Raw genomic sequence first — 144,179 nt, 5'->3', positions numbered from 1 at the left:
TGATGATATGCTGAGTAATGGCCTTGGCTTGCAGCTATCTGGTCCATGCAGCAGGGAAGTGGGAGGGTGGCCATTTATCAGAGGCATTTATCTGAGCAGTCATGACTTCCACATGGCCACAGCTTCTTGACGTGAGGGCCAGTGCTGCATCACACCAGAAGAGGTGCAACTTTTGGTACCTAAAGGATGCGTGGTGGTCTTCAGGGTTCAGCAGATGACTGGTTGCAGATAAACAAGCTCACAAATCGGTGGCTCTACCAGCATCACGCAACTTCAAAGTAAAGCAAAATAGACATGACATTTAAAAGTTCATTGATTTCATACTGTAGGGATGGTGTTTGGAGGTCATGCTGGTGCTCATCCTTATGCATCTGACCTTGGTATAGGTGCTTGCATCGCTGCAAGCTCCTGATCTCCTATGCTCCTATGCCACCATCAATGGCTTTCTCCCCCTGTCATGTTAGGGATCCTGCTGCAATATTGAGTCTCTTAGGCATCCCATCCCAAAGCACATGCAGCATGAGGGTCGCCTCAGCCTGAATGCCAGCTGATGTGCCCAGGCTCCCAGCACCCAGCCCACCTCTTGCTGGTGTTCTGCAAACCCTCATCTTCTTGTACCTGCCTCTTGCTCCATCCTCACTGATGCACTGCAGCACTGTTGTGAAGCAGCACCCTCAATGCCATTTTTTCATCCATGGGGAAAGGATTTCTTTAGAAGAGACATGGGAAAGTCAAGAACACTGCACTGCAGCAGCAGGTGAGAGGCGAGAAGGGCCCTTGCCCAAAGACAGAAACTTTAGGAGCATGTCCTGGTATCTATATGGTAATTTGTATCAGAGTACTGACAAGAAGAGCTTTCAGCACCGCAGCTTGGGTGACAATATTTCTTTCCTCACTGTTCCTGTCTTGACATCAGCAAGAGAGTAGGGGCTCCACAAGGGTATTGTAAGATAGAAAAGACAATTAAAAGAACTTAGAAATGGGAAAGGACATGTCATAAAAGTCATTATTAAGCCTTCCCTTCAGTCCCTCCACATTTTTCATGGGGATAAATGTTCCCTCTGCAAAAAGAAATTTGGAAAATTTCCACCTATTCTACTGGCTGCATCCATGAGAGTATTTCTGCCTCTGGCAATCAATTCTGCTCAAGTCTCACTGTGCCGATGAGACATATGGCTCCAACGTATGGCTCCAGTATCTTTCTTGAGCAAGGGCTGGTGTGAGCAATACAGCAGGAGGTGCTACAAATAGGCAGAAAGTTTTGCAAAAATACGGAGTGGGAAGAGTGTGCTGTTGCATCTGAAACCTGTGCTTGCTACATCTAACGCAAACAATCTTCTGCTTCCAAAATTGCACAAAGCCGGCAGCTAAAATAACTGCTTTTTGACCTTTTTATCTTCTCCCATCTCTCTGAGCCTTGCCATTCTCCTTTTGCCGTCCCCAGCCACCTGCCTTTGTCATTAGCAATAATCAACAGCAATAAATAGGAGGCATTTCATTGCTGAGGAAGCAGCCTGAGATATTTTGGGCCGAGCCATCCGGGCTGCAGCTCACAGATCCCCCTGGCCAGTGGGAAAAGACACAGCTAAAGTCACCTTGCTGCCTATTCTGGAGCTACAAGGTCTGCTGAGAGCAATATGCCTGTATGCAGCAGCTGAGAGGGTCTGGGATGTCCCAGCTGGAAGTTGACTGGGTTGGAGAGAAGTTACCCCCCAGCAGTGGCTTCTGGAACAGCAAAGAGAAGGAGAAAAAAAACAGGGGCAGCATGGCTGGAAGCAAAACTTAAGTACAGAGCAGCTCTGGTGGGACTAGTGGAAGGAAAGAGAGCAGATTTCCACTGTAGGACAGACAGAGGTCTGTGCAGGTCCCTGTGGGACTTGCAGAAGAGGCAACCTCCTGTTGGGCATCAGGGGCTGAAACAATGTGACCAAAAGGAGATCCCAGTTTGGTGGGGAGGATGGATCACCAGGGCAGTGGGATGGAGGTGCTCTTTTAGGTGCCTAGCTCTACAGGAGCTATCTGCAGAGGTACTTTTAAGGCGCTGGGTCTCACATGCTTCAGTCACGTTTTAAAAATAGGACAGGAGGCCTCTACATCACTTAAGTATTTTGGAAAATTTTACTCAGCCTCTCTGCAGCTCCTGTCAATCCTTCTCAGTGTGGTGCCGAGATGCATTCATGGCATGTACACAAATAGCACGCTTCCTTGGCCCCTCTCAGGCACGGCTGGAGATACCTCGAAGGACTTGGTAGTCTGGCTTGATGATCTTAAAGGTCTTTTCCAACCTTAACGATTCTATGATTCTGTGACTTCCTCAGCTGTCCTTCACACCTCAGCAAGAAGGGTTCGGTGTGTACGATGCCTCTGGCTCTCCTGGCAGCAGTCTCCCCCTGTCCCTGTGGTGTCAAACAAGACACCAAAAAGCCTGAATGCCACAGTATCAGAACAAAGGACATCTCAGCAAGGAAGTGCTTTTACCTCCAGGGTAGAAGTGATGTTTTGATGCAACCTCCTCCTCATTTGCAGAGACTTTCTCACCATGGTGGGTGCTGCCTCAACACAAAGCCTCTGAGGTCTTTGTTGCACTCCAGATGACAGCACATGACATTATGTGGGTCCCTTCGTCTGCCCTGCAGTCACTGCTGGACAAGAGTACCAAGAGACAAGCAGATCAGGGTGAGAACAGGGTGCCTGGTATGCTACCAATTGAAGGAGTTAGGAGTGAGGAAGTATGTTTCCTATTTGGGCTTTTTCAGCTGGAAAACTCTGTAAAGTTCAGCTCAGACAGTCCTATCAAGATTGTAGGGACTGTTTGTTCCCAGTTTTGGCAGGGTCATGAATGATGCATGAGTAACAGTGTCCACTAATTAGTGTAATATGCTGCACCAGGTTAGAAAGCACTCTCTAGTTTTGTTTTTCCTCTGCATGTGTGTGTGTATTTCTCTTTAAAGGAGAAGGAAAAGAACTGAAAATATTGCAGTTGTGTTTTTGTTGGTTGGGGCACCAATGAACCCTGTACCGATTGGGCTGGTTATGAATCACTGGAGAGCCATATCCACACCAAACAGTTCTGCAGCCAACCTGATGTCTGCTTGGCAGTTGTTCAGAGCAAAAGTTCCTTAATTATAGGTTTTTTGTTGTCTGAATCTTATTGGAATAAAAAGAAAAAAAACAGCTATCTTTGAATTATAATATTGCGTGCACCTGCGTATGTACACATGCATTACACTAATCCACACACGGTTTGCTTTGACTCTTGGGACGAAGGAGAAAGCTCCATCACTGATTTTATTTTCCTTTGTCTTTCTGACTCCCTTTCTTTCTTCCTCTGGATGTTTTTCTTTGGGGTGTTTGCAACATGCCCATCATATTCCAGCCATCAGGAATGATGTTTTCATTACTGTGGCCACAAAGGACATTGCCTGCCCTCCCACCCTTCCTGCCATGACACATTCCCCCAGAGCTGTTGTACCCAGGAGCTGCTCTGCCAGTCCCCTCTCTGCCCATTCTTCGGGGAGGGACTCTTCACCCACATGCCACCAGCACCTGTCCTCTGCCCCAAGCATCTTTCCCGCTCCCACGCCAAAAGAAGCACTGACACCCACCCTGAAAGCCCGGGCTTAGCCCCTTCTCCTCTTACTCGTGCTTTTTCCAGAACGGAATGCCTCGAAATCTCCCTCCTTTTTCTCCTTTCCTCCAGGGCTTGCTGGAGACACCGGAAAGGTGCCACTGGATGATGCCAAACCTCAGCTTTGGTCAGCGGCACCACCACTGCTTTTTCCCACAGGACCCTCTTGGCAAGGGGGAAATCACTGGTGTCAAAGGTCGTGGAGCAGAGCAACACTGGGATCTCGGACCGGTGCGGTAAGAGAAAGCTCTCTCCCACTGGGTAACCCGGCAGCAACTGCTATTTCAGTAAACATATCATTTTGTGCTCAGTAAACACACATTCCAGAGGAATGCTCTCATTGTTTTTTTGCTCTGTAATGCATTAATGAAGAAATAAAGTTTAGGTTGTGTAATGGTGACAGCTTGAAGTCATTTTGCCTAGTGTTATTTCTCAGCAAAGGCTCAGCTCTCCCTGGAACGGGAGAAAGAAAAGACAACCAGATTTCCCTTCAAACTCACCAACATGTGCAAAAAAAATCAAAAACCAGCAGCAATTAACTCCTGTCCACATGCCCCAATAAAACTACATCTCTCCCTCACTTCGAACTTTGTCACGTATGGGGCTGTTTATGGAGGAGACAATACAAAGTGGGTTTATACAAGGCTCTTGTTTTAATTTTTGTTTTATATCCACTGGAACCCTCAAGTAGTGAATTCATTTCCTGATATAGTAAACATTTCTGATGGCCAGGATTCTTTCTCTTTTCCCAAATGAACACAAAGCCCTGGTCTAACTCACCAGCAGTGCAGTCTATACAAACAGACCCATCAGCTAAATTTTCAAAGAATGCATCTTAAGCACACAGCTAGGAAAATAAACAAACAGCAACGCCTTCGTGAGGGCCGGCAGACCCTCCCACAAGCAGGAGGCTTTTCTCCCTCAGATTTGCTTGAGCCCTCCACTGTGTGTGGAAAAACTATCAGCTTTTCCCCATACTCCAGCAAATAATCTTATTCTCGTAGTTGCACACCAATGGCCGCTGGGTCACTGCTACATGATCTACTCAGTCTCTCTGATTTGTGACCCTATTTGCACTATGCAAATGTCTTCTGACAGTTCTCTTTTCCTGTCATTAAAACAAACAATGGCCCCTATAACCAAAAAGGAAATCAGTAACAGGCGAAAGCTGTTCTCTCTTTTTCTTTGCTTTTTTTTTTTCCCTCTCCTTTTTTTTTTTTTTTTCTGGATCAGGGGCTAACTGTTAGCAATTATCCTAAAATATTCACAAACCTTTTCTTCTCCCAAATTGTTTTACTCATCCTGGTGGACAGCCCAACATGTCTAATACAATTGCACTTCTAGAAAACCTAAAACTTAAAAAAAAACAACAACCCCCCCCAAACAAAAAAACAAAAACAACAAAAACCAAACCAGTGATCAACCAGCTAAAAAACACCTCCTTTTTTGGATTTATGTATCTCTCTATTCATACACATATAGACAAAAAGAATTGTATTATATTACTGATTTGAAGAGCTTTTAAAATAGATCCTAATCTATGAAGTAATGAGAAATAAGAAGGTATTTATGGCTGGGGGAGAAGTGCACCGGGAGGAAGACATCTTTCCCTTCAGTCATCTCTCTACTCTCCAGAGCATCTATCCTGTCCTACACTATACACCCAGCCCAAAGAAGTGCATTGTTGATGGCCAGTGGCAGGTAGGGGACACCTAATTACACCTACACCCCTCCCAGTACACAGATGCTCTGCTTTTTGTTTCAGTGGGAAAAGGGCTGCATTCAGAGACTTCAGCATACTTAGACACTCTTGGGATTTGTTTCTTTGTCTTTTAAATAATACGATATACATAATCCTAAACTGGGTCAGTTTCCCACCCCATCACACAAGCTTTGTGCCTGTTTGGCTCAGCTGAAGTCAATGGTGCTAATGTTGACATAAAATCATGGTGACCAAGTGGGAAATTAGTCCACTTGATTGTCTTTTGCAAAAATTTTCTAAATGGTCTTAATGGTTTTGTTTGTGGTACGTGTTGCTCACTCCTGATTGTACTTCTGCCAAGTTGTACTTTTAACTGTAAACACTGGCCTCTCAGAAAATGTGAAGTAGAGCAAACCAGAAAAGATGTTCAAAATAATGCTACAACCTAATTTAATTTATCCCTTGGTAATTGTGTTTGTAGATAATGAACAACGCAAACAAAACAGAACCCAAGCCTTTCCAGCCATTGCAATTGCTTTCACATGTGGACACATCGGTTGCAGCCAGCATACGGTTAGGACTCTGACTGCATCAGGAGAAGGGTTTGGAAGCTGTAGGGTTTCGAGGTGACACCTGCCTTGGGTCCCTGCTTGTAGATGCCACCTATTGAACATTAGCCCATCTGCTCACCTTGGTGAGCCCACCCAATCTGCTCTCCTGTCGTTCTTCCTTTCCTGTAAACCCCATCCTTAATTCTTCAAGTATCAATCGATCCACTGCACATGTCGATCTCGGCGGAAATATAGCAGGGTGACTGCTTGCCAAACTCCATTAACCATGCAACTGTAGTCCTGTCTCCTGGCCCTGTTCCAGTAAGCTATTTACATGCTAGCCTGATTTTAATCTCATGGACTGCTCCAAGTAAATCCTATTGAATTTAGGCCTCTATTTGCAAATGCTACAGGAACTTTACAGATTTATTTGACATGCCATTATTACGTGAATGGTTTCTCTGGCCATTTCTCAGTCTTTGGGTTGCTTGTAAACAATGCAACCTGACTGCAGTTCAACTATTTGTTAGTTGCCTTTGTTTTTTTAATTTTCATTTGTGCTTTTCTTAGTGAGTTTATGCATGTGTCCCTGTTTACCTCCGTCATGTGGCAGAGCTTCTCCATTTGGAGTTGAAGAGGTTGGAACCCACAAGCAGCTCTCAAAACCAGTTATGTGAACCCCTCACTGCACGGATTTTCACGAGTGTTTGTCTGACGGTTCAAATTTACACAAGTATCTGCAACATGTCCCCATCCTCTGAATATTTCAGCAAGTGTTGTTGTACCTGCCTGATCTCTTGCCAGAGGCAATCACTAGGAGAATCGCTGTCAGTGCCAAAACAAACTCATGGTTTTTATTTGAGGGAGGATTTGTAAATAGTATTTTTCTAGCATTCATCCAGTTCTAAGTGGAACTCCCTGCGTGATGAATGCTGTTTACAGTGCAGCTTTGTTGTGAAACAGAGAAAAAAGGCAATTTCTTGTACTTACTGGCAGCATGCCAAAATGGTGGAGGAAGATACATCTCCTCCTGCTGTCACTCCATTTCTTGCCCCATTTCTTGCTCTGCTTTGCGCAAAAAGCCCACACGGATACATAGGATTTTCATGCTCTGATAGTGGCAAATTTTAAGGAGGATGAATGGGGAAGTGGTTCTTCCTGGGCCAGCAATAAAGCAGCAGGGACATGAGGGGCCCAGGAGTGGGCCAGGACCTGGTGCCACACAGAAGGAAGGCGGGCCAGAGAGCCAGAAGCCCCATCTCTACCACTTTGTGTCTCCAAGTAATTGTGGATTCTCCCACACACCCCAAGAAACCCACACTTCTCAATGATGAAATCACACTTTTCTCCCACTAGGAAAGCTTTTTCTTTCTGCTTTTTCCCATTTTTACTGTGTTTAGAGTGAAAGGGAATTCTCTTTGCAGATGGAGCGTAGGAATGAGAGCGTTGTGGTGTCTCTGCAAATGCCACATAGCCCTTCTGAAAGCCTGCACCTTCAACCATTCAAGACCTGCCATTTTTGTTTCCATACCATCCTCAGGGAGGAGGAAGAAACATATGGAAGCTACTGGTGCCTTCAGGGTGGTTTGGGAAGTTGGAGGATGCGGAGGATTATACAGGAATGCAAGCTCAACACCATGGAAATTCAAGAGGAACTCTGGCAGTGTGAATGGCATCACCCCAGATTTCTGAGACTTTTAGGAGCTGCTACTTGAAGGTCCTATCTTTGACATAGCCCCAAGGTCTGATCACTCCCCCTCCTCCTTCCATCAACACTCATGTCTTAAATGAGAGCTAGGTGCAAGCATCTGCTGCTCCACAGAGTCCATTGGTTCCCAGGCTGGAAATTAGCTGCTGGCTTTAGAGACACTTTAACCCTCTTTTTCCATTTGACAGATGTCCTCTCTTCACTTACACTTCTTTGTGGGTTTTTTTGTTTGTTTGTTTGTTTGTTGTTGTTTTTTTAATTCCCATATTTAAAGCTGATGACTTTGCTTGCTACATTAGCCATTCACCTGTTTCTGTGATTGAGGAATGGCTTAAACACTCTTTTGACATAGTCCCTTGAAAATGGGTTGCTTGGCTGCGGTCAATGAACATAGCGTGGGAAAAATGCATTAATACTTTCACCGGTAACACTGAGGATGGTTATAAATAAACTCTTCATTACAGTATTTATATATTATTACATCATATAGCCACTTAAAACAGAAAGCAATTGGAGGTGCTGAATAATGTAAGGATAATCGTCTCTACATTAGTTCCACTGTCATTGGCATTATGTATTTCTTGGTGATATTGCCATGTTCACTGCTTCACCCAGTGTTGCGTGACATTGGTGGTGACGTTAGAGTATCAACGGGCCCTCTGCAAATGACATACAGTACTTGCACGACACATGTAGCTTGGTATTATATAATAAAGGTGCTTCACTGGAGAATTTTGACAGTGCATGATCTTTTTCTGACTATTTCATTCAAAGTGTTCATTTTTCTAATATTTTCTTTAAAACAGCCATCTAAACATGCCCACGGTGCAAGGCTCCAGCACCCTCATGCATGGAGAAGGAAGATTTGAGTCACAGTGGCCAACCATGCATCTTAGGAATCACCCAGTGTTGTGCTGATGAGGCATGTTGGGTCCCAGGTGTCTCCTGCCCACTCTGATGCCTTCTCCAGCCATAGACATAGCCAACAGAAATGGTGAGGGCAGAAAACTTGAGATGCTCAGAGCCTGGCAAGAAGAAATTTCAGTGGTGATACTCAAACTGATGTCATTTGAATCCAGTTGGGCATACAGAGGACTTCCTCCCAGAACAAATCAGGTTACTTCAAAGTGTTATTAAATGATTCAGAAACATCATAATTCGAGGGGTTTTGGTGGGTTTTTTGTTGTTGTTTTGTTCTTGTTTTTGTTTTTATTGTTGTTGTTGCTGCTCTTCGTCCTTTATCAGAGGAGTGGGGTGGCTGGATACATCGTGTGGCTGTGCTTAGACCATGACTGAGTAAGCTTACTTGCTGACTGCAGATTTCAGTTTCCTCAGTTTTGACATGCTTCCCCTTAAGGAAGTCCAACAAAACAACCCCCCTTTCTCTTTACTTCAATGCTTCACTGCTGGTTTTCATGGCAGGGATGCTCATCTCAATTACACTGTGGTCAGCAGTGTTCAGTGCCTCATTGATTGTCACTTGTCAAACGAGCTCCTGTGTGGCATAGAAGACCAAGTTCAGAGGAGGATCTCCTCCACCACAGTGCTTGGAAGGGGCTGCTCCCAAAAGAAGTCATTTCAGATGTTGAGAAATCGCATCTCTGAACCTTGTCCTCACATGACATATGACCAATTTCTGCACAAAGATCTGCAGTCGACTTTTATTACAGCTCTGATTTAGCTGCTTCTTTGATTTATCGCAACAATGCACATTCAATATCTTTCCTCTGATCTGGGGGCCAGAAATATAACTCTACTCATATGTTTGTATTCTCAGGACTTTGGATTTCACAGATTCAGAAACTCATTCATAGATTCGCAGGATTTAAGGCCAGAAAGAACCATGAGAACATCTGGTATGACTTCCTATATTTCAAAGCCGTTCAGTTGCATCCAATTAGCCCACTACCGAGCCCAGTAGCTTTGCTGCATCGTCCAGAAAAACATCTAGCTCCGGACATACAAAGACATGGAAATGTGAACACATCAGAAATTGGAGACTTATACCTTACTTGATTTTGAAGGTGATATTAATTAAAAAATGTGGCTCATTTCTAATCCACTTTTTCACATTTAGTCATCAGTTTTACACTTTTCTCCACTTCATAACTGAGCGGTATTGCCTAGTATGCTACATTCTTCAAACTTTGGAGCTTGGGGGTTTTTTTTAACCGTGGCAACTGGAAAAAAAAGCTGATATATCAGAAGTATTTGTGAGTCAACTTTACTGCAGTTTCAGTTATTTAAAAACTTTTTGCACTATTAATTGCATTATTTGTTCTTAAATAATACAGAGAAAATGCACTTGGGATACTTAAAAAAATATTTTTCAAAATACCTTCATTTAGAAAAATGAACAGAAATTGAACTTCTTGATGCAAAAACAGACTGATGTTTCTTGCTGAAACAAGGGCTGTGACCAACCTTGCCAAAGGACTTTTGAACATCTCACCTATCTCCCTGCACAGATGTGTTGTATGTTATTAATCTCTCCCCATTCCTTTTTGATATAGAGATGGAGATAGATCTGTGTTTCACACCATCAAGACATATTTTCCAGCTTTGAAATCATTTGTGCAGTCTCACTCTACACCCTTTCTATTTCTCAGTAGCTATACCTTTTGCTGGGACTCCTGATCCTGAAGATCATGGCTGTATTTTGTCCTTCTGGCAATTTGTCAAGGACATACTTTTCTCACCATTGCAAATTTACACCAGAAGCTCCTAAGTTTTACTTAGTATTATCCTTCCTTACTCTTTTTGAGTGGGTAGAAATTTTAATGATACACAAATGGCCTTCTAAAAGAGGTCATTTCAATTTCATTTTCAGAACTCTATGACTTTCTGCCCTCCATTCAAATGTCCTCGGTTTTCATTAATTTTAGTGTACTCAGTAAATAGCAGTGGAAGAGCTGGGAAGAATCAGATACTTATCTCACATGGATTTCTCCATCTTTTGTAGTACATGAAATTTTAAAAAGCTGCTGTTTGGGCTAAGGAATGCAATAACTGAACACTGACAGGGAGAAATGCCAGTGATGTCAATGGCAGGAATGTGGGTACCACCTAGCCACAGTGTTGCTAATACTTGTAGTTTTTACCTCTGGGCCTGAAGAGCTGCGTCATCTGTCTCGCTGGAAGTCATGCTCTGAACTTGTTTTGGAGAGCTGGTGGGTGATTGTAAAGACTTACAGCTAAGGAATGTGGCTTTGTCTCATACAGTGCTGTTTAAAAGCATCCAGGCTGGGGTTCTTGGTCTCCCAGGAGCCACAGAGTGTGGAAGAGGAAGAAAATCATTAATATTGATAGTGCCAGCCTTGGAGGAGCACCCCGGGGCTCCATCTGTGAGCACAACCCCAGCATGCAAAGCGTGGAGCAGACAAGAACACTGTCCCTTTGCTCGAGGACAACCATGAGACAGACGTACCTGAACACTGCAGGTGTGGCCAGTTACTCCCTGTTCGTAGGCAATTCTGGAGATGAGCTATCGCTGGACCCTTCTGCAGGGTCATTTCAGCAACTGATGGTATCCAAAAGGCTCTAAAAATTGAGTCTTTGCCTGAGAAAACATGCTGGTAGGAAGAGAGTCCTTGGTCAGAGGCAGACTGCCTGCTTGTAAAGAAGTAGAAGAATGTAAATTCTGTGGCAAAACCTGTCATTTCTGGAAAATTCTGACTTCCTTCTTTCTGGGCTTTTGTACTGATCCATCATTTACGAAATAGTTATGCATCCCATGTGACTGATATATGATCCCCACATGGCTTGTACCAGTTTTACTGGCAAGGAGCTGTGGTACAAAAGAAAATTAGTGGAGCTGAAGGACTGAGCCACAGGGGAATTCTCTGGTAAAGGAAGGAGTTACTCTGTTTTCCTCTGGCCACACTTACACTCTTCCAGTCTCGCAACAGCCATGGTAGAAGATAGCCAAGCTGAGCAGAGCTGCGACCTGCTCCTGTGGAACTCCAAATGTTAAAAGCATTTTGGTGTGGGTGGGAAGGCTCAGTCTCTTCTTCATTAAAAAAACCCCAAAACCCACAAAAAACAAAACAACGACAAAAAAACTACTGCTGTGAGGGAGCCAAAGGTGATTTTGCTCTTCTTCTTGGCCCTCTTGCTGCTTCTGTGGGAATCCAGCAGTATTGTTTCCAGAAGTCTCAGTCTCTGTCACCCAAGTATTTGGCATGTTTGGGGACACCCTTACTACTTCCCTTTCCTCCCCTGCAGAAGAGTCCAACTCAGCTTTGACCGCAAAGCCCAGGAGGCCTTGGAGTTTGTCTGAAACAAAGGAAAAAGATTGCGAAAGGCGGTGGTGTCAAATAATGCTTCCATTTAGTAGGAATTTTGCTCCCCTTGCATTCCCAGGCAGCACCTGCTGTGTGAGGCTCTTGGCCAGCTCCTCTGAGCCTCTGTGGTAAAACAAACAAAAACAGCAGGGAAAAAAATTCCTCTTTATAACGCCTGTTATCCTCAGGCTACCTTCCAACACTGCCTCGCCTCCCCATGTCGACTGTACTCTCCAGGGAAACAGGCTACTACGGGGCCAGAAAGCCTTGTGCAAATGGGCAGTTGAGCAACGGAGGAAGAGACCCTGTCTTATTGAAAACAAGACTGTTTTCCTCCTCTTCCTTCATCTCTAAATGCAGAAGGGTCTTTATTGATGTTCCTGCCAAAAAAAAAAAAAAAAAGGAAAAAACTGTCATGTTGTTACTTCCATAGCAAAAGCAATCAGAAATTATCCTGCATTATTGGAAAATAGGGTTGGTTATCCACTGTTGCTTCTCACATCTTAGCATTTCAGGGTAGTTCTGCAGTTGTTTTCTGTTTTGGAGCATGGTGGAACTGGCTGTGCTGGAGGTTATTCATGTTTATCTGGTGTTTGGACCAAATGGCCCACCTGCCTTTTACCTGCTCAGCCTACAGCTCTGCCACACCATCAGTGTTGCTGGTGGGGACTTGTGCAACCTTCAGGAACCAGAATAACCTCTCACAGAGGTTTAACAACACCTTTCTCTCCTCACACTCCCCCTGCTATCCCTGCCTGCTCTGCACTTGCTCAACTGAGGAAGGAAAAAGACTTTTAGGACCTTGTTTTTGATCCTACCTTTAGGCAACATCTTCCAGATAGCTTTCACTAGGCTAAATAGCCCTGTGTCTGATATGGACAGAGATTCAGAGGCTGTGATCCCCTGGCCTGACCTTCTTAGCACAGGCTATCAAATAACCACTGGTATCCAAAGCAGATGCAATGTGCCCATAACCCATGCTTTCTTCACCCACACTGCCTTGATTTCACCTCAGACAGAGCTCCAAGTTAAGTGTTCTCAGTAAACTTTGGGTCTACTCTTTGGATAGTCTCCCTTCCTTCTCTCTTAATGCATACCTGATTGAGGGCAAAGAGAAAGCAAAGATGCAGAAAGATGAAGGTATGCACTGAGAAAATCCAGACTTTGTCAAACTGATAGGAGAACTGCACTAGACCTTCCACTCTCCTCATCAGAGCTTTCCCAAGGTGTGGGCCAACACCCATGCACAGCCCACCAGGGATCACGTTCAGGACAGACAGCTCGGCTCCTTGTTAGGTTGGAAGCAGCGTTTTATCTCAGTGTGCCTGACAAGATGTCTCTGCACCCTTCAAAAGAAAAATGCTCTCCAAATGGCTCCCATTCCTTCTCTAGACTCCTATTCTGTGTTTGATGTCCCATATGTATGTCCTTTTTTTCAAAGGCACTACTAAAACCACCACAGAAGAGACTGAGATGCCACCTGGAGACTCTCCATAGCCTTAAGAGTGAGGTTTTGCTTTACTGCCTGAAAGACTCTGCCTCAGGAGAGAGCTTCTGTTTCTGAACTTAGTACTGGCACTTACTGTGTGAGACACCACTCTTTTATTGCACAAATCTAGCAGTGCTAATGACAGAACCTCTCTGATGCAGTTATTCTCCACCAAGTTATTAGACAGTTCTTCTGACCAAGTGCAGGTGTTCACTTTAGGGTGATACAAAACACTCTACAAACTTCTCTGTGTTGACTAGACCACCCATGAATATAACAGGAGTTTGGCTGCCCAGCTCATTTGTGAACTGGAGGCTGCTGTAGTGAAGCAGGATGAGTAGAGGGTGCCTGATGTCAGGTCCCTCACTTCTGGGCTTGAATCGTAGTGAAAATTACTTCAAAGCCAGCACCAAACTGCAATCCTAAATTTTATACTTGGTAAGAACATCAGGAAGCGATGGTGAATGCCTGTGTAAATCCAGAATCGAACATTTGCCCGAAGCCATTGTCTATCAATGCCTTGACATTATTCCTGTGATATTTTGCTGGTACTACTTGCTCACATCTTGAAAGTCTCCTGCCTTGTAGCACAACCCTAGTAATTTTGGTGCACGTTGCATTGTTGACTTAGGAGTTTTAAACATCACTTCAATTTCTGTAGCAAAAAGTTTAACACTAGCATTAACACTGAAATTACCACAAGTGCCACTGCTGCAGAAAGTCCCAAGCTACCTGCAGTAGTCCACTGCTCATGCTCACAGAGGTAAACATCCTGTCCTTAGCACATGTCCTCCAGCACAGGGATCTTCACTAAACAGCCATCCCTGTTTGTGATTCCTTCTTCTTACCCCCCTTGCTCCCTCTATACCCCTAAAACCAGGCACAGCACATTGGCTTTCCTCAGTGACTTTGCGATTTCAAGCTAGAGTCGCATTTAAGCAGCCAGAATGGTGCAAGGAGCCCGTATAATTACTGCTGGGATTGTGCTGCATAGGGCCTGTGTAACAAACTCGCCTCAAATAACCCAGCTTGAATGTCAGAGTCCGTGCTGTATTGTGTTTCACATTCTGGCTGTGGGAGCACTTCCCCAGCAGGAATCAGGGTAACAAATCCCTTACTCTCACAGGAGGGCCCCATAAAATGAATGATTCTGGATCTCACGCTCTTGAGGAGGTCTCAGTTACTCCAGCAGTTGCTGTTCATAAGGGGAGCGACCATAGGGGACAGAGGGAGGGAAGGGTGGTTTGGCAAGCTTTGGTGTATCATCACCCCAGTGTTAGAGTGGGAAGGAGCGTCAGGGCTCTCCTCTCCCCTCCAATCTATACTTTTGCATAGAAGTTAAATTAAAAAGAAGTCAAAAACCAAAGAGTAGATAAACCCTGAGGCTGAGATTGAATCAAATGTATCTGCCTGAAATCCTGCATGGCTGCTGGTGGCAAGAGGTTCCCATTTCCTCTCAGCTTAGACTTCCCTGTGAGCAGCACCCATTTCAGTATATTTATGGGGTAGCATAAAATGAGATGTTTACTCTCTGTGCACCAGGGTCAAAACCCTCCGCTCCCTCCTAGAGTAGCTTATGGCATCCCCTCCGCCAAGTCCTGTGGCTCAGCAGCCAACACAGCTGCCTCTCCATCCATGTCCGAAACCTGAACTCCCCCACTTCTCCTTGGGAGACAGAGATTGTTCCCTGAACTATCTCCAGTCTCTTGTTATCTTGCTTTCCTTGTCAGCCAGTGAACTGTGAAGCGACAGCGGAGAGAAAAATGAACTCTAACCTCATTTTCCCCCCCTACAATTAGCCAGAACTGTGCCTTTTATTTTTTTTTCCTCCCCACTTTTTAAATGATTAATAAGACAACTTGGTCCTTAGCTTCTGCAGTGAGGCGAGTGTGCTGACAAAGCACTGCGATGTCTCTTCCAGGTCAGCCGGCAGCAGGCCATGTCTTTATGAAAACATAAAAATTGGAGGGACTATTCGAGGAATTTGTAGACTGAGACACAGGAATTTTGCCCTTCAGACCCTGGCAACTGCATTCTGCAGTGGTCTCTGAGGCCCAGCGACTGCCATGGAAAGGAGTAGCTGCTTAACAGCAACCTGCAAGCTCTGAAAAACAGATTTTTTTTCCCCTTCTTTTATTATGTTGCTTTGAAATATTCAGCCATTGCCCTTTGCCTGTTTCATGCGGTGACAGCCTCAGGGCATGCTGCAAGCTGGATCCAGTGGCAAAACACAGATCTGTAAACACCCTCAATGGCAACACACAAGGGAATCCTCACTCCTGCTCGCCCTTCACCTGAGCATCGCTCTTTCATGCGTGCTCATCTGTCTCCTGGGTTTCCAAAGCTCCTACTGCACTGGGGAGTAGGGAATTTAGGCCAGGTGGAGTCTATTCGCTTAAATCGTCCGTCTTTGTTATGCCACCTGTTGCATTTGGAGACAGAAAAAGCCCCGTGCACTCCCAGGCATTGACAAGGCTGGAAGAACTCGCACCAGAGGGATGCTCCTGCAGGGTGGGCAGGCGGGGAAAAGGACCTTCACCAGCACAGGCATAAAAGGGCAAAGCACTGGAGAACAGTACTGGGGTGAACAATTCTGGATTGGCTTCTGGTTGATGGATTAACATCTCGTTTGGCTTACAGAAGGTAGTGCCTGCACTTCAGTCCTGTTAATTGGAGAGCATCACTCAAGGAGCTGCTTTTCACAGTACTTCCAGCAGACTCCTCTGTATCACTGGGGCTTGAGAAAGCCAATGACAGGCCAATCCATGCAATACTTTTAAGACATTTTAAAAGCAAACAAGTGTACCAGTGGAGTTGATCAAGCTGCAGGCTGCTGCCGAAAGGTTAGCGGGGTTAGAGCTTTTTTGAAAGCAGCCTTGGCACATTAGAGAAACAACTTGCTCCTAGCTACAGCTGTGGAGTGGCCTGTAGTGTAAACGATGTGATTCTTGCCATCTCATGGTATCTTTGTGTTCCAGTTGTGGGGTAGTTAGCCAGAAGAGGAGGGCATGCTGCTGGCTGAGGGACAGCAGTGGCACTGCCGGGGGGACTGTGAGAAGAGTAGAAGCCAGTGACTGAGCATGGAGTCTCCTCCAGAGCCATGAATGCAATGTCAAATCCTTCATTACACCTCTTGATACCATCCATATGGTTAAATGGATTTCAAAGCTGCAGCATTTGCCTGAAAGAAGCATATTCTGAAATCAAGGCTCTCGTGGTTTCACCCAAAGACAATCTGCCCCATAGGCTTTTGGTGGCCTTGGTTTCATCTGTTCCATCCCTGACAAGGTCTGCATTAGCCCCTGCAGCCTCTCTTAACCTTTCTGCCCTTGACTCTGACCAGCTTCAAAGTGGAGCATTTCCCTGCTCTTTCCAGGAGGCCTCCCCGGCTCTTTCAATCTTTCTCGGAAGAGCTGTTATCTGTCCAGATGTTTGCGAGGGGGAGGACTCCAAGAGGAGCCTTCTTCATTACCTCCAACAAACATCCCCTATTTCTGGTAGATCCTTCCCACTCCTCCCACTGTGCAGCTGGGACAGGGAGAAGATGTCAAAATTTATGGGGCTGGTAGATATCGCCTTCGGTGTGGCCATGGAAAAGGAACAAAACAACAGTTGTTGCCCCTGGACAAGCTCTCTGATCTGCCAGAGATGTCCTGCTAGTTCATGTATGACATTTAATAATTAAAAACTCCCATACAATTGTTTAGCAAATGCTAGTTTTTAGTCGTCATTATGAACTTTTTTACTGTAGTACCTCCCAGGAGCAAGTCCAGTTGGGCTCCCATCATGCTACGCAATCTTCAAGCAGCCAGGGAGGCTGAATTCCTTTCTCTAGGAGTTGACAGTCCAAATAAACAAGGCAGACAAAGGAGAGGAGGGGAAACAGAAGCTCAGGGGAGGTGAAGTGAGTTGTCCGAGGTCACACAGCAGGTCAGTGCCAAAGCTGGGAGCAGAACCCATACTGCCAGCTCTTGCTCTCATGTCCTATCTCCCAGGGGAAGACTGGGCCAAAATAATTTATGAGGCAAAGAACTTCTATCACATTCCTCCTGGCACCATGAAGTTCTTCAGCTTGTGCAAATAAAGCACAGCCAGATAAAGAAGCAACTGGGCACCAGTTATATTTTGGTTTGCTAGGTCTCTGTTTCTTCATTTGTTTCTTCATGTTATAAAAATTCTTTACCAGCTAAAGTGATCATCTGAATAGAAGTATCAGAGTCAAGGAAGAACATTGCTTTGGAGTGTTGATCTGCAGATCTGGATGGTGAAGATCAAGGTTGGATGGTACCTGTGGGAAGAAAGATGCTGACCTCCAGCTCATAATCCAGCATGGTTTGGAGATGAGATCCTCTCCTGCTGCACAGTGGCACTGACACTGTGGTGGAAGTGCCAACAAACAATCTGGGCAGCTGCAGGGAGAGAGAAGGGAGAAAGAGCAGTGAGCTGAGATGAGGTAAGGAAACAGCCATGCTCCATCATGATTTTTCTATGAAGGAAGATAAAGAAGCTGATGAGGCTCCAATGAGGCATCTTCTGTGAGTGCAACCATGCAATGGACCATCTTGATCTGGTTTCAGAGCATGATGGAGGTGATGTGGCTGCTGTTTGTGGAGAGATGGTAATCTCGAGACTCACCGTATCTCCCCAGAGAAATAGGAAAAACCAGCAAGGAAGCTAAGCAGCACCCTTAAGGACCCACCTCTTCTTTGTCTGAGAAGAGCTGTGGAATCTGGTGCTCTCTCAATCCCACTGGAGGCATCACTGCTTTCAGGTTCCATAACTGATCTTTCATCTCTTTCTCAGGAAACAGAGGGTCCTGCTGTATGTAGAGTCCATCCAGGTGCATGTACTTCACCATCAAAATGGTATCTGCCAGCTCTCTCTTTACTCCTTTAGGTGACAGCTCTGGTTGGCTTGTTCTTATGCTCTTATGGTAGGGAGGGAGGGAGGGAGGGAGGGCTGGAGTCTGGACTAGGACATCTGACATGCATAGGAGAGGCTGTCAAGCTCAGATTCAAGCCCTGAAGTTCCTGTCTTCCCTGTGCTATGAAGCAATAATCTTGAAATTAAACTGCCCTTTTACCCCAGCAGTGTCATCCTATAGTGAACACAATTCTGAGAAGCACTGTGGCATCACAAGCTTGGGAAGCTGGAGAAGTGACTATTCTTGTTTTTGCAGTTGATTAAATGATCTTTCATTAACAGACTTTAAACGTAAGAATGTTCACCGCCACTTCCCTCTTCCTCCTCAGTTAATTTTCTTGCAGTGTAAGGAGGGCCTTATTTCAAAGGCAGGGTTAGGTAGGTGGAAGCTGCTTAAGCCATCCTGGCTGGCTGAAATGTCGCTGGCTGAAATGTCACTGGCTGACTTTTTTAATTGTATGCAAAAAGGTCATTATCTCCTGCATTATGTTTTGTTGTTCACATGCTTGAATGATGTAAGGACATGTGTCACCCATGTACTGGGTGATTCTGATGCCCTCATAACTCCCTCGGCTATTCCAGGCTGAGGCAATTTTCAGGGCTAGACGAGGACCACAGCAGCATCTGCAGGAGGATATGGTAGTGGATCAGCACTGGAATAGGAAAGACAGCCCAAGAGACATACTGGATGTCTTTGCATGGAAGAGCAGATAAAAGAGCAAGAAGTAAAAACAAAAAAAAACCTCACAAAAAAAAGGAATCATAAAGCTATTTAAGTAGCGTGGCAGCTTAAAAATTCACTCCCAGAAAGTCTCAGTGTTGTCCCTGAGGTCAAGTTATTGAGTGCTGTATCTTATTGAGGGGCTATCACAAGTGCCCAACATCACCTCACCTCTGGCAAAGCTCTTCACAAAACTTCTGCGTGCTGCCAAATATAGGCAGTGAAAACTGGCAGGATCTGCTCTTTCTGTCCTACATCAGGCTTTGCAATGGTGTCATCAGTGTGGACACCCAATGAAAAATTCTGTACCTTTGATGTTGGTGCCACCAAACTCAACAGAGAGATTTTTGACTGATCGCTTGTGAATGAGAGCACTTGAAGCTGCTGGGCTGACATCTGCTCAAATCTTGCCCAAATGTTTTTTGGCCTGTAAATGATAAGAGTTAACCAGAATCAGAAAGACCGGTTTCATCAGGGTCAGAAAATAGTGCAAGACAGAATTCCTCGAGGTATTTTGTTGCCTCTACCTCCAGGTAAAACCCAAAGACAGCAGAGAAACGTGAAAGTTGAAAAAAACATTGACTGAACTTTTCAAACTTGGAAGGGTCAAGTATAGTTTGGTTCAAGTCTCAGGTGCAGGTTAAGTATGGGTCTTGATCTACTGGAGGAGGTTCATCCCTTGTTCAAACATAATATCATGGCCACTGGGCAGGAGAGACAGTAGGGAAATGGACTCAGTTTAAAACTTATTGATCATCTGATTGCAACAGGAAATATATGTGGTTTAGCAAATCTGTCACTCTCAGCAGTTTCAGTTCAGTAAAGAGCTGAGACATGAGTGGTTGAGCAGGGACATGAGTTACCTGCCCACAGCCCTGTGACCAGGTAAAGCCCCCATGACTCCAGCTGTGCCCTGTATGGGCAGCCATGGGGCACACAGCCCTGCAAGGCCATGAGGCCAGCACAGCTTCAACCTCTCCCATGTAAGAAAGGCAGGAGTCTAAGGCCTAAGGTCTAAGGCTGCTGTGAGATTAGAGGTGGACTAGAAGGACTCCATGGTGACCCACCTGCCATGCCAACAAATCCTCAACTCAATCTTCTGTGCTGCCAACAGTTTTTTGTGTGACTTTGTGCAAGTTAGTCAGGTCTCATTATTTTAAGAAGTCATCAGGACACCATGGAGATAAAAAAGCAGAAAACTGAGGTTCTGTGATGCTGTGGAGATGAGGGAAAGATATCACATAAGTACAAATACACATTCACCTGTCTCAAGACAAGGTTAAGGACTCTGCTTATTCACGTACTTCTGAATTCAAATAAATGTCGCATAACAGGAAAGCAAATGACACTTACAGGTAACCTGAGCTGCTGTTCAACTGGGTTTCTTGCAGAACACAAGCAGGTCTTTGGTGTTGGTTTCCCTCCATTCTTCACTCTCCCTCCCACCTGAAAGAGTTTGAATTGGCAAGAAAGAGTAAACAATGACACAGATAGTGTTTAACCATTAATAAGGGTGGACAATGGTTAGGGAAGTAGCTAAGGACCCTCGTTATAACTAATCAGCTGTCTTCTTGTCTCTGTCTTATTGAGTTTGGGGTTTTTTTCTTTTTGCAAGCTGGCTCTGGTTAAAGTCTTTTCAGGAGTTAATGAGCTAGAGGAGAGTCATCTTCCCCACAGGCATGTTTAAAGCCTATGGTTTTTGAAGGTTTTCTTGGCCATTATGTGCACGAGCATGGCTGTGGTCAGGGTTGTAAATGCTGGCTCTCTGCTAAAGGGCTGCACAGCTTGGTACAACCGTGCCTCTTCTCTCAGTGGGGTCTCGAGGAAGAGCCTGCCTTAGATCTAGGCCAAAACAACCGGTGTTTGGGCAAAGGCACTGTCTGATCCTACACAACACCAGCTTCAGCTGTCAACAGAAAGAGATATCTCAGGGCTACTGTAATGTACATCCAGCTGCCACAGCTGAACTCTGTTGAGGGCTGTTGGGGACACAGGCACGTTGTAGCCTTACCTCCAATCCTTTACCTTCACCTGGATCAGTCTCTCTGGGGAAAAGGACTCAGAATACCCACAGCAGAGCAATGGCTGATCCTTTGGCTGCCTGGCCATGGCCGCACAGGCAGGAGGAGAGCCAGCAAAACTGCTCACAGCAAAACCATCCCTGGGACTTCCCTAATTTCTCAAAGAAACTTGTTCAGAAATATTCCAGGGTTTATACAGTAACACTCAGCACTAAAACCTGGACTTATTCTTCAGCCACCTGTTTAGGAACCTCAGCCTGTTAGTAAAAGAAAAATAAATAAGGTACTCTAAGGTGTTTTTGAATTGCATGAGAGTTGATAGTTGCTACATAACAACAAGAGAAGAGAGATTTTTGAATGAATCGATTTTTTTTTAAAAAAAGGAAATTAAAAAAAAGTGCCACAATAGCTAACACTTGTCAAAGAGAAGGGGTAGGGGGAGAGAGGCTGGCAACTCTTTTTGGGTTGGCACTAGAAATTAGCATTTTGGGGAGGGGTCAAATTTGTGGAGAGAGAAGTGACTTTAACCAGCCGGAGTCTACTGCCTCTCTGCCTCTTGAGTAACAAGCATGCAGCTTTGAAGACTGATAAAAACAAGTTTTCACTGAAGTCAGCACTCCCAAGCTCATGCAAAGATAAAAGAGGGAACTTCAGGCCAGTTTTTGCTTCTTCTACCAGCAAGGCCACCAGCTGAATCCTGACCTCAGCATGTTTTAGGTAGGTACAGTTTAAAAGCAGGAAGGACAAGCCTAGGAATATGAATGCACCAAGAGTCACCTGAATCTTCAGATATGAACTGAAGCTCATAATCAGCCATTTCAGAAATTACAGCAGAGTTCAGAGCTCTGACATGGTCCATATAGTTTAGAAACTTAAACAAACATCCTGACTTCTGAATTACATAGAAGACTGGAAACAACCTCACTTCCTGCTCAGATACCCATGTGAGACTTGTATTATTGCCAGGTAGAGAAAAAAACTACCTTGATTTAACCTATAAGCAGTGTGCAACCTGGGAAAGGAAGGAGTCATTCAAAGGACACGTATCTGGGAGGTGAGGCAGTTTTGATGAGGTCCCCTGTATTGATTCTGATCTGCTATGAGGGACGCTTCAGGTACTGGCCAAAATGCTTTGCAATGAGAATTGATTTCCAAATTTTTGAAAATTTTGTTCCCAGCTTTTCTGTGAGCCACAAATCTACTCTTACTCTTGTCAGTGTTGCTGCACATGGTTGTTTCCCAGTGAAGCGACGAAACTTGTGAAGTTGTGCATAAAATGCAGAGGGTCTGATAGGAATAATCCCAAATTGGTCTCAGAAAGAAGAGTAAACAAGCCATACTACACTGATGGACGGGTAGTCTTGTTTTCTCAGAGCCTCACACAAAACACTTAAGATACCTGCAAAACTAGAAGAGAACACTCAGAGGATTTATTAATACAGAAAACAGTTTCAAGGTGTACTCCCTCACTACCACACCAAAATATGATTGTATTTTAAAAACATCACTAGGGAGACAGTCTTTATGCCTTGTGTAAAATCTAGCATTTCCGAAGTGCATCTGAAAACATGTCTTTTTTTTTGTCTCACACAGGTCTCAGCCTGCTAATCAGCTGGATATTAAGATGAGAAGAGCTGTAGCTCTGATCCAGTTTGTGCATGCATTGCTACAAACCACAGCGTGAGGGCAAAGAGTCTTGATGCATGGTGAATAGCCAATAGACTAAGTGGGAAAGTGTTTCCCAATCATGTGGAAATTTCCAGAATATCAGAACTGGTGTTTTTTCTCTTTTCTGAATGGGGGTAGAGCCAGAACTTTGAAAATTTTATCAAAATTTTAGTTACTATGAATATATACAGAGAAGATCAGTGGCAACAAAACTTTTCAGTATTGGCCTTTCTCAACTTTTTTTACTCCACGTTCACTATATTCATAATACTATTACTGAATCTAAAATATTTCTGTGCAGGATTCCCTGCTGAAACTACTCACAAGAGACAAGAGGCTATTTGCATCTGCTGATATCGAAACAATTTTTTTTTCCACAGATAGTGGAAAAAAAAACTATTTGCTTTGGAGGAAGTGGTATTTTCAAGTTAAAAAACTGAAACTCTTTCTAAGGAAAACTCCTGACCACACTGAAGAATGAGATCAAACAAGAGCCCTGTATCTTGCACACTGAATTAGTCTGCTAAGGTTTGCTTCAACATACTCTCCTGGGCAGGAGTAGCTCAAATTGGCTGTAGAGGAGCCACTCACTGCATCTTATCACCATCCCTGTGACTTATCTCAGGGAACTGGGACCCATTTATCTGCCAGAGCAGACAGGTTTTGTGCTGCAGAGGGGAAGGCACATGCAAAACAGAAGGCATATGCCAGCACCTTCAGATGTGGCTCTGTGTGCACCTAGCAGGGCTGTGCCACAGCTTTGCCATGCATTGGATCTGCCCCTCAGCAGACCTTCTGGCTTCCTGGCAAGTCTTTGCAAGTGCCTCCCTCTCTGCACCAGTGTGCCCAGGGAGACTTCCACTTGCTCTCTCCCTCCATTGTCTGTCCTTTGAAACATGGAGAAGGAGCTGGGGAATGTGCTGAAATATGTGTTTCCCAAACCACAATGTTTGCTGCTGCCGTTTGGTCCTATCTGATTAAACACAAACAGCAAGACCTGCTCCACTTGCTTCCTCCCTCTGACAGGGGAATGAGCTCAGCACACCCTGGAGTCTCAGCCAAATCCCGCAGGGTAATATAATTGCATTCCTGCTCCATCTGCCTCAGTTACCCCACTTGGACATGTTATATCTCCGTGCTTCCTGTTGTGGCATCCTCGGCATTCCCCACCACACTCCCCACCCCGTTGCTCCTCCCTAGACTTCACTGCACAGGACTCACTGCTGGTGCAACGCAAGCTGTCAGAGGCAGTGGGATACATTCCTGGGGTAGACAGGTAAAAGCTTGTTCAGATCTATTAAACTCAGGACTTCTCAATCATGGTGTATTTGGGGACACTAGCATGTTTGATTCTTGCCTTGACACCATATTGAGAGAAGGAGACCATGGGGGAGTCTAGATTTAGTGTTGATTTTAAGGGATTGATGTGATCTACCAAGTAGGCAATTCCCTCCTCATGAAGTTTGCTACTGGAAGTTTCGTGAGTTTTAGAAAGAGCACAAAACTCATGAGTGCTGAAAGCCACCGTAAAAACACCTCCTAATGAGCAAATTAACAGCACATTCCCAGACCTCATCAGCCAGGGTTCTACATGAGACCCTAAATGATGGGAAAATCTATTTTAAGAATGTTTAGGGAACTTCTCAGGATGTGATAATTTTTTAATTTATTTTTTGGTGCACTGAATATAATATTTGTGCACTGCTGCAAGTACAGCCTCTGTTCAGTACCCAGATGCAGACACACAGTGCACTGAAAGATGGTGAGTAGGGGTCTCTGGGGAAGTGTAAGAGATTAAACTCCCTGTGGAAGCATCCACTTTCAGCCAATATCAGTGTTTTGCTTCATAGGTGAAAATATATTAAATACAAAAGGGGCTTGATTTTCCATGTCTAACTGATCTGTATTCTTGTCCATTTAAATATGTGGGTGAACGAGTGAGCAATTCATGAGTGATTGGACTAAGAGGCAGGAAATTATGCAAATAAGGACACTGGACAGAGTAAAAAGAATACCATCAATTATATCATAGATATAATTGTGATATCATTGCCTGTCTTGCTGAAAATGTCACATAGATAAAATATATTATTACTTACTTGCATTAGAATTTTCAAATGTCTTCAGATCTGTCTGCAAAATTTTCATCAGTTGTTGGCTTTTTTCTTGTGTGGTTGCATCTGGTCCTGGGGCTGCATCCTGCAGGCAGGGCTGAGTTTGTGGATGAGCAGCCTGTCTCCTTATCCCCTCTCATCCCCACACAGGACTCTGGCCCTGTTTTTGTGCTGCACAGATGCTGGGAAGTGTAGTGACAATGCCTTAGCCTGGAAACCAGCGGGACTATGCTGTGTTGCAGCCAAAGTGATACTTCTTGGACTGTCTTCCATCATGAAAAATCTGGAAAATGGATATAAAAAGTGGAGAAACAGTCGCATGAAGTGGATAGAGAATGTATGGCTTAAACAAAGAAGGTTCAGCCCTAGCTACCATGGACATCTCTGAAAGTAGAAGGGGATAGACACATGAAAATCACCATAAATACTGGGCAGAAAGAAGGGAGACTCCATTGTTTGGCTTCTCTTCCCGCTCATCCTGCTCTTGTTTGTACAGTCCCCATAATGACACACCTATCTTGGCCTGCTGGACTTTAGACTCGGGGGGGGGGGGGTGTTTTGGGCACTGACTTCAGAGCCCAAAATTAGAAAGAGGATGAAAAGAAAGCATTCTTCCAACACAGCTTAGCTGGAACGAAAGCATTTCTGCTACCCTGCCTGACCCCCTGGATGGAGGAAGCACCCATCAGGTCACAGCCCCCCTGCCCAAGCACACAGCCAGTCTCTCCTCACCAAGGATAGCAATTAATTATCGCTTATATGGCAGTGCAGAGACCAAATCCCACCACACACGCTGGAAGAAGCAGATCCCAGCCCTGCTCCTGGCCATGCGGAGCAGCTGGGAGACCTGAAAAGAAAAAGCAAGCAAGCTAGAGGTAGGCAGAATAACCTGTTCCCAAAACCACTGTGAGATGCTCAGCCTAAGGAATGTGCAAGCTTTAACAGTCGCAGAGCTCTAAAGCACTGGAGAGGAATGCCTTACCTAGGCTATGGGTTCTCCAGGTCCGTGGTGCTGCCCCAGCACAGCCCTGCCACAGATGAGAGCTGACTACAGGGAACTCCACAATGGGTGAGGGGAATATTTGGGAGGCTAGGGGACCTGGGAGAAACTTCTGACTAGCTGTCAGGCATTAAGAGTGGCAGAAATAATTGCTCAGAACTTCATTCATACCTTGTTTGAGCCGATCATCAGCCAGCAAGAAGCTGAGCCAAAAGCTGAGACAGAAGAGGGGATATTTGTGTCAAGAAAGAGTGAAAGACATGAGTCTGTCTGTCCCATCTACCACTTCCAAATGACCTGGTTCACAGGCACCTGCAGTATTCACCAAAACCTCCTGGGAATCGGTCACCCTAGACAGCTCCAGCATTTCTGTTCCCAGCCCTAGGCATGCCAACTCCATCTTCACTGGGGCAACTTCTCAGCACATGCTCCATATCCAGTGCTGACCACCCTAGGATGGAGGTGGTAGTTTGGATTTACCAAACCCAATGCTACATGTCTCTTGCATGTGCTTGTCTCTGGGGCTTCACATGCCATTTGTTGCTCCAGAATGTGCCAATTCTGGCAGTTCCTTGCTAATAACATACCCTTGGCCTCTGAACTTAAGCAGCTACTTCATTTGGGAATGGGGAAGGCTTTTGGTTACTGAAGTCTGTTGCACCAAAAGGAGAGGATCATTTTCTTTAGTCAGCACTTGAATAATCCCAGGCAAGTGGCGCCCAGGCTTGGCAGCAAGACCTCAGAGGCAGGATCTCAGTAAAAGAAAATGTGAAGGTGTCCTCCAGCCCCATTGCACGGAGCAGAAATAGTGGGATGAGTCTTTCATGAGCCCTTGAGTGAGCATCCTCACTGTCACCTTTGAACCTGGTCAGTTTGGCAGCTGAGGAAATAACTGCAAGGCTGTGGTTATTACAAATCTTGCAAGATATGTGTAATGGCCCAATTAGCCTTACCACAGGAGTCTTTGAAAATATCAGGCAGTGCAGACATGATGCCAGCTTTACTTTAAACTGAAGTGTATACTGAATATCTGTGACATGAACAGAAGCATCAGGATGCCAGGAAGGCAATGTCAAGCCCTCACAGATTAGGGAATTAGAGAAATGAGATGTATGTTGCATATTCCTTGTTTCAATTTACCGAGTGCAACACATGAGACATTCGATGTGCAGAGGTCGTCAGCCTTTGGGACTGGACCTGTGGCCAGAGAGAACCATGCTGAAGATGCATAAAGAGCTAGAAAAAAGCTAATCAGGAAAATTGAAATTTATATGGTTTGTGCTAGGTATCACAATGAATGGTTGCACTTTGCTGATAATCTCTTGGTGCCTTATTTCCTCCACTAAGAAATTAGGGTGATGGTTTGCTCTTATCTCACAGGTGTATTCATTAAAGTCTGGGTAATATTTGTAAAGGATGCAGACACTAGGATGAGACCCTCACAGAAACCCCCAGAAACGAAAGCCTAAGTTAGGACAATATTTTCTAAGTGGGAGACATCCATCTTGTGACAATGTTTAGTTACTGTGACTTTTATCTCTGCCATGCCCGTCAAGCCACTAAATCATTGCATTTGATGGATGCTGGGGCAGCATGGCCACAATTGCTCATTGTCAGGTTGATAAAAAGGTCACAGCTTTGGATCAAAATCCAAACTAGTCCCTGCCACGTCTCTCAGAACAATAAATTTACCAATTTAGCTTTGGTGTTGGGTAGTACTGGTGCCACCTTTATCTGTTTCTCCTGAGAAAATAAACACAGCATCACCATCCCCATAGCAGCATAGTAATGCTGCGACATGTTGTTAACCCTCACAGCATAAAGCAAAGGTTTTGGGGGGATGTGAGGGAGGGCATGAGTTTGTGGGACGACTCAAAGGCTCTGCAACACCTCCCTTGCCAGACTAGAGACGGATTCATGGAAGTGGCTGAGCTTTGTGAGAGGTGATGATGCGGGTGAATCAGACCCTGGATGCTCACTGGAGCCTGCCACAGCTGTGGCTCAGTGGCAAGGACACTGTTATTGAAATGACAGAAAAAAAGGGATCACCATACTGTGGCTCATGCTTATTCCTTTAAAAATTAGTATACAGTTTCGAGCATTATAATAATGCTAGTTAGTTCAAGAAATGCTAGATAGTTCAAGAAAGACGCAAGAAGTATGCACAGATAAACCATCTCTGATCCTAGCTCTTTATACCAAAATGTAATTTTTTTAAAATTCTCTCCCAACTCTGGTTAACATGTGCTACCATGAGGTTGTTGACACCACTGTTTCGTACACAGCCCCTCCCCCTCCATTTCCTTTTGAGTTCAGGTGGAGCCCAAGGTGATCACTGAACTGAACCACATGACACATCCAGACTGGAGATGGACAGAGAGGGATGAGAATGAAGCCAGAGAAGGAGTGGATAAGATGGGGGACATATGAGACTGGGGCCTATGAGAAGGTATGAGCATGGCAGAGATGGAGGAAGCACTGTGGACTTTATTCTCTGGCTGAAGGAACATCAACATTGAAATCTATGCTTGGATCTGGATTTGTTGACACAAAATCCACTGCCCAAACGTGGGGGGTTGGAAGCAGTTTACCTGTTACATTCCCAGTGCTATCTCAGGAACATAACTCCACAGGCTGGAGCAGTTGTAGTATATCTGCCTGTCTCTTATCTAATGTGTAACCTCCTGGATTGAAGACATAATGTACTGTCTATCCTTTCTGTGATAAAAATAAAGCATATAAAACACACATACACACACAGACACACAGAGTCCCTGGCCAAAAATTCCCTTAGGAGAACATACTGTGACTAGATAAGAAGGTACTAGCTGGCACGTAGTTACCTCTTCACTTCCTAACTGGGACACTCAGGGAAGGGTGGAGTTGGTGGTGATGAGGGGCCATAGTATAAGGGGGACAAAGAGATGTCATGGGATGGATAGAGAGGAAAAAAAAGGACAGCAGAGAACATAGTGAGATAAAAAAGGGCCATAAAGAACAGCTCAAGGAAAAAGAAGTCAAGAGCAGACTGGACATTTTCCAGGCTTTCACAACCTCTCTGGCCAGCTGTAAAATCTGAGCATTTTTGGTCCATGGACAGAAAACCCTGCTAGTGTTGTCTTGAGGGACCAAACAGGGGGTCTTTGGGGCTCAGAGCATCAAATTCTGTATGAGATAAAACCAGGCCCTGGAAAACTCCTAGAGGGTTGGCACATGTGTTATGCATACACCGTGTGTAGTTGGTGCTCTACACAGTGCACCCCCTGAAGCTCAGCCTTCCTAGTGGGAGCAATCTGGTCTCTTCTGGGAGCTGATTTTTCCATGTCTCCTTTGCTATTGATTCCCTTCCGTGGTCCTGGGCAAATTTGTAGGTGATGTCTTCTGCTGAATGGCAGGTGTGACTTGCATCATCTCCTGGGCATATGAGTAGGCTCTGCTGCCAGGTCCTGAGAGCTGTGTCCAACACATCAGAGGCTGGTGGGATTTGGGAAACACTGAAGGAAAGAGAGCTGTGAAGGAAAGGTGGAAGTGAAAGAGAAGGAAAACTAGGATGTTTATGAAATAACTTTGCTGGAGCTCCCAAGCCCAGTCCTGTCAAGGATGCATTTTACAGGTGTACACACAGTTCAGCTGGCTGGAGGATGGCAGCAGCCCAAAAGATCACCAACTGTGGCATGGCTATTTGGAAACATTTTCACAACTAACTGGCTTAGACAATGGGGTAAAACATGCATTTCCCAGAAGAGGGCATCTCATTTTAACTTTGATTGATGGGCTCGAGTCCTGAGTTAGAATGAAAAGATAATATCTGTGGAGAGCCCACATACTTCAGAAGAACTTAAATCGTCTTTTTCCTCTGATGTCTCTGTGGTATTTTTAAGAAAAAGTTAACTCAAATTTTAAGAACTGTGCTAGGATGAAATAGGAAAACATTTGGTTCTGAAAATGTCAATATTACATATTTGGATATTTTCTGCATGTTTTTTTTTAACAAACAAAACAAAACATTGAAATTTATCCTAGCTTTGCTAAAAATGTCAGTTCCATCAAAATGACATTTTGCAATGAGAAATTTATGCTTCTCCCACTTTTTGCTGACTGCTTGCACTTTCTTCAGAAAAAGTGTCTGTCTGGGTTATACTGGGAACAAACACTTTGTGTGCATCCAGGGGGGGTTGCACATGCAAAAACCCCTTTGGTTGTTGGTGCCTGCATGGGAATGCACATATCAGGTAAATACAGCTCCTGCTCATGGAGCCTTCACCTGCAACTTGCTTGGATTGAGTGAAGGAGCTTGCAGCCATCTCATGAAATAAATTCAAGAATTCTCTGCCTCAGACATGTAGATCAGCCTTCTTGGGCAGGAGATGCAGCCCTTTACACCTGTGCTGCCAGATCCAGCACTGGTGCCAGCCAGGCCCTGCTGCTGCCCTGCAATAAAGCCACTTGGCCTGTGGCCCCTTGGCAGGGCCAAATCTGCACTCACTCTGGGCATTCCAGCAGGAGACTGTGAGAAAGGACGACTCGGGAGCCATCATAAACACAGGTTGCACTGTGAACACCAGTCAGTCTTCAGAACATTTGAGTTAGTGAGGTTTCCCCTGGGAGCTCTTAGTCCTGGCTAACTTGAGGCAGGACCAATTAGAGCAGGGAGTAAATACACTTAGCATGCTCAGGAAAATACATCTAAAGCTGTTTATACACATTCCTTTGGACCAGTCAGCAACAAAAATGTCCTTACAGCTGTTTCCTCCTTTCCTTCTTCCCTCTCTCTCTGTGCCGCTTCAAAAATAAAACTCGCTGGCCTCACCTAACCCTTGCTGGGTTTACTCCTACTCACTCCCAAGTCCATCAGGTCTTATGTGCCACCAGCCCCTCAACTGGTAAGCTCCCCGCAGACTTCCAACTGTGGCATTTTTCTGGCTCCCCTCAACGGTTTTGTAATGTAATAGGAGCCAAGAGGAAAGAGGCTTGCATGTTTCCTTATAACTGAGGAACTGATACTGTGTACCAAGTCACCTTCATCACCTCCGGCCACCTTCGTCATCAGGTTGGGGCTTTGCGTACAAAGTGCACTTACTCGGTACTAATGGCCCACTGACAGCCACTGCCAAAGCAGTGGGGGACCACTGTCTAACAAGGATGAGGTGATGGTGCCGTGGTCACAGGGACATTTTTCAGGGAACAGGGAACCAGGATCTCATGTCCTAGACCACTGCCCTACCCACAGGGTCATTCTTCTCCCTCACTGATATCACGCTTGATTCAATCCGTGTGTTTCATGATCGGTCATGTTAACTACGTGGCACTTTTCCTGTTTTCCGGGTGGGGGACTGAGACTTTTATAAGGGAACTCCAGCTGAATGACGTGGTTATGCAACATAAATAGGGTTTGATCCTAAAGTAAAATCTTCCCATTAAGTTTCACAGTGAACCAAGACTTTATTTCATCAGAAAAGTGAGGTACTTTGGACTTAATATCAGAAGGATTTTCTCTTCAAAGCCAAGATAAAACCTGAATATGACTAAATTCTCTAGGAAAAATTAAAAAAAAAATTGAATCTGGACAAGATCAGTTGAAATTATTTACTTTATATTTTATATTACGTGTTGTACCACATTTTAAAATATTATTCCAGGATTTTAAAAATAGCACTTTTCATCCTAAAAATGTCTCAAGACATTTGGAGTTTTGACAGAACTGCATTCTCCAAAGGAAACCCCATTCTTCCTGTGTTTGCCCTACCAGCTATTTGGCAATTTCATATGTAATACAGCTAAGGAGTGAAGCACCAACTGCCCCAGCCAACCACCCACAAATCAAAACTAATTATTGTATTCTCTTCCCAGTGACAGAGACATGGACACGTGAGACTAGAAGATGTCCACATAGGAAGAAACAAATTGTAATTAGATCAAGGTCTTTGCCAAGAGAATTTGAGCCGCACAATTACACCTGTCTTCCAAACAAAAAACATTCCCTCTGAAACAATGCTTGAAGGCCATCTAGATGATCAGACAGCCAGCAGATTCCATCAAGAAAAAAGACCATTTTTATATGTGTCAAGTCAACCAGCAATGCAGCACAATGATGTGTCCTAAAGAGGTGGTAAGAGTTAACCAACACTGCCCAGAAAAGCAGATGGCAACGTGTGGCGCAGCAAGACTTGTAGCTATCCCGCAGAAGCACCTTTGTGATAGGAAAACTATTCAGTCGGTATTGAACATAAGCAAAGGAAAAAGAGCAGTCTTGCTGGAAAGGTGGGATTCAGTGAAATCCTTTTGTGCCTTTCCTTGAAATTTTTCAATTATTTTTCTTTTATTGGAAATCTGAAAAGCATTAAAGTGAAAGATCTTTAACATGAAAATGGATCTTTCATTTTCCAATGGAACCTGTAAATTTCCATGGAATAAGTCAGTGAAAACAAACATTTTGTCACTTACATCAACATTTTCCAGGAAGGAGGGAGAGAAGGGGAAACATTATTTTTGACAAGGTCTACTGATTGGCAGAGCTCTTTAATAAATAGATCAGGCCAGAGTGCATGACTCCAGTCCACATGGCAGAACTGTTGGTCCTTGAAAGGCTGATAGAGATCTTGTTGGCTGAGTTTCCCCCTGTGGTTGACAGAGCATTAGCTAAAGACAGGATACAGGCAACCAGTCCTGCTGAGAATGATTGCATGCCAAACCAGTGGCTGGCAAGATCTCTAAAGGCTTAATGACAGAATGCAAATGCTCACATAGAGACCTGATCAGCAGAGAATTTCCTAGCTGGGGAACTGTAGGCTAGCCACATACCATAACAGGAGTTTGCTCTCATAGGGTGAGAAAAAAACATAATAAAAAAGAGAGAAGTTCTGCTCTGCAAGTATTTCCAAGGTGGCTATAACCTTTCTCTAAAGAGACAAATCCAACATTAAACACCAGGAGAATAAATCAGCTGCAGAGACTGGCAAAAGGCTGAGAATCTAAATTACAGCAAGGTCAATAGGAAGCAGGGGGCTGCTCAAAGAGAGCCAGAGTGAGAAATTCAGCACATCTGGTAGGTACAAAGCAACACCCTTCAGGCAAACTCAGCCCCCAGCCCACCCTTATGCAGTGCCTAGAACTCAGCAGAAGGAACAACACACACAGAGATGGCTGTGGGGAGGTCCTGTCTGAGGGAAATCCGTCTGCAAGAGGGCGGAGGGGAGAAAAGAAACAAAAAAGGCAGGTGAATAAATGAGAAGCAGCAGGCTTAAGATTGTGCAGCTCATGTGGCTGCCTGAACAGATGTGAGCTGCTGCCTCTGCTGGCTCAGGGAGTGCTCTCGCTCTGGAGACACATCTCCTTGGCATGGCTGCATGGCTGCATGCATGCCACTGGTATGGTTGAATGGCAGGGCCAGCTCCATCACAGATCTTTCACGAGAGCTCCAGGGCAGTCATGTGCATCCCTGCCATAAGGTGCAACGCTCTTTGACAGCCCTTTGCTTCTCAGGCCTTCCTGGGACCTAAAAATTGATGCAGGGAACCCTTAAATCTCCTCTAAATGTCTGTGTGGAGCTGGCAGGACTGAGAATTGGCAGAGGAGGGAGTCCAAGCAGATATCTGGAGAAGAAAATAGAAGAGTAGCATGCAGCTGATTTTCCTGTTGATTTGGAAAGACTTCCCAACCAAGCATCCTTTGAATGTCTAATGAGTGGGTTGCAGCCCAGAACCATATTTACAAGAAAACGTCCATAAAACCGGTATAGGCTCAGAATGTACATGCAGAGTTATGGCATGGAAAGCAAGCTGGAAACCAGGGCAAATAGCAGGAAAAACAAGAATAGAAAAGGTTTTGTTGGAGACAAAGTAGGTCAGGTACTGATGCTGTTTTGGGGGATACATGAGAGAATCACAGAATATGCTGAATTAGAAAGGGACCCACATGGATCATTGAGTCCAACTCCTGTATGGAGGCACAATTAGCCAGCATTGCAATGCAGAGCTTACTTGGGCTGTGGGACCACCAGAGCTTTGGTAGTCAGGTTCCCCTGGAAGCATCACTGCTGTCTGCACATCAGTGGGGTAAGCTCTGCTCTGCTGGGGTTCAGTCAGACACCCCTGTGGGAATGCTTCCCAGTACAGCAGCATTTTGATTTGCTCTTCAGTTCAGATGGTGCCAGATCAATCCTTTGACCTCCGCCTGGGTTTAGACTTGCGTTTACCACGATGTAAAAAAGAAAAATTCGAACACTGAATACCCAAATACCCCAAAGATTGCAAAGTGTTGTCAACACTTACTAGTATTTCATTAACATTTGAATACTTTATGGTATAAGTCCCTTTTAACAGTTCATAATTTTTTTTCTTGCATTATTTTTGTTGCTATTTATCACCATATCTAAAGAGATTGTCCTTTGTAAATTAACGCAGAAGAACATGGGAAGACAAATAGCCTTTGAGGGTGACAGGGATGGTACAGGAAAAATAAAGAGAACTATAATATATATTTGAGCTAAATTAAATCTGGAGTTCTGGAGCTTGTACTTGATAGTGGCAAGGAAAGTGCAAGAAACCTTGCAGATGACAGCTCTTAAGTGACCTATAGGAGAAAGTCTTTTCCAGCGCTCCAAGAGAGCAAGCAGTGATGTTGTGTGTCCCTCCCACTGGTCCCAAATATAGATGTTAGTACAGTGAAAAGCTGCTGTTATCCACAAGGGTGTCACCAAGCATAGAAGAATGCTGGGAATGGATCCTTTCTCCCCAACTCTTCAGCCCAGCTTTGAACTAGTTCAAGGTATTGGAACATCAGCATGAGAATAATATGTATATTTAAATATATAGAAACATATAAGGATATCTTTGCATTATTTAAATATGAACATACTTATATATTTACATTACTTTTTTGTTCAGCTGTGGCTCACACTACTGACCTCTGCTTAGCCCACCCCACAGTGAGCAACTGAAACAGTGGCTCGGGTGACTGGTTTGCTCAAGGATTTGGAGGAAAAGGAGAGCTGTGGCCATCCTCCCAGAGAAACTCTCTGCATGGGGAAGGGAGAGCAAGGACAGAAGCTGAGCTCAGCATCACCAGGACAAAGCCAGTTGGGGTCATAGTCCAGCCTGAAAAGCTTATAAAGAAACATTTATAAGTTTTACAGAGTGGATTTAAAGCTGGCCATGGATGTAGTGACTAAAGCTGTAATCCTCAGAGGTATTTAGGCATTTGATTCCCCAGTCAAGCCAAACCTTTGAGGATCTGGGCTCCAATGCAAGAACTTTCTACCTAGATGAGCATGAATAATAGTTTGGGTAAAAGTACTAGGCATGTGGCCCTCAGGTCAACTCCTGATGGATGTGGTCCTACTTAATGGCTTAAATGCTCAATAAGGTGGGTCCCAATTCCTCAAGGCCTCTCTGAACTGTGTGGATTTCCCACACAGTCTCGACGTATGCTTGTCTCTGCCTTTGCCAGCTCTACCATCCCCCTGACCTCCTGTTCCCATGGCAAGGCTGAGGTTTTGCAGCACTAAAGAGGGAGCAGGGAGACTTCTTGGGAAGACAAAAAGATATAGACAAATACAGAGGTGAGTAAAGACCAGCTCAGTTAAGGGACTCAATCAAAGATCTGCTATAAGGTAGGATGGTAGGTGCCTCTTGGAGATGAAGAGTCATTAAAGTACACAGACAATGGAAACATTTTACTTAGAAGTGGTTATCCCCTCTTCTAGTGAAATACACTATTTGGCTAAAGTTGACATATCTCTGTGGACCATTTCAGTTTCAATTAGTTTTATAAGGAAGCTCTTTCTTGGTAAAAAGTAGAATAAGAGACTGACTGATGCTGGTTAGCTGGTGTTTAGGACATTGGCCACACTTCAAATCCCTGTTCTGCCTGATTCAGAATGATTTCAAAAACCTCTGCAAGCAGAAAAAAAATGAGGCTGAGAGGTGATGGTTTAAAAAGGCTGCATTGGAATGTTTAAAATATGTCAAAACCTTTCTTTCTTTCTTTCTTTCTTTTTTTTTTTTTTTTTTGAATGGGAAATTCATCAAACCTGACACTTCCCATGGAGAGTTCTGGCTCCAATGAATCAGTATATTTGGACACCCCTTGATTCCCCCCCCCCTTCATCACCATTCCAGCCAAATATTCCTGGCTGGTTCTAATTATACAGCCATATATTTTTATACAGACACACACAACCAGTGCATACACACGAAGGCTCAGAAATCACAGATCAGACAGGGAGGAAAGCATTGATAAGACTTTAGCTGTTCCACAACACAAAAAAAAAAAAATCTGAGAACCCTTTCCCCTCCCTCTCTTCACCTCATCCTCCCAGGAAAAGCCCAGCAGCAGAGGCAGTGGGCTCCGCAGATGGCAGCCACATGCACTGGCTGGCTGAGTCCCTGTCTTGACATTTCTACACTTCTCTAGTGCCCTCCTCAGGTTTTGCAGAAGTTCACCTTCCTCTAGACGTGAAGTTCACCTTCCTTTAGATGCAAGACAGCATCCGGCCCTGCTGTCCTGCTGCCAGGCATCCAGCACCCTTGAGGGAAGGTGAGAATTGGTCCTTTCCACACCCAGTGAGAGGCCGGGGAACTGGAGAAGCTCAGGGAAGGCAATGTCCTCAATGATGAAACAACATCAAGAGCTTCAGTACTTCAGGGTATGCTTACGACCCTGGAGAAAAAGTTTTCTGCCTTAAGTCCTGGCATCCCCAGTGAAAGCCAAGGGCACTCAGCACCCAACAGGCACCCAGCAGCTCTCAGGATCAACCCATAATTCAGGGATGCTCAAACAGGGCTGGTAGAAGGCATTACCTGAGCCCAAAGCTGCTGATAAGGTTTCGGTGGGGCTTCCTACACCACATGCCCTAAGAGCAACCCTCTTAAGGAAGGGGAGCAGGGCAAAGGGTTTTCTCTGCAAATGATGAAATGGTTAAAGTTGAAAACAAACAGGCCACCCAGCTCTCCCTTTAACCCTCCCGCATCAGAAAGACCCGAGGGCCAGCCAAATCTACCAGTTCTAGGAAATTATTTAAAAAAAAAAAAAAAAAAAGACATACACACATTGGGGGGTGGGAAGACCAATCTATTTTCACAAGAATCTGTCCTTGATTAGAGCAGAAACATGGCAGTGCGGAAAGAACCGATTATTCAGCAGAGTGTTCAGAAGAACAAATAAAAAAAGAAAAAAAAAAAGACATATTTGTTCAGGGTGTGATAGAGAGACTTCCAAAGCGCATGGAGACAATTGGAAATTACGTCTATTGAAGCGGAGGCATTTGCTGCTCAGGGTGAGGAATCAAAGGGCAAATCCCGGGGAGGCAGGAGGGTGGGGTAGCCACCCCCGGGTGGGCAGTGACAGACAGGCTCGAGCGTGTGACCTCTCATAAAATCCTTCCAGGGGGCTTTCACATATTGTGTGGAGCATAAACTGATTTCCACACACAGAGATTCCTAATGAAGATGTCCTTCAGGAGGCAAGGGGAGGAGACGGGGTAATGAAACCAGCCTGTTTACCAAGCAGACACTTCCCCCCATCAAAGATGGCACGGATGTAAAATGGAACATGTGAAGGGATGGGAAAAAATGCTGTTGACCTCAACACCATATAATAAAAAAAGAACTCCATGTGAATTAAATTCGAACTCCCTGAACACCAGAGGATTGAGGGAAGGTCAAGGGTCTGCACTCCCCAGGTTTCTTATTGCAGACCAGACCTGGGCAGCTTCACGGAGTGCCTCTGGTTGAAAAGCAGTTATCATCTGCCTCAGACTGACCTGGTCAGAGTTTGAACCAGTCTGAACAGAGATTTATTAACCCTCGCAGTCAGAGATCAATAAATAGCTTCCTTTCGAGCAGGCAAACTGCCTGGAATACAAAAACATGGAATGAGCCTACCACCAATATGCTCCTCCCCCCATCCAATAAAAGGATGCTCTAATTCCCCAACAGACAGCAATTTCTAATTTCTACAGTGATTTGAAGCCTATTCACAGCACATCCAGGGCCCTGGATCCCCCCTATGTAGAGTATGATTTTTAGCTATATAATATGTACACTTCTCTGGGATCATTTGGAAACTATCCATACTTAGACCCTCATCATCTCCTCTGCTGAGTGTATGCTGCTCACTCAGTCTTAACGTGCTGGTACACTAGTGAGATTTACGTGCAGAAGAAGAAAGAGTAGATGATATTCTTCAGGGACAAAGGCACCCAGTGTTTCATCTCTCCATTTACCTATTCATTGGAAGAAAGCGTGAAGGCTTACTTTAAAAATAATAATAAAAAAACTCAAAACATTTTTCAGGCAAAAGTCAAAACCACAGTGCTGGCATGCTTGCTCTCAGAATGGATAAGTGAAATGCGAGGAAAAGAAAGATGCTCTAACAAACAAGGTGCCACAGGATCTTTTCCATCAGCTCCAGTTAGCAGTTCTGCTTGACTCCGAAAAAGACAAGTCATTAGATTTTTATTTGTATTCATAATGGATTTCAAGATTTCCTAGACACGCCTTTAAACAAAGAGATGAAGCTCCTAGCTCAAGAATTCCCTGAGCTGCAGACCTCTAGAGGCTGGAGTCCCCACTGGAGACTCTATCATCTTCTGCTTCAAAGCTCCCCTGCGCATTTTCTGTCAGCCATGGGCGATTGTTTGGTGTGGGCCTTCACACCAAGTCATCCCTAACTTATTTCCCAATCGTTTCCTATGTGTCATTATTCTTACTCATTGAGTCCTGTCTCGCATAATTCTGTTTACAAATCCTTCTGGCTGCCTCTAAGCTCCTTAACACATCTCCACCTCCCAGACATGAAATACTCTATTTCAGAAAAGTTTAAGGGTTCACGCAGGTGGAAATTGTCAGGAATAGCTCCCTGTTACTCACTCTTCAGAGGCTACACAGGGGTGTGACAACATAAGAAAACCCTTCCTGGTAAAATCAGATCACAGATTTTGACAGTCAGTGTTTTGAGACATATCCAAGCTGGAGCTAGAGCTTGGCACAGAAGACTTTCTCTTCCTTATAAAAGTTTTTGAAACTTCAGTTGATGTTCCTCTCCATATCAGAAAGAAAACTGGAGGGAAAGTTCAGAACTGTTCACAGATCATGATTAAAAAAAAACAAAACAAAACAAAAACAAAAACAAAAACAAAACAAAAAAAAAAAAAGAAAAGCAAACCAAAAACTGGTACAGATAAAAATAATTTTGAAATATTTGATTTGGACTTTTCCTCACAGTTTAATCTCCTTTTTCTACTATAAATTAAGTTAAATTTTAAAATGAAATGTTATTTCATTGTAGAAAACCTCCAAACTTCTAATCATTAAAAAAAAAAAAAGAAAAAATGGTTTTAGAAGACTTGCAACAATTTTGTAAGCCGGAAAATCTGTTAAAATGATCCGATTTCCCACAAATAATTGCATTTTGAATATATTTGTCTTTTTTGTCAGAATAAAACAGGTAAAATAAAATTTCCAACCCATTCTAGAAGTAACACTTTTGAAGGTGAGAGATGCACCAAAATAAACTACTGACTTTGCCCAGCCCCTGAAGCTGCTTGGATCCAAGAATGTCAGTCAAAGAAACTGGTGGATCCAAGAGTGTTGATGGGGGAAAGAGAGAGGGTCTGAACTGAACAAAAATACTTGTGCCAGCAAGTGAGGTTTTCCCCTTCTTTACTCATGTTGGTTGATCGTGCTGCAGAACATGCCCATCAGCAAGGGGATGAGGCACAGAGCCAGGACCTAAAAGTGGCCAGGGGACCTTGAACAAACACCTAATTCAGCAGAGGCTCAATTGACTGCAGGGGAGCCAGGAGATGTGGTACTTGACTTGACACTGGGCATGATGCACTTTTCTGGTGCATAAATAATGCTGTTTTCTATCAATTTTCACCAGCTTTACAGTGGTTTTTCATCTTCATTCAGTTCTCAACTGTATCTGACACTTTGTAAATTCTAAAAATTGATCCATTTGGGGCATAAGGGTTGAGGAAAAGAAAAGGGTCAGCAGATAGCATGCAAGCCAGCTGTTGATGTAGGGGGAGGTTGCCAAATAGCTGCTGAGGGATGGGACAGTAGTGTGGCAGTCATTTCTCCTTCAGCAGAGCTGGCAAACAGAGACAGAACATATCCAGACTTGCACATGAGAGCTTCCAGGATTCATTGTCCCCTGACATCTTCTGCCAGAAATAGAGAGACATTCTGGAAACTGCATCTGTGTCAAAAGGCCATTGCTGTACCACCTTGGCTCTGCGGTGTGCCTCTGCTCCTTTCCACTGTCCTCCCCCGTGCCAGAGACCTATACTATCTCCCGGTCATTGCTGAGGAGGTATCCACATGCCTTCTCAACCACAACTAAAATAACTGGGATCAAAGCAATGATTAGCAGAAGAAATTTTCAGGCTTGTTTTACATGAAAGTTCAGGTTTTTCTGTGATTGTAGCAGCTCCTTTGGCCACTAAAAATAATCAGGATTTCAGGGTCTGACATGTTTTGCTTGCATAACTCCTATTTACAGTACTGGGACTAGTAGCTCTATGATAAACACACAAGTTCATCATAGTAAAGACCTTTTGAGTGAGTGATAGAGAACTCAGTCAACTGCCAACCCCACTGGAGACGTGGAAAAGAAAATGTCCAAAAGACCACTCCACCAAATTTTCTGGGGTCATTTTGCATGTTGCCTGATCAGTGGAGACCATAATGAAAAACAGGAAAGAGCTCAAACCTTGGAGGAACATGCCATATTACATAAGACCAAAGGGCCAAGCAGTGCAGCAATTTGGGTCTGACAGTAACTGGTAGCAGGTACGCGAGGAAGAATGCAAAGAACAACAGTATAGAGACCAAGCAGAAATGGGTGTTTGTGTCCCTTGTCCTTTAGATATATCAGCGCACATTAGAGAACCTCCTCCTACCCTGGGGAAAAAAAAAAAAAAGACGCTAGGGAAATGTGCTCAGTGGCAGTGAAGAAAATGTTATAAATTACTTGGAGCCTGCCTCCCACTAACCATGGGGCAAGACATTTCATGTAGGCTGTGCCTCAGTTGACACCATGAGATAGAGATGTTGCATCACTGCAGGATGGAGACCATGTCATGACTGAAAAGTCCTGAGGTGTGAGGGATGAGGACCAGATGGGACCATTCCAGATGGGTAGGATGTATGGGTGTCCCTTTTCAGTCACTTTCCTTTTGGTGTCTGGATTTTAGTCCTAGTGTCATGGAAGTATTGCAAAAACATTGTTCATTATACAAATAACTCGTGATTGCCATCCATTGTACATTATTTCCTCTCCCTGACATGCTATTTCTTCTTTTTAAGAAAGATAAAAACAGCTGCCCTCATCCAGGCAAGAGGACACAAAACTTTCAGCATCCAGTTAAACCAGTGAATCATGCTTGGGCTCAAGTTGCTATTAATCTGGGGCTGAAACTGGTCTGGATGAATGATTCAACAAAATGTTGCACAGGGGTAAATTTAGGAAGTTCCTCAAAGCACTTAAGTGTGTAGAGGGAAAAGACATCTATTAAATGGCCCCCCATAAACATTTCACTGAGCTGTAATGTCAAATGTGATTAAGTAACACAAGAGCACAAGAGCCTGACCTCTCCCTATCCAGCTCGCTCTTAGTGGGTAAGAAGATTTCGGTGTGCTGCAGACGAGAAAGGAGTATTTTTCTTTCTCCCAGTTAAATAAAGCCAGGGTTTATACACACAGCATACCAGACTTGAGCATCTTACACTTAAATGTAATACCCAGGGCATATGGAGTGAGCACTGGGCTCTGCCCAAATTGCTTATAAGCTGAGTAAATAAGAGAGGCAAAGGGAGAAGTGTTGCTAAGTGAAGAGCTGAGGTATACATGGGGGTCCAGTGCTTTCAGCAAAGCCCAAGGGAGATTTGGAAGTCCTTCACCCAGTCCCTCACCACCACGATGGGAGCGCTGATCACCCTACCAGGCACTGGGTCTGCTGCAGCCGTCTACCTAGCTGGTGCTGCTGGGTCTTCAGACCCCTGCTAGCCCTTTCTCTCTGTGGAAAAGCATCATGAGTAAATAAATATAATGATTTGCTTTTATCATCAGAAGTCAAGCTGTAAACACCTTGCTGATAGATGGGGAGGAATTGTAAGGCCTAAAGAACCAAACTGTTTTCTAAACTGTGACCAACTGTCACCACTAGACCCTTTTTACACCAAGAGGAAAAGGGGTACCAGATTAAATTCATCTGGGTATTAGAGGAATCTCAGCTCTGCTATAGATAAAACCAAGCATCACTTTCCGGTTTTAGGTGGACTATTCTAAGCACTCCTAAACCAGCCTGCCTCAGCATCCCAAAATGCAACCTCTCTGCTGAACATGCCAAGGTTAGCAAGTCAACCTTGTGGTGACTGTGCAGGGGAGGACCTGAGCCAAGACCCCCAGACAATAGTTTCTCTGTCTGAAACTACTCCGGCACTCAAGATCTGAATGTGTGCCTTTGTTGAAGATGTTGTGGACAATCTCAGTATATTTGACTCAATACAGATGAATTAAAAGAAGTCTAAAGGTTGTTATAGATAAGGTCAGACATTCTAGTGAGGTCTTCCTGGCTTTAAAGCCTATGAACTTATAGGAAATGGGTATGAAGAAACATAAGAGAACACTCTGCTGTCTGTTCCATCTCTCTTGATGGGATATGCTCCAACAAAGACAATATTAATCTGTACTGGATGTTTTCATATGCCTTGTTTCTTGAATTTTCCTTGAGATTCAGTCTGTAGGAACATATATAGCAGCAATTTTCAAAGAGGGTAGAGTTAAGGTTATTTTGACAGTGTAGCAAGAACCATTATATTTCCTACTTTTCAGAAGTTTAAATTTGCATTGATTTTTTCATATCCTGCTGACGATTAATCCTCTATGCATTCTGGAACAATGTGAGACACCATTAGGCAATGTTAACTTTGTGCTGAAGTTTTTGGCATAAGGTGCTGCATGCTCTAATCTATTTGCAAATCAAAAGCCAACGCTTTGCACACTTCAGTGAAAAGCCAGAGGCAGCCTGCCCCACTAGAAAGGTCACCAGATTAGGACTCAAGGGAACTCTTCAAAGTTTTGCCACTGATTTACTGTTCAATCTTGGCCAAGTAATCTCTTTTCTTTGTGCCTCTAGTTTTCCTCCCACTCCTTGAGTTTTCTATTCAGGCTGTGAGTTTAGGGCAGGAGCAGCCCTCTCTTTTTGTGCTGGTCCTGTGCCTCATACAGCAGGCTTCCCTCTCCAGCATAGCTGGAATATGCCTACTAGATGCCACCACAACACAAAGAATTCAGAACCTTAACAGTTTTAAAGAGTTTGGCTTTCACTCACAGGATCTTCAGTCTCTCTCACTTGCTTCCTTAGCACAAAGCTTTTCAGAAGAGGTACCAGCCACTCACCGAGTGAGTAAATTCCCAGTCAAAGGGTTAAAATAACAAACTCCATTGAATAAAGAGGAGAAAAGTGTTTAAGAGGAACTCAGATCGTATGGTAAACTAGGTACTAGTTAATCAATAGTACCCAAAGGTGAAGGCCATGCGGAGGAGCCAGAAATCATTGCACAAGTTAAGCAAAGTTTAGCAAGCCTGATTAAGCAAAGTGTTAACTATTTTCTGTGAAAAGTTTCACCTTTCCTCTAACCTAGCTCTGGAATATATACCTAACTTGTGTGTGACTGACTCATACTAAAGTTTTGAGACCAACCCGTGGACAATACTCCTCTATTGCCCAGACAGTTCATATACTACATGTTACGTGTAATTCTCCTATTCACTGGACTCTCAATCCAAACTCTTCTGGTAAAAGGGCTTGTGGGCAGTTTACTTTCTGTCCAATGACTTCACTGCAAAGGATTTTTCTTCTCTGTTGAGCTTGCCATATGCAAGCTTTCCTTCCTCTTGTTTCCCTCCTCTTGTTTCCCAGTTTCTGGAAATAATTTGTGGTTTGGAAATGGAAATGCCCTTGTAGGCTTCAAACTGCTTAAAGCCTGCCATACCGGATCAGTTCATTGGATCCATCTAATTTGCTCTCCCCTTGCCAGCCATGACCAGTACCTGGTGCTTCAGAAGACAACACAGTTTCACAGCAGCAACAAGACACCAGCTTTAGACAGAGTCCTTTCTCTGTGAAGAGCTGATAAAGCATCCTTCCCACTTCCACCCCGAACTGCCCAGATTTTCTGAGAGGTTTTCTCAAGGAAACAGCTAAAGGGCCGAGACCCCCCACAAGGATTAAGAGACTTAAGGGGGACAAAGTACATTGACACATATCAAAAGAGGGCTTCCCAAAACATAGCACGACAAACACAGTTCAACCCCTTCCAGGACTGACTTGGCTCGCTTCCCCTCCTCAAAGAAATTGGCAAGCAAATCTTTATTGTAAGAGACAGAACAGAAGCTGGAGGGGAGGTACTGAAATCTGGGGATAATTCACAAAATCCTGGTCTGTGGTGTAGAAGGAAGTTAGTGTTATGTATCTATCATTTGTATTTCTTTTGTTACTGCTGCTAGATTTAAGCAGATATAAGCAACGTAATAATGATCACATCTCATTTTCAGCTAACATCTTTCTTGTCTGCTTTTAAACTAATGGGAAACAGGTGTAACCTAGAACTGACATTTTTTGGCTTGCTCATTCATGTCAAGGTTGTCTTGTGCCTCACAGATATTCTACATACTGTAGCAGGATTATTTTTTCAATTAAAGTACAAGTTAGTATTACAAAGATACCAGATTTGACCTCTTAGAAGTCTGCCATTTTGCCCAAAGAGCACCACCATACTTCTCCAAGCCTGGTGACTCCGTACGCTCATGCCTCATCTTTTCCCACGGCCAACAAGTAGTGGCAAAGCCACAGAGTTGGACTTTGTCTCTGAAGACTTGGCAGAGAACCATCAGGAAGACCACCTGTACTCACCTCAGTCTGAGTTGGGCTTGCATTCATGCCTGTGGTGGGTGCACAGAACCAAGGGTGCCACTCTTGGGATGAGGGAAACTTCAACCAGAGGTCATCTGCCAGAGGAAATGGTGGGATGTGTGGTGTTACATTGCCACCTTGTGGAGAGTTCCCAGCGGAGAGGAATAAAGAAAGATGGCTGACTAATGGGTTGTGGGCTATCTGTGCAGCCAGAACATGTCCCCATTGTTGTGTGCGGATGGCTGGCCAAGCACTTGTGCCCTTGCTGTGACTGAATGGGCCACTACATGTTGCTGTTTCTCCTCCAAGTGGTGAAGCACGGGAGCTCCATGCAAGGCCTGGAGGTCCTATGCATGGGCAACATCCTCCTGTTGCTCCAGTGCTGGCATTTGCAGACTTGGTATTGAAGTTTTTGTATAGATGTCGCCAATGTGAACCAAGAATCTGGTCCTAGCTCAGCCTTCAGCAGGTAAGAGTCTACATTATCACAGTTGCCACTAGCTGTTCCAGTGCTGCTATTCACAAAAGAAGAACATAGCTACACTCTGTGAGTCCAAGCTCCCACAGACTCAAGGAGAGAATGAAGGAAAATGTATTTCCTTTCGTTAAGTGCAGAAAAAGCCTCTTGTGACAATGCTTTTTATATTAGTGGTATCCCCAGAGAGGTTCAAATACACAAACCCACAACATGCTCCTCCTGTTTGTGTGATGGAGTACTGTGTTGACAGACTGGAAGAGAATTACTGACAAATGCTACCATGTGGACTCTCACAGTGATGCCATGTATTGATTTCTATCTGGTGATGATGTGCACTTTTGCGATTGCATTGACACTATTATCTCTCTTAAGAATCTGCAGACTGAGTTTTTGGAGTGAAAAGAATTAGCATTGTTTACTATTTACTCAGTACTAGAGGAGGTCTGCAACTTTATGGGCCGTAACAATTACAATGAAAAAAAAATCACAGGTCCCTGCCCCAAGGCCCTCAAGCAAGAGAAATTAAACATGACAGAGAGAGGCAGGCAAACCCTGAGAAGATGGGAAGATGGGTTCCAAGAGCAACAACATATGTAAAGAGACACATAGGTAACTCCTTATTGCCTGAGCATCAATTTGAAGAACAGGAATGGCTCTACAGGAGGTAAAATACATCCAGCACCGATTTGAGGGAGCAAGCTGTCCTCCCAGGTTGTCCTCTGCCAACCCATCCTGCACTGAATACTTGGAAGTAAATAAGAAAATCCCTCAGCTTTGGGAATTGTGGCAGATCACACAAGTGGGCTGAAGTTTTCAAGACCTTGAGAGAGGAACAGTCTTTGATTTCAAGGAAATACGATACCTCCTCAAAGAAAGGGTCACATTCTTTGAAACGCAAGATATGGACAACTATGGAGATATTGGCCAACAACAACAGGACATAAATGCCAACATGTCCTGAGGGGAACAAAGGCAGTAAATTTGAGCTCCAGAGGTTTGCCATGGGATTTTTGCTAAACCCCAGCTAGCAGCAAATTCAATGTCTCAGAAACAGACCTCCAGAGTCTGAAATTGCTCTGCTACTCAGGAGAAGCACAGACAGTCACCTTTCTTTGGATGAAGGTCTATCCTAATAAAGGCAATGGCAGTACTAGAGTACATTTGTGTTTTTTGTTTTTTTTCTGAGGTGTATAATTTGATATCTTGTGAGATCTTAGTTAAGAAATAAATACTTTGTAGTGTATGGAAATAGTAAGGCATGTACTAGACTTACCAACGTGTTTCAATGACAACTTCCAACACATAGTTACTAATGGAGAGGCATTATCATAAGTGGGCCCATTATTAGCAAGATGCTTTAGAACACGGGTTGCTAGTCCAATAAAGTTTATTATTTCCAGTAGTAATCTAGATGATACAAAATCTCGGATAGTGGGATTTGCAGATAGTGTATAAATTACTGAGGTAGTAAAGAAAAAAAAGAGGACAGACTGGATTGTGGAGGGGGATACAAGAATTACCTTCCTAAATTATCACAATTCAATACGCGCATTTTACTAGAGTCAAGTGAAATGTATCACACCTGGCAATAAAGGCTGAGATTCAACCTCAGTTTTCTCCTGCCCCTAAAACAGGCATTTAAGGTAAGAACACAGTTGGCCTAGGCTTCCTCTACAGTAAATGAAGAAAAGATGGCACCTCTCTGAGGGAAATCTGACTGAAGTTTGAAGGGCTGAAGCCAAGGCCCTATATTCAGGGTGAAAACCTCTGTCTTGCAAAGCTGTGCATAAAGAACACATAAGAAGCTGTGCATAAAGAAACTAACCACCTCAGCATGAGACCTCAGTGCAGTGGTTCATCACTAATACAATACTCAGGCATATAAAAAAGGGATTACCAAGTAGAAACAGGAAAGTGGTTTTGTCCTTGAGCTGGCCACTTTTAAAATCATTAGAAGAATGATATCTTCAGTCTTGGCATCCTCAATTCAGGAAGGATATGGACATCTTAGTGTTCAGAGTAAAGCCACAAAAATGACCTTGCAAGAGAAAACAAGTCTTGCAGCCCTATGAGTATAAGCCTTTAATCTACTGCGATTAGCAAAACGTGACTTGATATTTTCGTATGTAGGTACTTTCTCATGGAAAAGAGTCCTCACAGACCTTTTAAATCTTTCAGCAAGAGACATAAACAGATTCAGAGGGAATTCAGGCTGATGTTAGACAAATGCCACTGTGAAGCAGGATATGATTTCCTCACTGTGCTGGTAGTTTAGTACTAGATGTGTAATTAAATCACAAAACATTTGGAGTTTGTCAGACAAATTGACATTTTAGCACTTTGGCATACATGATTACATGAGAGTACTTAGGTTTAAAAGTATGTGTTTGGACAGTTTTTGCAGAGCAGGTGATGCATGGTAACTCATCAGCTTAAGTTAACCTGTTCTTGGATCAATATACTTCATAAAACATTCACTCCATAGCAGCTCCTACAAAAATATTTTGCAACCTAACTACACCCGAGGGGAAAAATACCACAGTCTATTCTTACCTATGGACAAAAGAAAAAGAAGCCTACACTAGGAATAATGGGTTATTAAGAAGAAGAGAAAAACCAAGCGGCACATCTTTATATCAAAGCAGTAAAAGTCATATATGGAGGGTGAGGAGGGACAGCTCCATTACTCCAGGCTCAGTCTTCTCACCACAGAAGCTCCACACTCTTCTGAAAAACCTAAATTTAATTTTGTGATCCTAGATAGCCTCATAAATACTGAAATAGTGTCAGCCTGAAGAAGCAACTCCGGTGGATGAGATCTCTCCTTTGTTTGAACGGGTGGTCTGGCAAAACCTAAAGGCATTAATTTATTAATTAATTTATTAATTTATTAATTAATTGTTGGTGCATCCTTACAATTACTACAGAAAAAAAATGCCAGTTTTACATGCTTCCCTCTGTTCTTGGGCTGCTTCATAAGCCCTCCAAGCCTACCAACCCTTCCTATTCTCTTCCTCCCTGGTTGAGCCTCCAGCTTTATTTCGGATAATCTCAACAAAACAGTTCCACATTCACTACACATAAATCTGTGCAAGTCGATCATGCAGGGACAACATAAAATAAATGGAATTGAATACCAAGATGACACAGAGATTGTACTTGAGTGCATTATTCATTTCCATATTTAATTCATTACATTTCTCCTCCTTTTTTTTTTCTTTCCCCCCTTCAATTTATACAGAGCTGCAACACATTTTCCAGCCTGCTGTGCTGGAATGTTGCAGTGTCAAGGGACTTTGCAGTTAAATGTAAGACCTTGTTGTTGTATTGTGCACTGGGCCTTCGGCCTCAGGAAACCAACAGCTCCAAATTAGATAACAACTGGTATATCATCATCTTTGCTAAGTGTTTGCAAAGCCAGGTAGGGGGGCAGGAAGGAGGTTTCTTTAGAGTAGAAAAAGAAAGAAACTTTTCTCCCAAGGGATTAAGAACTTCTCTGACCATCTATCTTTGAAGTCTCCTCCTAAATATTTGGTTTTTTCTGATACCTGTTCTTTTGAGTTGGGAGAAGATATCTGCCTGAGGGCTCTCAGCAGGGTGTGAAGAGCAGAGGAGCTGTGGATCAGAAAGAGGAAAAGATGCCTTTTCAGGGGAGTGAGCAGGAAGAAATCCAGAAGCCAATTTCCTTTTGCACTTCAGCAGTGATCATTCATTATTCTTTAAGGGTTAACCTTGTCTGGAAAGCCCATGGGAGAAAGCATACACTGGTTGGTTGCAGGGACCGGATAGGATGACTTAATACAACATGTTTTCTTTTCTAGTCTTGATTCCCATGATTTTGTAATGAGCCAACCTTGAATCAGCTAGTGAAATTTCCCTTCCCTGTTCTTTAACTCTTCTCTAAATTCACCCTTGCACTACTGGAATGACTTGAAGTTTTACATTCTCCCCCAATAAGCAGAGAAAGGTGCTGACTTCTCTCCTTTGCTTAGGAGACAATGCTGTGCTTCTCACATCTCAGCTTCAGCCCTGAGCAGTTTCTACCTCAACCCAGTTGATGTTCTACTTGAGCACTGGTAACTCTTTTCTCTTATTTTTGTTCATCTGTGTATGAAGTAATACAGTTCCATGGTTTCATGTTGATGCATGTAGAAGCGAAAAACAAAATACTTAATCCTAGCCAGATGAAAGGAAGGGAAAAAACAAAACAACCAGTCTGAGTTCTTCCACACTCCTGTTTGGTACATTTTTCTTCTGAAGCCAGCTGTTTGACAGATGGTTTTAAAAGTGAAGTTGTGTTCACTCTTAGATAGGCTGAGGGTCCCATTATGTTTGTTCTCTTTTAGTCTGGAAAACTGCAGAAACAACTGGACGGAAGTCACTGTTGTTCAGGTTAGCAACTTCACTGTACAGCAAAAAAACCCACTGCAGCTACATAGGGATATGTCACTACGACTGAGGATAGAACAGTCTAGATCTGAAAGCAAATTAGGATAGGGAGAAGAAGCAAGCCTGAACAGGGCTTTTTCAATTGCCTTTCCTGCTCTTACAATGTTCACAAGCTTGACTTTTGCATGGTAGGAGCTCAGTGAGAACAAAGATTTCTGTGACCTTAAAAAATGATGTTGCTCTCTGAGATCAGTGGGTTGCAGGTTTTTTTCAGTATATCTGATTCTTTTCCCCTCCTCCCCCCACCCCCACCCTGTGCCGAAGAGAGAATTGCTAAATCTCCAAACATTTTTCAAGCCAGCAAATCTAGTTAGATCAGTTACTATACCTTATTTCAATAATTCCAGGGTGTTCTGCTTTGGTCTTGTGACTTAAACTCACCAGGGTCCCAGATGCTGTCAGTTTCTGTTCTCTGCCCCTTCCATGACTTCCATACAGTTGGTCAGGCTCCTTCCCCTCTTCATGGCCTCCTCCCATTCCTAAATGTCTTCCTAACAGCTGTATTTTTATGGAAACTCTGAATAACCACCTGTCTTACACCTTCCCTTGACCTCCTCCTCCTAAACAGATCCCCACAATTTTGGTTGAAGGAACAATTCTCCACCTTTCTAGTCTTTTCAGGGCAAGGGCTGTCTGTTATTTTGTGCTTGCATGTCATCTGTGCTACCCAAAAGGCAGTTCTGGGTCAGTAAATGTCGGTGTTGTACTAGCACTCATTATGGAGACAGGAGGGACAGAGATGGAGAGGGAAAGTGATAGTGAGTGTTTGTGGGATTAAGAATGGACAAGGGTGGAGAATAATGGAGACAGTGGAAAACTCTCTCAGCACAGCCTGAACGAGTCTGTTTCCACAGTGTCATACAGAATTGCCATATGGCCAGCCAACAGCAATTGCTACCCTCCAAGGAAAGATGACACCTGGTATGATGGAAGAGTACAGATCTGACACCTCTCTGGCTTTCCCTGCACACAGGATTTTTTAAATTGGAAGATATGTCTTATTTGTTGGCCACTGGAATCAAGATGAAACTGAAGTGAGCCACATCACATCCACACATTTTCATTATATTTCCACACATTATATTTCAAAAGTCTCTCATAACTATGGGGAAAGAAACTACAAATCTCTTCGAGATTATTATATGACAGTGAAAAATTTATGACACAAGACCTGTTTCCAAATGGTATTTATCACACTTTTAAACTCATCCTCAGTACTAATAAACAACCTATTTTCCTCCTTGTGTGCTCTTACAGAGCAAACATGGAGCAACCCTGATCAGTGAATCCTGTTTTTCCTTTAATTGACCCACATACAGTTCGCTGGCTGAAAGTCTATCGCAAAGCAGTACAAAAGTTACATGGGATCAGCTGTGCTTAAAAGCTTTGCGAAAGTAGTGTATTTTCCAGGAAGTGCTTGAAAAATGAGATGAAAGTTGTTTAGTGTGCAAAGGATTTGCTCCAAAGCCCACTGAAGCTGGTGGAGGGACTTTGATTGATTCCAATGGTCTTCAGATTAGAACCAAGGAGGGAAGAACTGGTGCCAGGCATAGAGGGTAACATGAAAGAAGTCACAGAAAATAAACTTCAACTTTATATACAGTGGGAGAAGTCCTAGCCATACTGCAAACTGTTAAAAAACCTATTGCTCAAATGGTCTGATGTGGTGAAATGTCCCAGATCCAAAACTTGTCCCTCACACCATGATTCATACAGTGATACTACAAGTCATAGCACATGTTCCTTAACCTGAAGATAAGAAACTATGCCTCATAAGAAGACAAATCATCTCTTGTGCCTATGAGATGGTGTCTCTGCTGAGACAGCCAGTGTACACCAGCTGTTATGTTTTTCGTCTGTTGTACTACACCAACATATTTATTACAGACACTGCCATCAGATGCCAACAGCTGTAGCTCATTGGTCTACGGTTGTTTCTGGTGAAGTGCTTTTCAGATCAGAATATGTCAATCCATCAAACCCAAGACTTTTGATGGGGGGAGAGAGTTCAACCAATTCCCTCTAGTTTTAAATTCCATTTTTGTTTTTAAAATTAAACCACTGGTAATAAAAGAATAAAATACAAAGAAGAAGCCAATATTGAAATCAAATATTTTAGCTGATGTTAGAGGAAAAGGATTCAGAACTTGGGTTTTCATTTTGCAAAAATTTTTAAAATTCTGGCTGTTGGCCCAAGTTTTAAACCTAGGTTTGGTTAAAAAAAAAATCCTGAAAATGTTCACAGGATAGGAAAGTCATTTCCTGCCAACTCTATATTGGCTTACAGTTCTGACGCATGCAAGCTGGATTTGAATTAGCAGATTAGGCCCAGATCCAAAAAGGGACCTAGGCACTTAAAGTGGGACTGAGGTATGCGAGGCCCAGACAAAGGTCCTCCTCAGTCCCTGGAAACGACTGAGCTTTCAAAATTAGTAATTCTGCTTTGGAGCATGCCCAAAAGCACCTCAGCTTTGACAGGCAGTTCCATGCCCACCTACACTCTTCGCCTTCAACCATACCTTCCCATGTTCCCCTGGAGCACGCCCACCAATGCCAGGGCCTTTCAAACATCAATGGCAGCTCCACTTTCTTCCAAAACACAAACAGAGGAAGAGGTGGTACCACCTTATCATACAATAGCTCAGCGCTTGGAGCACACACCCAGGCAGAGCTGGTTTCCCTCAATCTGTGAGGACTCAGACTCGCACTACAGAGAGTGCCCTGGCCAGAGCCCTCCCTCTTCTTCTCCCTGTACTTCAATCGCGTGCAAAAAATTATCTTCTTGGTCTTGGTTTCTTCTGCCAAGTTTTGTTTAAATACCTGATCTTGCTATTTTCAATGTGTGAATATATAAAGGATTGTTTAAGGAAAACAGACCTAAAAGCCACATGCTTTCTCCTCAAGAGAGTCTTTTGGATTTAAGACATCTCCTAGCCCTTAGCATTGCCTTTGTCTGTCTTGGACATCGCCACAATCACCATTGGCCCTTCTGTTTCCTATCCTTCCCCACATTTTGTGCATTAGGATGAGGCTCTGTGGGTCTCAACCCTTGTACCCTATGACACACATAGGGTCAGTTCAGCTCTCGATCACTTCTGCTGGCTGGCAGTTCTGGTACAAGGACACAGCCTGCTGTCAGGCCCCCGAGCCATGCAGCCCCACTGTGCTGTTATTCCTGCCTGTGCGTATACAGAGCAGGGAATCAGGCTTCCTTGTTTACATCTTCTGTTTTCTCTTTCACCCCCTCCTTTTTCTCCCCTCCTTCTTAATAAAGAATGTTTTTAAAAACAAGTGCCTGCATTTGAGCTCCTGCAAACCCTAGTTTCCTTGGAGAAATGTTTGGGCTCTTTAAGTTAAAGAATTTCCGAAACATATAGGAAAGGAATTTCATAAACTGCTCATTGAAAAACATTCCATACATTCCCCTCTCATCCAGAGACACCCGTGTGTGGTCTCCGACAAGGTCAGGTTTGGGGCTACGTAACGGGGACAAAGATTCCAGCACTCAGAAAACAACAGATACCACAGACCATGGGACGGGGGGTGAAAGGACCTCGTGACTCCCATTGCTGGAGGCTGGGAGACCACCGGAAAGGCAACAGACAGTAAACACTGTGCGTTATCCCAGGAAGGAAAATCCCAGCGCAAACCTCCCACATATCTGTTGAGAGAGTGACATCAGGCTCTGCAGTGCTAAGGAATGGGGAAGGGAGGGGGGAAAAAAGAAAAAGAAAAAAAAGGGCAAAAAAGAGGAAAACAGTATTTCCCACTTATCATTTCATCTAAGAAAGGTGAAGACCTTGAAGGAGGCCCTTTAGAGGCAGACTGGATGCCGACTGCAAATGGTGAGCAGTCAGACTGGAAGATGATTATGGATGGATAGCGGGGTGGGAAGAGCACCCTGGGTTTAGATTGCCTCCTCCCTGTTTTGAAATCAGGGAGGCATGTTTGTAAGCCCTGCCATCCCTCAGGGCACTCTGAAGTTCTAGGAATGAGCGCTCTGCACATCTTCAGTTTACACTGTTTGCAGAAACTCTAACATTATTTCCAAACCAAGTACTCTGAAACACGCCAAAGGCACCATTCCTAATCCACTACCATGGACATGACTCACAGCAGGTCTTAAAACAAAATTACCCAAAGTGAGGAAAAAAAAGCATCAGGGAAATAGTGTCTTGGAGAAAGTCCTTCTCCAGTACCTGATGAAATGTCACAAGATGTGTTTTATTACAAAATTTTCCACTAAAGTCTACATGCTAGAATTGATTTCTGAGTTTAGATCAACTGGAAATACGTCAATTCACAAGAGATCTTTATATAAATAAGCCTGAACTGGAAAGCTTCTTTTTGTGGAAATTGGAAAGCAAGTCCATACCTGGACTCATACTGCCCTGCTTATCTTGTATCACCATTCACATTAGCATGAATTATATACCACCACGGGCACTGTAAAGTGCAATTATTTCAATTTGGTGAGGTATTGCTATTTTTTCAGAGTTCCCTAATGATGACACCAACTCAATGCAATCAGGATCCAAAGCTTTTCATCTGCTCCTCATGTCACTCCTGTAATTAAGCAAATCCTTCATTCTCAGCAACCACCAGCACATTAGAAAGACTTGAACCTAGGCTGTTCTTGCTTTGACTTAGCTCCATTAAGGAGTGGGAGAAAAAAATAAGCTTCGACTGGAGATGTCAGACCTTTAGTCACCTTTACAAAACTATCACATTGCAATAAACTAACCACAAACAACAGCCTGTCTAGATTTCTGTAGCAAACCACAAGGAATGAAAAATGGCTGACAACAAATACACACTCGTAACATTACAGTTGCTTAACCCTTTAAATCTGGGATCCTGAGTCAGGAAAAAGAGAAGAGCGGAGTTTAATTACAAACAACCGACTTCATCTTGTGCATCATCGTGAATAGATGAAACGGCTGGCACAAATAAGGCTCTGCTAACAAAGCACAGCAGATTGCCTTCATTGCTGCCGCTGAAGGTTGTCTCTGCTCTCCTGTTTGTTCTCTCCCAGCTCTTTATAAATTCAATCCAGATATTAACAATATCCATTAGCTTCTCCAGAAGATTATCTCAGCTTTAAGTGACTGGAATGCAGGGATTAGAAAAAAAGAAAAATTCAGTTTTGTTTTTAATAAAAGTATATGTTGATTTAAACGGATGGCTTTTAACATCTGTTGTGCAAGTCTTTGTGGTAATAACCCTCAGAGATTGTTGGAGAGGGAGATCATTTAGTAGGTAATAAACATCAGTGATTTCATTAATGAAATATTCTAGTATAGACATCGCAAACTGGGAGAGGCAAGGCTTCCACCTGCTTAATGATTTCATTGCTGAGGCTAAAACTGATTGCTGTTGGCAGGGCAGGAGATGCCCTGGTACCCCTTTCCCCAGCTGTGGGCATGGCTATGTCAAGGCACGTGCAGTGGAAGAAGAGTTGCATCAGGGACCTGTCAGGAAGCTTCTGACTGTCACCATATGAGGCACAGATTTTGAAATGCCTTACCAATAAGGGCTTGTCCTTAGTTCCTGTCATTGCTACAACCCAGCTGACAACTCTTTCTTGGAGTACTAGATTCCTGTTAGCTGGAAAACAGTGACACAGATTGAGCAGGGAGTACAGGAAGCTGTTTTGCCAGCTGGTGGCTCACTCAAGTGGCTCCAAAGAACTACAGTTCCTGACAGAAGAGGTGAACACCTTCTGTAGGAATCTTTTTGTCTTCCTCCACACAGAGAGGTTTTGAATGTAATTTCCAGCCAAAACTAAATTTCTTCGGTAAGATTTTTATTGTTCTTCTGTGTGAATGTGGAAGGGAGACAGTTCAGAGACCAGTTTTATAAACAACAACAACAAAGCTGAAACTTTCAAAGACAAAATGATCATGGGGTGGAAGAGAGAAGTTCTTTCCTATCTTGCAGACCTTAGAGAGCCAGACATAGACCAAATGATGCGGAAATGTCCCAGCCCATATGAGGGCACAGGTCACCCAGCCACCCAGAGTATGTTCTGCTGCCTATTCACACCAGTTATCCTTTCCCTGCACACCAGAGATCAGGGCCTGAGGGAGAAGAGTGTGCATTTGGATACCAGCCCATCATGGAGCCTTAGGCACAGACAAAGAGGAGCAGAAAGTTTTCTCCCTCTTCTACCCTTCATCAGCTAGTCAGCAGGGACAAAAGAGCTGGCCAGCACTCTGCTATCCTAACTGAGATACTTGTCATATATCAAACCATCCAAGGAAGCATTCAATCCCATTTCTGAACACTGCTCCCTCCTCAGCAAGGAGAAAGGGGGCTTTGGGGTGCCTTTCTCCAGCCTTAGCACTGCCACGGAGGTCAGTCCCACATGAGCAGTGCCAGGGCAGGCTCTATACACTGGAGAGAAGCTCAGTCCTCCTCTGGAAAATGCACATATAGGGAGTGTGATTTGGACCACAGTGTGCTGAATTAAAAGCATCTGAGAGGTTGTCCTCCCCTGTGGCTTTGCGGTGAGCTCAGGAAATCCTTTTTGAGCTGTGCTGAGGGATCCCTTTGAAGATTCCTGGCTTCCTGCAACCTTTTCCTCTCTGTCAGCCAGCTAAGAGGAAACTACTGATGTTGGCTCCCCCCAAGACATCAACTGCTTTCTATTATTTGGGGGCACAGGTTTCCCCAATTCTTGGTAACTAGGGCCTAATGCAGGGTTCCCTACAAACCTACTGTGGTAAAGTCCTACTCAGGTCAGCAGGGAGAAGGAACACCTGCATGCCTGCCTGCATCCAAGGTCTCTCTGTCTGTGCTCTCTATCCAGAAGGACAAAAGACACTGATCTTTGCTAGGAAAAAAAGAGCATTACTTAGGATTAATGAAAACAAGATAGCATGAGTGAGATCAAGTAAATGCCTTGGGAAGACAGGATAGTTTACACATTTTCAGATGAGCTAACAGGCCAGCCCAAAGCCAGCATTTTCTTGATCTGCAAAATGAGGCAAAAAACACAATTCCTGTGACTTCTCTGGAATTACAGCTTTAGTTCGGTTTTACCTGTTACTTAGCACAAGTTCAGCACATGCCATCCCATTTTCTGTCAGTGAAGACAAAGCCAGTTCTTGCGATCAAGGCTACAGTGAGGGAAGGGATAAGAAAGAAAAAGAGAGAAGGATCGTTCATTTTCTTTGTTTAATAGGATCTGACAAACTGTCAGTTGTCCCAGCCATTAAGGAAACTGTTACCCAACATGTTTCATGCACTGGGTCTGCGACCTTTTTGTCACACAGTATTCAGAAAGAACAGACTGTCCCTTGACTCAGAGATGGATGTATTGAGGTTACATCTAAACTCCATGGCAGACTCATACCATGATGTAGGCTGAGGTCATTGTCACTAGAGACAGAGGACATGACTGAAATAGGATTAGCCCATGTGCACAGGTTTCCTTCCCATGACCACTAGGACATGTGGAGGAAAAGAGAAAGATCATATATGCCCTGACACAAAGTCAGGGAGCTGAGGCATAGTCACAAATCCTCTAGTTGAGACTTATCTGGATACATCATTTACGTGCAGGAGCTTCTCGAGGACCACTCATGATCTTACCTCCCTGTCTGTCCTAGGCAAGTTGTAGACATCCCAGGTGGTCCCACAGAGTGACCGTGGCCCTACTGTGATACTTTCCACTTTCCGTGAACAAGCAGCTTTAGCACATATTAACTAGCAGAAATATTCTTTATTCATCAAAGCCAGATCCATTTGATGATAGATTCAGTGTTATCCATAAAGCTGTCAAGAATTTTTCACAGGTTTTATTAGGTTTTCTGAACTGGATGAATCACTCCTGAATGTTGTTGGAAATCTTCATTTTTCTGTCTGACAATAGGGAGCTGTCATATTTCAAGACGTGGGGAAAAACTGCCACTGCTTTCAACAGCAACTACAAAATTAAATGTTGGTTAAAAAATGTGATTTTGTTTGTTGGTTTGGGAAATTTTTCTTGATTCTTTCTAAGAGACTTAACCATAATTTAGGCATCTAGACCATAAATAAAATATTGGTAAATATAAAAAATATTACATTATTCGCAGCTACTTCTGCCAGCAGCTAATTGCAAGGGTAGATTTTGTCATGGATGCCAATGGCAACCAAATGCAATGTTGCCACCCAAGTCCTGGTTGCTCCTGCACTCAGTGCCATGGGAAGCGATGGTACACAATTCAAAGAGATCTGCCATTTTAATAAGCCATTGAGAAGGGATACTGGAATGCAATGTTTCCTCACCCAAATCCTCAAGCTGCAACCAAGCTGATGATTTTCTTTTTTGATACCTATAGTTTAGCACTTATTGCATCGTTCCTGTTCCCAGAGGAATGACTGACAAAAAGTCACACTCCAAGGAAAGGAGGCTGCAGAGACAATGTCCATTGCCTCAGCTGCTCAGTGTCTTGGCCTTCCTGCTTTTCAGCAAGGAATCCACATTCATCGCAAACTGCAGAGGGAAGAAGAGGACCAAGACAATGAGGTGAAATAGTGAAAAAGCAGTTAGTCACAAAGAGAGATGTACAAAAAAAACCCTCCTTCGCTCATCTTCAGGGACTGGTTAAAGCCCTTTGATCCAATCATGGCTCTAATGAGAAGGATGCCTCAGCTGTCCCTAAGCACACACCACCACTGGTGCTGGTGGACTAAGATACCCAGGGACCCAGGCCACAAAAGAGAGAAGTAACCTCAGCAAACAGCAATTGAGGAGGACATACAGTTTTGCTGCTTCTTTTATCTTTTCTTAACAGCCTAATTGGAGTGTAATGAATTTAGGGTTGGTGCTCGCTGCCAGACTTGCTTCTTTGATGTGTTTTTGGCCTCTGTGCTACAAAAATGCAATGGGAACCAAAACCAAGATGTTACACCTCCATAAAGTGTCTCTGGGTTTACCATGAGATTCCAAAGCCTGTGCCAAGTGGCCAAAGCCACTAACAGGCCCATGCTCGCCAAGATGTTTGGGTAATGAATAAGAAGCAGAGAGAGATGCCACTGTGAATCAGAGCAAGGAATGTGCGCTAATGGGAAGAGAGGTGGATCCCAGGCTGTAATGTGGAACAGAAGAGTACTGTGGCCCTGCTTCTCTGTGGCTGCAGCTAACAGAGGCTGCTGGTGGTGTCTGAAAACCTGTGGCAGGCAAGGAGGATTTTAAAAGGTAGGAATAGTACCAGCAGGACAGGGACATGCCAACACAGCACCATGAGTTGCTCATACTGCCAACAACCAGGTCACTCTCAGGCCCAAGAGTCTTTCCCCAATCTATGTTAAGCATTCCTGCCTTAGCTCTTTGCAGACATCTCTTTCCCACATGACTCTACCACTTGACTCTCAGCAGGGCATCCCTAATGGCAAACAGTAGCCACTACACGACATGTGAGTCTCCAGCACACAAACAATGCATGCTCAAGAGGTCATCACTCCCCACTGCCTGCCATACCCCCTGCCAGGGCCACCATCCCGCCTGTGGGGGTAGCAGAGTCGGCAGGCTGTGCATACAAGCAGCAAGTGAAACTTGGAAAGGCCTTCTTGGGGGACATCCAACACTACAGAGGAGAGGGAGCCCCCAAGTCAGTGATAACCTGCCCTTGGGCGCACATGAAAACCTGGTGATGCTTACTAATCAAAACACCCAAGGGCCCCACACACTATTTGTTCTTAGAGACAAACAGATAAATTATGAGAGGTTGGTTCTGAAAAGGCTCCATCAAGTGTGAATGTTATCTGTTTCTATTCAAACACCAACAAACCAAGCTCATGATACTTGAACCAGTGCATCTACTCCAAACATCCCAGCCCAAAGGAAAATCTAACTGCTTATCTGTTTCCCTGTCTACAATGATCTTACTCATGATAAAAAATTATGTGCCTCCTTGGAAAAGTCTTAGCCATTGATGGTTCACTTACTTGCAGAATATCCAGGGCTAAATTCCCACCCTACTTAAATCAGTACAACTACATCCATTTTAGGAAAGCTACTCCCAATTGACAGATGCTGGGAACCTGGCCCTGAGTCTCTCTTTGAATAAAACAGCCTTTATCCTGTGACTGTATGTTAGAGACATGGGCTACTGCTAAGATATGCTTCTAGTTAAATGCAGCCCTCTTTCAGCAATGATTCACATTTAGGAGCAGTTAATTGGTGCAGCTGTTTGGGACACAAGCCTTCCCTCTGCAAGAAAAGTGCTTTTTGGAATAGGTGCACTCACGCAGCTTTGGTGGTAAGCAGTGATATACCCAATACCAGGAACTGTGCTCCCAAAGCCTGATGTTAGAGGCAGGGCCAATCCTCTTTCTGCCTTGTAGTGACCCATCAAACGCAAATGGAGAGCTACTTTCCTCCTTGCTCATTACTCAGGGGAGAAAGCAAGGAGCCTATAACTGAGCTTCTCTGAGCCTTAGGCATCCACACCAGCCCTGTGTGGGTAGCATTTAGTAGGCAGTAGTAAATTAGTGCCCCACTGGACTAGCAAGACATGTGCCACACCCCTGTGACCAAGAGGTGTGCCTGAGTTGCAGTGTCCTCAGGGCACGGATGCTGTGGGGCTTCCCTGCCCTGCCAGTTTGCTTTTTAATTTTGGAAGCAGCTTTTGTGATCAAAAAGCATCCTCATCCTCTCAGTGAAATACATCTGTGTCAAAGCAAAACAGAAATGGGACACAGTCTGACCATTAACCCTGTGATTCCCCAAAGTTCCACAGGGGACTCAGTGCTCCATTTGCTGCCATTGCTTCACCAGTGCCACAAGCACATCAGACCATACACGTGCAAGCAGACATACTCAGCTGAAGGGCTGGAACAGCTCCTTCTACTGAACATCTGGACTTACACATATAAACTACTCAACACTCTCTTCCAGAATTACAGAGTCTTTCATATCTTATCTCTCAAAAACCACTTATCAGCCCACGGCTTTCAGACTGCAGTCTCTCCCGTCTGCCAAAGTGGAACCCAGCCATGTAAAAACATGAATAACAGCAGCCCCTCTCTCCTCTCCCACGCTGATGGCTGCAGCTCCTCTGATGGGGGCTTGAACTTTGAGGGCAGCAGGAATAGCTCCATCTACCCCGCTGCTGTGGACTCACAGAGGAAGTTTAGCAGAGTTTAACACGAGGCAATAGATCACTGGAGCATGAATGCCTCCTCGCATCCCAAGCTGAGGAAGGTGACAAGCTGAATGTACACGTTTATTCTCTTAATTATGACGACAGACAATAAGGAAATACTTGTAAGCTCACACTGCGGCAAGTCACCTATGCTGCTGTGGCACTCAGAGGCTTTGGGCATGTCCTAAAACCTCCATGTTAAACGTGTGTATAAAAAAGACAGGTTTGTGCCCATAAGTGAACATTTAATAATGGGAACTCGTCTGGACTTTTTGTCAAATAAAGATTTCTTTCTAACTAACTATTCCTTTTGTTTTCAGCTCTTACAAAATGTTCAAGAGAAAGTTTCATTTATGGGTTGATATTTTGAAATTTCTGTCCAGGAGGGGGGAGAATCCTTTTTATTGTCCTCTTCTGCTTTTCCTCTCAGTTTCCTTTTTAAAGAAAAGAAAGGTGCAGAGGAGGATGCGCAGAGAGGGCTTTTGAGCTTGTGAGCCAAGGAAATACTTTGGGTTTCAGATTCATTGGATATCAAAACTTGCACCTCCCCTCCCCCTCCAAACTTTTCAAATCTTTCCATAAAAATTCTGAAATGAAAGAGATTTCTTCATCTGAGCCACAAGAGATGACATCGTTAGACTTCAGCATGGGGCTAAAAACGTGTGCATACTGCAGCATCACATACCGATCTAGACACTGCGGTAATAAGATTCGAAGCGGACTAAGGAAGCTCTCAGCGAGCTGAGGGGACTGGTTCTGTGTCAGGCAGGAGGTGGAAAAGATGAGGCTGGGAGGAGAAAGGCAGTGATGTTACAGCAGAGGAAAGCTTAACATAAAACAGGATCATTGCTAGCTTTGGACTAGCTTAGCTAACGTATTTCTCAGTTGTATAGACCGTACATGGGTCGTACATGTTTTTGTTCAGTCCAAAAGAGGTCTGTCGCAAGAACAACTGCCTATGCTTTTGTTATGAAACCAAAGTTCAGGCACAAATCTCGGCTGATGGGTCTCATTCCAGCAGCTGATACAATCCAGGCAATAAACTTGACCATCAGGTACCGACTGGGAAATGGTGGGAATAAGATCCCTAATAGCAGTGGCAGGAAGGGAGGGTACAGGTGCCTTCCCTTCTCTTCCCTGAGCGTCCCCCAACCCACATGCACTTTGGCCCCCATCAGCCAGTCCTCTCTGGCAAAAAAACATGCTTTCAGATGCTGCTGCCAAACCTCAGAAATGTATATTGCTGTTCTGGCTATGTTCAGGAGGAAGGGGAAGGGAAAGCAGCGTGCAATTTTCAACAGTTTCTCCTAGGAGAGGGGCCCCCTAATTTTCTGAAAGGGGCCATGGAGGAGGGGGGAGAAAAAGCAAGAGGCTCTGTCCCATTTTAATCCCTTTTCCCAAATTAGTTATACATGGGGAATTCATGATGGAGTTCCCTCTTTGGGCTCTGAGCCTCAAAACATTTCATAACATGCAGAGCTCTTCTGAAACCTTTTGATCACATCCCTTCTGAGGCTGCTGTGTTTATGCGCAGAGCTGTGCACTTGGGCAAATGCTAAAGGGAAAGACAGGGAGCAGAGACATTCTGCACTTATGGCACGACAGGTAGGGTTTGCAAGACAACACCGGCAAAGGAAAAAACCCCAACAATAAACCACAAAACAGAGAATAAAACAACTGTGGAACAAAGACCGCTGAGGCTCCTGTGAGAGCTCAGCAACATCAGCTACCAATCTCTTCCACGCTGCTGTCAGGACAAACCACCTGGAAACTTGTAGCTGGCTCTTTGCCATGTTGAAACCTAGTGCAAGGAATGCCGAGTGCTTTTTATTCAATGGGAAATTACTCAGTCCACACAGAAACAACACAAAATCAGGACATTCACTCAACCTGATGGGCTGCATTGACCAAACATGTTTGACATCCGAGAAGGACCACTAAGCACCAAGCCCAGTGATGATTTCTGCAAGCCCAGGAGAGGCTGGAGAGTTTGGGTTACAGAGCATCTCCCTGCCCTATGTGTTTTGATTACAGTACTTCATAGCCTTGAAACCTAAAAGATAGAATAAATTGCTTCTGACCTTAAGTTGTTTAGGGACCTGCAGTGCAGTCACAGTTTTTCAGCTGACCAAGAAGGACAAAAACCTCCCCTCAGATTAATGGGAATAAAGTCTATGAGCCAAGACCCTCAAAGATGTTAGATCCTCTTTGAAATCAGTGGTGCTTAGACATATTAGTAAGGGTGTTCAAGGAACTGGACTGAAATACCAACACTCACCCCCCTAAAAAATTATGTTAAGTGTCTGAGAAAGTTTACAAAGGTGACAGGGAGACTGTCCACATTTCTGGAAGCCTAAGAAGGGGTAACAGTGTTTTGCTAAATTTTACTCAGTGCTACTTATTAAGCCAAAACTCAACTGGTTTAATTAAAATTCATGGTAAATAGATTTATTTTCTCCAGTGCCAGTGCTCTGTATGGACACATTCAAAGTCATTTACTTCTGTTTGGTTAAACTTCATAACTGACTCTTCTAAATGTTTCCACATGGTGGCTTGAATTTTTTTCTTTTTTTTCCTTCCTTTTTTTTTTAAAACTAAATCAATTTTAAACCAATTTTCATTACATTGGTGGTTTTACATGTCCACAAGGCCTGTGGGCCTCTTGGATTTTGAAACCTGGCATGAAATTCAGCCCAAAACGCCAAGTGCTGAAACCCAATGAAAATTAAACCGCTGTAATCTATAGGGGAAGCTGCCTGCCACTCACCCCTGCCCACACTGCTGGCCAGGCTGAGAACACCTTCCCCAGGGCACCAGTCCTGCACAGGACTGGGTGCTAGGCATGGTTGACACTTTCCTTTGGACACTGCCACTGCTCCATCCCAAGCAGGTTTGGGATTTGGCAGCAGTGAGCTCAAATCCTGGCTGGTGGAAATTGCTTGAAGCGCAGCCTGTAGGAAGATCAAAATCCTGATCAGGAGCCTCTTTAAAACTGTGGCTTCAAAGCTAACTGGAAACCTGGCCCTGCATTTCCCTGCAATTCAGCTTGGGTTTGCAAACTTGGCTGGTGTTAGGTTTATTGCACCTAGTTTGGGGCTTTGCTGTGAACATTTTGTGGAGATTCAGGTCTTGAAATTAAATGGGCTCTGTTGTTCAGAGCCTGGACTAGTGTCTCTAACATTCAGGAACTCCATACCAATCTGTTTATCTTCATGAATAAAGTAACTGAGGGTCTGACACTTTAATTTCAAGGGAGAGGTCATTGCTGTGTATTATCAAACCATTAAAATCAATGGATGGTTGGATGTGATGAGGACTACTTACTACTACATACTGGAGGGCTTTAACTTACCAAAGCAACTTTTTAAACTGGTGAGGAGCCAGGTTTCTTATGGTCCTGTTTCCCCACCACTGTGTCCATAGTAAGGAAACCAAAAAGCAAAAAGAAGTCTTGTAGAAGTCCCCAGCACTTGTGATGCTTCAAAGTAAAGGCAGTAGCATTAGAAGAGACACCAGCGGAGATGAAGATTTTCTGCCTCCCGGTAGGTTTGGGGCAACAAAGAAAACCAATAATACTTTTGGTTTTCCGAGACTACTGCTTTTAGTTCCTCTAGAACTAGAAAAGAATGGGTTTATTTACTGTTGAACTATTCTTTCCCCCCCACAAAAAAACCTCAAGAATGGTGACCATTCAAAGCAGAGTGAAGACGGTTCTTGGCAAAGGTTCAGCATGGCTCTTATTACTGAGGGGAATGTGGTCATGTTGCTAAGATAGTGGCCTGGGAGTCAGTTCTTGGCTATCCCACCACCCCACCATGTAACCTTGGAAAGTCACGTCTCCCCTCCATGGTTCCACATTCCTTGCCATCCTGCGCCTCTTGGCTATTTAGGCTGCCAGCTTTATGGTCCAACGTCTGTCTCCTACTGTTCTAGCTACCACCATAATTATGAGAATTTGATACGTGCTGCGTTCCAGCACCCCTTCCCACAGAGCTTCCTTGGAGCAGCTCTGTCCCCATGAGCAGCAGAGCTGAGGTGGGAGTTCAGGCACGAATTCCATGGGGGTTTCTCACCCTCATCTCACCCTGTCCATGCACTCACGCTGCACCCAGGGACACCGTCATCCCTTTCACTCTTCTCATTCCCATCCAGCAACTCTTGGAGTCATTTACATTTAGTGTGTTCACATGGTTTTCTCCTCATTCATATGTGCCCAGTTGGGATACCATGTTAGATTCTACCATCCCTTCCTGGGACAACCTGCTCCCATCATCCAGCAGAAGCACCTCAACATCCATCCCCAAAGGCACTGTGAACCACTGTTTAGCAGTGATAATGCAAAGGTATGCTCTTGAAGCACAAAAAATATGAGGTTTTTGGCCTGAGGTGAACCTCTACCCTGGCACGCATTTGTCATGATTGATTCTGTAAAGCAACCTGACCTCAGAGGACTGTTAAGCTTTCTGGCAATGCCTTGGACTTTGCAGCCTGACATGCACACACCTTTTTGCAAGTGGTACTGCATTGCATGCAGTCACAGGGTCATTTGTGGCCAAACTGTGTAGTCCAAAGCAAGAGAAAGTCTGGGTGTGACACTAGCACCTCTTTCAACTAGGGCTAAAATTCTGCTCTGCCAGAGGCAGGACTTTTGCAATGAATTAGTGAGACCTTTTTCTTCACTGTTTTGCTCTAAGGATCCTTAACTCCAGGAGCCACCACACCACTAGGAGAGTGGGTTCTTCTGCTCCAAAATATCTTTAGAGTCTGTTCCCCAAGATGCCTTCAGGCACCAGCATGGTCAGTAGCTGCTAACTTATCTCTGGTCAAGGCCTCCCATGCTGGCACTGGGCATGCACACATGAAGGGATCAGTCCCTGCATGAAGAATTTTAGTCTCAACAGAGAAATGACACAAAGGGAAAGAAGTTAAACACTTTTTGGTGAGATCATCCTGCAGGGAGCTGGTAAAGTTGGGATTAAAACTCAGAGAGCACCAGCTAGCTGCCCTGCACACCAGGGCACTTTGCCTTCACTCCTTACATGGCACTTCCATGTATGTACATGGACATATACACGTATATATGTGTGTGTTCATTATACATATATATGTGGGTAAAGACTGATTAAACACTTGGACATGCATGGTATGGTGGCAAAGACTAAATGTGCACACACATGCACGTCACCACTGCAAGTGGCATGTCGTGGTTTGCCCTGCGCTATCTGTCAAGTGTTCACAGCCCTGCATGGAACATCCCTCCTGATCTCACCCAGCAAGAACTGTGCCCCATTTCAGCTCCTCCAGGTTAAGCCAACACAGTAAGCTGGGATTTCTGAAGGTGCTGGCAGGACAGGCAAATAATCACACTGAGATACCATCTATCTCAGCTCCTTCTCAGAGTTTGGTAGTGTATGTTTTATCAACAAATAACATGTCTTTACTACTGCCAACCCTGCTGAACCACTGTAGCTGCAGACAAGCAAGCTGTGTTTGCTTCTCTTTCATTTGTCAGCAACACTGGCCAGCCAAGTTCTTGTTCCAGCATCTTACTTGTTGGTAACAACAAACACAAGCAAAAAGAGAAAAGCTGATTTTTGGCTGGCTGTGAGGATGCAGAAGGGTAGGTTTTGATAGGTAAATTGAAAAAACCCTAATAAGAAAATCACTGGGGAAAAAGAAGCATCGGCAAGCAAGAATTTAAAAACAAACATATGGGATTGGCAAGCAGTTATGAAGATGTTCACCCATTTGTTCTCAGACAGCAATAATCTTTCTCTTTCCCACCTCTCTTATTCCTGCCGGTCCCCAAAAGCTGTGAGGACGAAGCTTACACCCACATCACATCCAGGACCACCCTGAGGTTTGTTGACACTTGAGAAGCAGAAGATATTCAGAGAGTAAAGGAAACCAGAATCTTTACCTCTCTGCAGTTACCAGTTTGGATTTTGCTGCTGTCTGACTGTAGGAAAGGAGAAGAAGGTGGGAAAAACATCAGAAACATAAAATGGAGAGAGGACTGCAGCACAGAAGAGTTGGGCAGCTTCACCCCTACACCCAAACCACCCAGCATGCCATGCCTTCCTCCCTGAACAAGCTGAGGAAAGGCAGTGAGACCTGGGCAAAGCTGGTGAAGCACGGGAAGGAAGGGGAAGTTGCCAACAGACTCCTGCATTCCCCTCATCCCATCTTCCTCGTCCTGCTTCTGAGCCCAAACAGATTCCCACTTACAATCACAAAACCAGAGTTGGCACCATCTGCCTGTGGTGAGAAGCTGATGTACCTTGGAGCTCTGGACCTAGATGAGTGAAGACAAAGGAGTTCCCAAGCAAAGAACCTTTTCTACCCAGTACCTCTAGACAGGAGGTGTATTCTGGGATAAAACGTTAGAAAACAAGATGAGAACGTGCGACAGGTAGAACCTCTCTCCCTCCCCTGGGGTAGCTGTTCTTTGCCAGATGCTTTGCGAGGCACAGAGAGGAAAAAGGACAGTTGTATGGATTGTTACAGACATGAGGGAGAGCACAAACAGCACACCATGGACACAATCATGATGCTTAATGTGTTTATCAAGTATTTTGGGACCAGTGCAAGAATTCCATATGCAGTACAGCACAAGACGGGAAGAGTGGCTCAGATTTAGGTGACAACTGAACTTGGTCAGAAGGAGACCAAAAAACCTTCCGCAAGTGTTTCAATTCCCAAGGGCTGCATTCAGGGACCATTCCAGGTCTGGACCACAGTCCCACTGTTTACAGCATGCAGAGCTCATGGCAGGGAAAACACAGGGAAGAACTCCAACAGACACTAGTGAGGGAATATCTCTGGAGTATGTCAGGAAGTTGCTGAAAGGTAGGAACAGTTTTGAAACATGAGCACAGAGATAAAAATCTATTCTAAGGTGAGGATGAGCTAAATACATCAAAGGCCTTTCAGCACAATCTGGACACATGTGAAACCATCTAAACAGTAAACAGCACATTTACTACTAATAGCCTCCTAATTTATTTATGGAGGCTCATCACATCGCAAATCTCTGTCATCTCCTTTGCTCAGCAATTGTCTGGCACTGAAGGAGGGTGCAGGAGCCCTGCTCTGCCCTGCCCAGGCTTTGTTACCTGGTTTTGGAGATAAGCACTAAATAGCAGAGCCCTACAAAACACGATAAGGCCCACGCTTCAAGGTGGTTGACTGAAAATACTCATTTTCCAACTTGAGGATGTTTCATAAGCTGCCTTATTGCCTCAGAGCCCCTTGAGCAAGGGAAGGAAGAGGAAATACAATCACAGAAGCCAACACAATCAACCCCAGGGTTGGGGAATCCCTCCTCACATGTATAGATGTGCATACGTATATATATCCACGTTAGTCACTGCTATGGCAACTAAGACAACAAAGATATCCTTTTAAAGGCCCTGTGGTAAGGAGGAAAAATATTTTGCTATATATATCATTGCCTATTGACGTCACAAAATAACTTAAAATAAACTAACTTGTAAGTTGGGATCATGCTGGTCCTTTTTTCTCCTCTGTAGATATTGAAATAACGTTCACGTCACAATGAGCATCTGTTACCTTTCATGGAAAAAGTAACTGAAGAGAGCTGAGCTAGAAAGTTTCCTATAAAACCCGCTCACACCTCCTCACTGAAGCAATGTAAAAAAACCCCTCTCCTCAAGCAAGCAACATAAAAAAACCCCTTCTTCCAAAACCTATGGAGCACTGTCTGTGGAGGGTCTCATTTACTCATTTATCAGGCAAAGCCCATGCTGACATCAGAGGGAAATTGCCAATGTTGGTAATCAGTAAAAACTAAGAAGTTGAGGTCAGCTGTGACGATTAATTCAGCTGAACATCTAAACAGCTCACTGAAAAAAGGCAAGCTGACAGAGATGAGTCTGGGCTGAATTGTAAAAATAAAACATTCCATATGAAAGAGATTATAGGAAGTTCATTTCCACAGTCAAGATCTTGTAGATCAGGGCAATACCTATCTCTTGTGCACATTTATGTAACACAGTGCACAGTAGGACTTTGACATGACTTGTACTTTTTACACTGTCACCAGTGTAACTATTTTATTAATAGCACTAATAAATAATTTGCTGCTATACAACTAAGAAATAGAGGTAAATGGAGTTAAGAGAGGGAATTTAGGGCCTTAGTTTGCACTAGGCTGCACCAATAAAACCATATGTGTATAGACATAATGGAAGAGCCCCTAGTCACAGTCCAGCATAATCAAGCACAAACAATGCAGTGGAGCATCAGCCCTGCAGGGGAACAGGCTGGATATTGGTTATGGTTCACGCATTCAAGGCATGGGGGCATCTTTGGCATGGGACAGCTCTACAGTTCCTTGCCCAGTGCTCAGAATCAACAAATGCAGCATCTCCTATCCTTTGGCTAGCAAGAGGAGCTGAGAAATACACCTCAACTTACTATCTTCCAATCCAAAATCACCTGTTTAGCTCTCCTTAGGAAGATCTAGGAGAGCTCTCTGAAGTCCCTTTTGGCTCAATGTTTTTTTAATCTGGCTTGAAGGATGCTGATCTGCCTGCATGTTCTACCAGAGCCCCACAGAGTGGGTTGAGATGTTCTCAGACCATGAGATATGCCATGATTCTCTCAAAAGCACCATGGATATTTCAAAGCAACAGAATTTATTAGAGGTTTTTTTGAAGGCAAGTGTCTCTTACTCAGTGTGGTGAGTTTGAACAGATACAGCAAATGCAATGAGTCACTTAGGCATTGTGGGCCGTTATACACTATTGAGCCATCTGCAATGCCACGGTGAACCCATTTGCAATGTGCTATTACACAGCCACTTGATGTGTTGTGGATTTGGGCCTGTTCCTCCTCTCCTCTCCAAGAGTTTGGTTCCCCCCCCCTTTTTTTTTTGTAAGCCAAGCTGCAGCATACAAATAAGAGCTAACACAATTCAAGCAGGTTTAAATCAGTCTTATGAAGGAGAATCATCAATTACATGTTTTAGGTTTAGAAACTCGCCTTCTCCCAACTTCTCCCATGTCACCTGCTCCCAAAATCTCTGGAATTGCTGCAATTCTCATCTCTCTTGCTCATCTGTCAAGTTTCCCTCTAAGCACAAGGAATCAGTGTTCGATTTACCCCTGGACTGCTGAGGAGTACTGACAGCCCACACCCAGCAACATGATACTTCAGGTAGGTGCAACATCCTCATATTACTTAACTCCCAGTTGTTGTGCATTAAGATACACATCTGACTTTTCTCACATCTCCTGTTATCACCCAAATTCTTCTGCAGTCTCTTATGCCATCAGCCACTTCAGCTCTCCTCTATAACAATTTCCTGAAGTATTTTGCCTAGAGATTGTCTTCTGTGGTTCAGCCTGCAGGTCTTCACTTTGCTGACTGCATAAAAGACATAATGGAAGAGCCCCTACTAATTTTAAATTCTTTACATCACCCAGTCTCCCTACATATTTTGTCTCATGATAGAGGAAAACAGATAAGCATCTTTCTGAAGATCTCAACCCTACCTTTCCTCACCTGCCTATATGAATTTAGGAAGACAACATGCTAATATTTCTACTTACTATAGTCTTCTTCAGCCCTGACTTGTAGAAGCTTTCAGAGAAACCTCTGCCACAGCACCATCGCTCATCCTTTTCCAAGGAAACATTCACAACGCTCTCCTTCACAGAAGATTATGCAGACATCCAAAAACCCTTCTTACTGCTTTTCATTCCTTTTATTAATGCCAGGTGCCACCTCTTCCCATCACCCTAATTAGATCCAGATGGGATGTGCCAGGCTCTCAAAAGGGCCCTGCACCTCTCTTTTCAAAGAGTATGCTGCCCTTGCAAGGTCTGTTCTTATTTTTTGGATGAGATGTAGATAAGACAGGTTCATCTAGGTGGTTGCTGAACACCAGAATAAGAAAAAAAATGTTGGATGAACAAAGTAGTTGGATCTTTTACCAAGGCTGAAGTACTAAAAATATGGACGGTTTTTATAGTACTCCATACTGTACCTAGAAAGCTATAGGATTGCTGTGGGACGAGTCAGACTGGCAGTCTTATGACTGACAGCTGCTAGTCCTGACGTGCTTGATCTACTTGGCAGGGAGAAAAGCTAGTTCTGACACCACAGGCCAGAAATTAGAGGAATGCCTTTATCCACAAAGAAGAAACATATAAGTAACATGCTCTAAAGCAGAGATTGCATAAAAAAGGCTGGCCACAGAATAATTTACAACTGATCTCAAGCTGAATATGGAAACAGGTTGCTTTGAAGATGTCTGTCAAAGCCCCTGGTCGCAACGCCAATTGTGGTTAAGATCGAAGAAAAAGAGAAACAGAGAGGGAATATGGGGAGGCCTAGACTGAACAGAGTCATTTGTCAAGAGAATTGAAGTAGAAAAATAATGTGGAGTTCAAAGTCGGTGTCCAGAAAAAAAAAATTGTATATATAGCTACAAACACAGCTGAAACAAGCCAGAAGAAAAACTTGGTGGGAAAATGCTACAGCACAACCCCTGCTGTGTGAACAGCAGCTCCCTTACCTTGCTGAGTTCCTGCTTGGCTGCAGCGGGGGTACCTTGTTGGTGGAGGGAAGTGCTAGGGGAGAGAGGCAGGCTTGGCTGGGATGGTGACGAGGAGCCAACTATGCACATACATGGTTTGATATTCTTGATCTTGGGAAAATCCAGAATGGGTGGGTTTGTTCTCCTCTTCAGGTAAAACTCCCCAAATCAACCTATTTTGGATCTTTACTCTCTTTGGGGTGAACCTGGTCTTGGCTGTGGATATTTTTGAGCGCTAGCATGCTGTGGTTTTCTCAGTCCACACATGGTACTTATCTTTTTGACTCTAATTCCCAGCTTTACAGCCTGGGTCATCTAAAAGCAAATGCCGTTTGTGCTACTTGAAGTTGGCAACACTATTTGCTTAGACACCAGTGTCCAGAAAACAGTGGTTATGCTGGTAAGCGTATTTCTTTTAAAGCTGTGTACAAACTAAACACGTGAAAGTACAAAGTGTAGCTGAACCAGGGAAGGGAGTACTCGCTGAAGGACTGAATTCTTGCCATGCCCTTGATGAGAAAATATTAGAGAAATTGAGGAAAACATTGAGACTTGCCTTTAGCAGATAAGAAAGTCCTAAATGGAGGTTGGAGGAGCCCTAAAAGCATCACAAACAGCACATTTAGAAAAGCTCCCCTTGCCTAAAGACACAAAGGATGGGAACTGGGTGGGTTCAACCTGTGGACCAAAAGGGGATTAGAGGAACTAACTGGCTTCTCACAAAATACAATAAGATGGAGCCTTCTCCACCTGCACGCTAAAGCATTAAATATGTCAGAGGAGGATTATCCAGAAACCAGCATATGCTGATTCGTTTTTTTTATGCTGCATGTGTCGGCAAGGTCTTGGCAGACTGTGGGGAAAAAAACATAGTGTCTATAAGATTTCAAGGTTGTCACAGATCAGTGACCTCAGTTGAGGTCTGTTATAGTCATTCAGCAATGAGCCCATCTCTTTTTTCATCCTAGGGATTCCACTAGTTTCATCCATTTGCTTGCTTTTCTCCCTTTTTTCTGTTTGTTCTGCAAAACAAAATACCACTGCCATGTTCCTTCACTGGAGTTTCACTAAGATTGGACCTTATCAGTGGAGCTTTGCCAGATAAGTCATGCAGTGCATTGCCGTGGAGGAAATGTCATGTAACAGGATGCTGAGAACCTGACATAAAGGTGAGTCACTTTAAGCAGATTGGTTTAGAAGAGATGGGTAAAGCTCTGCAAAACCAAGTCCTCCTGGGTGAGTATCACTTGAGTTGGCCAGCTTCTTAGTGGATATAAATTGTCATAGTTCCATGCAAATCATCTGGAAAATGATACCACAGCTGGCAAGCTTCTAAGGTAACAAGTATACCACAGGGCAGTGCCAACTAATGCTGGCGGTGGATCTGCCCGTTAGCTGTACTGGTAGTATCAGCTTATGTGAACATATTTGTGGCTCTGGTAAACCTGGAAAAAATGACATTTCCATGGGTTTCATGAGAAGTGAAACATTTGATGCTTTGGTCTCAAATTTTCTGCTGTCTTCCACAAGAAACAAAGGGCAAGGTTTTAGGAATGGCCTTCTCCTTTTTCCCCCTTATGGGGCAAACGTAGGAAAAAGTGTTATCTATGGAATTTCAGAACTTTTCTTTAACACAAAACACCAAAACCACCAGAAATAACATTCTCCTGGAAAATGTAAGCTTTAACTTTGCCCTAAGCCAAAATTGCATACTGATTGCTATTCATCATTCTGCTCCCCTCCCGTGTACTCTATATGTCTCCAAAAGTCTTACCATGGCAGTCAAGGTTCAAGGAGTAGCTGGATGAAGCCACTCTTTCCAAAACAGGTATTCCCCACTTCTCTGTTCAAAAACGTCCTTCTCCAGAAGAGACTGGACAGCTGTTCTTTGTTGATATCCAATCTCCCAGGACCTTCGGCAAACATTCAGAAACCTGGATACAGTCTAGGATAACATTTCCTTCCAGACTTGTTATGACAGGTTTTTTCTGAGTTACCAGTGCATGCATGCAACCTGAAGTCCAGAGCACAACTCCATAGTCCTAGTGCTGTTTGTTGAGCCTGCAGCCCACCATATCTATCCAGCTGCAGGACAACTCATTAAAGGATGATGCTCCAGTACTGGAGCTGTGAAAGCCTCTACAGACCTTGGTGAAATCCAGAATGCTATTAGCTGCTTCTCCCTATCCTGGCAGTAGGAAACTTCAAAAGGTAGTTGTGCATTATTGATTTCTCCTCCAGCTTCCACCAGCAGGGCTTTTCTTTGTCCCCTTCTCCATCTACTTCAACTTCTATAAAATGGGAACAGGATTATCTGTCTCCCTTAAGACGATCAGATTAATTAGGTCTCTCTTCCCTAATTACTCACCCCTCTGTGAAAGGATTCCTGCAGGTGTGACTATAGCATGAGCATCAAGGACCAGCCATGCACAGCTTTATAGGTGTGTCCCATAGCATCATTATCTACTCTAGGGAGATCTGAAAGTAGTTCTTGCTCAAGGCTTGACTGCAATAAACAGTGTGGGCCTGTGTGCTTTGCATAACAGGACACCACAAAGGGCTGCCAAGGTCCAGCTTACTCAGAGTACATTATCTCAGCACAGCCCTGCACCACTGCACCTCTGTCCTCTGAGCCCTACAACATTCACAGGGCACTAGAGACATTCTGCATTGCACTGGGCTCAGTTGTCCTCTTGGTGTTCAGCACCAGCTGAGGACAGATCTATGCATCACTTTGCTTTCCTCTCCCTGTGTCTATTTCTAAGCCAACCAAAACACTCTTTGTGCTGGAGAGCAAGTCACCTATGACATGGGACCCTTATTTTTGAGCTAGAGGTGAACTGAAGACATGAGTTTGTCAGATCATCTGTGGAACATGCTGTTTGCAGATGGTATATAAACATTTGTTTTCTTATTACTCAAGAAGGGAAAGCAGTTGGGAAAGCAAAAGTTTCTTCATTTTTTTTGCAAAAATTTAAGTTAATGAATGGAAAAAAATCAACGAACTTCTGAAATTCTTTTAGATAAACAGGATTTTGTCCTCAAAAAAAAAAAAAAAGAGGGACTTGGCAGGGCTGAAGGCTGCTATTTTTCATTAGGACAAGATGATGGTATGGCAGGAATGCAGGACAGAGGGGTGCAGATGTGTGAAAGCATTTAGGAAAAGGCACCTAGGGATTAGAGAAGTGCCTGTTCCCAAAATGGGTTGATCTGAGGTAAAGGAAACCTTTGGGATAGGAAGATAGTAAACCCCTCCCCCCGCCCCTTTTATAGTGGATATAAACAGTTTTACGGTATTTCCACCAAACTGAAGAAGAAAAAAAAAAATAAAAAGATTTCTGCAACACACACATGTTCCCCATTAATTAGGACTGCTGTTAACAACACGTTGCGCCAGAGCTGCCAAGAGCTGTCAGACGAAGGACAGGGAAGCCCACAGCAGAGGCTCTGCTGCCTCCCGGGGGGGCCAGCCACCCGACCAGCAACCCAGTCCCAGCCCTTCAGCTGGGTCAGCCCCCCACCGCGGCGGGGTGGCAGGGGGTACGACAGGCAGCCGGGCTGGGGGCAAGGCGGAGTAACCAACTGCGCAGGCAGCCCCTGCCCGAATTCCTCCCCCACACACTCCCCTTCAGCTACAGACATTTTCCACAGAAATTCTGGCAGTGTTCACTTTTGGTTGAGACTTTCGGACTATTTCTGCCTTTTTTAAAACATTCTTAGGGGAGGCGCCTGCTACTTTTATTCACGTAAAGGATCTTTATTTTTAAGTATTAAGGGATGCGAACAGAGGAAGTGAGGCAGAGGAGGGGAGAGCTGCTTTATGCTTTCATTCAACTATACAACAACAACACAAATCTACATCCAAGCTGCCTTTCCTCCTTAGCAGGCTACAAATACACACTTTGCTGTAGACTTTGCTGTAGCAGAGACCACCCCTAGGATCCTGGTTTTCTCCAGCCATCTCTGGGACAGAATGCTGACTCCTGACTTCTAACCACCTCTCACCTTCTTGCCTCCTGGCAGCTGCTTCAAGGGCTGGGAGTAGCTTTGTCCTTCCCCTATCTGATCCTCTCAACTCTCTCCTGAACTACTCTTTTCCTTCAGGGTTCCTGAGTGCTGGTCTGGGTTCACCACTGCATGTGACTGAGGTTGCACATTGGTGTGCGCACAGGACTGACTCACATTAGGATTAAAGCAGGGTCTCGAAAAATCTTTTACTCTTTAAACAAATGTAGGAAATAATGTTGGAACAATGCAGCAAAGTTCATTGCAGGATCTTGAAGGAGGGGGAGATGATTATATTTTAAAATAAAAATCATTTCCCCACACTTGTATACTCACAGGCAGCATGTCCAAGCAGCCAGGCCATCAGCAGGCATCAAGACACATATCTCCAAGTTGCTACTCTAGGATCCCCTTGTGAGGACACGAAGGATGAGGACATCAGCTATCCACCAGCATGTCTCCTAGACTCCTCAGAGTTTGGTGATGATCTGCTTGTTCTGGATCTTCCTTTTTGTACTCTTTAGGAGCAGACAGGAATTAGTCTCTCCACCCTGTCCCACCACTGTGAGTCATCCGAATGTACTCACTGTCTTTAGTCTCTCAATCTGGTCATCCTGACAAGTTGCACTAGATATGCTGAGATCTTGATGACCTGCTAATTGAGGAGGGGTTTTGTAGCCCTTCTGCTGTTGCCTCCACACCTGCTTAGGCCTCAATCAGACCAAAGAGCACCTCTGCTACAGGTATCCACAGTAGGAACAGTCAAAGAAGGGAAAGCTAAAGACTGCCATCTTTTCAGATAACTACCTCACAGATGCCCATGATGGTGACGTTTCTGTACACACTCCAGCCCTCAGACTGCTGGGATGCAGGATTGTGCAGCTGTGTACCTGTATTTCACAAACTGGGCCAAACAAAACATCTAAATCATAACACTCATTTATGGTAAAAAGTTTGGGATACTGGGACACTTTGCTATTCTCATTCTTCCTTTCAAATTCCTAAAATGCTGCTGTTGGAACTGCAGCCCTGCAGTTTTGTGAGACTTTATAGCTACAATGGTGCACACGGTTTTATGCCAAAAAAAGCATTGGTCCATTAACTACATACATTCAACATAATTTCTACAAATATCATGTGAGGAAATCCTTGTAGCTGCTGTCCAAAGCACTGGTGACTTGTTCTTGAATGGAAAGTCCTTTCAGACATGCAGGAAAACATTCTGGTCTAAAGTTTCAAGAGCAGGTAGCGATTTGAGTGGGTTCCCTCTTACACATTCAAGGTAAGGACATCCAAAGGGCATTATTTTCAGATTACGCTGAGTGCCTTTCTGTTAGCAGCTTTCCTCCTACACATCTTGAACTAAGAGTGGAAAAAGCCACCAGAAGCACAAGGACTTCTGAAGTACTAGAGCAGATTGGACATTTTTCTAGGGTGTAAGTTAACAGGAACCATTTAACAGTGTGAATATAGAACTACTGGATCTCATGCACTTTGGGGAGCTCCTCAGATCACCTATTCAGATCCATGTGTAATAAGGAGAATGTTCAGACTGAACTCCAAAAGGGCACCACAGTGCTGTTTTGAAGAACATATACTATGGCTTTTGGTTAAAATACTTCAGTTTGGGATAGCTTATATTTTTGAAAATATAAAGAACTGCTGTAGAAATCTAATTATTTTCCTCTTATATACACCTAATCCATTTATTAAAAAAACTTTTTCTTTTTTTTTTTTTTTTTTTTTTTTTTTTTTGAGAAAGAAAGCAACCTATGCAAAAACTTTCAAATATCTCTCCAAATATCCTTTCTAATGACATTTGAAAATCTAATTTCCCATTTGTGACACATTGCAAGAATCAACAATAGTAACAGTTTGATGTCTGTCTTGCTTCAACCCAGAGGGGTTGGGGGGGGAGGGAGGTTTGGCAGAAAGTACTATTGTCATGTGGGAGTCTCAGAAATGAGTTGTCTCCTGGCTAATATTCTTCCACTGGAATAGTAAATCAAATAGGCTAGTAGCCACGGCAACAGCCCAGAATTCTTAACTATCTCTATGGTTATTTCACATCATTTTGGGGCTACCCCAGTTCATACCATTATCACTCAAGACATTATTTCATAGTGATTTCATTAATTGAGTGCAATTTGATATATGAATAACACCCACATTCGTTTTAACAGAGGTCGTGTTAACTGCACTCCTGCCTGAAAATGTAGACAAGTCAAGCTAAAACAATGTCACAGTTTTAAAATAGATACACAGAGACAGACTATAGTTCATAGGTGCAAAACAACTGTGTGATTTCTCTCCTTTTTCTCAGCTACAGTACATACCCTTCCAAGGAAGATCTGGGGAAAAAGTGGGGGCTACAGCATTCCTAACCCTACACCTCTCTTGCACCCTGCAAGAAAGGCTGCACTGGGCAATGGCATGACTTGTGAACAGTCAGTGAGAATACTACCTGACAAAATAAGGAGCACAAGAATGGGGCTGTGGCTCCTCTGTCAGCCTAACTACCCCCTTTAAGAAAACTAAGTATCAAAATTTGATTTGAAGAAGTCACAAAACATTACCAGCCCTGAACAAACACTTAGTTTAGGAACTGTTCCTGGTCAGAAAATGCAAAGAAAGGACAGAGGTAACTGCGCCCATAGCTGATGGAGTAACTGGACCAGAGTAACAGAGAAAAGACCGCGAGCAAAATGGCAAAAAAGGCCCAATTTTCCAGGACAGCATATTGCAATGGCTGAGTGTTGAAGTGCTGGAGGCCTAGCACTGTCTTGTATATACTATTGACGAGATAACAAATCCAAAAGGCTTCTTCATGGCATGTCTTGAAGATGTTTCCAATCAGAGTTTTCTTTCCAGTCTAATGGCACCGATGCCCAAGAAAGCCACAACACTCCTGAGTTGGTGTTTTGTGCCAGTGCTGCACAGCTGATCAAACAACAGGAGATTCCTGGTTTATCTGCTATGCTCATTTGTATTGCCATTGATTACTTTTTAAAAATGTAGACCAGGTTTCCCAAAGCAAACTTTTGGAGGACCATGTGTCAGATTACATAATTTGCCTAATATCTGGGCCTTCTCTGACCAAGAAAGCAAAAAAACCCACCCAACGAACCAAAAAAACCCAACAAAAAACAACAGCAAGTTCAAAAGAGTTCAAAAGACCCATTTTTCAGAGAATTGAATAATGATGTATTCTGAAAAGACAAATCCTTTAAAGTGTTTCTGGTTTCAGAAATATTTTTAAAAACCCAGTGTTCTTGGTGCTTTCCAGAGTTATCTGAATTCTTTCAAAAGCCCACTCAAAGTTAAAGAAGAAAACCAATGTTATTCTAATGGAACAAAGAATTACTTTTTTATTTTATTACAAGATTTGAAATACAGTTGCAAAAGAAGAGGTAGAAAAACAGAAAGATTCAAGTTTATCTCGTTAATTTTTTGCTTTTTTGTCACCTGGGATTTTTTCTGTGGTGTTCCTCCTCCAGAGAGGTGCTTCAAAGCAGCTCTCAAACCACCCCATTGTTTCTCTTTTACTGTAATGAACCACATTTTATTCTGCAGCCTTGCTTTAGCAGCTTAAGAAATATGCAGGGCAGTGGTTTTTCTACCTAAGCCCATCATTTCATTTAGGAAGTCACAGAAATTGCAGCTAGCAGCTCACACTATAAACATCCTAACTGTATGCTCTAGAGATCATTTCTGTGTACAAACAATTTCAGCTCAGTTTCAGCTACTGCAATTTCCCTGATAACAACTTGCTATGTTTACATCCATCTGAAACATTAAAACTCACTGGAGAACAGTGTGGGTTCTTGATTATTTATCCGTTTGATCAACCTGAACAACCTACTCAGGATATTTTCAAAAGTCTGACTTCTAGGCAGCTAGAACACTGGGGGGTTTGGTGTTACTTGTCCTTTTTTCCTCAGCTGGCTAATCTCCCTTCCTGCTCCTTTAGTGAAGATGTTAATTCAGAGCAGAGCTGGCAGCAGTCCCCCTGCCACCCCAGGGGGTTCCTCCTAGCAGTATGCAGGCAGTCATTAGTCTCTGACTATAGTCTGTCAGGCAGTCCAAGCCACTGGTCCCTCGTTCAAGCCAAACAGAGATGTCACATCATGCCAAGTCATGCCATAAAATAGCAATCGAAATAGCTTACGTTTGAAATCCCTAAAGGGCAGCTACCCCATCAGGCTGGTGGATTTGAAAACAGACACTAAAGCGTAAGGAATGGCACTGGCTTGCACAGGAGTGAAAAGGTTTAACAACAAACAACAGAAGAACAAAAGAAGAGTCTGAGCCAGGTTCAGCCTAAGCCATTTTACGCCCCCAACTGATCTGTCTAATTGAGGATCTTTTCTAAGTAGGAGGTTAATATACCACCTTAGTTATCAGGAGGTGAGACAGCTACAGACAAGGGGCATCTGGATCCTATGGCAGGATGAGCCACTTTCTAAGAACACACCTCTGTTTTCAGTGACTATAGGAATCCTTGGGCATTTTGTGACATGCAGCATGAATGGGTGCCAATTAGAGTACTTTAGGCATTCTAATATTTTGGAAAAATAGCTTGCATTTAGCAAGGTTACATGGCCGTAACCTTCAATGTGCTACTGTTATGAGCAGAGTCGCATGGAAAGACATATCCTTTACAAAAGGAACACATGACATTAAGAGGAACAACAGCAAAAAAAATTCTCCAATAAAATAACATTTTTCCCCTCAAAATGAATTTTTCCAAAGTCTATAGGGTTTCAAAAGCTAACTGGGTACTTTTGAAAAGGGATTTTCTGGTATCAAACCGTTTCTGTAAAAATGTGGACATAGCTCTCCCAGGGATCAGGATGATTCAGTGCTGTTGGAAATATTTAGTAGTTATCTGTAGTGAGATGGCAATATTTTGGTTATTTAGACTTCTGACGAGTATGGATCATTACAAATAGCTCATTATGGAGCATATAAAATGAGGTGGTAACTGGATAACTTGACAACAAATTATTTTCACTATATATAAGTGCATGACAGTCTATATTGGAAAATGACAAATTACATCATTCATGTGCCCTGAATTCACTGACTCTCTCAAGGGGGAGCAAAAATCTACGTTAAATAATGGGCAACTAAACAGAGACATATGTTCAATGTGCACCACAGATCAGAAAGGCAACGAGACACTGGAAATCCTGCAACAATAGCTTTTCTCAAGCAGGAGCTGCCAGTTGAAACTGAGAAATGCAGACACTTCTTTTTTCCCTGATGAATCCTCTAAAGGATCCATCTCTTTCCACTCCACTGAGGCACGAAGTTGGTAGCACCACACGGCGCTGGAGGAAGTGTTGCTTTGCTTTTCGTGCTACCATGCATGGCAGTTCAACCCCATTCCACACACCCTGTGCTGTGACTCCAGCCATTCGTCTGAGGCTGCTCTGCAAACTACCAGGTACTCATGGGTGAGAAAGCAGGTGTCTAATCACCTCTGATGAAACCATCCCTATCACTTGTGCATGCTACCTGCATTTGTGAGGAAAGGATGTAGAGCTGACCCTTGGAGAAAGGTTTTTTGCTGCCTGTGGAGGCAGTACTGCAGGATGACGCTGGAGGCAGATGCCATCCAGATTGTTGGGGAAGCAATGGGAGAAGTAGTTCCTCCAAAAACAACCCAAGCTAACAGAACACCTCCCGATTTTTTATCTCTATGCCTTCTTGCCGGGTGCACCTCCGTCCAGGTGGAGGGTGGGCTCCAGAAGGGAGAGGCATGGGCAAAGGCGGCTGGCTGGGCAGTGGGTGGACGGGGTCAAGCCGGCCCTGAGATGCATGCGTGGCTCTGGCCCGGCATTTCGTCTGAGCAGGAGGGGGGCTGGCGGCAGCAGGCAAGCCAAGTCAGAGCATAGCCAAGCGAGAATGTTCTGGCAGCCCTTCCTGGCAGCCTAAGCAAAGTTATTTATCACTTTGTGCATTTTCCTTCTCATCTGTGTACAGCCGGCTCCAATGGCTCAGCTTGCATTTTGCCTTCCAGAGCCAAGCCAGTCCCTTGGCTCTGCTCGGTCTTGGCTGTCCATTCACGCCTTCTGTCTCCTCCAGCTCTGCCTGGAGCAGTGCAGGATCACAAAATAGGAGTAGGTGTCTATAGCCAGGGAAGAGACTGAAGCATCAACAACCTACATCAATGGCAAAGAGCACATCTCTCCCCTGGATGGGCTAACGCCGAGCTGCTGTTTACTGTGGCTGCAGAGTTGAGCACAGTTGTTTCTGCTGCTCCCAGGCAGCCTCTGCTGGGGAGCTCCAGTGCCTGCCGGCAGCTATGAGGCATTTTCTTTCATTTATTTTAGGGATTGTGCCTTTGCAATGATTTTTTCCAAACTGGTGGATGTAACAACGGCAAATTTACAGCAAATTTTTCCAGTTCTATGGACTCTTTTCCATACTGCTGGTGTATTTTGCCAAAATGTCTAATAAGGGTGCCTAAATTGGGCTTGAAAATAATACCAGCTGCATTCAGATATTTATAAGGCTCATATTTGCTCTTGCTGAGGGCACACCACACTCTTCTAAAACACTGAACATTGGAAAAGCAGATCAATACTTACTCTACTACACTTTGCATCATCAAATGTCTGGGCAATAGGTTTCAGGCAAACGTCTAGGTTTCAGGACCTTGCCTAAAGAGAGAACCCCTGAATTTAGCTATCATTCCTCTCCTCCTCCCTGAGCTGCCCATGCAGTTTTCTCTGGGGCTGCTAGATTTGGTGGCAAAGTAAACAGCAAGACTGCATTTGACCTTGCCAGGTTTCGGGCAGAGTACTTAAAGATTTACGTTTCCCTACTGGTTGTCACATTCTAGAAGCTGCCTTGCCAGCTATACAAGGCCAGATCTTGACTACCTTCTAGCCAGATTGGTTCCAACAGGGCAAAACCTCCTATCGTTCTGATCAGACAGTTCGGGGTTTTTTTTAATAATTCTGATCAGACAATGGAAGGTTACAAAACAAAACAAAGTGAGGCTGAAGGGGGCACCTGGTCTGCAGTGGCTTCCCAGAAGCATGTATGACAACAAAGTGCATTGAATAGCAGCTTCCCACCATGAGCCCCTAATTTTCACATCCTGAGAACTTTCCAAAACTGGACTGCAATTTCTCAGATTTTGTCTCTGCCTGAAGGTAAAAGAGGAAGTTGAGTAAAATCCCTTCAGACCTTCTGAAATGAGGAGAGAATGAAAAATTGCATTTTCTTATTGTAATAAAAATTCTAACCATTTTTTTCTCTGTAAAAGGCCACATCAAACTGTTTGGAATTTGAAACTTGGTGTGGGTATAGCTCTCATTACAGGCCAGATTCAAAGCAAGCTGAGGTCAATAACTGTGCCTCCTTTGATTTTGCCTGACTCTGAAGAAGACCCTACAGCTAGGTAAACAAATCATAGAGAAAATCGTTTGGAACAGTTGTGCCTATTTTCTACTTGGGAGTTGCCTGGGAACAAGCTCAGTTTGTTTGCAATGTGTCTATGGTTTAGATGTATTCACCAAAGCCCAGCTTTGCTCCATCCTCCTCAATTTTTATTTTAGAACCTTGCTCCATGAATAATCTCCTCAAAGAAAATATCCACCAGCAGATGAAAGGACATCTTTAGGTAAAGAATTTGTAACTAAATCATTTCTACACCTTTTTTTTTTTTTTTATAGCTGGGTCACAAGCAGATGATTTGTCAGTATTATGCATCACTTGTACATACCTCAGTGTATCTGAGGTCCTGAAAGCTGTTAACATTTCAGTGTGCTGCCACATAGAGAGCTCCCACACGGAGAGTTGAAGGGTAGCACTGCTGACTTCCCCCCCCAGCAAAGCCCTTGGTGGACCAAGGGCTGACTTGCACATCTCCCTGCAGCTCAAACTTCTAGACCATCCTTTCTCTTGGCATTGGAGCTCAAAGGTCTTTCTTTGTTAAATTCTACTTCAGTTGTTTTAATTCTGTTTTCTTGCTGGAAGAGGATTTGGTAAAACAAAACATCTTACCAATGTGAATATTCACAATTAATAACAAAACACTAAAACAGGAAGGTCATTCCTTGGGGACGGAGACTGATATTATTTTGAATGAAGGGAAGAGTGCAAAGATCTTGCAATATTTGCTGTAAATGGGTTGTTATGGTGAACATTCCTGTCAGCAAGTTCATTAGCTCAGAGATCTGCTAGTGAAGAGAGACCAAAAAAATATGTTTAAAAATTCAAGAGCAGATTAGTGGACAATATTTTGCAATCTTTGTTTAGCTCTGCTTCTCAGTGAGAATTAGTAACTTTACTCCAGGCCAGATTCAAATAGTCTTAATCATGCAGAGCATCACCATATTTTATGAGTAACCCCAGTGATATTTAGGGCTATATTTTGGAATAAGATTGGAATCAGAGAAAGACAGTGGGAGGCATGGGCTGAATCACCTTGATTAATAAGTGTAAGATTGTTAGTCTTATGTGTGTCTATATAAATAAACATAACGGGAATAAGGAGGATGTCTGGATTGACAGGCATGTGAGCGAATTTATAAACATCTTTTTGCAACATACAGCAGATTCCTCTTTTAACAGAAGAGAACAACACCCAAAAGTTACTTAATACCAGGAAAAGAGGAATTCACACCTTCAGAAACAATAGAAGATCAGGCCATTTTGCGGGTTATACTCTCAACAGTTCTGGCTGTTGCCTGTGATATTACATAAGATCTATGCTGCTCTTCATAGAAGTGATGGATGAAGTTTTCAGAGCTGCTCAAATGTCTTGAAAGCATGTGGTCCATTTTCCAAAATAATAGGGTCCTTGGGATTCTAAATCCCATTGAATTGCAGCACTTCCGGGAATGGTCTCATTACCTTCTAAATCAGTATCATTATCCAGTTTGTTATGCTTCCCATTTCATTTTATCTCTGGGCTTCAGCCAACACCATACATCAATAACAAGATCATCAAAAGGCAGGATTAAAAAAGAAAGCACAGTTGTGCCTGCCTGCTCTGTCAAAATGTCTCCAAGACTCATTGCAGACTCCTGACGTTACCAGTGAGCAAGGAAGGAACCAATCCAAAGCTCGCTGATGTAAAGGAAAGTCCACTCATTTCTATGGATTTCAGTGGGGCTTGGATCAGGCCCTGGAAGAATGAGGATGACATAAAAATAACATGACATCTGCCAGATTCACCAATATGCTCTGATGTTTTGCCCGGCTCAATGATGCAAAGCAGATGGAGAGTACTGACAATCCTGGCCCTCTTCAATCACTTACTCCATCTCTCGGATTAGTTTTCATCAGGCGTTTTATTCATGACATAAATACATTTATCTCATTAGTGCTTCTGCTACAGTATTTCAGAAGAAAAATCACCACTTTTTAGCTTTATCAGAGAAAAATTTTCTGTATTTTATCATTTGGGGACTACCAATTTTCAACAAGGTTTCTAAGAAGCCTATGACTGAGCCTCTGAGTTTTGCTGTACTTATGCAGGACTTGTAACTAGTTGAGTTTAGCTGTCTTTTTCTTCCATACTACTTTGGCCCAAGCAGAATGGACAATTGTGCCATTTGATGGTTGCACCCTCAAATAAGGCATTAGCACAATTATTCTGCAAAATACAAAGCTTACCTTTCAGTTCAAGCACATGCTTACATCACATCAAAACTATCACAAATAAATATGTGTATAGTTTGCTGAATCAGTGCCAGAAGATGCATTTAAAAGAAACTAGCCCACTTTGAAAATTACCCCACTCTGTCCCTGCCATCTCCTGGCTATTGCTACACAAAAAGGAGATAAAATCCATTGGGAAATACTTACACATGAGAAGTTTTTGCACTGTGTCTCAGAAAAAAAAGAAAAGGCTTCGTCTATGGGTGACTATGTCTAACATTATATGCCAGGAACAAACAAGAAAGATGTAACACAGACTGGGCCTTTAGTATGCATGGTTACAATAAATATAGGTATTAATAGACATTAAAAGTTGCTGAATGACTGAGAAGTTGAGTAAATTGGATGATGTCCCTCAAAATGAAATAATCTATATTTGGCTGGTAATTCATTTCTTCCGAGATGCTTTTTGCTTGACTCTGCATATATTCCTCATTGCAGAAATAACTTGGGGAGATTGCAATCTGGCTCCAACCTCAAGCCAGCTAACCCGGGAGTGAGCACTAGTGCTGAAACGTAAAATCCGAGTTTCCATATTCCCAACCAGACACATCTCTACGAAAGTGTCCCACATTATTTGGATAACAGCTACACTGCTCAGACCTTGCCCCCTGGCATAAGGATTTAACTATATTCACACCACACAGGGGCCAAATTGGCCCTGAACACTTTTACACCCACATTTCACAGGCATTTCCAGAGCATGTCCTGCTTCTCAGAGCTGAGTGTGGCTTGGGGTGTCTCCACCCTGGAGCAACAATCTCCGGCCAGCTATAGCACATCCATGGGTTTGGGCCTGCAGTGGCATGTGTATGACCATGCTTGAACACACAGAGGGATAACAGGCAACATATTGTGTGCATGAGATCATGCACAACACTCATGCACAAGCCTGGGTTACTTAATTTTAGAGATATCTTTACTTTACAATGATCCATCATATTTTAGAGGTGAAAACCAGCCTATGTGCAGAAGGATGAGTAAGGCACTCAGACAAACATGCCACACGCACTTTGGCTAAATGACTTACAGTGAAACTCTACTCCTGTAGCAAAGATCCTGCTAACTTACAAAGGAAAAAAATTAACCCTGTGTACCCAAATTTGCCCACTGAAAAGAAAGAACTGCTTGTCATATCTCACTTGTCATCTTTCTGGACTGTCAATTATTCAAGTCAGGAACTGTCTCTCTATGAGCACAGCCCTAGCACAGCCAAGTCCTAGCCATGGGTGAAGTGTTACACATCATGACTCTTCTTCCTTTAGACTGAACTGCAATTTTGCCATGTCTAATTTTGTCTTACTGCTCCTAATATTATAACGCTTGGCCATACTTCCTCTCCCCTCCATTCTGTTTATTTGTAGAAAGGAAGAAATGCCACAGAAAAATGGTTTTGTGCTGTTACATAGAGGTTAAGCCAGAATCAAGATATTACTGGAACAAATAGTTAGACAGAGCTGAGATGTTTATTTTCCTGTTGGGGCATAGTGATGATGAGATCATGTCCTATCACAGTCCATTTTAATTCCACTGCACCAGTACCACACCTAGATCCAATCAGTCAGTAGCAGTCCAGTTCCCCAGTCTTTTGGGCAGATTTCAAAGTCCTAATTTTGATATTTCATACCAGATCCACTGTGGGTGAAAAAAATCATTGAAATACAATGGAGCTGCCCTAAATAGACCACCAGAGAGTCACTTTACTACATGAACAGTAGCCCATTGGCAAGGGACCAGGATGCAGTACCTCTGTATAAGCTAATAGCATGGTTATGACTCTAGGAACTCACCAATTCTAGGGGCATCCAGCCGGGAAAATTATTTCCCATCTGATCTCCTACAGAAATCTCCCTTTTGGCTTCTGTCCACCATAACTGGTCCCACTCCTGGGCAGTGTGAAGAAACAAGAAAAGCTTCAGGAAAACACTTCCATGTGACTACTACACTGCAATCTCTGCTCAATTTGAAAGCCAGTCCTTGGCCCCAGATGCCTCATTGACTCCTGCTTCACCCCCAGGCCCAGCCATATGTATCTATCTTGTTTATTTTTGGAGGCAGAATATATTTTACATGTTTTGAATGACCTTGGGTGAAGCAGTCTTTCTCCAAGGTTTCCCCACCCAGACAGGACTATAAAACAATTGCCCTGTCTTCCATGACAACTGCACCCAACAGCAAGTAAAGCACAATCAAGAGATTATTCAAAAGGTCTCGTGAGCAGTCACTGGAGTAGATTTCACAGGCAGCGATCTCATGACTGTAAAACATGTTTGATGGAGCATTTTACACTGCTTTAAATTTAGAATTCTTTGGGGAGCATCTGAGGATTTCTCAAGAAACAAACACTACGCTCGTCCTCCATGCACATGCATGTACGTACAAAAAGCTCCTTCATGGCATGGGGATGGGCATCCTGAGGCTCTGACCTCAGCTCACTCCTCAGCTTTTATCAATCACACTATATAATCAGTGCAGACTAAACGGCATTTGGAAAGTGGATTGGGCTGGGTTTTTTCTTTCTCTTTTTTTTTTTCTCCTCCCCTCCATCTAGGGTATTCAAGGAAGAGAGCCTGTAGCCCAGATATGGCTTGGGAAGCATTTAATGAGAGCTCTTAGTTCACTAAGATGAGGTGCTGCAGTGGTACCTTAATAGGAGGTTTGGAGATTTCCCTCCCCTAGGGTAGATTCTCTGAATATTTTGAGGTTGTCTCTTTGGAACTGAAAATGAAAAGGTAGCTTTGCTGCTTCAGAGATTCTTTGTGTCCTTTCCTCTCAGTAATCAAGTGAGGGCTAAAACCACCACGCAGGACAAAACCCTAAAGGGAAAGATCAAGATATAATAGCACTAACTCGCAAGAGTACCAGTACATCAGGGTAGTGCCTTGGAAGACATAGCCTCTAAAATCCTGCTGCTGAGAGGAGCAAGCCCCACCACTTTCACTTTCACCTCTGGCTCTGTGGAGTTACCAAACCCAAACCTCCGCACTCCTTACTGGAGAAACTAGCAGCCAAATGTCCCTTCTCTATCCACATGACATTTTCACAGGAAAACCAAAATAAATTGGTTGAAGACAAGAAACGTTTGAGACTAATTTTCACAGCTCACCCTCACTTCATTCTTCCACTGCACATCCATCCACAGCCACTTTGAAGCCTTCCTAAACCTCATCACTCAACTTCCTCAACTTTCCACACTCACGGCTCGGTACAACATTTCCCACACACTCTCCTTGCACTCTGAAAACACACTTTGCTTGAAGTTCAATGCCCAAGCCTTGTCAATGGCAAGGAGACTAATCACATATCATCATTCAGTGCTTCATTAGAAGCTTTCCCAAACCAGGGATCCCCTTCTCTGTGAGCAAAATGCTCACAGTTTTGATCTGGTGACAGCTGCCTCAAATTATGTATTGCTGCATTAAAACTTACTGCAAGTTAATTTCTGTACTTAACTCAACTCACCACACGTTAACACACAAACTAACAACCAATACTGAAAATGTGCCCTCTCCATAAAACCACCACTATTACTGTCAGTGTGGGCAGCTGGAGTGTTGCTTGCTGCAGAGCAACACAGAACTCTAGCAATCCCACTTAGATCTTGTAGTTTATTTTACAGTTAGAGATATGTGACTACTGCAGACAAAACAAAATCATAGCCAAAACTTCACTTAAAATCTCAAAAAATATAAATCTTTATTATGCGTCAAAGAAGTTTGACTAATTCCATTGATTTTAAACACATTCTTTGTTACTTCCTCTCAGCTGGACACAGATACACAGAGGGAAAAACCCTTCTGATACACTCACAGCTCACAGCCTGACCCAAGTTGTTCTTACATGAATTCCAATTTCTGTTCTGCATCAAAAACATGTATTATCCATGAGCCATTGGCAGGACAGAATCCAAGACTTCGAGCAATAAAAACCACAGCGTTTTGGGGTTTTTTTTGCCGTTGGAGTTAAAGGGCTTAAAACTGGGGTAAATCCTTACAGTTTCCTCTAGGTGCTAGAAATGAAAACCTTAACCAGTAGTGATACTTTTGACTAGCGGGGAACCTGATGTATTTAATGAATAGATTCAGTCACTATATTACATCAGTCACTCTTATTAGCAAATGGACTTCACACTCAGGTCACCAGGAATAGTCCAAGATCATGCACATGTATAAAACTGAGCCCTTAAACCACACGCAGTCCCTGTGAGGTCACACTACTGTCTTCATTTTATAGGCAGGGAAAGACAAGTACACATCTGCAATTACAATTTCAGATATACTCCTCTGGACCAAGGTGAAAATTTTGCCCTTTCAAATGAGCTTGTTGTCACAAATCCCCAACGGAATGGCCTTTTTGTTTGGTGTTTCTGATTTCTTTCCATCTTTGCATATTCTGTGGCTTCACAAAAGTACCACCTTCACCCCTAGCACAGCACCCATTTTGGCAGCAGCTCTGCCTGCACCACCAGGTCATCAAGATCCCTGCTGCCAGCAGGGAGCTGATGAGCAGTCATCCAGCTTGAGAACCTGCTCAGAGCTGGGGGCACTCAAGCCCATTTCTTGGGTAGGTCTTTTCCCTCTCCCTCTCTTCCAATGGGACCTCTGTGCTTCAGCTGTATGGACCAGACAGTCCTTCAATTCTCCTACTCTTAACAGTGCCCATCTAGATGACAAACTCTTCTACTCTCTGCTTTTGTACAGCAGTGGATGAAATGGAACTTTAATGTCAGCTGGAGCCCCTTGGCACTATTATATAAAAACAACGATAATAACAAGAGAGGTTTGCAAATTAGCAACCCTTGCTACAAACAGTGATACACCCAATTTAGCACAAATCATTGCAGGCTCTTGCCTGCTTAGTGGCTATTTTAATCACTGGTGACTAATGCCTGTGAGGGCTATTCCAGGGTTTGACGTGCCTTAAACACAAGAAAACAGGGAAATCTTGTAGAGAGAGGAGAGGAAGAGGGCAAGAGAAGGAATTGGCCAAAGCCAGAAGGTTCATCGCCAAAAAGCGTTCAGCTCGTACCATCCATTTTGCTGCCGTTGTTACTGCATTTGCTGGGGTCACTGACCGATTCCTCCTCTGAATAACAGCATCATTTCTCTTCTTTTGATGGGAATCTAGGAAAAACAGTCATGCTCTGAAACACAAACAAAGGCTACCTGTCCCTTCCTTGGTTATGGAAATGGGGGTCAGCCTTTTTATTTTCAAAGGGGGCAGAGTTGGAATGCTCCTTGGCACACCACCAGAAAGGAAATATCTGCTTAAATATTTGACAGGAAGAGAAAAAAGAGAGGAGAGGAAATAATGCAAAGGGGGGTGGGGAGAGGGAACTTTTGTTTCACGCAGAGGAAAAGGGCTGCATGGCAAACGAAGCCGCAACTCACCTCTGCACTGGCCAGCCCTGAGCTTCACCTTCACGAGGTGAGCGCCTTTCTGTTAGACCACTACACTTATTTTTCTGCATCTGACCTTTCTAAGGACTAAAAAAGTTTTCCTAGTTGAGTAAAGCTGAACAAAGAGCCACTAAGCACCACAACCCTCAACTAGACATGTGTTTACCTAAGCCACACTGATCTTTTTTTCCTGACATAGGTTAAGGCTTACAAGTACTTGAACCCACCTGACAACATCCAGATCACATTAAGCAACACTCTGTAAAAAATACCCAACAGCTTTCTGAAAAAGTTCTGGAAAAAAAATTAATTAAAAAAAAAATAAAATAAAATAAAATTGCAGGGGACAAAAAAGGCATTCTTTGGAGCTAAAGGGTAAGACAATGTTTGGTAACACAAGTGACCGAAGCAGATTTGGCTAACAGCATCCAAGCAACATTATTTATCTGAAAGCCATCAAAATCATAGAATGATTTGGATTACAAGGGACCTTAAAGGTCATCTAGTTCTAAACCCCATACCATGGACAGGGACATCTTCCACTAAAACAGGTTGCTGAAACCCCCATTCAACCTGTCCTTCAACACTTCCAGGGATGACGCATCCACAACTTCTCTTGGCAACCTGTCCCAGTTTCTCATTGCCCTCACAGTAAAGAATTTCTTCCTAATATCTGATTTAAATCTACTCCTTTTCAGTTTAAAACCTTTACCCCTCATAATGCTCCCCATCTTTCTTGTAGACTTCCTTTAAGTATTTGGAAGATTGCTAGAAGGTCTCCCCAGAGGCTTATCTTCCCTTCTCCAGACTAAATAACCCCAACTCTCTCAGCCTATCCTCAGAGGAAAGGTGCTCCAGCCCTCTGATCATCTTCATTGCCTCCTCTGGACTTGCTCCAACAGGCCCATGTCTTTCTTATGCTGGGGGCCCCAAAGCTGAACACAATTCTTCAGATGGGGTGTCATGAGACTGGAGTAGAGAGGAGATTAACCTCCCTCAACCTACTGGCCACACTTCTTTTAATGTAGCCCAGAATGCAGTCGGGTTTCTTGGCTGAATGCACACATTGCTGGTCATGTCCAGTTTTTCATCCACCAACCCCCCCAACTCCTTCTCTGCAGAGCTGCTCACAATCCACTCATCACTCAGCCTGCATGCATGTTTGGGACTGCCCTGACCCAGATGCAGGGTCTTTCACTTGGCCTTGTTGAACTTCATGAGGTTCACGTGGGCCCACCTCTCCGGTTTGCCAAGGTCCCTCTGGATGGCATCCCTTCCCTCTAAGGTATAAGTAGATGACAGCTTGGTGTCATAAAAGATGACAAAAAATGGGAGACCACGTCTTCTGCTTTCTCTGGTGTACTCTGCCTGACCAACCAGCACCATGAAATCCCTTTACTCATGTCATGCCTGGGTAGAAAGCCACCCCTGAATACTCATGACCATTTCCATCAGCACCTGCTAATTTCATGGCAGCCAAGGAACTCCATGAAACTCTCCAGAGCTAGGGGGTAGAGATACAAAAAAATAAAAAGCCTGGCAGACAAATATTGCAAACAGTAGGACAAGAGTTAAAAAATTGCAGCATTCCATTTCTGTTCTTTGAGGGCTAATGTGCAGCTTAACTTTTAAACAGAAGATGTGGGGGGGTGGTACAAATCCTTCAGCTGGCTTCTCCTCTCTACTGCAGCATTGCAAACACGCATATATTTTGTGCTCCCCCAAAATTCACTGAGGTCACTGTAGGTTTGGTTTTACGGTGTTAGAGGCTCCAAACAGGACTGATCATAAACAGCTGCTTCTGTTTTCAACTAAGAGGGGAATCTTTTTGGTTTATTGCTCTTGTGGCCACTGAGTACTAACACTGGAAAGCTAGTAATCCAAGTTCCTTTGGACCTATTTCTCAAAATATGTTGGTTTTGTTTTTTTTTTCAGTACGTGTTTGTTTACCAATGTGGCTCCAGATTGCTGGCTAAGATTTGTAGACCCCTGGTGTAGCTACAGGAAATATTTCTAGAGTGTTCCTTTTCTGAGAAGTCTGCAGCTTAAATAACCAATCTCTTTTCATGAGGCTTCTGCACCAGCTAGTTGCACTAAAGTGGTTTCTCTCTCCTTCCCTCCTCTCCACCTTTCTGTCCTCTTAAGCCATAATTCGGTGATAGTGAAGCTATCACCTCTGCAGATGCTGGTAGCAAGGAGACTGTTGTGTGGTGCATAGTGCAAGTCCCACTTTCATTCTTGCAGTTGAGCATTTTTGAGCTGTTCTTGCATTCTTGAGCTGTTTCACTTGGATCTTCTGTTTGTTACTCCCTGTATATTTTTTCTTCAAACAGTAGATATGCCTGTACTTGTACCTCACAGATCAGACAGTAACCTCTTAATTGACAAGAGGAGGAACTGGAAGTTCTGGTGGTGGCCACAGTTGGCAAAGTTCACACATTCACTGATAAGCTCTCCAGGAAAACGTACCCTACAGCTTGTTCTGGCCTGCAACTTGCTAAGTACTTCTGAGTACAGAGTCTTCTGCAGTCACTCCATCCTTGGCCAGATTTTCAGGAAAACTCAGTGCACTGGGATGCAACATTTGTGATTTCATTAAAGGATCCTTTGGAAACCTGGCCTGTATTTGGTTGCAAAGAGGGATTATCTTGGAAATCTGGTCTTAACAATTATGAAGAACTCTGGAAAAATTACTTTTGCTTGTTTTGACACAAAGTGTAACTTTTGCAGGTGCTGCAGGCTCCAATGTAACTATTTCAGTGAGGCCTGTGCTCTGCAAGGTGATGACAAAAACTCAAAATATCTTTTTTTTTTTTTTTGTCATCCAGAGATGCAGGGGTTCCATGCACAAAACTGTATCAAAACCAAAAGGGTTCCAGTCCTAACTCAGCTGAACTTTCAAAGCTGCTTGGAAACCTAATTCACATTAAACTTTATGGGAACTGGACATCCAAATTCCCTAGGTGGCTTTGCAAAACACAGCTGTAACTAATTGCTTTGCAGAAAGGTTTGGGGAAAAGATTTTGATCTAGAAAAGGAGGGAGATATTTCAATGCCAAAAAAGCTTTTGCAATAGATTCTCGCATGGTATCCACATTGCTGATTCTGGGCTATCTCGTCAATGAACTAAATGGAGCCATTTTATAATAGCTAATCCTCTCTCTGTAACTCTTCCTGCACCTGCAGATGTTATAAACTAAGTGGGAGAAAGAATTTCTTTTGCTGAGTTTCTAGTAATCCCTGCCACTGCAAACTACAGGGCTGAAAGGTTGAATAAATCAAAACGACTGATGAACAATTCACGCCCAACTCATTCCTATTGAAGAAATTGTCACATTCCATCAGTGAGGCTGGTAAAATCTGTGACCATCTCAACCCTTATCAAGCCTTAATTTCTTCTTCCTGTTTTGGCAATAATTTAACGTTAAAGGTCACAGAGTGAAATGCTCAGAGTCAGGAAGCTGAGGAGTTCTGATTTGATAACAACATTATTTAGCCCCACGAAGCCCCACTTGGTATTTTCTGCTCCTTTGTTCCTTTTCAAGACCATGATCCATCTTCCACTGAAGACAATGGGAGCATTTCCACTGAATTTAATGAGACTTGGATCAGGCCTAAATGTCAGTATTACTCTATTAATATTTATGCTGTTGGAAGTATGTCAGAAAATACACAGGATGTGCAGAGTGGCTGAGTGATGAGAATCATAAATTTTCCTGACAGTCACTTCTTCACAAATCCTTAACATTTCTAATCTTACCATAGCAGTAATAAAATAGCAGGATTCTAACCTTCTCCTCTTACTGTACAAACCTTTCTCCACTGTAATCTGTATGAGTTGGCTCCAGAGTTGTAAAATCATCTGCATTGAAACTCCCTATCTAGCTAATGTCTGGTCTGTCTTTCTCTCTCACACACATATATAAGAAATTGAAACTGTTATTTTAGAAGTTGCACATTAAGTGGTCAAAATTAAAAGGTTCTCAAAACCGACAAGCTGTATGATTTACTGTGTTTAAGATCCTTAGCTTAGCAGTCTTCACAGCCTTCAAAGCGGAGGAACTAAGGAACCAAACCTGTTACTGCAAGGCTCCCACAAACATGACAAGTGGCAACTGCCCTGAGAAGGTTTCTCCAGGCTGTTCTCTTTGGTGTTTCCTCTCAACATGAGGAAAGGGCCAAGCAGTGTGGCAACAAGCAGAGCCTGCTGGCTTGCCACGGGAATGCCTGTCACCTCAGGGTGTGTGGCAACCACAGTGGTCAGACCCTCTTTGTGCAGCTGCTCCAACCTCCCTGTTGCTGTAGAAGTGATGGGCAGAATAGTCCCAGTGGCCAGAAATTTTTGTTTCCCTTGAATAAGTCTCCAGACGGTCGGATTCCTCCCTGCCTCACCGCCCCTTCCCAGTGAGCAGTGCTTGCCTGAGTGGGTGGAGGAATGCGGGCAAGCTCGCAGCATAATAGTCAACTGACCACCAGAGCTGTAGAGTAAGGTCACTGGGGAAAAACAGTCATTGAAGAATGTGGTTAAGCTATGCCCATGCTATGCGGGAGGAGGCTTTGTCTCCTTTGGCATGCTGAGCCTGACCAGGGCCACAGACAGGATGGCAAGGGTCTGGGAGGCACTGAGAAACAGGCAGCAGCTGCTGTAAAGAGATGACCTGAAAGGGGTGACTGCCAGATATGTTCGCAGGACATCACCTTCTAACTCTGCTTAGTTACCTACAGGTTGGTCTAGACTGAAATGTAGTATGACAGAACATGAGAATTACATACAAATTAGGTAGGTAGAACACAAAAAGGTTAATATAAGGGAATTCTGTGGTACTGTTAAAGATACGCTGCTTCCAGTATCCAGATTAACTCATTGCAGATTAAGAAATACACTCCAAATTAAGAGGCTAAATCACAGCATGGTTTAGGTGGAAAAGGACCTTTTGAGGTCATCTTGTCCAATTCGCCCTGCTCAAGCAGAATCACCCAGAGCAGGTGGCCCAGGACAATACAGTGAACTTCAAGAGAGACCTGTTTAAAGTGCCCAGCTTCTTTTGTATCTGGGTGGTGAACTGTTTCTAGGCAGAGTTTCCTCTGTTCCTGTGAAGCCAGAAGTCTAACTTCTCAGCTTGAGCCTATCAGTCCAAAACTCCAAATCTGAAGGATCCATTATTCATTGAGGGACATTTTTGTCAGTGCAAACATGACAGTCCTGGCCATTTCTCATGTTGCTAAACAGCAGTGTCTGCAAAAAGAGGACCTAAGCATTGAGGTTGGGATATTCATCAAAGCATAAAAGATTTCAGATACCGAAAGTCCTGAGATGCCAGGCATCTCGCATCAGTATGATCCCTTTGAAATTCCCACAGAACCAGCTTTTGCAAGATAACTTTTAATTTCTGAAAATATAACAGAGCAATCAGTTCCACAGTGCCTTCAGATGGGTGTTTTATCACTCTTGTGATGGGTGAAAGGGCAGGAAGCAGAGGGACGGGATGGAATTTTGAGCATGACCCAAGTCCTGCGCCAGGACACAGGGGAGGGACACTTTCCGAAAAAAGAGAAGCTTTGCCATGGGGGAAGTGGACTGCCTTGCCTCCATATCCTGTGGATCCAAAGTTCCCCCTGAGCGTGACATGTCTTACGAAAATATGCATGCGGACTTCTCCAAACTGCTTCCCGCTCCACTCTGGCAGAAGGGCCACTTCTTGACAGCCTGAGATTTTAGCAAAAAACAGCCCTGCCACTCAGACCGTGTTAGTGCAATGGAAATGAGGGAAGAATCATGCCTAATATTACATTTTGGCTGGAGATTTCCTGTGGAAAACTTTGACAGGAAGAAAATTAAGTGTTTGATGAGATGAGATGTGTCACCAAAAGTATCAGCTCTCCTGACTGCTTGAAACTGAAGATTCAAATAATGGCAAAAAACCCCACTATGGTTCATATCATCAGGGCATGAGGTTTTTTTGTCTTTCCTCTGCAGAGCCAGCATTTCCTTCAGAAGTATCCCAGACCTGTCCTCCTCACTGTATATCTCTTAAAAGATACTGGTGCTTCACAGAAGCAGTTTTTGGTCTTTTTCATCTTTTTTTATTTCCCACGGAAAATTGTAGTTTTATTTAACTCACTTTGGAGCATCTTACAATGGCTTGACTCAGAAAGCATTAAAAGCCTTTTAGCAGCCTTGGCTAAAACTAATTCAAATTTTGACAAGTGCTTATGTGACTGGGGTTAGTATTTCAGGTCCTACAACAGTTTATTGCTTATGAAAATTATCATTCTCCTTGAAGTGTTCCATTTAACTAAAACTGATCTTTTCAGCAAAAATAGTTTGGAATTGTCCACTGTAGCACTGAAGGACAGGCAAGTAAGTAATTTATTTCTTAGTTGCTTTGGAGCCCTCTCTCTCTAAACATTTACTATTTTCATTCAATGAACCGCCATGAAGTCCTTATCAAGCCTGAAATTACAGCAAAACTTTAAATTTGAGGAATTTTTGTCCAGTTTTCAAACTTATGTTGAGATAAATTCAACATTTACAATCATTCTGGGACACCAGTAGTTCTTTCAGGCACTTTTTTTGTTAGAAAACATAACATGCTAGGAATTTAAACAAAGGTGATGTATCAGCAAATGACTTTCAGACAGTCTGATCTCATCTCTCAGCCACGCAACATTTGGGAACAGGAATGAAGTTTGCTGCCCTTTAGCAACAGACCAACAAAGCAGACAATAGTTAAAATACCCATACAATTTAGAACACAAATGCATCTTCTCAAACCTGCCACCTCCCTTCCTTTCCCACCCCACAGAAGATAGAAATGGACTATTTGTCATCTTATAAAAGTTCTCTGGAGCAAGAGGAGGGATGTAGGCAATCATTTCTGGTTTAGACATGGAGGCAAATAGCACCTCATTTTTCAAGCATTAATTCAATGAGAGCATCACTAGCATCATCATAAGCTCAGTTACAATCTGTACAAGATTTTGAGGAGTTCTTACAAGGGCAGCTAGAACCGCATGGCCCCAAGGACCCTTGATTAGGGGGAGAAAGCAAACTCAAAGCCCTCAAGCCAGGATGCAAACCTGGAGTGTGAGTTGGTGACCCAGTTTCCCTCCTCAGTCTGCATCTGGTGTTTTAAACCCTTCAGACCAGGGATTGTCTCTTATTGTGTATGAGATGGAAAGCACCCAAGAACAAAGGGATCCTGATCTCTGGGCATCTCAGATCTGTTGTAATACCAGTCAAAAAAAAATTGTTTTCTTGCTTTTTCCAAGATTCTGCTTCCATTCAGGACATGAACTGGCATGAGTAGAGGTTTAGGGAAATAAACAAGAGAAAAAGCAGAAGATCTAATGAGAGTTGGTATCCTTGGTATGCTTACTGAGCCAGGAAGCATTTCCCATGGCTGAGTTTTTTCCTAACATCTTCTCCCTGTGTAATTTTTTGTGTCTGAGTAAGTTCTGAGATTTACACCCATTAGTGGGACATGCCTCCTCACCAGTTCTAAATTTTACTATATCTGTAGAAATCAGATTATTTTTGAAATCTCTACTCCCTTCATAAATTAGATTGAAATCAGCTTAAGAGTCCTAAGGAAGGAAATGGAGGGACAAGCAGGGGCACAAGTTCATATACAATATACATTTGCATAAAGTTTATTTCCTTAGAAAATTGGCTAGAAAAAACATGCAAAATACTTTCTCAGGTCTTGGGTGCTGGAATTAGATCTGCCCTAGTTTGCCTACATCTACCAGTCAAGGCAAACAGGGTTATGAACATGCCCATTAATGCACACTGCACCAAGTTGTGCCTGGTTATCTCCTTCAGAAAGGGGATCAGACCACAGAAAGCTGAGTTAGATGTAGAAAATAAAGAGTGGCCTTACTGAGCCAGACTGAAAGTTCACCTAACTGGGTATCTTGTCTTTAGCAGTGGATAAAACAGACATATAAGGAGGAATAAAATTCAGCAGACATATTTAATACTTTCCCTCAGTGTTCTCTTCATTTCCAACAATTTTTACTCAGCAACTTCTTAAGAATGACATCACTACACCTTTAGCAATCTCTACAGATTTCTCTTCAATGAACTTATGTTAATTTGTAGTTCAGAGAAGTTTGCTGGGATATGAAGTTTTGCTGTGTTTCCTGAAGACATGGGCCAGTTTTGAAATACAGCTTTTCAGCTTGCTCACTTCTGAAGCCTTGGCAAAGAGGTAGCGGCTACCATGCAACATCCCAAAACATTCCTCCTCTCCTGCAACACACCAGGGGAGAGCACAGTGCAAAGCAGCTTTAATAACCCTAAAGCTGGACTGGGCTAGAAAACATTAAACCCACACAGCCTTTCAGATACCAGAAAATTTATTAAGATAAGAAGAGGTGCTGTCCTTTTGCATTTAAACTCTCTCCCCAGATTAGACAAACTACAGCAGTTAAAGGATCTCATCCCACTGTAGGCTGCACCTACAAAGGGTTTTCCTGGCACAACCAAGCTTGTCAAGACTGTGACTCCCCGCTGTACTTGAACTCACGTAACCAAGCGCATAAACCTCTGGAGTGGAGACCTGGCTGTGCTTCAGCCCGAAGCAGACATAAGCTCTGAGCACCTACGTTTGCTTTGTGCTTGTTTTCCACAAGCCTCTCCCCAGACAGGGCTCTGACCCAATTCTCACTGAAGTCCACAAAGGCAGCCGACCGGCTTTAGGAGCTGGATGGCACCCAGCGCCTGGATGAGTGAAATGCTATCCCACAGCTCCAGGCCTCCTGCCCCTGCAGCTCAAAGCCACCACGACTTCTGCATTCCCCCCCCCAGCTTAGCGGAATGACCAGTGCCAGCCCTGGCACAAACAAAGCTGCTCAAATCCAATGTCACCATCCATGCAGGGCATGATTGCCACTATCTTCTGGCACCCTGACCTCTCCCTGCCAGTCAGCCACAAGAGCATGCCGCATCTTGTGTCCACATTTTCTTTCCTAAGAAAGCCCCGAAGGGCTTCTTTGGCACATTTCACACTGCTAGTGAACAGCTCCCTTTGGCTTCCATGTTTACATCCTTGTGGTTGTTAATTTGAGAGAAGCCTTTTATTTTAGACACACACACACCCTAACTCCCTCTGCAGGGGGGGGAAAATGTGACCTTTAAGATTGTTTATACCAATCAACAAGAAGCCCTCACGCTGCCGAATTCCAAGAAACACGAGACCGTCTTGGAGTTTGGAAGAGGGAGGGGAGCATGGGCGAGGAGAAGGAGCAATCAAGGTCAGGAGTTCACAGACAGGATAAAGCAAAAGGCAAGACAGGCAGGCGGAGTGGCAGGGCATGCCCTCTCCATTCAGAGAGGCAAGGCAAGCGCTGGCAGCTCCATCAACGATGTGTGGCAGACCAGCATCGCAGGGCATGGAGCCGATGTCCCAAGGCGATGGGAGGAATAAGCTGGTTGTGGTGGACTTGCAAAATGAGGGTGGCCATTTCATCCTCAGAAATCCCTCACGGGTCTTCTCCCAGCCTTGCAGCATTTCACTGACGACCAAGAAAGATCCGGGATGAGGAGAAATTATTGCAGTCCAGTTTTGCACTCTGGTGCCCGCTGTGATGAATAAAGTGTTTTTGACAAGACAAGGAGAAGGATGAAAATATTTTCCCACTGCTGAACACAAAAGTAAATAAATAAGTAAACAGACAAGCATTCAAATCCAGGAATTTCCTTTCATTGCCAGCATCAGCTTTCAAGGGAGTAGCACCACAAATTTTTTCCTAGCATTGCACTGAGTCAAATGAGCAAAGGTTGTGGTTTCAGGGACCCAAACTTCAAGTGTCCTAAGAGGCAGAGGAAGCACTGGCAGCTCAAGACTGGCATGAAACCCACGGGTGTCTTGTGCACAAAATGTCAGTACCAACAGATAGGAGGACTTGCTTCAACTTCAAAGGCAGTAACACCACCATCTTAGTAGGTTCAAGACTGAGTCATTGAGGGGAAGAAGAAAAAGGGCAAAGCATCAATAAAAACCATGGGAGAATAAATGTGGTGGGATAAACTGAGATGCTGTGATACAGCACACCACTTTTGGGCATCTGGCCCAGTTCAAGGCAGGGGTTTTCGGGACAGAGGTACATTTCTCCCTCTGAGTCCTCTCCCTAAACAACACATCACAGTGGATGTCAAACTCAGCCCCAAGGTATCTGGCACAGAGTCAGCATTTTGACAATTTCAGTTACTTTTTTGTGGTCAAAGCTCTCTATAATTCTATACAGTTACAATTATAGGGGTGCGTCTTGTTCTCATTTACATGTATCTTCTCCATTGGGTTACACAATATAACCAGAAGTGGTATTTGGCCTATGCATAGCTTTTATTTTTTTATGTTGTCTGCTCAGATGTATTATTTGTGACACATTAGATACATTGGTTTCTTAACTAATAAGCCTCAGAAAATATTTTTAATGAAAGACTGTGATTTTTAAACAATCATGTTGCTGCTTCTCTATTAGCACTCAAGGATTAAATAAAACTGTGAGTAGTTGTTAGCTAACAATTGGTTACTGAAACACATGAGGTTTTTGTCTTCCCACTACTGAGGCTTAAGAAACGATGCTCCTACAATCACACTGATATCGCCCATCTGAGTCCTCATTTCAAGGCACATGCTGAATTTGAAACCACCACGTAGATTTCTCACCCATACCTTCAGCAGCATTGAACATGCTGTGAAGGAGAATAGCAGATGGATGCCACAGCTGGCCGTGCAGACATCAAAAGTAATTCTCTTTTTAAAGGCAGTTAGTTGTTCTTGGGCTTTTTTTCTTTTTTTTTTTTCTTTCCTTTCTGTTTTTTTAAGCAGTGCTACCACAGTTTTTCTGTCGGGTAACATGGGACTTTGACAGCATCTGGGATTTGTGTGCTAGGACAATCACCCTGTGCAAGCCCTGCACAGCTGCACTGCTGGTGGAGTGACAAATGTACTCACTTTCCTTGCTTGAACAAACTACCAGAAGTCTGCTTATGAATATGAGCCTGTAGTAACGTTTGGAGGCTAAGGCCACTCATGTCATCTCTGATGCTTATGTCCACTCATCTGCCAACATGCTGTTTACAATCTGAAAGATACTTCTTTTTATTCCTGCATTGTCTCATTGGTGAAAGAGATTTGCAGGAGAGAGAGAGCCAGCCCACAGAGCCACTAGTTACTTGTTCTTCCCTGGGTCCTGTTTTCAATATAAGTGCTTGGTTTAGGTTATTGTTCCTCCTTTTTCCTCTTCATTCATTTTGGCATTCCGTCTTGCCATGCAATTGGAGCTATTCAACTCAAAGATACAAAGGATTCATGAAAATGCTTAAAGACCAAACGGGTTTGCTCATCGACAGACTGTGTGTCTTATTTTATATGATTTAGGGAATAGTAGTTCCTCTGAGAAATTATTCTCAATTCAGATCCTCAGGAAATGTGTCCTGATGGGATGTAAATGACAGAAATGAAATGCAGATGATTCCTTTATGGCTTCAGCTCCAAGGAGGCCCATGCCACATGATTATCTTTGGTCAGCTACCTTCTGGTTACTTCCAACTCAAGCACTGCTCCTACCTGCTCAGGTTTGCAAGCATCACCCATGTTTCCTGTGACTACTGCACTACCAAGGTAGACAGCAAAGGAAATCTGGCATTTCCTTCTGATTTTCAAGTTCTGATTTTCAAAAAGCTTTGAAAGTCACAAGTAGACCAGTTCCAAGAGTCAGCTCATCCTTACAAATGAAAATGCAGATTCAGCCTGCCTAAATATTGCCAAACCCCTTGTACACAGATTTTCCCATTTGCTGGCAACAGCTCTTCGGAAGTGCCTGTGAAGTAAGAAATACCAGGCACAGAGATTTAGCTGGAAACCAGCAGCAATCTCGTGAACTGTCACTTCTGCTTCTCTTGCTATTTTGACTTCTCCCATAGCATTGGAAAATCAAAAGGAAACAACGTAAAGGAAAGAACACTCAAAAAAAAAAACACAGACATTGACACAGCAAAAATCATGTTCCTCCTTCTTCCCCAAGACACTGAGATACCAAACCCAGAAGCATAATCTTGCTATTCTGATAGAAACATTTAATGGAACATTTTTCTCCATTCCATGATACTTGTCTATCTTATCCTGAGACAGCATGTACCCCCATCAAAGGAAAAATTGTGACAGAAAGGTCAAACACTATCTTCTCTTTCACTTGTTACCCCATCCTAGTGACCCCTCTGATTCAGTCATCAGGAGGAAACACCAGAAAACCTCTGTTGTTGAATGGACCTTTTTGTTGTAAAAACAAGGATGTCCTGCTCACTCTCCCCCCCCCTTCAAAAATTACAATCTTAAAGAGGACTTCTTGAAAGAATCGTATTTAAACAGAATATAAGTACATATTTAAAAAAAAATAAGAAAAAATCAGCATAATAATAAAGTTGTCTCCAAAACAGAGTTTAAAATCCCAAAAGCAGAACCAGACAAGGGACTCCATGGACTCCAGTGAGGAGTTCACCCTGCTGTTGAGACTGAAAGCACTTCACACAATGTAAAGATGGATAGTAGAGTCAAACTAATGTAAAGGCAGATAGATCAGTAGTCTGGTCATGGCCAAAATATGGTTCAACCCCTGGAAACCCAAACCCACAAAGGACTAAAGCAAAAAATCTAATGATAAATCAAAGATACCTGATACCTCCCAAGCTCTCTAGCTCAAGAATCTTTACAACCAGCAAAGGGGCTCAGAGCTGTACTTTCTTTGTGGCTATATTCTTAAATATCCAGTTTAGGTAAAAGAGTTTATTATTCCCAGGCTATGATAAATATCCTAGCTGCAACCACAGCTGTAAAGACAGGATTATTTTGAGCATCCATCACCCACCTGACTTGAGCCTTGTGTCTCATCACCTAAGTAGGGGGTGCAAATCTCATTATAACCACCAGAGTGAGTCATGTGTTACAACTTCTGTGTGTGTCCATTACACTCAAGAATAACCTCCCAGCTCCTCCAGAGGGAATGGCAGAGATGGATGGACATCTCTCTTTGATCTGGGGAGTTTTCCTCTACCTCCAGTTTGTCTCCAATTGCCTCCAAGGTCATACTATCAGGACATAAATGGCATCCCCTCCCACCCTTGCATATGAATCTCATCTCCTATCCTCAAAAACCACAGGCTACACATGTTTGCTGTTACTTCCAGATGTGTCCACAACTTGAAAAGCAGTGATTTCAGAGGAAACAAAACCTTCAGAGTTAGCAGAGCTGAGTGTCCTCCCTTATCTTCAGTGTCTGCCCAGACTGTCTACACAAGCAACACCAAACAGTTCTGGGGGACTCAGTAACTCACCACAGAAGTGTCAGCATGTGGACATATTAGAGACACAGTGCAACTTAAAGTCTCTGTCTCAGCTCTCACTCCTAGAGATCTTCGGCTAAACCCCTGCTAATAGATATCTAACAAGAAATTATTTTGCTGTCCTTCCCCATACTGGAATGAAACAGATGTCTGCAGAACAATAGAAGTGATGGCACTGACTAGGACCTGATTGCCTTGACAGATGCAGTAGCACGTACAACACTAATATATCTTAGTCCTAACGTCCTCACTCATGAAACCCTGGCAAAAGGCTTTGCCCTGCAGACATCTCCAGCCCTGGGTCTTTCTTCAGTAGCCACACTGGGGGCCCCTTTTGGTGGTCAGGCACGGGTATTGTGATGAGTAAGCACACAATGTCACTTCTGTGTGGTGTTTAATTTTCCCTTGAAGAAGTCAGAAGGAGGAGAGAGAAAGGAGACAGCCTGACTCACACCAACACCTGGAGTATTTGCTCCACAGCCAGAGTGCTGCTGAAACAAGAAGGATTGTCCTGACTTTTGGGAGTCCTTTTCAGAGCAGCTCTCTTCCTCATCAGCTGGTGACAGCCCACCCCCTCCACACCCTGTGCTGTGGGAAGTTAATTTAGAAGCCAACTTTGCCATCTGTGGACTACCCCATGCTGGGAAAACCCTCAGCTGGGGAGATCTGTTGTCTTTCCAGAGTGGCACAAAGAAACTGGAGCGTGGGAGAGAACATGGACCCAAGAATCTCTCTAATTACTTAACAAATTTCTCCATGCATCTCCCAGATTCCACCTCTTCCACTCAAAGTACCTAAACATGTTCCTGTAGTGATGTCTGCTGTTGACATCAGAGAAGACTCACAGCAGCACTCCTGCTGCTGCCCTCAGCTGAGTCATGACTCATGAACAAAGGGGATTTTTACCATTGTTATTTTATTATTTTCATTATTTCATTCATCATTTTAATTTCCTTCTCTCACTCCTGGCCAAAAAGAGGAAGAAAGACATACACATACAAAAGAAAAGGGGAGAAAAAAAAAAGGAAAAATCTGCCAACATGGTCCACATCTGGAAACTGATTTCCCAACCCCAGAACAAAGAGTTCTGCAATTGTGGCTCCAAATCTCCTGTTTGTGTACTCCCATTATGTAAAAAGTCTTATAATAAAAGCTAATGGAGAAGTCCAAGAGCCAGCAAGAATTATTTGGAATTTATTAGTGAACAAGATCTATTCAGAAATCCTTGTAGAACTATAGACTGGACTAACAAAGTTATTAAGCTAAAAAAAAACCTGTAGGAGCATTTTGGTTTCAGAAAAGTTCTCCCTGTAGATCAGGCTTGGCTTAAATCAATTCTTTAATCCCAGCTGAGCTACTGTGCCATTTCTGTTAATTTCCATGTTCAGAAATATCACTCTTTCTAAAGTTTAATGCTATACAGGGATGAGAAAAAACTATGAAGACACAAATAGAATGCTAAGAAGAGAAAAGATAAAAAAAAAATAATAATTCCAGAAATCATCATTTTTCAGCAAGGAAAATGGGAACAAACAGAGAGTTTAGGATGTTAGTCATTTTTGACAGCAGAAAGTTTCTTAGAATGGGCTAAAAATCTACTACTGACACTTTTAACAGAAAAGGAATTTGCAAGTCAAAGAAATGCTTGTGTGGGAAAAAATATTCAAACACATTCAGTTTTTAATTTGAAAACTGTAACACCATAGCATTTCAACAGAAAGAAAATGCATGCATTGTTGAGAAATGGCACAGTGCACCCCACTGGGGCAGAAAGAAAAGGATTATTAATTAAGAATTGTTGAGGAGAGGACGATCATTTGAGGACTTCAAAAGAAGATGCTTCTCTAACCTGCTTTATTACGTACAGATATGCCCAAGAGTCATGTGTACTTTGGCTTCCATTTCCACCTCGGGTCTAGCCTGAATGGCAACCTAACTCACTAGCACAACATTGAATGCCAGGGCTCATGTACAGCATGGATTTGTCCATTAGCTCCAAACCAAGCGTCCACAACTGGATATATATGAAGGAAGCTACATTGTTCAACGACCTCCCGGTCATAAACTCTTTCCTCACTCCTCTCTTTTCTCTGATGTTACTGTACTTATGTTCAGCATTGAATCATTGGACTTCACCTTACATCTGGACCCTTGGGATGCATTATAGGCATGGAAAGAGAAAGGCACTACTTAATACTTTCCAAGTACAAGGAAGAGGAGATTCCTGGAAAATCAGGTTAAGACTGTCCAAAAAACTTCTTCGAAGAAACATGCCAAACTGTATATAGCTATTTATGGTGGAGATGGAAGTCAGACTGCTCTTGAAGGCAAGCGGCTGCTGTCCAGACAGAGGTTTTAATCATCATTCCAGTTAGTCACTGAAAACCAAACATATCCTAAGTAGGTGGGGAATAAGGGTTATGGCAAACAAATAGCCTCATTATTCTGCAAGAACTGCTCTAGGTCATATATGTTTACCCACATTTGTATTTAAGAAGAACCACGGATCCACAACTTGAATTTTGAATGTAGAACTTGAATTCTGAAACCAATCTTCTATCTCCATGCGTGAAATTACTCAAACTATAACTGAATTGTTCAAAATTTTTTTTTTAAATGAACAGCATTTTGTCTTCAAAAGAAAATTCATTTACGAGCATTTTCTCTTCCCCTTCCTCAATTTTTTTTTTAATTTTTAAGTTAAAAAAACCTCACAAAACCAAGAAACTTTTTCAGCTTTGTTTTTCTTCATTCTTCCTCTGTTGCCTCCCTTTTCATGGCAAAACAGAATAAAAGTTGATGAGAAGGTGAGGGGGAAAATAAAGAATACTTTAACAAAATATTTTCATTTGTGTCTTTTAAAACTGGAAGTTCTCAGAGCTGTTTTCTACTATTTTTCTGAGATGGTTTTCAAATTTTGCCTTGCTTGCATTTTACTGTCAAATGAGAAAACTGAACTTTTTTTTTTTTTTGAGCTATGCTCAAAAGCATTTGCAGGAAACACTATCAGATGATCTGTATTTCTCGTGCCTTCCCTAACACATACACACACACAAAACATTCTTTCTACCTGCAGATATGCTCAGCTCTCAAACCTAGCCCAGATGTGATCCAGTGTCTCAGCTCACATGCTATCTGTTCTTCTGTGAAGTATTTTAATGCTGGATCTCAGAGTCAGTAGTCATCAGTCTCTATAACACACGACTGCAATCTTCTGTTACCAGACTTACCTCTGTCGTAGTTACCCTGCTCAGAGCAATGCAACTTTAGCAGAGCATATGCTCAGCTTCAGGTCTCAGCAATCTGCAGCCTCCTTCCCTCTAAAGTCATAATTTCTCTTATTTAGAAGCAGCTGAAACACATACTCAATTGTCTGGTTTCCATCCCAAAGACCCAAGTTAACCAGCTGAAGAGGTCTTGCGTCTCCCCATCACTTCCCTGAACTGCTTCTGTCCCTCCTAGGATGCCAGCTCACCTCAGCACATAGCAGTGCTCTCCATTTTACCCCAACTGTTGCAACAGTCAGTCCATTTCTGACACTCCAGGTCTTGCAATCAGGTGAAAAGTACATTTTTTTGTTAATAAAAAACATTTTCTAGCCACCTTCATGCTTGCTTAGGAAAACTTGGAGATGCAATTTGCATCTGAATTATCTGAACACACTTACAGGCTCACAAACCAGGCAGCTGCTGTAAAGAAGTAGGTACATATTTCAGTCTTGTGATTTTTTCATCCAGCATCATGGTGTGTCAAGACTTGCCTCATGACTTTTGAATGCAGACGAGTCCAGCAACACTGACCATGAGCTCTGAGAAGTTTTGATGCTTTATTGCATGGGAACTGGGGACTCAAGCTTGTGATGCTGATGCCTTTCAGTGCTATGATCAAGTCTGCTGTGTGTTTCAGTACTGTCCCATGGAGATGGCATGCACAAGCCCTGCCTCACCCATTCTTGTCCAAGCCAGCCCTCTCCCTTAAGGACTTGCGTGGGGTAGAGCAATCCTTCGTGGGTGCAAAAGCAAGACTCAGTCCTGCTCCTCAAAGAAATCCATGAGAATTTTTGCCTTTGGCATATTAACGGAGACAGGGTCTTGCCCAAAGCACATACCAAGGGAATAAATCCTCCAGAAATATGAATTCTTTTTGCCTCATACCAAAACATTCATAGTAAGCCCAGGCGGCACTCCGCAGCAAAACATTGGCAAGAGGAAATGCTAATAAAAAACTAAGACATCAAAAAACACCAAGAAAAACTTCCCAGAAGAAACAAACATTAGAAGAATATGCTGCCCATTCAGTCAAAAAATGCTAACAAACGAATGCTGTCTCATGATGAAACTGAAATATTTACAGGAAGAGAGCACAGAATTTTGGCTGACAAACACAAAAAGTATCTTCTAGCACAATTCTTTTCTGTGCACAACAAAGGGGAGATAAAACAGAGGAGGGAAAGTGGGGAAGTAAGGGGAGGGTGAAAGAATGGGGACAAAAAAGCAGAAGAGGAATATGGATTAAGAAACTGATGTAAAAAAAAAAAACCAAACAAAAAACACAAAACAATAAGCAAGGGGGCACAACAGAGAGCAGAATTCACACTAGGAAGTCTTGCTGCTCCCTAGTTACCTGCAAGTAGCCAGACTCATTGGCAACTCCCTTAGGCAAGCAACAGAGACTTTTTACTTCCCCTACATAAGAAGTGGAGCACTAATGGAGCCTGCCAAGAGCATGCACAAAACATTAGGCTGACCAATGGGACAATTGGGACCAAGTGAGTGGAAAGAACATGTCGACTATTAATTAATTTGTTCTATGTTCATGTCATTCTAGATGATTACATGCATTGGTTCCCCAGCCTGAGCGTTCCTCAGTCACTAATCCCCATGATTCATGACCGACAGTTGCTCAACACGGCTGTCAATGACTTCATCATGTTGCATGGAAAATCCTCTCTAGATACATGCGTGTGCAGTGACTCACTTTGACACCTTGGGTTGACATTTGCAACATGGGCCAAGTCTGTCAATAAGACAAAGGCACTTCTTGTGAGGTTGCCAAGCCATTAGGTTGGATATCAAACAATGGAGCACTTAGGAGAAGGCAGGAAAAGGTAGCCCTCAAATATTCAGTTCATGTATGCAACAGCTGAGTGCATTGGTACAAGAAAATACTCAATGCAACAGCTCTTCTCTGGCAGCAGTCAGAAACAGTACTACAGAGCACAAGGCCTCTAGTCCATTTTCATGTCATAAGCATGGAGAACAGAAAAAATACTCTGCACAACACTTAAAGTCCACAAGAAGGAACATCCTAGGAAGCTCTCAAAGACCAAGACAGATCTTTCCATTTAGAGAGAATAAGATATTTCAGAATTGACAGTCATCAGGAAAAGCCTGAATCAGAATAGAAATATTATATAAAATAGCAATCAGATGTCACCTGGGAAGAAGAAGTAAGATATACCATAAATCCAGGCATGTGGGATACAAGAACCTTCAGCCAGGACTGGACAGCAGAGCAGCTGTCTCAATCCATTTCCACTCTGGAGGCACATGTGAAAATGGGAGCTGTAAACAGAAAATCAAATAAATGGTTTCTCCTCTCCATTGGAGAAACTGAAACTGAGAGGGTGTTCATCAGTTCTCTCAACCTCTTCTGCAATCCTTTGTAAAGTCTGTAAGAAAAATCAAAGCCAAAAAGAAAGATCTTGGAAGCAGTATGTAGTATGAGCCCAGTATTGCATCCTACATGAAAAAAAGCATGATGCACATAGAGATGTTCAGAGGGAGTATAAGGGAGATGTTTTCACTGAAGAATGTTTTTAAACAGTGGATGAAAACTACTACCCTAGTGGCTCTGGTGACTTGGTTCTTTCTGCAAGAAAATAAGCATAAGTGGGTAAAAATCAAGTCATTTTGTTTAGGAAAACCTGAATTTTCCATTTGAAATGAGATTTTATCTTGCTATAACTTTTTTTGTTTGTGTCAAGTCTAGACCCTTGAGTGCTTCATTGTGCATGGAAAAAAAAAAATCCTTTTTTTAGTTTTTAGTTCAGCAAGGAAGCCAAGAAAAAGTTGTTTGATTCCTCCCATCTTCCCTGGTGTATCAGTCATGCACTCAGCCCTATTCCCAGTCATTTCAAAAGCAGATGCACCTGCTTCCCAGGCATCCTGGAACTGAGGCACTCACAAGAGCCTCTCAACCACTATAGAAAAAAAAATCTGGCAACAGTATAAGAGACTGTAGGTAGCACCATGATCTCTAAGAAACCCAGAGTTAATGCTGTGAAAAGAGGCACAAGCAAGGCCTGTTGTATCTGCTAGCATTTGCTGCAGTTCTGTTTGTATCATCACAGATGCTCTGCAGCAGAGGAGGAAGGACAACCTGAAGGAGGACACATCTCCTAAGTGAGAGTGTCCAAGTATCCTGCTGCTCCTTCATAGGCCTGGTGTTGGTAGCAGCTGGACTTGCAGTTGTCTTCACCTCATCATGTCATCATAGCTATGGGGAAATGCTTTTTTCCATCTGACTTCAAAGACCCCCAAGCTGGTGTTGACCCCATGGGGAGAGAAATCACAGCTGTTGATCATGGCACCTATTTGTTCACATTTTGCCAAGCTAATAGTTAGCCAAGGGCAATACATGATCACGTCAAGGAGATTTACATGGCACTTTAAGGCTCTCGCACCTTCCTAAGGGCACAAGAGAAGGCATGACATAGCCAGCTCTCCCCGTTGCTCCCCAGAGAATGCTTTACTCACCACAGCCATGCCCATTTCTTTCTGCATCCCTCTGGCCCTGCTTCAATAAGTGACACCCATTCACATGCCAGGCAAGCCATGCTGCTGTTCCCCTGACTGGAGCTACTTGTTACCCTAGATCAATACTAAAAAAAAAATATTAAAAAAAAAAATAGCTCTCCCTTGGGTATCATGCAGCACATTCCAGTTCCTCCCCAGTCAGTGTTTGTGCAGTGGTTTAAATACATGAAGACTTACATAAATGCTAACTATTATTATAATGTTCCCCTCCTTCCAGTCAACTCCCCCCCCAGACTCACAGAAACATTCCCCACCTCCCATTTTAGCACGTTCATGGCATCAGAAATTACCCTGTTTTCATTTACCCTGCCCTTTGCCATATGATCCTGGCCCTCAGAAGCTTTAAATAGTCTGCATTATTATGAAGGCTTGTTAGGACTTGTCCCTAATCATTCCAGGAATAATCCTTGATGGGTTGTTTCAGACTGTGTGTGAATATTTGTACAAGCACAGAGTGCTGGCTTGCCTAAGTCCCTCTTAGAAGGGGGATTGAAGCTTCATGTTCAGTACAGAATGAATGGCACATAGTGGGGGCCATGAGTGGCAATGAACCCGTTGTGTCTGCATATGCTAAAGTTCTTTCTCTTTGGAGAAGATCTAAAATGAAAAGGTACATTTCAGAAAAGAACAGGACAACCATATTATTATGTGTTGATGGATGCCGAGCAGCAGAAATCAACCTGCCCTTTAAATGCATGGACACTAAAAATGGTGCAGTCAATGCTTCCCAGAATTGTGCTTGTTACAGATGGTCCCAGAGCTCGCACTGTTTGTGCACAAGAATTCCTGTGTTAGATACTGAAATATAAGCTCTCTGCTGGGGCTACAATCCCTGTTGTCTACCTTAAGATGGTGATATAAACTGAGAAAAGAAACAGAGGAATCTGATGATTAATAAATCTGTTTCTCAAAGGCTGGCAATCGCAATTTCAGTGTCATCTGCAGGAGAAAATCCAAGGCAGAGATAAATCTGCTTTTCTGACTTGGTTCCCAGATGCAAACTTGAAGAAAAACAAATCACACAGGAGCATGACAATACAAAGACTTATGCCACATAGGCTGCAATGTGTATCAGGCCGGGCGAACAGATAACTAGGCCTTTGTTTACCTGGGGTCACATTAGTCCACTGAGATAAAACTACTGGTGTTTGGAGGTTTTTGCAGTCATACTATGCATTGACAATATTATCTCACCCACTACATTCTCATGACACCATACATACCAAAATGGTAAGTGGGAAGCAGCTGAGAGACACATGCTCAAACAATATCATGACAAAATGCCTTTGCACCACAGATCAGCATTCAGTCTCTCCAACCATGTAGCCTTCATGTTTTCAGATGATCTTTGAACATTTTTCTGGGCATCTCACCATCTCTAGGACACTAGAAGTGGTATCTGAAAGAACTAAGATCAAGAGAGGAGGTTTTGGTGCTTGTCTTTTCATCTCTCAAGCTTCTCATAGGTATCAAAAAAGAGAAAGACTATACAAAGTCTTTTGGAACCATGAGATGCTGATGTGGTCATCAGCAGGATGGTTTGGAGATTTTATCTGACATTAATATCCTGTAGTTAAGTGCTTGGTTAAAAAAACAAACACACAAACAAAAACCCAAACAAATACTGCCCCCCCCCCCCCCCCCCCAAAAAAAAAAAAAAAATAAAGGCAAGTTATTTGCAGCACTTCTATTTATTATGTGGGCTACCAAGATGAAATCAGCGCTTAACAAAAGAGGAACAAGGGAAGCTGCCTAAATGCCTGGGTGGAAAAAGGACAGCAAATGGAAGGAAGTGCTACATGAAACCACACAGACTGAAACTGAGATAGGTGTTAAGCCTTGAGACCCTGGGCGCCAGGGGTGCCCCTACTGTGGGCCTATTGAGGGGATCACAAACTGCCAAACAAAGACATTTGGAAAAGCTTCCAGCCATGCTGAAGACAGTCCATTTTCCTGATGGGGAGTTGGCTCACCCACAGGAGTGTCCACCTTCTTATGTGGACATCGCAGGCAAAACTCTGAAATAATATAAGAAAATTCTTTAAAGGGAAAATTCCTGCATTGCTATAGTCCATGAAAGATCTTGCAGAGGAAATGTCATTGCTTTGCACTGCAGGCAGCCACACAGAGACAGGCAGAGGTGAATTTATCTTACCTAAGAACACACAGCTAAACCAATGATAGAGCCAAGTATGGAGGAGCTTTGATATTCTGATCATGGAACAAAATATGGCTCTTCAGTCCCCTGGCATCCTAGGCCACAGATCTGAGGTCACAAAAGTGGGAATACTCAGACTCTTTAGGAAGCCACATATTTCTGCTATAATGCAAAGTCAGGCTCAAACGAAGTTGCTGAAGAAGATGGACTTGGCTTCTTCATGGGCAGAACCTTCTGAGGGTCAGCACTGGCTGCTCTCCTTAAATACAGGTATTGGCAAGCAGGGAAGGAACTTGAGTACACTCAGCACTAAAGCATGAGACATTTCTTCAAGGTGCAAAGTCAAATTTTGCACAAGGGTAAACCAGTGCTGCAATGAGCAGACAGTTACACAAATTATAACAGTGACACACTCAAGCAAAAAGTGTTCTTCAACATATGCAAGGAGAACAGAGTCTGCAGAGGAGACAGAAAGGAGCTACACCTAAAACAAATAAATACATAAATAAAAATAAATAAATCTGTGAAAGCAGGTCCTACTTTAAAGTTGGAACTCAAGGTGAAAAATGCAATAACAACCAGTCATTCCTAGAGAAGCTCCCCTCAAAGAGGAGCCTGAGGACACTGTGAGCACAGCCTCATTCTAATGGATGTTCAAGTAAACACGCAGGGGGGTCCTTACACTATTTCACCATGTGGACCGCGCTGAGTTGTCCAAATTAGAAACTGAGACTCCCTGCAAACTCCAGAGAGAAGGGCAGACATTTTTTGAACATGATTCAGAGCCCAGAGGGTAGGAACCTAGCTCCTGTTCTACTTATGTGGTCCAAACCGCCCCCAGAGGTGCCTTCCCCTCTTCTTAGTCCACACTCAATGTTTAGGCTGCCTGACATAGGTTCCCTACACTAAATGGTGAATATTACACAATGACAGCAAATTCCTGAAATCTTCTCTATGTGGTAAGCATGGTATGAGCCCAGAGGGAAATAAGAGAATCTGAGATGGGGAACCTGATTCTGCCTCATAGCCTGGAATGGCAGAACTGTAACAAACACTATTTTTCTTTATGACTGTTATTTATTTTAGAACTTTGATGAAGGCTGGCACATGCTAAAGATGGAAGGAGAAGAAGCAGCTACTTTGTGCATCACTAGATATGTGCATAAAACTGAGTCCTGTTCTCAATAGGAGAAGGAGTAAAAGCTCAGCTATTCCAGATGATAAAATCAGATCTTCTGTAAAGGTGCTGTGGAGAGATCATACAATAACTGCAAACATGAAATAGAAGATTTTACTGAACTCAGAAGGACTAAAAGGTGTTGACTTAATCCATGCTAATAGTTGTGCTGGACAAGCTGAATTTGAATTGTAAAAAAGAGCAGTTTCAGCTCTGGATGCTTTGAGCATCAGTCACTACTGACACACAGCACATTAATTATTTAGCTATAGTTAACTATTGTATTCTTTACAGGTTATCAGCTAGGAATGACACATTCTCTTGAAGTATGAAAAAAATTACATACAGGAATAGAGGAGGTAAAACTGCCGAACAGGATTTTGTATGTTGGACATTGTAACACCTTATCAGGCCTCAGACGCGTGAGATCAGAAATGCCAGCTGGAACCCACAGGGCTTATCTGGGCACTCACAAGCATAGGAAGAATGAGAGCCAAAGGAGTTTTATTCTATATGAATCCCTGAATGCTGCTGCTGTAGATAAGGAGCAAAGTCCCAGGTTCCACTAAGTCAATGACAAATCTCAGTTTGACTTCATTTGGGCTGGGATTTCCTGCTCAGCATCAAGGGGTGAAAACCACACTAGGCACAGGAAAAAGGCAGCAGAAACTACTGAACTTGTGCATGGCTCATAGCTGCAATTGTTTTGCAGTCAGCATGAACCTACCTGCAGTAGATGGGAATGGTGGCTGATGGGTTGTTTGGTTTTGTTTTGTTTTTTTTTGCTCAGCTAGTAGCCAGTCCGGTTTCCTGAGGTTTAGGACCAGACTTTGTGGGGGTTTAGGGATAATTTTTGGTATATGAGGAGTTACCCTATGCACAAAGCAACAAAGTTTAACAAGTCACCTATTGTTGAAGGGGCTCCTGGGGCAGAAACCCTGTTCTCATCAGGGACAACCCTCTGTCCACCAGGAAACAGAAAAGGTGTTTACACAAAAAGAAGAAGAACAAACTCCCTGTCCTTTGAGGGCATCCAAAATGCTTCAGGCTACACCTCCCCTGAGTAAGATATAGACCTCAAAGACAACAGCAGAAAAAAAAAAAAAAAGCAGGTACCATGCTCTAAGTATTAGAGTAAAAAACTCACCGCTCATTCAGTGCTAACATGCTCTCTGATTGGGGGGCCCTAGTTATTGCCATGAGATAACATGTAACAAATTTCAACCTGCTGTTGACGTTGGTACTGCTTTTGAAAATAGTCCAAATTTAAAGTGAAAGAGAGGCAAGCACTTTTTCAGTTTCTTTTGCCTGTTTCTCATGGAATCTTGACTCTCCTGTAATGGCTGTGAGAGCAGAAGGAGCACCAACAAGCGTGGTGCCTGCATTGCCCATAAGCTGTGCCAGCAGAAGCCGTGGCAGGGCCAGCAGGGATCTGGGGAACCTCTCCCACCTCTTTCCAGCCACCACAGTGACCTTCCAGCCCACTCCAGTCACCTCAGCCCAACACTTTGCAGAAACGAGGTCACCCTCAGCCACATCGCAGCTGCCCAGGCTGGCGTAGGACACCCCAGTGCCACCAGGAGAGATAGCAAGGGCTTGTTTTCACCCTTTGGTGTTGCCTCCTCTCCCTTGCTCTGGGTGTGTGGGCTTTTTACATGCCAATTAAGTGCAGGCTGGGGCTGGGGTGGAGGTGCAGCACGCCGAGCCTCCGTCTCGCTGCCTCCGTACTGTCACCTTCCATTAAGCAGCTGGCGGCCGAGAGAAGTGGAGGGAAAAGCCAGCGGCATGTTTGGTTTGCTGTTTTTGTGGGCACTTTACAACTTCAAAGGCTTCCCTCTGGTTCACAGGGGGCAAGGGGCAGAGGTCAGTAGGCACGGTTTGACCTCCCTTTCACCTCCTCCCCGAAAGACACACACACACACACACACACACACACACACACACAGGAAGAAGAAAAGGAAGACGAAATCCTGGCAAACACTTTTATCCTCTAATCTTTCTTCGCCTTAGTGCTGTAGAGGCTTTGTCCAGCAGACAAAATGCCCTTCAATGTCTGACACTTCCATGCTGGACTCTTCCTCCTCTTGTCCAAGGAGAAAAATAAAGCAAAACACAGCACAACAGAATCGGGGGGAAAAAAATTAAAAAAAGGAAAACGTTGCGCTTAGGGGCTGCATTTTCTCATTTTTTATTTTGGGGGGGGGGGGAAGGTTTTTTGGTTGTCTTTTTTTGCCCCTAGTTAAGTAGCTATTCCTCTATATGTAAGCCCACCAACTGCATATGGGAGAGAGAAAACAGGCATGATTGTTCAAGATCCAGCTTGAGATGTAAAAAATGCATTTTCTTGTCTTTAAAGACAGCATTGTTGTATTTATTTATTTATTTTTAATGGCAAGGTCGCTAGCCCGGGGCACTGAGGAGTATGTTCGAGTTTCAGAAAGCTCTCCACAGCTGGTGATTATATCCCTTGCAGTGCATACAAAGACATTGAGAAAGCAGCAGAGAAAGTAAACAGTATCACTTCTGGGGATGGAGGGGGAGAGGAGGAGGGGGGCAGAGGAGGAGGAGGAGGAGGAGAAGAGAGGCAGATGAAATTTAAACTGGCGGTCAGCCCAGGCACCAACTTAAAACAATACAGTGAGAGGAAGCCAAAAAGGAAAAGAAAAAAATGAAGCAGAGGGGCGTGTATAGAGACACGCTATGTGCGCACACGCGTGTGAATGTGCGCAAAGCAAAGCTACAGCAAGAAAAGGAAGGGATGAGGTTGCAAGCCCAGGTTTCGAGAGCCATCCCTGGAGGTTCATCACAGAGCAGAACAGCTTGCAAGGGGAGGTTTTGGGGGCAAAGCCATCATCCTCAGTGTAAATACATCTACAGGCATTTCTAATCAAGGATAGCTGTTCATCTCTCTCAAGAATGAGGGAAGGGAACACGCATGGTCCAGAAAGAGCAGTCTCAGCCCTGTTACCTCCTGCATCCTTAAAACTAAGAAAGGGGCAGGCAAGTCCGGGCCATAATCTAGTGGCTGATGCTCTTCTGTCTGGCACAACACAGACTTGGGCTATGCTTGTTTTTCTGCTTTGGAAATCATGCTCCTCATTGACTTGAGGCAGTTTAATCTTAAGCTACTGCCTTTCTCCAGCATTTTGTTTTGCCAGTTCGGGAGAAAACAGAGTCACGACTGGGTGGTGGTTTGGAGAGCCAAATGTTTTATGGGTTACAGCACAGGGTACAAACTGGATGAAATTTGGTCCAAGCCTCTACAAGCCCTCCTCACACAGACTGGTCCTGGGTGCTGGCTGTGACTCAATCCTCACCTAACAGTTCTGGCTGTGTTAGATCTTCTCTGGTCATGCTGACCTTGAATTCACTGGAATAAGGTTAGTCATCTTAGTGTGGGGGAAGGGAGAGGCAAGCTTTTTGGAACATCCATCTGCCTGGGAAAGGCTAACAAGCCCTCATTTATAGACGTCTATACATGTGCCTCAGCAGAAATGTAGTTGGAAAGCTTCTGGAGAGACAGTGTACCTTAAAAAGATCAGAGCAGCCTGTTCTTTGGGCTGCCCATGCAGTTTTCTGCTACCTTTCTCACCCAGAGGAGTCAGGCATCCAGCAGGTTGATGTGTTCTCTAAAGCACTCCAGCAGTTGCCCTCTCCTCCAAGAAACAACACAAATCTTGAGGCCACAGCTGCAAGCCCTGGCAAACTATGGCTCTCACCCCATATGGGAGAGCAGTGATGCAGCTACATTTCTGGCTGAGCTTCAGCACCCTTGGTGGTATTTTACAGGACAGGTTGGTCAAGAGACATGAACTCCAAGTGCTTACTACTTAGTGTGTTGTTATTTTGAATTAAAGGCCTCCCCAGACAAACACTTCTGCTAACTCACTGGCCTCCTGTGCAACGAGACTAGCTGGCTCGGTCCTTCTCTGACCAGAATTTAATCCTTCACTCTCTTATCACCAGTTTGAGAAGGGAAGACGCATAGTAATAGGGGGCCTTTTGCGCTATACTTTGCTGCTTCTACATATGGCCTGGAGCAGAACCAGACAAAGCAGACTTCACTGACAAATACAGCAAACAGCACTGCACTCTACAAAGGGTTTCTCAATTCCCACCACCTTGTGAAGATTTGGTATGGATTCAACTGATCTGGCAGTTTCTCGGAGGGCTTCTTGCCCTATCTCCTTGACACGCGTTGTATTTAAAATCTTCAACCACAAAAATTTTCAATTCCTACAACTGATTTCTCAAGGGTGATGGTAAATTAGATTCTTAGCATCCCATTAAGTAGGGCCAATAATTCAACATTATTTTGAGACTTAAGTGACTATGGTACTGAAAAGAGATTTCATTTCATTTTCATCAGACCGTCTAAAATTTACGCACTGGTTACTCACAGGTAGTTTTTTGCTTGAACAATGCTAGTTGCAATAGGCAAAAATCTAGTTAGATATTAAGAAAAAAGATTCACATTTAAAGCTAGTACTGGAATGGGCTGTTCAGAGAGGTTGTGGAATCTCCATCCTCAGAGAAGCTCAAAATTGGACTGGGCAAGGCCCTGAGCAACCTGAATTCATTTGGCCCTGCTATGCAAGGGCTTGAACTGATGACCTCTGGAGGTCCTTTCCAACCTATATTAGTCTGTGACCAGGAAGGCCACGTCAGAACCTGCCCAAGATACATACAGTACCTCATGTCCAAGTACAAACATCAGCATGGAGGCACCCCTGTTGTGGTGTTTCCAATACAAATATTGCCATGGTTACCTTTTGATTAAAACAAACTCAGTTATATTTGTCTGCTTCCTAAGGGTAACTATGCAGTCAAGCTGAAATAAGAGATTCTGAGTGCATTAAATCTCAGGTGTTGAGTCTGTGAGCCCACAACCACCTTATGCATCCAACTGCAACCAGACCCTGCAAAGGGGGAATCCAGGTGGCTGAACACAGCAGACCAGCACTAGCAAACTCCAGGCAACACTGACACTCCACATGGGCAGAGTCTGGCTTGCAGATGAAGGATGGGAGCAGGTCACCAGCCTCCTCTCCATTCAAGCATTGACCAAAAGCAATCTCACTCTCCGTTCCTGCACTAAGAGCAAATTGTTTTGGTTTCAACCAAGTGAGTCCATCTTCACTTTCCTTGCAGGAAATGCACTGAGGTCTTTTTGTGGTGAGGAAAAAAAAAAAGTTTCTATAAAAAGTAGTGTCTTCGCCTACCTAGGCACGTGGCTAACAAATATAAAGATCACCATCTAGTGGTTTACAGGGAAGATACCATCTGTCATATGTCTGCAAGTTTGATGACCAATAAAGTTGTTGTTACAACATATTACGATTTATTCTTGCCTTCACCTTTGAAGCGAGTCAGGCACCTACACAGCCACGGACACAGACAAGTTTCTGATCCACAGAAAACTGATATTCATTTCTCCCTGCAATCAAACACTGACCTCTTCCTCATCCCCCTTTTTCCCTTCACCCCTACACAGGATTTGGGCACATGGTAAGGGATTTATGACTTACTTTAAGGCCCAGAAATTAGATGCCTATTGTGAACCAAGCAAACTCCTATAGCAGTTAATATAAGGAGGCAGATAAAAACAGAGGTTGATGCATCCCATCATTTTGCATGGAGAAAGAAGACAGCTAGGATGAACCCTCCTTATGAGATCCCACAGCCTGGAAAACCAGTTACCCAGCAAGTATGAAAGCCTCTGGAAAACTTGGCCTGTGAGCAGCCCATGGGATAGTTTATGTCAACCCTTTTCTGTTTGCCTCACTGGAAATCATCCAAGTTGAAATATTCCTGAAAGACTCCTCAATAGAAAGACACATCTCCAATTTCTGACAAAATTTTCATTTCGCTGGAATAGTTCTGATGAGCTTTAGTTCTTGTTCTTTGAGGAAAGATTGGGAGAAACATCATTATAGGTACCTCTGGAAAGTTCTACTCATTCCAGGGAAGGTCTTACATTAACATGACTGTGATGCTCCTAGTCCATAATCTAGCACAAGCACTCCTTCGAATCTTTGTGCTGGGCCACATAGGCCACCCCTAAAATATCACATCCAACCACATACTTCAGAGACACGTAAAGAGATGAAGTACTACCAGTGCACGGGTCACTCATTTTAGTGGTACTGAATGCCACATGGCAAGGCCAGATTTGAAGATAACAGAGGACACAGTTTAATTCTAGACTGCATTCTCTGACTACTTCACAGAAGCAGCCCTCCACATTTTTACCAAGCCAGCCTAATGGCTTAGTACCAGAACCAAATCATATATCTAAAGCATCATTCTGGCACATCTTCATGTCAAGTTCTCAATTTTCCAGGCTGTCTAAACCCGCACTGCATTGATGGAAATGATAGAAATATGCAATGTATCAGTTATATTGCATATTTCTAACGGCCTCCCTTAAAGCCTACAGGTGGATATCATTCCCTTCTCTCACATAACTAGTGATAGGATGAGAGGAAACGGTCTCAGGCTGCACCAGGGAAGGTTTAAATTGGGTATCAAGGAAAATTTCTTCATCAAAAGGATTGTCAAACACAGGCGGCCCAGGGAAATGGTGGAGTCACCATCCCTGGAAGTATTTAAAAGCCATGTAGATGTGGCCCTTAGGATATGGTTTAGCGGTGGACTTGGCAGTATTTTGTTAATGGTTGCACTCAAGGATCTTACAGATCTTTTCTAACCTCAGTGATTTGATTTTATGATTTCTTTGCATCACCTAAGATGCAGCCACCCATTACACATATTTGTGGTTATCTGGAGATAAAGAAACTGGAGTTTCAAAATCCATCTTCTTCTGTGATGATACAAGATAAGGAGACCGGGGGATCACTAAGGCACAAGAAAAACCACTTACAGAAGCCACCAAATTTGTATGGCATTCATCACATTTCTCTCTAGCTGACAAAAATATATATCTATGATAGTCAGCTAGTCTTCTGTTACAAGCTCTGGAGAAATTAAGAAGTACAGAACAAAAGTAGCTTGGACGCTTCATATAAGTTGGGACAAACTAATCTCTGGGGCTGCTCATCCCCTTCTCCTCAGAGGGCAGGCAGTCTAGATAAGAAACTTCAAGGGTTGAGGTTAGATTGGAACTCCATGCTTTGAACTTGAAAGGGATATGGTATCTCTTTGTGGTCTTGGGATCTGAACAGCAATCAACATGAACAAGAAATTCATCCGCACTCCTAGTGGTTACATTGTCCTCCAGGGGACTTTGCATCCGGCTCAAATGATGGACAATTTTCCATAGTCTCAGCAATAGCTTATGTGGGGTATAAAGGCAGGACCCCTGCAGACCAGAAGTAAGATTCAACGCAGTGGGCCTAGAAACCACTGCATGCCTTTAGTTAAATTTGGCTGCTGAAGGGCAGCTCTAGTGGGATGAGGCAAAGAAGTGCTATTTTCCCTCAGGAAAGCTAGCTTTATTTTCTAAAGGTTAATGAGAAATAGAAGAAAATTAGGCTAGCCAAAAGAATGAAAATAAATGGGTTTTTTCTTCTTCTTTCCCCCTCGTTTTTCAGAAAAAATGCATGGCTTTGGTTTTTCTGCAGGCAGTTGCTTCATATCAGTGTACCATGTGGTGACTCAGACATGTTGTTATTACAATCCAAGCCAAAGGGGAGATACATTTTATGAGATACATGACTTCCCCTTGTCTTTCCATACTGTGTGCTTTCCTAAACAAGGGAAAAAACACAGTGAAAACTTTGAGGACAGTTTGTAGTGCCTCTTGGCAGGTTGTAGACTGACAAGCTTTCAGCTAGCAAAGCTAAGAGAAACTCAGATTGGCAGCAAGCTCACATGTAGCATCAAGGGCAGAATTTGGTTCTAAATTCCAAAAAGCATTAGAGGGTAGGGCAGGTAGAACAGTAAAGATTTAGAGCTCTTAACGTACACCTAAATGGAACTAAGAGGAAAGGGGTTTTGGTGAGAGCTGATCTAATGCCTACAGACTCACCACTGGGATTCAGCTACTTTTGTTCAGCTGACAGGCATTAAAGCATTCAGATGCAATAAATCCAGTGCACTCAAACTACATGTCCAGAAGAGCCAAGACCACCTGGAAATCAGACTGCTTCTCCTGTATTCCCCCCCCCCCCCAGTTGCACACTCAGATAAGAACAGCAAAAAAGTTGTATATCCTGAAAACACTCCGTGAAGGGCTGCAAAAGTTCTCAGCAATTTGAGTGCAATGCCCCACATTCAACCCTTTGGTGTAAATGGACAGTAACTACTGTGCAAAACTCATCTATGGTAGGGGGGAAATCTGGCCTCCAGCTGACAAGTTTTTTTTCCTAGACACAGGTCTGCCTTTTGAACTCCAAAACCTTTGACCATTGTGAAGCCACCAGGCCTCAGGGGCACATGAACTAAAAATAAATAAAAGACTCGAGGTGCATCTGGTGGAGCCAGTGGTTTCAGGGAGAGGTTACAGAGGTAACATTTTGACTGTGTTTAAATGCTACACAAAGCCAAAAGTGTTAAGAAACCCTCACCCGTCCCATACAGGTAGAATATGAGAGCTTTTAAAGTTTAAAACAATCATCCAATCAGAGGAGATATCAGATGGCTCCAAGTAACAAAGACATATTCTTTCGAGTCAAGTTATGAGAAGTATTCCCTAGGGGAATGCCATACAAATCATCGGATCTACTAGATGCTTGTGGCACTCACCACATGTTTTCTGTTCCTTCCAGAGATGATGTTTCTCTTGCACTAAGAACACTGTCATTCTCAGCCTACTCTGACAGGCCAGATGTATGCCAATAAAAAGAAAGTTCAGTAAAAATCTAACTCTCAGACTTAGATGCCTGAGTTCTTTGAGGGAAGAGAGGAAAATGAATTCCCATTACATTTCAGGAGGGCTGGGCATCCCAGCACATAACCTCACAGGCCAAAGATTTCGGATAAAGAGCAGAGGAAAAGTTTTGAATTATTCCAGAACTCCTTCCACTACCTCACTTCCAGACAGATATGAAGTGACAACACCCTGAAACAAAGCAACACAGCCGAGGAGAACATTATCAGATTACTCAGAACAATTCCCATTGTTAGTGACCCAGAATTCGTCACTTAGAACAACCTAGAATTGGGATCTCAGCAAGTGCTCAAAGCCACTTAACCCTTTCAGTGGTGTCCCCCACACCACCACAATAGAATGGAACATAAAAGAAAAGCATCTCTTATTGCATCTGGAGACAGACTAAAAAGAGGCAGTAGATGACTTCTACTAGACATAGCACATTCTCAAAGCAACATCACTATAATCCAAGAGTGAGGAAAAGCCAGTGATTACATGCCTGCTAAATTATTTGGAACTGAATAGGACACCGTATCATGACAATGAGTGATAGTATAAAGCTCAAGACACAAAAAGAAATACTGCATGTTTCATGTAACTGGCAGGAACACATTCCACATTTCAGTGTTTTGGCAGGAAAATACAGGTTTGTACTGGGACTACGTATTCAAACTCCTCATTGATTTACAGATACAAAGAATTGCTAATGCAACCTTAACATGAGGAGGATGGTTAGCAAATCTATCAATAATGCTGTTTTTTCGCCATCTTTTTGCATAAGCACACATACCCACATTTTCTCTCAGTTAAGCTTTCAGTTAGAACTCAATCAAAGGGGAAAAGTAACACTAAGGGACTTTATTTTTTACTTTTTTAAAGGCCAGGCATTAATGTGACAATCTGTGAGGCACTAAGATGAAGGTCAGCAAAATTGCAAATGATGTTATTGAAAGCCAAAGGAGAACAGCAAGGAAGAGGCAAAAGCAGCCTATAGTGACCCAAAAGAATGCTTGCAACAAGCTGCTTCTGGCAACAGCCTTCTCTTTGCACAGGATGGGGATCAGAAGTGTGCTTCTGTGCTGCTGACCTGTTGAGGACCGACAGCCTTTGAATTCCAGTCAGGACACTCGGACTCCAGCACTATGATACACGTTAAAAATGAACACTGGCTGACACAAGTAGGATACCATTACCTCACCTAGACTAGCAGCACAAAAATCTAAATTTCTGGGAGATTCAAGTCAGTGGATGTATTCATGACCTACTTCTAGGGTACACAACAGTCACAGTTGTTAGCTGAAAATGGTTGTAGAGTGGCACATTCTCTGTTGCACCTGCTCAGTTATTTGGTACAGAGGAACTTTTTTGATATTCAAAGCCAATAGATCCTACCTATTTGGACATCAATGCACATGCTCGAACACCCTCCTCACTCAAAGTTAAACCAGAAATCCACAAGAGCTTTAGGTACAGTAGGAAAGAATTGAGCAATTCTCCTCATCAGTGATTGACTTGGATACAGTTGAATACTTGGCACACACTCCCTATTCACCTCCTAAATGGTTTCCAGGAGTGAAGAAGCTGGACCATGAAACAGCAAGCACTTGCACCAAGATCTGTCCTGCTGAGTCATTGGAGCTACAAAATAACGCTACAAGACAATCGTAGATGTGATACTATGAGCTGAGTTCAGGAAAACTCCAAAAAGAGGATTCTCCCAAGAAATGTCTCCCTATTCTCATAATTCTTTACAACATAGCAATGAGCAGATTGACTATTACTTACATATGCAAGAAACACCTGCACAATAGACGCAGATGCACAAGTCAGAGGAACAAGTACTTGACCCAAGCCATGGCAGCCACCATGGCAGCAACAGTTGCCCAAAGCAGACCAGTCGTCTGTGACAGATGTATTTGTCACGCTCCCCTGATAATAGTTCATGAGAAAGGAAGATCTTAACAGAGAGCAGCCAGAGTCACTCTATCGAGGACCAACTCCGGGTCATGTATTTTATTAAGGCCGTTCCTTGAGGAACCAGAAAAAGGAGCAGAAAAGAACAGAAATCTCTTAAGAAAGATTAGTGGAAGAAGTTAAAATGCAAATACAGCACAAATGCGCAGCAAACTCTGCTCCTCAGTTGGCACATCCTGCACTCACATGAGTTAGATCTATCTTCACCAAAAATAATGTGAATATGATATGTGAATAAACAATGATAACAACAGGGACCACAAGACAAAACAGTGACTGGGTAATGACCCTTTAGTATTCTGCCATCTCACATTGTGCATCATGTTGTATTAAAGACCTTCCTCAATAAAACCCAGAAGATGCCACAACTGCCACTTTGCAGTGATTCATGGCAGACAGCTCACCACCTGTTCCTCACAGGAGGCCTGTGTGGACTACTATCCTAGACCTCTTACTGAAGAGAAAGTCCCACTGTGGTGAGTAGAGTGGGAACAAGCTGTTCTCTGTAAGAAGTGCCTTCATCTTTGTATAATCTGTTGAGAGAGTGCCTGACTTCAAACAGCCACAGCGTGTCTGGGGCACTTGCAGCTGTTTCAGATGTGGGGTACTGAGTCACACAGCAAACACATAAAAAAAGGGGATTGAGAACAAATTTTCTGTGCAGATAAAGTAGAGCTGAGGGCCCCATATATTAATAAAATGGCTGCTAGCCAGGGAGACTTCTAAGCCTGCCTTGCTGCCTGCGGCTAGGGAATGATTGCAGCAGGCAATGCTCAGCCAGGACCCCCCAACAGATTTTATTTATGCATGTCTGCTTTCATCTCCCCCTTGGTACACAATAGCCTAAACATTGTCTCTATCCTGAACCATACAACTTGCATATTTGCAAACATCTCTTCATCTTAAGACCACAGACAGACAGATCGGTCTTGGGTCATTGAATTCAGTCTTTTGTATGAAATCCATTGTATGAACCAACTACCATATAAGCCTCCCTGATTTTTATTTTCTTTAAAGAACAAATGAAAAACTGGTTTTGGTGTCAACAATCAATCCCAGAATCTGATATCTTGACTGTTTAGGAAACTCATGCACATCTTGGGCAAATATTCTTCATAGCTAACCAGCACATGCTTTTTTTCTTGGCTGTTAATTTAAGCACAGAAACCCCTCCTTGGCCCTCTGCCCTTACCTGACACACAGATTCCAATAGCTGCAGAACCCTGTACTTGGAGAACTCCTCCACATCCAAGTGACTGATCTTCTTAACCAAGCTAAGCATATTAACCTCTCCGAGAAGTTCATCCTTTTGAAATCGATAAATTGAGCTGCAAGGGTACTTTTATTTAGTCTTTAATTTCATTTAAAAATTAACCAACTCATAGTCAGTAGCCATTCTATAGTTTTCTAGTTTCTGTTCCTAAAAGAAGCAGTACCAAACCTGACTGAAGTAGGAAGAACAATCTGAAGAAATAATTCATCAGTCATTTCTACTAAAAATTTCTTTTAATCTATACCTGATAAATCAAAGCCATCACAAGACATCAAATGAGTCTGGGGCTATGGAAGACTCTCAGTGCTAGAAACTCATAGCCAAAATTATTTTGACCAACACACATCCATTTTCATCTATGCTACCCGTACCAGTTTCTTCACAGAAATATAGCAATATTTCTATATACACAGACAGGGTTATATTCCATCTCTGCCTTGTCTGAGCAACTGATCACATTGAACAATATTTATGTTTCACCATCCTTTCTTTTCCCCCAAAATGTTCACTTTTGCACCTAGTATGATTAATTCAAGCTCCTACATAATTTTACATTTTATTTATCCATTATCGCATGCTTATTTACCTGATTTTATCTCCTGAAACTGTAGATATTATGCTCTGTCTTCACCATCCAGGCTTCTCTGTGTCCATATTCGTTCTTTAGCACCATTCTTCAGCTATCACTCTGGGCTACACGTCTTTTTGTGGGGATTAGTTGCTTTTCTTTACTGGCATCCCCTTTGTTTCACTTTCTTCCAACTCTTCAGCAAAACCAACCTTCATTTAAGGTCTCCTCCACTAGTAAACAACTTCTCCCATTCTGCCCCCATAATCATACAAGTCCCTCACCCTAGGTGGGGACCTACCCTTTGTGGTCCCCACCCCCCAACACATCAGCTGAAGATAAGTGGTCTCAGCTGCAGCTCCAGCCTATAAATCATCTCTCCCATGCACTCCAGCTGTTCCAGGTCTACATGGCCTCTGCAAGAAACCCTCAGTAGGATAATATCCACCAACAGAACCTTCCTCCAGTCACATCCCTCTGCTTCACCAGCCTTTGAACTGTCCCAGTAACCTTGACTATAATTGATGTCTTCGTCTCTCGAAAAGAAAGGTACAGCCACACCATCCTCCTCTCTAACTATTACTCCCATAGCCACAAACTGTCAATGATGCCTTGCTAGTCAGTGGTAAAAGACATTTGCCTGGATCAGCTCCACCACTTAATAAACTCACCTAGGAGCAGAGGTAGTCCCTCAGCAGTAAGGCTGCTGACCCTCTCCAAAGACCCAGCAGACAGACTTGTGACAATCCTGTCTAACTCCCTAAACTAGGATGGTCTCCTTGTTCCCAAGAGCAAATCCTACACAGCTCCCTCCCCAAACATTACACCAGTTGCTAACCTGCTTGTTGGCTCCCATGGGTTGGACCTTCTTCTACCTTCTACTGCCACAGAAGGGACAAGCAAAGCTGAAGTTTGCTGGAATGATAGATGGGAACTTTCAGTCCTTTCTTACATGGAAATACCTCTGGTTCATGAGGTTCTCCACAGGCCCTTTGGACTGGAGGAAGGGAGCAGAGGGTACAGGGAGGTGGCAGTACCTCTTTCCTGAGCAAACAGGCATAAGTCTGGTGCAGACCATGTCTCTACATGGCCTTCAGAGCTGACCCTGTGAATGAATGAGGACAAGTGACACCAGGTCTACTTCCACTAACAGCTGCTGTCTTGTGGACCAGACAACACAGCACCATCATCCAGCATGATCACCAGCTCAGACCCACTACATCATCTAGCAGTTCAGAGTTAGATTAATTTTCTTGTTTACAGGGATAAAGGAAAATGTTTCCAGCTCCATAGTCTTCCTGACTCATATTTAGAATTCAATACTATCATCACACTCAGTACTTATTTTCTAGCATCTCCAGACAGAAAAGGAGAAAGTGACACCCAGGCTCCAGATTCGTGGTGTGGCCCATCACTGTCAGCAGCCTCTTCTAAAAAGAGACTTGACTGACAGTGGATGGGCACTTAGACAGCCCTGGTGGAGAGGTAACCACTGTGTTCATTGATGAGTGAAGACCCAGGAAGGAATCAGAGGGGAAAAACAATATGATTAAGAGAAACTCTGCAGTACAAAGATTCATGTGTGGATCCATTCTGTAGAATTATTTCACTTCAGTTAATGCCAGCATCTTGCGCTTCTGAATGCAGTGAAAGAATAAAGAGGTAGGTGAGAAGCAGGGAGGAAATATTGAGAGACAACACAAGCGAAGAACTGAATGAATGGAAAGAGTGAAAGAGAGAACCAGAAAACATCTCAAAGGAGACCAGCCTCTCAATGCATCACAAAAAATAAATACATTTTTAAAAGATGGTGGATCAGAATGAATGTAAGAGTTAACAAAAGCAGGCAGTTTTTAAGAGGAATTTCACTACAATGTTGCCCTCAATTAGGTGCACACAAAAGGTCAGATTCTCCACTGATATCGCTCCATTGACTCTAATGAAACTACTAATTTGCACTGATGCTGAGATTATACCTGACCCAATATCTACCTACCCTTCCTAAGATTTATGACAAAGCTCTTTTGAAGTCAATAGATGTGTGCAGCTATGCATTTACAGGTATCCAGCCCCAGGCTTTCCCCCCTTATCTGGAAAGTTTAGAAAATTTGACACTGTTGATGGTGAAGGGGCAATCTGAGGAAATTTCCGCTTTTCTGGTATGGCTGGGCTTTGTCTGTTCTCTTCTCTACATCTGGGTAATTGCATTTCAAGTGAAGGCTTTCTAGCCAGCAAAAAGAGGCCCTGCAAAATGAGTTAGAGGAAACCACAAGTTTGGCATCAGAGCCAGCATCCTTCTCTGAATCCTCATGCCGAGTCTGGCTGTCTGAAAAGCTCTGCTTGAAAAGGAACACAAGATTTTTTTGCATGTATGTGACAACAGCTGCAAATATTTCCCTTTGGTACATCACATGCACGCAAATCTATCTCCACTGACCCCCAGAGATGTGAAAATATGAGCCATGATAATAGATACAACACCAAGACACTGAAGAGAGCACACAAGTCCATAGTAGCTCCTCGTGAAGACATGTATCCAGTTTACACACAAGGTTTCACCTCAATACAACTGGCTATCCAAACAGTGAGCACAGATGCAGCATCTGTGGACATCATGCTGGACCCAGTCCCTGTGATCTCTGTTGCAGCGTAACTCATGCTGCCCAGGTGGAGCTTTCATCCTTCTGAATGTCAGAGGGGTTCACAATGAGGCATCTGCTACTGCCATAGGAAAGGATTTCAGCTTCCAGCTCTAACAATAGAGGCTTGTCCTTCCAGATCCAGAGACTCCAGGTTCAGTTCCCACAGATGACCCACCCAGAGTGGTTGTCAGAGCAACCCTGGCCTTAGAGGTAGAGGCTTACTGGAAATGACTTTGTAATCATTTGAGCTCACTCAGGAGAGAGGTCCAAAGTTGTGCATACGCAATCCTCTCCAGAGTGGAGTCAAATGATCTGAAATCCCACCTGGCCACCTGTCTGCACAAGCTTTTACGCAGACCAGACCCACAGCCAAATTGTGCGTGATGAAGCAGGAAATCTTTCCTTGGCATCCTTCCTCCTGCATCCTTCATCCCCACTGCCTTTCCTTCTGAGTGAACACCATCGTGGTAGAACCTGCCAGCCCAGCAGCATTGACATTTTGTGTTTATCCACACCAAGAGGAGCTGTGATCCTTTGCTACCAACATCCAACCTGTATGAGTGGGGACGAAGCTGTGTGACCTCAAGGACTAACTGGCCACCCAACTAACATAAAAATAATGGAAGTAGCTTCATGAAACAAATCAAGGTGACTTAGGAAACCAATGGACAACTTCTCAAGGGAAAACAAACAAGCAACAACAAACCCAAAAAGACTGGGGTTAAAAATCACTTCAAAACCGTGCTAGTGCAAAGCATGCTGTGTATTTACAGTATATTTTAATCATGTAACTGATCAGTCCAGTGTAACATGCACCACATGTTAAGATAGATGCAGCAGATATAAACCCAGTCTGATTCATACAGTAAAAATGTGTACATGCAAACAGAAATATAATAAATGCATTTCATACAAAGCATTTCTTCTTATCATTTTAAATACATATCTCAATTGTTTTGTCCAGTTTGTAACCCACTTGAATATTCTGGGACTGTCCCAAATCCCATAAGGGTCAAGAGCTCGCTGACTTCAGTGGGTGTTGAATCAAATCCTACGAGATCAAAATTCATGTAAGGACTAGTGTTTCAGTGTGGCTGGGTTTGCATTCCATACAGAACACACTGTAGTTACACCATCCTTACAGTGTAGCTACAGCATAATGTTACAGCTGAACTGCTACAAATATGGACTAGGAACAAATTTAGCAGTGGGAATGATGAGCAAGTCCAAAATACAATATATCTATTGTCTGCCTCTGCCTAGGCTCCTGTGAAGCATCAGCAGCAAACCTTCAGCTAGTGTGTTTTGGCCCCTTCTTACCCATTCGAGTCATTAATCATTCATCTTAATTATCTCGGTGTTATTTTGTGCTATTCCCCCACCCACACCGTCTGTCTGTTTGTGGTATCCATCTGTTGTTCCTAATCATATACTTGGACTGCAGGATCTCTGGAGAAAGGGCCATTTACTCATGGCACGTGCACAACACTTCATGCACTTTAGCCTCTGCACCAGTCGAGACCTCACATTGCCTCACTACAAATCGGACTAACTAATGATAACTGTCAGATATGCTGCGTATGCACAGACACACACACACATAGACATAAACCTGCACGTATAAAACTCTACTGGAGGCAGGTATGCCTGCAATTAAGGCAGGTACCACCAATATCAGGGGAAGGAGGAAAGAGAGAGGCAAGATGAAAAGTTTTGAACGTGAAATTTTAGCTGGAACTATCTTCTGCCTGCTCACCCCCTCTAGCTGCAGCACCAAACAGCGCAGGAGCCTCTTGCTGCACTTGAGTTACAGCACAGGTGCCCAGTGCATGAAAACACCTTTCTTGAACTGAACTGTTGCATTGTGCACAACACAGGGGAACATCTAAGGTGTTCTTTGGGTCTGATGCCAAACACACTAACACTTGCATGGACTTCCAAGGGAGCAGTGTTAAGGAAATGTGTGCTTCCACAAAGCTCACCATGTGCACTGTGGCATGGAAGGAAACAGCAATGTCATTGAGACTGAGCAAGTCTGCCCTGGCTTTAAGCTACTTGTCATTTCATAACTTTCTTTTTTGTTTGTTGGATATAGTCAGAAATGGCTTGAAATGCTAGTGAAATGTATTTTTATGAAATCGTACCTGAAATGGAACATTTAGCTGGACCTGGTCTGGAATGAATTATTGGGCAAAAATTTCCAGAACTAACTCTCCTCCACTAATACCATTTTCCTTCATATTTTGCTCACCAAGATGCACTTCTCCTGCTTTCCCATATTCACAGATACATAAATATCAAAGTGATCTTCTTCCTTATTACTTACTTTTACTGCAGATCAAACTAAAGCTCACCCACGTTTTCCCTGCCAGGTCCCAAGATTTAAGTCTGGTCTAGTATTTCAAGCAAACACAAGCAAACTCTAGGAGGCATAGGGCATCAACAATGTTTAGCCCCTTTTATAAACTCATGTGCACTGAAGAGAAGACATTCACACAGCCAGGGCTAGGAGCACCAGCTCCCTCCAAAATCCTGTGCTCTACACCAGCCATATCTGGGATGTGCATGCTCGGAGTTGGTGGGAGAGGCTGTGGTTCTGCAATTCAACAAGCCCTTGCAGCCCAGTCTGATGGGTCTTCTCCCAGAAAAGGATATTGAGACATTCTCCATCACTTGTGGGACCGTCTCCCATGATGAAAAATATGACTGGAGGGTCAGTTGGAAGGGACGAGGAATTGGTTCCATTCCATGAATTGACTCCCTGCATGTTTTAGAACTAGCGGAGGACTTCACTCTGAAGAGCTGCCATTCTTCTGCCAACAGTGAAGATGGACGCAGGGACTTAAAAAAAAAATAAAAAATTGTCGGGACAAGGCCTATACAATGGGTATGTCTGGTACACTGCTAATGACTATCATCTGGGTGCAACAACGGTAGGATGAGAAACTATTTCTTAGTGTACACAGAGCAAAGGAAACCCCTTAAGCAAACATACCAGTAGAACAATTAGATGGTTAATCACAACATTAGCCATGAGAGGTTTTCTCCATTTTTTCACTTCAAAGGAGCAGCGATTAATAAACAGCGTTGATCTTCTGGAGAGATGAGTCAGCCCCCTGCCCACACTGGGGTTATCCTCACACTGTTGCTGCTGCTGTTCAGAGCATATGAGTGTTCCCTGGGGAGGAGAAAAGTTTCATTTAGCTTGCGATGCTCCACACCAGATCACATAGCATTGCTTTCCACAGCCTCCCTTCTAGCATTCCTGGGAGAGCACCATGCATATGGATGGGGAGAGAACTCTGGCAGGGCTCCCCTACACAGGGAGCATTCACCAACTCCAGATGAAGACAATAGAGGAAAAGCCACTGGATGGATCAGAGGAGCTATGGTAGAGTCCAGAGATTTTGCTACTTTGTATCCAGCTTTGATCAAGGACAGTAGCAAGCTGAAAGACATCCGTATTCACCATTAAGACCATGAGATGAATCGATCACCTTCTGCTTTTTATCCAAGTCAATTAAAGATGTACAGGTGTTGGGTAACACGGCAGACCAGAAGATGGAGAGAATCCCTCCTTTGTTCGTTACTAGCCTGGAAGAAAGATGCCCAGACCCAGGAGGAGGTGAGCCTCAAGCAGCTGCATGTGACAGGCACTTCACACAGGTTCTGCCTAACACTTTGGAGGCAAAGGTCTGATCATAGATGTGCTGTGATCACAAAAGACAGATGGGTCCCAATCTTGTTTCCACCATGAGAAACACATGCTGGTCCATGGTCTGCATCACTCTGCCTTTCTCTCAAGAGAGGTGAATACATCTGTGGGGATGATGACACCAGAAGCCCAGGCAGCAGCAGCAGACAAATACACAGTGTGGCTGTTGCCTGTCTTGGGACACACACCAAAGAGCTGAGAAATGGAAAGGGAAGCCTCTCTTGAGCAGACCAAGAAATCTGTGCGTGTGTGTGTGTCTGTGGAAATTTAACAAGGCAGGCATCCTAAAAAGTGAACTCTCTTTTCCCCTCATGTGCCCTTTGCTTCGTCCTCTTACACAAGCAGTAGAATCTCCTGCTTGGGTTTGGTGATGACCCCCACGTGAGCTACATCACTGGTATACACCTATTCCCTGGCTTTGTAAAACAACTACTCACCACTTACCGTCCGCTGTGCCAAAGGCACTGCCACCAAGATGACACACCCTCCTCAGTCCTGTTCCAGCATTATCTGTGCTCAGGTGGTCCCACCTGCTCTAAGGTCTTCTACAGGGTGCTGCCAACAAACCAGTCTCTCCCACCATGGAACTATCACGATCAGTGAAGAAACACCAATTCACACCAGCTGCAATACTAGGGGGATGTTTTAATGCACTCTGTCCCTATTACTACCCACAATAACTGCAAGATAGACATTAGGTCTTCCACAAATTTCCTCCCTGCCTCTGCTATGAGGGCCCTCAGGTCCCCAGGACATCACTGCCTGAAGTGCACTTGCCGAGCAGCACACTCCAGAGGAAGGAGATGGCATCCTGGTGAAACTGCCTGATCCTTGGTGAAGTCTGGAGACAGCAGACTGATTTAACAACTCCATGCATAATAGCAATCACATTCTCTACTTAACAAGAGACAGATAAAGTGGTGTGCCATGTTCTAAGAGATGTTTACAGGACAGAGAATGTTGGAACAACCACATGGCTTCAAAACAGGGAGTGATGTACATGAGGAACCTTGTTTCAGCAGTCATCAAAACCAGAAACTAAGCCGTCTGTAAACAAAAAGGATATAAAAATTCTCTTTTGTGGTAGTCAATAAGAAATTTTGCCCACTCAGGCTACTTAGTTCTAAGCCTTCCCACAGTATACTTATGCCTTAAGACATCAGAATTCCTCACTCAGCCTTGCAAAACACTGCAGTTCTCCTACACAGCGAGTGTAAGCTTATGCTTATTTTTACATATGCAGCCATTAGTGTATTAAAAGTTTATCAATTCATTGCTAAGAAATCATCCAGGCAGGATTTTGCTGAACAGAAGTGAGAGAGATCTTCCCCTTTCCCTGTGTGTCTTGTGCTTCTGTGATGCCTGCCAGACAAGAAGGAATCCTCTCATATGTCATATGGATAGATACAGACCACCTGGTCTCAGCCACCTAGGTTCTCCCATGGTGCAGGTGACAACCATCACTGAGGAAACACAGCACTGAAGACATTAACAGATATTAGCCTTCCCCTCACAATCACCTTTCCTAGCCAGCACAAGGAGGGTTAAACTCTCTGGAAATAAGGATTCCACTGCAAAAAGCCACCAAAAGTGCTGCACATGCCATTCATTGGGTGTCATCCATCCTACTACCTTAACCTTTCATCAGAGTTCCTTTCACAGCTTATAAGAGTTGTGCAGACATCCAAGGCTTCCAGGCTCCCCCTTCTCCCGGGGCTTGATCTGAGGGCAAAAAGTGGAAATTCAAAACAAACAGTAAACAAGACCAAGCTCTCCTAAGTGTGAGCCACACATTTGTTTGGAAGCTCCTTGGCTAATTTTATTCACTGTTTCCCGCTTGCTCTGGAATTTCTTTTTCCTTCTTTATTTTTTTTCTTCCCTGCCTCAGTTACAAGAAAAATGGGGGGGTGGGGGAGGTGACCCACAAAAACATTAAAAGAAAAAAAATTACTCCCTCAAGTATCTGTTGTTCCATGTCAGGGACCCGCTCAGCTCTCCAACCATAGAGTCAATGGATAAGTCATAGTAGTATTTTCTCCTGGATGCCCATCAGGTGTCTGATGGCAAATCACTTCAAACATTGCTGCTTCCTCCAGATTCCATAGGTAGATCTGTTTATGGACAGCCCAAGCCGAAGCCTGAAACATCTGTAGAACTTGGCTCCAAGTCAAAGTCTGATCTGAGCTATCCTAGAAATTCCAGTTTTGTCTGGCCCAGAAGTTTTTGGCCATCTGCAGAGTGGAAATATGAGTGGAAACCTGTCATCACAAGATGAGGGGAATTGGGAATGAATTCTAGACAGGCTACTTTAAGCTCTTCAGGATTGCTTCCCAACTGGCAGAAATCTAGCTTAGCTGTAACAGTCAGTGAAACCACGTGGGCTCATACCACCCAAGATTCTAGCCTTCGTCAGAAAAATTCACAGCATTCCAGGGTTTAATGGACAGCTGACAGAAAACTTGACATTTATTAAACTTCAATAGTTTTTTGCCTTCAGCTTACAGTAGAAGGACATTCCCAATTCCCATGAGAGAATTCCAAGAAATCCTCCAGCAAGCTCAAATTCCTGACACCGGCATTGCTTGGCTGCCCAGGCACATCATCTGGACACTCAACCCATTGTGCTTGGTGTGGCTCAAGCAGACAGCAAATAGATTATCTCCTCCAGAGGCTTTAAAAAATCCATTTTACAGGACACTTCTTTGTACGTCACAAAGAAGCAAAGAAATACAGAACCTTCACTCTTTTATCAGTGACATTACTTAAGAGTTCTATCAGACAGTCTTTGCCCATGATATTAAACCATTCCCTTAAGGGGATTGTGGAGAGGAAAGGAAGGGTTTTGAGGCAGCTATTTTTAAGCCAGGACAGTGGCCAATTACACTGTGTTGCTTCTGGTTTCAGTCAGAGGTCAAAAGATTTTGGTGTCATCTTTTTCATATCTCCTGAAGCTTGTACTGTCCCAGATGAGGCTGTCAAAACCTTTGTGCCTCCTAGCCCACATTTTCCCATGATTGGAAGGATTATTTGAATGAGGATGCTCTGACACTGAAGAAAATCTCTAAGGTCTGACTTCCTTAAAATAAACAAACAACAAACAACAAAGCAAACCAACTATACAAGATGATTGCCCATGTATGTTGTAATTGTTTGCACAGTTAAAACATCATTGATGTACAGAGTCAGGAAGAAAGGTTGCTGGCATTGAGCTGTCTTTGCACTGAAAAGCACAGACAGAGCCAGCAGTGTTGAAAATTAAGAGGAGTGCACTGTGGAATGATTTTTTTGTGGGGTGAAGGGCAGACCAGCAACATATCAATGCCACTGTCACAGGTCTTCCAGGATGTCATTCACTACATATTTCTGTGTCAATAGCTTCTTTCAAAGTTTGGTCACCAACAAAGAGGTGCAATGGTTTGGTTTGCCTTGGGGTTATACTGTTCTTGGATGCCAGAGAAGAATCCTAATAGAGATCTGTAAAGTAATTAAACCTTGCAGAAGTTATCATAAGCTGTTTTTCATTATCCCTGATTCATCAGCAGGGAAACTGAGGCAGCAGGAGGTAATACACAGCACAGTGGGAGATGAGAAGAGAATGTCTTTCCCCAGACTTCCAGCCGTTTGGCTCTGCCTACCAGACAATGTTGGATCCTGGGTAAATAATGGAGCTGTCACACCCAAATGTTATTTTTAAACTGTGGGTATTGGGTTTGGCACAAACTCTAGAAAAGCACAGCATGACCAAGGGGAGTCCTGAGGAACAAGTGCCCTGCACAGATGGAGTTGCTTTGGGGAAACCTTGTTGTTCTGCTGCATTTATGCAATCAGTTGAATGGGAGCCCAGACCCCAACCTGTCAGCTGCACAAGAGCACAGGGAAAGCCTAAACGAGAAGGACATGGGAGGACAGAGGAGTTGGCTCCACCAGCCACCACCTCCTCCACCCTGGTGCCCTGGCCCAAGCCGCGCCAGTCAAATCCATAGGGGGGCAGCAAACCCTTTGCAGTCATGGGACTTAATTCCCAAAATGATCCTCTTCCACACTCTGTCCCTGTGCAGCTGGAGAGCCCCACACACACAGCACCCTTTGGAAGGTCAGCATAGACCTTGCAAGCTCAGGGGAGGGAAGATGGGCCTGCAAAGTCTCTTTGAACTGGACATGTGTGGTCAGTTCAGCTCAGCAACCAAGCTAGTGGGGCGCAACGTGTGTCTGAGCCCATCAGTAGGACTGGCAGGGCTCTGGAAAGGCAGATGAGTTGGGTAACACACAGCTAGGTTCAGGGTTTGATATGAAAGCCTACACTTCCATCTAAGACTGACAGAACCCTTTTGCAGGTCAATGGATGCAGGCTCACTTTAAGAGATTTGGGGCATACAGGGTCCAAGGTGCTTGGGACTTCTATAATTTCATCGATATGTAACAGTGCAAGGACAGCCACATTGGCTGAGCTCAAAGGTCCATCTAGCTACATATCCAGCTTCCTTGGTGGTCATCAATAGAAATGTAGTAAAGAACATAAGAAAAAAGCACACATGGACTTAGTCCACCCCAGGATGCTCCCCTGCCTCCAGAGGTACACAGTCAACTTTGTGGTATCCTGTGTCCTCACGCTTCCCTCTCACAGCTGCGGCTTTGGCAAAAAGCAGACTTGTGTTTAAGGAAGGGGCTAGAATTTTCATTTAAGCTGTTCATGAGAGAACTCAGATGCAGAAGCAGGTGAAATTGTACCACAATGAACACAAAATCCTTGTCAATTATAATTAATCAACCACAAAGTGACCCTGAATCTCAGGGCCCAAACTTTGTCTTGAGACCCATGCTAACCCTCTCTCTCTCCTCTCAGAGATTTCTGGTCAAGCATCTCTAAAACTTGCATTCATGCTACACTTACCCAACAAAACCGAAAGCCGGATTTACTCTCTGGACAGGCAAGGGAGAACAGACTAGAAACACACACAGGTGACTTACCCAATATCCCACAGGCTGCCAGTGGTGAAGCTAGGATTAGCTCAAGTATTCTCCACTTCTCCCCTCCCAATCTCCAGCTACACTGTCCCTTTCCTGCTTGATTTTGCACTCTCCACCCAGCTGTCTTTACTGAACAGGCTTCCCACAGTGCCTTTTAGGCAGCTGTCAGGTTTGGATGAGTGTCTCCACTCCATCGAATGGGCTGTCTCCCTCTCTGCTCTCCCTGTGTGTGCTGTTAACCCTGATTTCTTACTGAAGTAAACGAGGAAAAAGCAAGATAGATAGCCCTATGGCAGATGGATGGGAGCTTACCTCTCCTTCTCTACAGGAGACAGTTTTCTCCCCCTTTTCCCCTCTCCACTAACAGCTTTCCTCAGAGACCCTTTTGTCTTCAGCTCCCTTCCAGGAAAAAAACCCAATTCCTTCTTTTTCCTCTATCCTTCTAAAAAAGAGCTAGCTCCCTTCCTTCCAGGTCCTAATCCCTCCAACAAGCTTCAGACACAGGGTTAACCCTAAGGAGTAGTGGACAGGTGACAAACAAGTCAGCCCTGGTTTCTACTTTCCTCCTTAGTGGGGGAAAAAATAAAAATTAAAAAAATCAGTTCTACCCATTCCCTCAAGCTGCTCCATCTTAACACAGACATTTCCACTCCCTCAGCCCCTGAGCATGCTCTCTGCTTGCTGCTCACCTCCACTAATAGCATCCCAGACTAAACAACCCTATCCCCCTTTCAGTGGCTCACCTGCCTGAGCTCAGGGAAGAGACACGAGTTGCTAAGCTGTACAGGGCTCCTAAGGGGGAGGAGAAAAAAAATTCTGGGAAGTGAAGAGAAAGGAAAAGGGAGCATTTGGAATTTGGGAATTTGAGGGCAGGTTAAGAAATGAACCTGCAGATGCAGGGAGATGCAGCCCTAGCACAAGAGAGCCTTATCAAATGACCTCTGCCACACTGGGTCTTAGCAGAGGAGTGCCTGCCATCCCCAGATTTATCTCTACCCCTCTGCAGCAGCAACCTATCCAGCCACATCTCTTTCTCCCTTTACCTTACAACTGCACAGCATCCTTTCCCCAGGATCCCAAACAATTATGGGCCTTTTGTCTGGCCCAGCTGTTGGATGCCCAGGACAAATGTAGGAAGAGAGGGGAGACTGCCTGATCCCAACACAAATGTGCCTTGCTCTGTGATAAGTGCTGCAGTATGTCAGATTAAATGACTTTCGTGATCACTTCTGGCCATAAGGATCCAAGCACCGAGGGAAGTGATGGGAGTCCATTCAGAAAGCTTGCAAAGCATTTGCGTGAAGATACCTGACTTGTAATTCTCCAAAACTTCACAAACAGAAAACTGCCCTGAGAAGTACTGAAACAATAAACCCCGAGTGCTGAGGTTTAAATAGCAAAGGTAGGACTGGATAAAATTTTCCTTGGTGTTACTCCTCATGGTGGAGAACGAGGCTAACTACCTGGTGGATAGAGCGGAAACAAAAATGCAACTGCAATGAAACTTGGGGTTGGATCCAAGAGGAGGGCTGTACAGAGTCCTCTCCAGGAAAGAAAGGTTTATCAAGGTCTTTTCTGTCTGTTCAGAAGCTGGTTTTGATTAAAGAAGGAATCAACACCACCAGTTCCGTTCCCTTGCCCCAGTAACACATAACACACCGTTCTGATTTCCTTTGCTGCCAGTTTGCTCTAATAAAAAGCAGAATTGTGCCTGAAAAGCATGTTGTGCAAAGATGGACCCGCCAAGCAGTCAAATAGATGCATTTGCCAGCAGTCACTCAGACACACACATATCCAAATCCCTTGCTTGCCTGTAAACAAGACAGATCACTTTCTCAGCTGCTGTATATGAATTTCAAGCTGCTGTGGAAGAAAACTCTCTCTTCCTGGGTTTTAGTGCTGTGTGCAAGTTATTCTGGAAAGGCAAACTTGCAGATCTACCTGTCTTTGCAAAACTGAAGTCCTGACACCTCCTGGTCTGTGGAAGCTCTTCATGTGTGCCAGTGGTTTTGATTTCAGACTCTGACATTTGAAATATCTTTGCCTGGATGACCCTGCAGGTCAACACCAAGTGGAGGTGACCTCACTGACATTCATGTGGCAGCTGGCTGAGTCACCCCAGTATTGGAACACCACCTCAAATGGTGCAGCAAGACTGTGCCATCATGTGAAGCATGCTTAGCTAAGTTAAGCATTTAAAATGTCATGCTTCTCAGACACCAGCTATTTAACACATTTATTATAAAAAGAATTACAAAGAGGCTGAAAAGAAAGTGAGGGGTAGTTTCCTCCGGGGCTCTCCTGAGTAACTACCAGCAGAAAAGCTTTGACAGTCAGAGAAAGAGAGAGAGAAAGAGCCTTGACAACAATCACTTCCACCATGCTACAAGTTTACAGCCCAGGGTGTAACATTTGAAAACCATTCAGCAGCATCTGCCGGGAAGAAAAGGGGAATGAATTCTGCTGAATCCAGACCCAATGCCACTGTAATGCATGGCAGCAAATTGATGAGGCAGAGAACAGCCTCTAAATGATTTGTACCAACATGGGGCACAAACACAGAGCAAGACAGCCAAGTGGCAGGAGACCTCCCCTGTGAGGTACACCCATGCAGACAGCAGCAAGTGGCAGGAAAACTTGGCATGGCAGCGGGTGCTCCCACCCCAGCCAGGCAGAGGGAGAGGAGAGGTCTATGAGCTGTGCATGCTCCCAAGTGCTGCTCCCAGCCCAGAGCCGTCTGCTCTATCCAGCCATTGATGGGGCTAGAGTCACCTCAGCAATGCAGCAGAAATGATCAAGGAGCACATGCCAGCTGCACAGCACAGGGACAGACTCATAGGAGCTGTGTCTTCTCACTCATGGCAGCCTGCAGCTCCTTGTCCTTCAAGTACCACCAGCAGAGAACTAGTTGCCCATCACATGGAGGTGGGAACAGTGGCTAGGAGGGGCAGAGGCTTGTGTGCAAGATAATGGCAGTGCTAGGCAACACCAAAACCAGCATAAAATAAAGAATCATCTGACAGTTTGCTCTGATCCACACTCCTACCCTGGACCTCAGACCCATGGCAGAAGCTGTGGGGAGCCAGGGCTGCCTGAGAAAGTGTCAGAGCTTTCCCTTCCCTCCCATCCTTTCTGGCTTCTCTTCCCCCTCCCCACCAGCAAGCATATCTCTGTGGTCAGGAACGGATCAAAGCCCTCCATCCAGTAATCCGCCTCTTCTCCTTTGGGATGAGCCCCACGACATGCTGCAAAGGGTGTTTTTCCCCTCCAACCACCCTTTTCTGCAAACAGGCAGAAACACTGGCTCTTCCCTCTCTTTCATCTCTATGTTTGATTTTCCCTGCTCTGGTTCTTAGGGCTTGAATCAGTGGATGGTTCGTTAAAAGAGAGGGAAAACAAGCCATACCAATGCTTGAATAGTTTTACAGTGAGATTCCCTTGTGGAAAGCATGACTGAACGTAACAGGAAAGGTTCTCCTCTGAGAGATTTTTTATCTAGCTATGAAACATAGGTGAGGGCTATACTCCAGATTTTATTATACTGCCTATAACAAGGGGTGTTCTAGGGAGCAATCTAGGCATTTTATAGGTGCCTGGTCAGTGTCGCCAGTTCCACCCATCCAAATATCAAAAGACGTTCAAAACATTGAGAGACCAGCTTTAAATAATCACTAGCCCTTTATTATTTAAAACCCCAGAAGACAGACCTTTCTTTCTTTGCCATCTGTTTTTCTGAGGTTTTAAGATTTATGCCATCAAACTCTGCATGTATAAAGGTGCGGTTTGGTTGGTTTTTTTCCAAGCTCAAACTTACAGATCTCATATAAATCCTGTGACCCCAGGACCTTAGTCTTTGGAGAAGAAAAAACATCAAATACAGGAAGACTGCCCTGGAATTGACAACCCTTGTTGCTACTTTCCCTCCCAATAAATTTTTTTGCATCTTTCTGACAGCAGGTCACAGGTTGCTCTAATCAAATAGCCACAGCTATCTGGAAGGCACAAGTATTTGGGACAAGGTTTTGAAGAGGAAAACTCATGGATATACATCAGAATAACAAACTTAACGTGTTCACCCAGAGTTTATCTCTCTTTCTGCTATTTCAAGCCACAACATGCATGATAAGATTATGTACACTACATACATCTTCTTACTACTTGGGCGTGCCTAACTTCCTCCCAGTATTGCAATTGCACCACTGAGAGAAATCAGGCTGGACTCTGCTCTTACTCCTATTACTGTCCTACCAGACAGCTCCACAAATATTCCAGCCTTACACTGGTACAATGAGAATAAAATACATTCTGCCCTGGGTAACACTGCTAAACCCTCTAGGCCATGAACAGGACATTCATGTGCCTTAACCAGGATTAAGCTGCTTAAACTTCGCAGTCCATCTTCAGAAATTTAGAGGCAACTGTTGTAACAAGACCCAGACAGCACAAAGCAGACATGCAATGCTGTCTTACTCCATAGGTCGAGGATCATCCCAAAAAATAGAAACTGTCAAGGCACAGAGCCACTGCAGTGATACCTAAACTTTGCATCAGCCACAGAAAAGAAAAGAAGCTGTGGACAAACTCTTTTTATTCCCCTTTGATCCTTGTCCGACTCTCCAGGAGTCACCAGTAACCAGGAGTAATTTATAATAAGCTTTGGGCTGCTCTGACTTATTCTGGGAGCTAAAGCCAGGTGCAAGGAAGTTCAATAGCTAGCATTTCTTGGCTTTAATCAGTGGGAGCAACACACTAAACATTACAAATTCCCAGTGTGGCATACTTTGGGCTTCATTTACAATGGGCAAAGACAGCACATTCAGATGCACCAATTACTTCTTGCAAGTCCTTTTTTCTAGCTGCAAATACTGACTCTGGAACAGCATTCAAATCATGCTGGGGCATTAACAACAGAAAAGTAAAAAACACTGACAAAATTAAGGATAGAAAAGAATAATCTTGATGACTTTCAAAAGGAAGAGAATGAGGTGAGGGTTTCCCCATCTATTTCCAATTTCCTGAAACGACATGTGAATGTCATTTGAATGTCAATGAAATGTGAAGACATGGACAACTCAAACTTTGTTTCAGAAAGCAGAACTGCAGAAATTATTCATTATCAGTAGTACTGATCAGAAATTCAGCCACCGGCTTGGCTATTTCTTCCACTTACAAATTGTTCACAAACTCATCCTAATTTTTTGCAAGTGAATCTACAAATTCCAAAACTATACCCCTGTGGGTTAGGAAGTGCACAAATATAATCAGTCAGCAGCACCTAACTCCCTTTGACTTCTTTGAATAACTCAGCCTTCCCCAGCCCATTGAGCAAAACCAGCTGCTCTCTTGGAGTTACTCACATGGTTTCCACTTGGATTTTCACTTTTTGCTATTCAGGGCATGAGACTGCTCATCTGCACTACATGGTGTGATTCTACAGTTTGAATGGATGACCAAGGACTTTAAAAATATGAGAACAAGCACAGCTGAATGATGAAGAAGTCACTTACAGTTCACATTTTTTTGGACAAAACAAGCTTTTGTGCTAAAGTTTGCAAAGCCTTTTAGATTCATAAACATTTTCCCCACTGCCCAAAGGTCATCTGCATACTCATAAATAACCAATAATATAACTCTTTAGAGACCAGTGAAGCCAAGTCAAACTGAGAGTTTTCCAACATGTCCACAATACTGTTTATTCCATTAGTGCACCAGATCCTGCAACAGAGCACTTGACTCTCTCCCTTCAAAATTAAATGAAAGAAAAGAAAAAAAAGTCAGAAACCAAAATCCGTCTGAATGAGTCAGATCACCATGTGATTGCTGTCCCCTTACAGACCACTCCACAGCATGTGCTTCCACCAGCCTGTATACAAGATGTCAAACCATTCAGTCTATAAACCCACTTTATTATAAATACTAGCATCCTGTCCCAGTGGATTTGAGGTTGATTTTTTTAATAAGTTTTAATTCAAGCCTAGCTTCACCAAAACAGCAATGTTATAATATTTCAGAAGCAAGTGGGTTTGATTTCAAGCACGCCAAAAGGCAGAGGGAGGGAGATAGTAAAGGAGAACAGCTAAATCTTTTCGCTTTCTCTCCTCAGCACCATTGCGAAATCTTTCTCCAAAACATAAGAATGAAGTCAAGTTTCCATGTTTTAAACAAAGCATGGTGTGTTATTGTACTACACTTGTGAAACAGGGAATGTAGGTCAAGAACTTTTGGACCTTTCAGATTTTAAGGTATACAAACTCTGGCAGCA

This window comes from Pipra filicauda, unplaced genomic scaffold, assembly GCF_003945595.2.
Source record: "Pipra filicauda isolate LSUMZ 115617 unplaced genomic scaffold, ASM394559v2 scaffold222_size1277272_pilon, whole genome shotgun sequence".
Taxonomy (NCBI): Eukaryota; Metazoa; Chordata; class Aves; order Passeriformes; family Pipridae; genus Pipra; species Pipra filicauda.
Note: the sequence above shows the minus strand (reverse complement) of the source record.